At 30.6% G+C, this 126930-nt stretch overlaps 9 protein-coding genes and 1 non-coding gene across 12 annotated transcripts; 7 read left to right on the top strand and 3 right to left on the bottom strand.

The window, feature by feature from the left end:
- The first annotated feature begins 9612 nt into the window (after window positions 1-9612).
- LOC131845513 (uncharacterized) lies at window positions 9613-17211 on the top strand. The gene is made up of 4 exons (XM_059194583.1): window positions 9613-9818; window positions 12151-12230; window positions 16089-16291; window positions 16857-17211. Exons 1-4 carry the CDS (start codon window positions 9703-9705, stop codon window positions 16989-16991), a joined length of 534 nt encoding a protein of 177 aa, XP_059050566.1. The 5' UTR covers window positions 9613-9702; the 3' UTR covers window positions 16992-17211.
- An 18565-nt stretch (window positions 17212-35776) lies between these two features.
- LOC131845442 (uncharacterized) lies at window positions 35777-38817 on the bottom strand. Its single transcript, XM_059194507.1, has one exon. The coding sequence runs from the start codon at window positions 38783-38785 to the stop codon at window positions 35777-35779; it is 3009 nt and encodes a 1002-aa protein (XP_059050490.1). The 5' UTR covers window positions 38786-38817.
- A 91-nt stretch (window positions 38818-38908) lies between these two features.
- Window positions 38909-40960, bottom strand: LOC131845441 (uncharacterized). Its single transcript, XM_059194506.1, has one exon. It carries the CDS (start codon window positions 40958-40960, stop codon window positions 38909-38911), a length of 2052 nt encoding a protein of 683 aa, XP_059050489.1.
- Window positions 40961-47720: 6760 nt separating this feature from the next.
- Window positions 47721-58836, top strand: LOC131845512 (uncharacterized). Of its 2 annotated transcripts, none has more exons than XM_059194582.1 (2): window positions 47721-48221; window positions 57967-58836. In XM_059194582.1, the coding sequence occupies exons 1-2, from the start codon at window positions 47735-47737 to the stop codon at window positions 58218-58220; spliced, it is 741 nt and encodes a 246-aa protein (XP_059050565.1). In that variant the 5' UTR covers window positions 47721-47734; the 3' UTR covers window positions 58221-58836. The 2 variants fall into 2 exon arrangements, with proteins under 2 accessions (XP_059050565.1, XP_059050564.1); XM_059194581.1 differs by lacking the exon at window positions 47721-48221 and adding an exon at window positions 53193-53700.
- A 5915-nt stretch (window positions 58837-64751) lies between these two features.
- On the top strand, window positions 64752-66410 carry LOC131845511 (uncharacterized). Its single transcript, XM_059194580.1, has 2 exons — window positions 64752-65331; window positions 66121-66410. Exons 1-2 carry the CDS (start codon window positions 64752-64754, stop codon window positions 66408-66410), a joined length of 870 nt encoding a protein of 289 aa, XP_059050563.1.
- Window positions 66411-72584: 6174 nt separating this feature from the next.
- Trnae-cuc (transfer RNA glutamic acid (anticodon CUC)) lies at window positions 72585-72656 on the top strand. Its single transcript has one exon. It is a non-coding gene; the product is annotated as a tRNA-Glu (tRNA).
- Window positions 72657-75992: 3336 nt separating this feature from the next.
- LOC131845481 (uncharacterized) lies at window positions 75993-111431 on the top strand. Its single transcript, XM_059194544.1, has 11 exons — window positions 75993-76105; window positions 97001-97763; window positions 101137-101352; window positions 102092-102345; window positions 102677-102810; window positions 103822-103922; window positions 104267-104387; window positions 105808-105889; window positions 106247-106402; window positions 107129-107301; window positions 110202-111431. The coding sequence occupies exons 2-11, from the start codon at window positions 97235-97237 to the stop codon at window positions 110344-110346; spliced, it is 1911 nt and encodes a 636-aa protein (XP_059050527.1). The 5' UTR covers window positions 75993-76105; window positions 97001-97234; the 3' UTR covers window positions 110347-111431.
- Window positions 111432-115417: 3986 nt separating this feature from the next.
- LOC131845535 (uncharacterized) lies at window positions 115418-122000 on the top strand. 2 transcript variants are annotated; one of them, XM_059194604.1, is made up of 7 exons: window positions 115418-115442; window positions 115997-116151; window positions 117083-117328; window positions 117901-118043; window positions 118270-118414; window positions 118559-118930; window positions 121939-122000. In XM_059194604.1, exons 2-6 carry the CDS (start codon window positions 115999-116001, stop codon window positions 118925-118927), a joined length of 1056 nt encoding a protein of 351 aa, XP_059050587.1. In that variant the 5' UTR covers window positions 115418-115442; window positions 115997-115998; the 3' UTR covers window positions 118928-118930; window positions 121939-122000. The 2 variants fall into 2 exon arrangements, with proteins under 2 accessions (XP_059050587.1, XP_059050586.1); XM_059194603.1 differs by lacking the exon at window positions 121939-122000 and having other exon boundaries at window positions 118559-119067.
- Window positions 120062-122577, top strand: LOC131845440 (uncharacterized). The gene is made up of 2 exons (XM_059194504.1): window positions 120062-120109; window positions 121939-122577. The coding sequence occupies exons 1-2, from the start codon at window positions 120062-120064 to the stop codon at window positions 122575-122577; spliced, it is 687 nt and encodes a 228-aa protein (XP_059050487.1).
- A 104-nt stretch (window positions 122578-122681) lies between these two features.
- On the bottom strand, window positions 122682-123807 carry LOC131845526 (uncharacterized). The gene is made up of 3 exons (XM_059194596.1): window positions 123262-123807; window positions 123041-123187; window positions 122682-122894 (listed from the first exon to the last, which is right to left on the bottom strand). Exons 1-3 carry the CDS (start codon window positions 123767-123769, stop codon window positions 122713-122715), a joined length of 837 nt encoding a protein of 278 aa, XP_059050579.1. The 5' UTR covers window positions 123770-123807; the 3' UTR covers window positions 122682-122712.
- Window positions 123808-126930: the final 3123 nt, after the last annotated feature.

The following is a 126930-nucleotide window of genomic DNA, read 5'->3' as shown; positions in this document are numbered from 1 at the left end:
TAAGTGACAATAAAATAAAAAACATATAAGTAATTGATTTGTTTTGTGACAATTGTTGTTTTTTTATTATTACTATTATCTATTATTTCATTACTGATGCATGTATACATTATAACAACTGTGATATAATTGAAGTGATAGAAATAATGCTACCGTACTCTCGCGGCATTATTCTAGATAATGCAAATAATTATGGAATAGTGAAAACAGAAGCTGTCTTCGGCTTTGGTCCTCCGAATAGCAATAATTACTCGAAGGATGCTTTTAATGCAACTGAACCTTTAGAATGGATTTTTACAAATGGCAACTTTGAACAAAGATCTATGCAAGGTAATATAATAATCTTATAAATTATATTACACCATTCTTAAGAATCCAGTCGCCGAGACTGGATATTTTTTACAGAACTCAAGCTAGTTATTAACATATTAATTTTCAATAAAATATTATAATTAATAAACTCAGTATATATACATTCGAAAAAAATAATCCTTTTCGTATAATTTAAGTACTGAAGTTATGTATATTTCGAATTAAATACATATGTATGTATGTTGCTATATGTATTTTACAAAAGAAAATTAAAATACACATTAATGATTTATATCGACAAGGACAAATAAATATTGATAACATATATTCCAGCTAATGAAAAATCTTCAAAATTACTAAAACCTACTGTGAAAAAAGCTACTAGAAAACAGAAACGCAGTAAAAAGAAACAAAGTAAAGGAAAGAAGACAGACGAAAGAAAAGCAAAGGCAAAGAAATGTATCTTCAAAGTAATAAAAGGCAAGAAGAAAAATAGGGGTGGGAAGTTTAAGATGCACAAAAAATACATGCTACCGCTACTTTTGGGGTTGCTAGCTGCAAAGAGTTTGCTTATACCGATAGCATTAAAAGCGCTTGCATTTCTGTCTACTAAAGGTAAATTGATAATTGTAATTAAAATACAATTGTTCTACATAAAACAAATCAGTATTAATCCGAACAAAAATATATATATTTCCTAATTATTACGATTATTGTATGCAGATCGTGTTATATCATCTTTACAGAGTTAGTATTTGGGTGTACTAGTGACAAAGAAGTGACATTCAGGCTTCATACCTCGGTTTCATTCAACTGCCAAGCAGATTGCAATACATTGCCATTTATGAGTGGTACAATCGGTACCTGATGAAGTGAAAGATCTAATCGGAGTCTTTCCTGTACGCAAATCATATTTCACATAATATAAAATCTATTCCATGAATTATTTACATAACCACTTATATACATTCAGGTTTACATTAAACTCATCTTCTTATTTTAAACTTTTATCTCAACTCATATAAAAATACTTCTATAATCCAATGTTTTCAGGTCTAATAATGGGATTCTTCTCCACTGTTATGGCATCGGTACTTAGCCTTAAAGGAATGTTTGACCATTCCCATGGATATCAGAACAGGAAGGATGATACTAAGACCCAAGTAGAAATAATACAAGTTCCATCAAAAAGTGATGACCATGTGTACTACGATGAACATTACAAAAGAGGAGACTATATACCATATATATATGGATACGAAGCCACGTGAAATTTTTAGACTAATATTACAAAAGCGTTAAAAAGACTGCAATTACTAGATACTAGGAAACTATGTGTATTTATTTGACATATAATAAAGTGAGAAATAAAATAAGTTGCTTTTAGTAAAATAGTTGTTTAATATTTTAAGAATTAGAATAGCAATCAAGTTTGTAAACTTACCGGGGTTCAACAGCTCTATAAATCATTCTACGTATTTAGAGTGCCCTTTGTGCTCTTTTGTGCTTTGTCTTTCGCATCTTTTGAAGCTATAAAGACTATCCATATCCAACATCATAAAAATAAATAAAAAAAATCTGAATACACCGAATTCAACCGAAATATACTATGTATATTACGCTATGCAGCATAATATTTATATAAGGATATTATAGATGACTTGTAAATTGATGAGCGAGTTTCTAATAGCTATTATTTTGGAACGTTACAGTTTTGATAAAAGGTACATATATTTAAGAAAGTTACAGTATAGCAAATGCCATATTCATGTCGCTTCTACATAGAAAAATATTTTGATATATAATAATTTCCTCTTGTAAAATAATAACAGCATTGGTTTACATTACTTTTCATTATCGTCATCATCATCAGCCCACTGCTGGACATAGGCCTCTCCCAAGGCACGCCACTGGGCACGATCTTCAGCCCTTCTCTTCCATTTTTTACCCGAAACCCAACGTATATCGTCGCTCCACCTAGCTGCGGGGCGTCCTACACTACGTTTGCCAATTCGCGGTCTCCACTCTAGAACACGCCTACTCTAGCGAGCATTTGAAGTTATATAGTTAGTAAAATCTAATTGGAAACCTATAATTACATAGAATGTAACCCAACATATGAATACAGGGGATTTTTATTAATTAATATATATATTAATTATATTAGTAGTTATAATATAAATATTTCAATATTTGCTTACTGTACGACCTCCACGCTGCCATTACAAAATCATCATACATAACCGGATAACCAACCTGATTCTATCATGATCTTTCTATTACATAGCGTATGGTAGTTCACTAGTGCTCTACCAGAGTATACCAATTGCGTAGGTAGAATTATCATGTCATTATCTATACATATAAATAAAATTAGAGTGTGTATTTGTAATATTGAATTAACCGTTCTTTACTACTTTCATATAAATATAAATACGGTATATACACCAAAATTATATTTTTTGCAATTTTTGTCTGTCTGTCTGTTTGTTCCGGCTAATCTTTGAAATGACTGGACCGATTTTGACGGGTCTTATTATGGCAGGTAGCTGATGTAATGGTGTAAATAACTTGGGCTACTTTTATTTTAGAAAAACAAATTATTTTAGATAAGTAAAGTTAAATTCCACGCGGATGAAGTCGCGGGTACAGCTAGTCATTAATAAAAAAACCTTACCTGTATTACTGTAACTCCTTATTTTATCTATTATGCTTGTACGTATATGCTTGAAAGGAAAGCAATAGGTATTTAGATTACATATATTTAATTCCCAATAATGTTACACATCACACTTTTAAATTATTACCTACTGGATACTGCAACGGTCTTCATAGAATTGTGCACAAAAAGGGTTATCCAAAGCCATTGTACTCTCTGCTATTTTATCTCTCACTCTGTCCGAAACCGTGTAGATCCCTCCCACCATTTTCCTAACTCCCTTTTCAATAAACATTTTTGGATTATGTTTATGAAAGAATGCCTTCATTCTTCTGTGCCTTATTAACATTTTCCGTTTGATTGGATGCGGTCTACTGAACACTGAGCGTTTCTTCTTTGGAAATATTCTTCTATGTCGCTTACCCATGCTTCTATTTTAGGAGTTAATGGAGAAGAAATGTAGTCTACTCAGCCATACATAGTGGTATTCATTTTTCTCGGGTTCTCGGGTTATTGGGATTATAAGATATATATATTTTACAAATTACATGTTGATTTAGTAGTTTCACTTGATAACGTCAAAATTCTATGTCAAATTTATATTTCATATTTCTTTTGTTTAACCACATTTTATAGGTTTTATCAAGAGTTTGTATGATTTATAATATTATATCTGAAATATAAACAAAATTAATTTAGGATCATTATGGAGCTCACAGTCAGAGCCTGAAAAAAATGCGTTTTACCTAAAATATATAACTTTTACTCAGTAAGAATTACAAATTATATTTATAACTAACTAATCCGTCCCGGCTTCGCTCGGATGCATTACAAGTCTTAGAATTTCTCGGCTTGTACTATACTAACACGCATGTATTATACATATCAACCTTCCTCTTGAATAACTCTATCTATTGCTGAAAAATCCAATAAAATACGTTGAGTAATTAAAAAAATTGAAACTAACAGACACCGGTGACGAATTTGTTGTTTAAAGATAACATTAATAACATTAATGTAGTTCTATAACAGGACAAAGAGTCAAATACAATATTGAATTTGGTGCATTATCCAAGTTTCCAATCCAGCGGATTCTGGCGGATTTCCAGATGTATGTATTTTTAGTGCTACTCAGTTTGAAATTTATGAAAGTTACGAGAACATATATACACTTAGATATTAGTAAATTTAAACGATTATTCCTTACTTAACAATAAAAAATAGAATTAAATTTACAGTATACTATAATTGACCACAAATCATAATAAACCGTATTAACATCAAGTTTATAATATTACTTAACGTAAGTATGCCAACGAACTGACAACGTGTATGTTATGTAAAGACCAGCCATTACCTTCGAAAGTATAGTATATACAAAATTTTAAGATAACATATAATTATTAACAAAAAGGATTAACAATACTAACAATTCTTAACAAATTGATTAATATAATTACGACCGCGGTGGTATAGTGGTTTTAGTACACTACTTTTCAATGCTCGTGGGAATATATACGAGTATATTCATCAGTATGTTCGCATATAAAGTATACGTGTTTATGTGTAATAGTAATAATAATAATAAAACAGGAAAACAAAACCGAACCCACGACCATCGGAAATAAAGCAGTGTGCTAAACCGCTAAAACTGAGGCGGGAAAGTATTTAAATACTACTTATATATTAAATACTAGAAAATACTTATGTTTGACTTGAGATATTCAGTTTCTTTATTTCATGTAAATTCAAAAGGAATTCTCATATTCTTATCAGATCAACTATGATTACCAATTAAAGTAGATATATGAATAATATTCATAATCACGATTCATGAAGAAAACAGTTAATCTTATGTCATCAAAAGGTGACCGTCGTCAATATATATGAAGAGCCCCACTAAGAATAAGAATTAGATTGATAAATAAAAAAAATATTTCAAAAACATCTAACGAATTGTATCTGAAATCATTGGATATACTGGAAGCAATTCAAATAGAAAGTAAGTGATCTAAGTTCATTGGTATGACCTTGGTTCGGTGCACGGTGCATACTACATCTAGGGTTGCCACTTTGGTCGTATAAAATTATTTACTATAGCAGATTATTAATATTCAATATTGAAATAATGCGTGTTTTTATTTTATTTAATTATAATTAAAAAAAATAGACTTATATTACTTCTAAAACTTATTATCCTTGTGCACTAATATTCTAATCAATGTACTGGATTTCAATGAACTTACTACATTTTCGTCTTTTGCCTATAAGAAAAGTATATTTAAAAAAATAATATTCATAACTATATAGTAACATATTTTTATTATTTAAAAGTATGTGCTTTGTTGAGTTTCTTGCTAAACGTTTTTCATAAAAAAATAATGTTTATGAATAAATGATACTTATACTTGAACAAAATCTAAAAAATCAGTATAGGATAATCTGTGTATGTCTGTGTAAGAAAGTGCTTTTCTCTATATTATTATATATTTTATACTATTCAAAATACTTAGTTTCTTTTACTTTTTATTGTCTTGTAGTGAGAACCAAGTGACAGCATTTTTGATGGAGAAAATTAACCGTCTCCTGCAAATATGAACAACACTACGAATATCACAAAATAAACTACCACCACCTCATGCTGGATGTGACTAAAAAACTAAAGTAATATGTCCCTAATTTAGGATTTACAAGTGTGTGGTTTGTAGCTGTTTAATGGCAAGGAATGATTAAAGTCAGACACATGAATAATGGAAATAGAGAAGTCTAATAACTAACTTTTTAAAATTATTATATAGCAACCCTAACGAGATAGGAGCAAGGTACTATTTGGAGAAAGTACAGGACCTTGACACGTTTAACTTCAAAACTCACTTGGATAGTCCCCTTGCGTTTCTACCACAATTATTTGAACATTCTCATTTTTTGGTTCCATTTTTTCTCGACCAACTTCAAAAAGTAGAATGTATTAATTCGACGATCCATTTTTTTAAGTCTCTATGCGTGTTTGTTTCATTGTTACGTGAAAATTTTAAGTGAATTACAAGAAAATTATAATTATATAGGCATCAGTCCAACCCAATTTGCTTTCATTAATTTGAGGTGTTAAATAGAATCATTATAAATTACTCTGACGTTATTTGTAATAGAATAGTATATGAAGATCCTTGTTAATTTCAGTAAAGCAGAAGCCATATCTATACATATTATTACAGTGATACTGACAATTAGATACATTATAAAATAAAAAAAAAACCGTATCTACATTAGTATTTATGTTACAATACTAAAAATGATTCATTCATAAAATTTTTAGGTTGTTAAGTTATTTATTTATTTTTATTACGGTTTGCGAACAGAATTGATTATCATGTCTTTAGTAACGCTGTTCTGTTCTATATCTTTCTTTGTACGAGAAGTTGTATTTATTTGCTGTAATTTATTCTGTAAATAGTTTCGAATAAAGATACTGATCGATAATGATACGTAATAAATGAAGTATAAAAAATATCTTTTAACTTCACATTTAATTAAATATTGACAAGGCAAAAACTACATTAATAGATAATAGAATAACGGATCGATGTATAGCCTATAGAAAGCTAAGAAAATAATCCCCCAAAAACTTATATAATTTTGTAAATTTTCCAATATGTCGCCTACAATTTCATAAATTGGTTTATTAATAAAATAAAATATGAGGTCATTTAACTATCCTATTTATTATTATACTTTAATAATCATCAATAGATAGATATATGATATCTATCAATAGGTTACGAACACCGATTAGACTATTTGCTTTTACAATAGCATATGCTGGTGGTTACACTATTCTCCCAAATTTGTATATAGAAATGAATCATTATTGTTGTAAACATGTATAACATTCATATACAAAGAATACGAGCTGAGTCTCTTATCAGTTCTTCTCATCTTGAAATCATTCCAAACTGACGCGACGGTTGATTTGACATATCATAACAGTTTAATAGACCTATATGAATAAATATATTGCGAATTTGAATTTAAATGCATCGACATGTTAATGCATCGGTAATGTTCGGTTGCATCTACATTTGTATAAATGTAGATGCAACGAAACTTGCCAAATCAAATAGATGTTAAAGCTAACCTTACAATTGTTATTTTATTGAAACAAGAATTAAGATTATGCTTTGTTTGTGTGCGCAATATAAGTAATTTGACAAATAGATCCTTCTCAAGCGGTAATTTTTTTATTTTTTTTAATATTATTATAATATTTGTAATAATGGTGTTGATATCTTAGGTAAATAAAACCCCAAATTCAATATAGATAATAAAAAAGCTAAATGTTTAGAGTAAATGCAACAAAGGAAACTGAATCCTTGATGGGATAATAAAATAACAAAACCTCATATCATTTGACACAGAATGTACAATGCATATTGCCAAGTGTCACACGTGAGAATTGCAAAACGAAATATTTGCTGCGAGTTTCACTGTTAAAAAAGGGTCAGTGAATATGTATAAAATATGAGACATTTTGTTTTGTGATTGTATTTTCAAAATACATACCTAACCTAAAATATATACTAAGTTTAGTTTCAGATTAATATCATAGTAATGTTTACGGTTGAGTCGTCTTACTCACCACTCAAATAATGAAGTTACTTCTTTGTATGAATCAAAAGCAGCATAATCATGGTGGTATTCCAAAACTAGCTAAATATAAGAAACGATGCATAGCTGTATGTGTTAAAATATATAACTTTTTTTTTATTTCAGGGAAAGGAATTTTGTACCTTAAGCATTGTGGTATTAAAAAAGTAAATACATGCATGACAAAAAAAAATTACTCCTACAATATGAAAAAGTACATAAACATATTTTAATTTTGACATTAAATTAAACATCTAATTTTGCATGCTATCTTTTCTTTTCTTTGTTAAAATAACTAATAGCTTATTCCAGTATGTATTGTATTTTAATCAAATAAAGATAAAAATTACCATAATTATCATACTTATAATAAAACTTAGCGATTTCCATTCTGGTTTTGCTTGGATGATGGTCAAAAGGGCAGGACAGAAGATGGGCCATATTTTTCTAAGCCAGTCGTGAAATAAAACCTCATTTCACCAAGTCGTGTCCCCTGTATTATCTACGAAGTTAATATTTGATCTAAATCTTCAGGATTTGTCTAAGTTACCTATAGAATACAAAATAAAGTGTTTCTACATAGTCTAAGTGCAGTTCTGTATTAAGTAAATAAACAAAAAAATAAATAAAAAATAAAAATTGTTGATCATATTTAATTGCATCAAGATTATTAATAGTAAAATATACATATCAACTTACTGTATCTTTATTTATTTATCTATTTCATGTTAATATTTACGACTGAGGGTCTGTTTTTTTTTTCTTCTCTTAAATGTATTTGCTCTATAATATGTAATTAAAAATAATTATATTCATGTAATTATGTTTTTGCAATTGATTATTTGTTATTGTTGGAGTAGATCAAGTAATAAATTCTTTATAAAAATTATATTTAAATATTTTTTTGTAACTATAAGTTTCGTCACCAAGTGAACGTATTGTATCAGTATACATTTGTAGAGACTGTGGTTTAATACCCCAAGGAAGGTCGAAAAAGATAGTATGGATCAATATATATAAATCATAGTATTTTAAAAATATAATGGAGTATTTTATTATAAATATAATAATATTTTATTTGTAAAATATAATCATCATAGCGTAAAATAACAAAAGAAAATATGTTTAGAAAAGTTTGAAAGCTACGAAAACAAATTTCTTATTATAGTACTATGTAACAAACAAGCTACTGTTGCCGATTCCTGACTCTTGTTCTATATATTATACATATATGCAGATAATTTTAAAATATACTTTATAAATATTGCAGTATAGTCGATTTTGTATATGTGAACAATGTCAGAATTTGTCACCACGACTCTTTGTTATTGAACGCCTGCTGATAGAATTGCGTATCTCAGCGTATGAATGAATATTTGAGTTCAGTTCCTACTAGTTTCAAGAGATCTTGATACAATATTTATATATTATATATTTTTTACTTACAAAACATAATAAATCTTAATAGTTTTTACAGAGGTATAAGATACTAATGTTAAAATAAATAATTATAAATAATAGTAATAAGATTTGATTATAATGTAAAACATGTTTTAAAAAATACAATATATTGTTACACAAATATTAATATTGGTCAACTGTGGTGATTTTAATAAAAGATCATTAAAATGAAAAATTAAATAAAGTATATTTAACCTAATAAAATATACATTTTATATCATAAAATAATAGAAACTGTAAACGTCTATTTAAAACTTGATTGAGAAAATTTTTAACCTCTTTTTATTACAAAGAAATATATATTTTTTGATTCAATGAAGTAAAGGCTAATTATAATTATTCATTATATTAACTAATAATATTCAACATAGAAGATATATATATATAACTTATATTCAAGAATCAAAACCTTTTGTACTTCACACTACACGGAACCGAGTCCGTAGAACCTTTGCTTGAGTTACAAAACACTCATCTTTCCTCGCCCAATATAAAAGCATACGAGTCCCTAACGCTTCTCACTTGATCCTCGACAACGAAACCAGAAGGAACTCACAAAATTCCATTTTTAAATAATCAACTTTTTAAAATTATATTTTTTAATTTTCATCTTTGACCTTTTTAAAATGAGAGTGCTGTGTTTAGTTTTGGTAGTCGCTGTGGTGGCCTGCAGAGCTGCCCCTGGAGCAACAGGTGAAGATGAGGGAAGGATAGAATTATTCTCTGGGGTTGCCATAGAAAGGTGAGTTTATTTAACGTGGCATAATACACAATTGTATATTTTTTATTTATTTAGGCGTCCCGGTTTCTCAATGGTACAATTATGGGTAGGAACTAACATTTTTTTAAATTAGAATATAAGTGTATATTTAAAATAATATTTTTTTTAACTGATACATATTTTTTATTATAAATAAAAATATTTTACCTGCCCACTTTCTTTACTATTAATTTGAATATTCTTGATATTTTACACTTATATGTACACAAACTCGTATTTTAAATTATAATTATATGTCGTGTACCATATGGTTATTTTTTATATTTAATACAATTGCATTCCTTAATAGTCAATATGTAATTCGTTACTTGTTGATTCGGTATAATTTTATTATTATTGTAAAATATTAAAGAGGGTAGAAGTTAGCTAAGGACTATAGATAAATAATATTCATTATCATTATATTCATAATTCATAATATTATTTACGAGTATTAAAAGATAACCTACCTAGACATAACACGATTTTCAAAACATTCTACTGGGAAATTGATGAAAATTAGTTTTCAGGACAAATCCTTTGCCATTTTACTAGTGAATTACTTTATCAAGGACGTCATGTATACCTTGAATATCATATTATATAAATCATCCCTAACTTTCCATTATCTTCTGATAAATCTTCTACAGTAAGTTTTTAAAAATGTCGTGCATTCCCGGATATTACATATAATGTAAAGTTTCCCTTCTACCTCTATGTTACTTCTGCCAACGATAGCTCGCTTTCCAAGTTTAAAAATAGCAATGAAATTACAGAATCCAAAGGCTACTTTAGTCTTCAGGAATAGCAGTGTTAGGGGAACCGCAAGCATCATAGAGCATTTTGTGACATGTGTGATGCTGTGCCATTCCCATTCTTCTCTGGTGGACCATCACCTTCCTTGTCACTCCGGTTGCATGAAATATGTCAATTTTTTTATTTAGGTGACATAATAGCACAATTTTGACATCAATAATGACTAAATTCTCAAAATTGTTCTACTTTAACACTATTAGTCGTTTAGGTAACGTTTAACGTTTAGGTAATAGCCGGTATATTTAGGATACCTATTACCTGCCAAGTATTCAAAATGACTAAAGCAAATGACCGAAACAAATACGTCGCACTCGACAAGGCGGATTAGTGGAAAATGTAATTCTATTGTCTGTATTTCACTTTCAAAGTTGAGAAAGCGTTGTTTACACGTGTTTTTGTAGTTTCGTTTAAGGCCCTTTGTCCTTTTAAGAGTTCCAGTAATTATTTGCATATGTAGATATGCAATATATTGTCAGAAGCACTGCAGTGTACATGAGTGAGAGCGATATTTGCAAAACCTTAATAAATATCACATAAAACAGATTATAATTCAAGATAATAAATTTATTAGTTCTTCTCTTTTTATGTGAATTAAATATGAATATTTCATTTTGAAAGTCAAGTCGAAATGTATTTAGCACTTTGAATTTAGGGATTATAAAATAATCTAAACTCAGATATACCTTATGCATGAACCTAATGGTCTTGCTCTATTAGGTTCATGCATGTTGTTTAATTTTACTAAAAAAAATAATTAGTGGTCTATCGGTGGTGGGATTTTAAACATAACATCATTTTAATTTTAAATATGAACATTTTTATTTTTTTTTGTTAAAGAATAAATGTAATACTAGCTAGTTAGCACTCCTTCTTTATATACAAAATTTTGCGTAATTTCCTATACAAAGTTTTTTTTTTGTCTGACGGTACTATTTTTGTTTGTTGTTAAAAAAACAACTTACGGTAAACTGTAGTCGTCCGTTTGACAAACAGCCACTTGAGTTATTTTCCGTAATTTGCCGCACCAGTTAATTCTACATATTGAAGTTATTACACGCAGTATAAGTACAGTCTAAAATGAACGAATACGTATAATACAAGCGAAATATTGACGAGTGTTTTTCCTTTATGGTTTTTTCCTATCAATCAAGTTGTCATGATTATTTCAGGCACATATTTTCCATTCCAAAAACACTACCAGGAAAGACCGAAAGTAACATTAATTACAAAAAAAAAATTCTTACAAAACGTTTGAAGTACTGACTGTATAGCGGACGAAATCCTTTTAATGTGTAATGGATAAATAGAAATAAATTATTGGATATTTGTTACTTTTTGAGACGGATCCCTATGACCTTAAGAGAAAACAGAGTAATAGAATTATCATTCCAGTTACCATTGTAAAAAATATTTGACTAGTAAAAATGTTTTGTTATAAGGAGATCATTTTCATACAAGTATATATTTAATATTGTACTCAAATATGTTTTTTTCACAGAGATCCATCTGGTGAAGACAAACTAAATGTCAAATTTGAACCAGGAGAACTGAGGGAGGCAGCCAGAACTTTTGAAGAAGGTTAGTAATTTAGTCTATACCACAGGTCCATACTAACAGTAAGTTAGAATAATATAATAATCCTAAGTTTAAAAAAATATTTCACAATCTTTCATTTTAAAAAAAAACAAAAATCTTTCATGGAAGGCATTAATGTATACGTGATATATGTATATAAAAAGTAAGTAATTAGATTATCTTCATAGTTCATATAAATATTTCAAGATTTTTTACAAAAGTTTTAAGTACACAAAATTCATGTGATAAAATTTAATGTCATTGTAATGTTAATTGTATATTTATATTGTAATTATATAAAATTATTTTTTTAAGTTAAGTTACAGATTATATCATTATTTGATCGATAAAAGTATATTATATTATGTAAAGATAAAAGTATCGCTTTAAAATTTATAGGTACATTTAATATTTTAAACTTTACGATATATCAAACATAGTAGGAAACAGCTGTCCATAATAAAATGAAAGTCGGGTCAGTAAACTCTTACGTGAGAAAACGTAACCGCTCGGTCAAGGCCAACTCGGTCACCCCGATGCAGAATGCGAACGATATATACTTGTAGCGTGGTCTACATACTAACACAGTTTAATTCTTTTTTATTTTATTTTTTAATCTATATTTTTATTAACAAATATTTATTTATTTATTTATATACACACTATCATCACAGGCTATGCCAAATACAGCAGTGCATCCAATATTACAACACCGGTTTGGTAACACAACATATTTATTCAATGGAATTCGGTTACTCTGTAAGCGTTTATTTAGGAGGCGACATTCTATTATATCTATATCGACAAGGGATTTTGAATAAGTTAGAAATATACACTATTTGGAACATATTAAAAATCTCTCGTTTGAAAACTAATGCCATATTTGAACGCTGTGTTATTTTTTAATGTTTGAAACTTACTGAACAAATATCACCTGCTTTTCCTTATCCCATTCATTTGGAGTCGGCAGAATGTGTTTTCTATGTATATTATGTATATATTTACAAAAAAATCTAAGAATTTATATCAGTTCTCTAGTGTCCAAAACACAAGCTTTGCTTGATGTGACTAGATGGCGCTGTGTTAATTGTCTAGGGGTTATTTGTATATATATATTAATGTATATAATTAAAACAAAACAATACAAAGAACGGGCGTCATTGTCCTTCATTCAAAATTGTGAATATATTGAATGTCAATTCAAGCAAGTCAATAACCGATTACGTGACAAAGTATAACGCATCGGCCACTCGACCATTCATTTTCATTAACGTCAATAGTTACACGTTTCTTACCACTGTTTTTCAATTACTTCCCCATTTAGTGTACGTATTGCCTATATTGGTGCTAAATATATGAGTATTTTTATTAATAATAATAATGTGGTTATTACATATATGTACCGTAGACACGTATACATATAAATACAGTATTACGGTGACTTCCCGATTTAGTATGTACTAGCAGTGCCCGCGGTTTCTTCCGCATGAAATTTATAACATACACAAAATATACACAGAATAACACATAGGCCATAAATGAAATGTATGGCCTATGTGTACAAGTTATAGTTATGTGTAAAAGTTAAAGTTTCATCCAAATCCTTTAAGTAGTTTTTACGTGAAAAAGTAACAAACATCCATCTTTCCATCTATTCATCCATACAGTTTATGTATGTATGTATGTATATGTGTACTCGTAGGAGTCTACTGAGGGAACTAGTATTAAAATGGGTGTTCCTCAGGGCTCTATTCTAGGTCCTTTCTTATTTTTAGTTTACATAAACGATCTTCCTTATATGGTAGAAAAGATAGCTGACATAGTTCTGTTTGCTGATGATACTTCATTAGTATTCAAAGTCAATCGACATATTGATGATATGGACGAAGTAAACGGTTCTCTCTCTTTTGCTTTAAAATGGTTTACGGCAAATAATATGCTACTAAATGCAAATAAAACTAAATGTATCAAATTTACTCTCCCCAATGTAAGGCCGGTAGATTCAAAAATCGTATTGGACAATAAATCTATTAATTTTGTTGACGATACTGTATTTCTAGGTATCACATTAGATTCCAAGTTGCAATGGGGTGCTCATATTACTAAATTGGCGAGTCGACTTAGTTCTGCCGCTTATGCGGTAAGAAGAATTAGACAATTAACAGACGTGGCAACGGCTAAACTTGTCTATTTTAGCTATTTCCATAGCATTATGTCGTATGGTATTTTGTTATGGGGCAAAGCAGCTGATATAAATACAATATTTACTTTACAAAAGAGGGCCATTCGCTCCATTTATGGTATGGGTTCCAGGGAGTCATTGCGAGAGTGTTTTAAGGAATCAAATATCCTCACCGTTGCTTCTCAATACATTTATGAAAATATCATCTATGCCAGAAGGAATATAGACAGTTTCAAAAGAGTTAGTGATTGCACTAATAAAAGCTTACGTAACAATAACAAACTGATTTTACCTAAATGTCGTTTGGCTAAAGTTAGTAATTCGTTTTATGGCAATTGCGTAAGGTTTTACAATAAAATACCAGAGTCTGTTATAAATCTGCCAGAAAAAAGATTTAAATGTCAAATAAAACAGTTCCTTTGCAAAAAAGCTTACTATAAAATTGAAGAATTCGTTAACGATAATAATGTTTTTATAGAAAAACTTTAAATCTATAGCACTGACAATATTATCTGATTACATTAATAATGAGTGCGTAGCGACTTCTATGTTGATTATCGCATGCCTCTTACTTGTTATACTGTAATTATTTATATAAAAAAAACATCTATTAAAAAGAGCAACACACAAGTTTCTTGCTCATTCTTCTTGTGATGAATCTGCATTCCGAATGAGTGGTAGAATCAAAATATGACTATTCAAAAGTGCTTGTAATGAGTTTATTTGAATAAAGATTATTTCTATTTCTATTTCTATTTCTACGAGCATCGTTTTATGACTAAGATGTAAAGGCTCTTTCCCTGTAATTTCACTACCAAATCTCACTTATTCGACAGATTATAAATTAATATAGATAATAATACCGTATCATTCTCTAGTGAAATATATTTGACAGAATAAAAAATCTGCCCCTGAATATAAATATTTTTTTAGCCGCTAAGCAACTTGCTTTGTATATTGTATTTCTGTTGTACAGTGCAGATTAGGCAATGAAATTATAGAATAAAAGTCATATTAACGCCTCACTGTAATACTTTACAAATAATAACTGGTTCCTGAGGGGGTGAGGCGCGGAGCCGCGCGCGTCGTCTAGTTTTTATGTTAATTATTGCGATTATTTATTGCGATCTAATTGCATTGATCATTTACACCATTTCCATTACACACATTTCTACAAACCGCTATTTTATTTTCGCACTCAATCAAGTTTAACAGGCATGACGTCTTAGCCCTCTGGAATGGCAACACATGAAGGGTATCACGGGTGATAACGTGATGTTCGTAGTGCTGTTCATGTATATAGGGGACACTTACTGCTTACCCACGGGGGGGGGGGGGGAAGGGGATTGTTAGTAATGTGGACTAATGTTCCCATTCCCAAATGTACCATGTCAGGTTGACCTCCACGCGGTTTCCCCTGGAAACCATCGTGATACATTCCCGGTGAATTTGTCACGTTGGGCTAACTGATCTGACTTCATGTTCATCCTATCATCCTCCACTGGTGCCCCGCCAGCGTAAACCATTCCATTATCAACCCTCAAAAAAAAAACTGCTTACCAACGGGTGGGCTGTCGGATTATTTGCCATTCTAATTATATTACATAAAGAATATATTTTAGATTAGAGTATCACTTATTTTCTATGTATTTTTAATGAAACAATTATATTCTTTTCAGCTCGGGGTAAAATTAAAAAGTACACGCCTCTCCTGGCTGGCATCGGTGTCAAAGTTATAGCCGTGCTCGGCATCTTGTTTGGTGGTCTTACGCTGTTGGTGACCAAGGCATTGGTGATGGCCAAGCTGGCGTTTGTGGCTGCTGCAGCCCTGGGTATTCAGAAACTGCTCAGCGGTGGTGGATTGAACAATATTAGCGGAAAGGTATTTAAAAATTCTTAGTCTAATTGTGTATTAATGAAAACTTTTTGGTCATATCCCATAGCCCCTTCTGCTTCTAAACAGAGTATGTAGAGGTATTGTTTATGTAAACAAGCCCGTGGCACTTGACGTGCTTAGCCATATTGGAGGACTCATAAGTCATGCCTGCGTACATGTGCATTTTTTTTATGCTACGATGGTGGCAAACAAGCGAACAGCCCAACTGATGATAAAGGGTTACCGTACTTTATCTCATCTCATCCTTCAAACGAAACATATCTTAAATCAAGCTGCTTGTCGGCTGAATTGGAGGAACAGAAGTACGCAGACAACCTTGTACCTAGTCTACCTTATTAAAACAGTACTACATAAATGGTAAATAGTTATATTCTGTTTTTGTAAATGAATTAATGTAGGACTTACATATAAAAATTTCGAAACGCATAGCCAAGAAAGTAGAGGCTCTTTAGCTCTAACTTACAATAAAAAAATTATCTTTTTTTTAATAATTGCTATTTTTTTTAAATATAATGTTTTAAGTATTTTAAAAATAGAATTTCATTCGCAGATTGCTAGTTTCCAGTCATCACCCCAGCAATGGTCATCGCCTACCGCTTCAGCTGGATCGTATCCATACGCGAGATCTTCTAGTATAGCTCAAGATGCCAACGACCTAGCTTACAAGGCTCAAATAGCTTCCTAAACATATCACCTATATACAATATTTCAAATACGACCGTGATAGGCCATAACACGAGACATGTTCGCTGAAAGAGACGCGTTGCTATATGAGACCAGGCTGATATTAATTTGTATTTTGTATGTGCATGACCTGAACATCTTCACCTGCGTAGCATTTTCTCCTTTATTACAACATTTTTTATTTTAGCTCCGGTACGGTCCGGTTCGGACTTAGCGTCATATTGTATAGTCTATTCCTCGATATAGGTTATCTAACAGCAAAAAAAATTCAAAATTGGTTCAGTTAGTACTTTCAAACTCACCACACGACCCGAATGTTCAAACCCACAATCTGTTTCTAATATCTATATAATTTAGATTTCGTGAACATTTTGGGGATCAACCTAACTGCAAGCGAGTTTTCTAAATGTTATCATGTCATAGTCATATCATCTTATATCACAATAGGATATTTAGCTTAAATTAGACTGTAAATAGTGTCTACTTTATATACAATTGTATGAACATCTGGAACCGGCAACGACGACCAAACGTCTAAATTTCAGGTAGTCTTTTGTCTCGTGGCATGTTTATCTGTTGCGGTTACGTACCTGCTTTTCATTGAACTTTTAGTTGTAATTATTGCGGTGATTTTGGTTTTTAAACCATACAACAAAAGATCATCCTTGGTTATCTAATATTCATAGACATTTAATAATTTATTTTTGATGAACTAAAGATTTGTAGAATAAAACATATAAAATGAGAATATACAATAATTTCAATGTTATAGATGCCATTTTTAATATTCGAATCGATTATATAATATACTATAATAATTTATTTAGTGAATTTGTATAGCATATAGTTTTCAAAGGAATAAAGGGATGCCAATGCGATTTTCATTATACATAATAATTTTTATACTTCTTAGTGATGAGTAATGAATGTTTGGTTATTCGTAACCGATAAAGTTGTATACAAACTGATATTTAAAATCATTACAGTAATTTGGCCCTAGTTTTTTTATACATACTATAAAAAGGGATCTATACCCATTTTTTTATTATTAATATTTATTATAAACGCAATATAACATTTCCAGTGATCTTGTTATCATTAAGTTGATAGATTATATTTATTTAATTAATTTAAATTATAATTTTAGATAAATTTATTAAGCTTTAATAAAATTATTTAATTTAAATAAAAGCTGAACTTCATGGTGCATAATTTATTGTAAAGTACAAATTTTATATAATCATTTAATTAATTTATTTGAATTTCTATTTATTATTATAAATTTATTAGAGAGAAAATGTATAAGAAGGAGATCTGTATAAATATACAAGTTTGGAATAGCACAGGGTACAAAATATTAAGACTTATATTCTGTTAATTAATATGCCCATTTATTTTACTTATTTACGGGTTATATTGTGTCATTTAGTATTAAATAGTAATTAAGTAAGTTACTAAATTATTATTTATATTAAGTTTTATCAAGAGACTGTATCATTAGCAAGTAAAATAAAATAAAAATGGAATAAATAAATACAAAATTGTAATGTATATATCAAATCTGTTTTTATTATATTCAAAATCCGCATAACATACTTTAGAAATTATGAGGAAATACAGTGAAAAAAATTTAATGCTTTGTATATATCGGAAACTTTATATAAACGGCTGAACAAATGATAATGAAACTTGACATAGCACTGAGATAGGTTACTTTTTATATTGTAAAATGCAAATAAAATTGTGGGTAACTAGTAATTTATAATTATCAAAATCAATACCATACGAGCGAAGCTGCTGGTAAAAACTAGCTGGTTTTAAGGTAATTGTATAATACAAAAGAAAATGTTGTTTGAAGGCACAATTAATGAATTAATAATTTTATCTTCATTAAGAAATGATACTTGTCGTCTATATTAAGGCATAATTTTTAAATACATTGTACTATAGGTACTAGTCTGAAAACAGTCGTTTAAAAGCGAACAAATAAAATTAATTTGTGGATTTAATTTGACAGTTGATTTTTTTTTTGGTGTTACACTGTACTCTCATTAATTTTTAATTATATTTCATAAAACATACAGCAACTAAAAGAGATGAATTTGTGTGTAGAACCAAATCTCGACCGACATACAATCTCACAACATCCAGTTACAGTTACTACTAACGCCATCTATCGAGAGGTAAGGAAATAAGATTGGTTTCATATATCTCTTATTGGAGAAAATAACAACTATTGAAAATAGTTACACATTTAAAATAGCATGTAATAATACACAATTGAAATATATTATGTATATATTGTGCCGGTACACAACTTCGATAATATGGGTTTATTTTGAGAAATCAAGTCGAATATTAAGTTTGAAATTACTCATAAAAAATATATTTGTCATATAAAAACACAAATATCCTTTGCTTTTTGTTTTCCAACCATCACCCTTCGTGATTATAGGTAGTAAATATCAAATAATAAATGTTAAGAACTTTATAAAACATACAGAGCAGTCTGTGATATCCCCAAAAACATATTTTCAAAGGCGTACGACATCGAGATACGATATATAATTCTACTGCCTAAATCGCTCTTCAAAATGTTGTTTAGTTTTAGGTATACAAATCTTTTATCTTTCATGCCAGATTTAATTAATAATGGATAAAATCTTATCACTCACTATAACTACAGTAAACACATGCCTTGAATGCTCAAGTATATCTTTATATTATATACATGCCTATATATTTTTATATTGCTTTACAAAATTATTGAATTATAGTAAACTTTGTGAATAATATAGTAATTTTAACAATAGTTACGAATGTAGCAGCTATGGTTAGTTTTATATTTATAACTAATCTACCTCTTATATAACTTCACCTTTATTCTTTGTCAATTAGCCAAAGAAAGTATTATTTTTTCGAATTGTAGCCTATGTATTATGTAATTTGAATATCTATGGTATAAACAAAGTTCTGTTTTTAGTTATAATGAATCATCAGTATTATCAGGTTTGATACCTTAATTTAATTTTTAGTAATATACTTAATTCATTTTCAAAATTCTCACATTATAATATATTATATGAGATTTCAAAAATTTTTAGATAATGTGGAAATCATGATTTCAAAATTCGTGAAAGACTTTCACCATAAACTAAAAATCATGAACACGCCATACCATCACCGCCTCTGTTTAGAAACTAAGTGACACAAACGCACAAACCCACTTTTATACTAGTTTTCAATAGAATAGAATGCGTAAAAAACTACATACCATCCTCACTCATACAATCAAATAAATGCGTGGGTATATTGATGTATGTACATACCTTTCACTCACTCACACCATGATAGAAAATTCTAGAACAGTGAGAGATGTGGAGAGGACAATAATTTTATTACTTAACTTGTTACTCGTATAGTACGAACATATCAAATAACAAGAATTAAAACATTATGTGTATCTGCTTTTTAACAATGAAAACAATTAAAGATACTAATTACATTTATATTTAAATAAAAAATATAGTCTATATCTGTAATCTTCAATAAGCTAATGAGTAAATTCAATAAGCTATGATACTTATTTCGGAATATATATTTAGTTTCATTTTTAAATATGCAATATGGTTTTTTTCTAATATGTAGATTAATATTTCATTATAAAAAGTATTTCATTCATAAAATTTAAGAATTGAAATCAACGATGTGGTGTGACTCAATTTAATTATTTTTTATTGTAATGATCTTAAAGTCTCTCCTTGAAATATTTTAATGTTCAATTAATATATAATAAATATTTTATTAGTAATAATAATACGATATCTCATTGATTAGTCTATTGCACATGAAATATCGCTAGAAAAAAAATATAATCTATTATCGACTCTATAAATTTTGCTGTTACAATTACCAACGCGACTGACTTTCTCCACCACTACACATATATTTTGTGTATGTGTGCGTGACACTTTCACTCGCCAGTATTTTTATTGTACTTTTCTTTAGATTTCTTATATTCAAATGAGCAACGGTCGTCGAGCAGTTTGAATATTTTATTCAATACTACTGAATATGTTTATGGATGGTTTTTTAGAATATAAAATATAATTTATATATATACCATTTTTATATACATCACAAGATAAGATAAAAGATAGCCATAGACCTATCTTTAATATACATATATAAATGATAAGTATATGTCTATCCTCATTATTTAATTTATTTTCAGGTCAAGAAGAATTGTTTCCTATTTTTTTTAATTTTCTACTCGTATTCCCTTGAGTATTTCTGTTTAATATCGAAACACTCCATAAAAAATCACTACTCAATATATATTATACGGAGACTGTGTGCTTTTTGTTAATCGTAAATATTTTAGTATTAATTTACTAGTAACATTTAGTTCTAGTTATAACTAAGAAAAAAATTTATTTGCTATATAACAATATTAACGAAAAACGAAGACACTTTTTCGGTCTTCGCGATTCCTATTTTCTTCATAGACTAATTAGTTTATAATCCATTAAATTATTATTATAATAAGAAATATGTTTTATAAATATTTATTAGAGATATAGGACTATTACTTATATTTATTACAGGTAAATCAAATTTAGGTTTGGTGAGTATAATTACCTATAATGACTTCAATAATCTTAAATAAAATCATCATCATTATTAATGCTATTTGTTTTACTCCTAATTTGTCTTCTTAGGTTCCATTGGTATACACATATATGTATGTATGAGTAAAGAGTTATGTGGACGTTAAAATTCCTCCTGTTATTATAAAATATAATATGAAATAATGGTATATATCGCATGCCTAGTAAAATAGTGGATTAAATTACATATTTTAATAATTATTTAATGTTCAAACTTTAGAATGGTTTTCCAAAGGATTCACTAAAGATATCAAGGAAGTAGTAGGTGTAACTAAATAAATGCTCGTTCAATAGACGAAATATATAAATACCGAGAAACATAAACTAATCATATGATAGATTAATCCTAATCAACCTTTGGGTTGCCTGATTATAAGTGATAACTATCGCCATGTACAGTATACTGTACTGTATTATAAACCTCAAGCATCCTTCATGATTATGTATTCTATAATTAAATTACTATATCATAAACAATTAGACCTTCAAACTGAAACTCTGCTTACATAGATAGTTTTATGGCTGAAAAAGGTGCGAAAAATATTCCATAGACGATTTTTTACAAAGATATTATTTATCTGTTTCATTAATAAACTTCATGAACCAGCACAGATTATAAAAAAAACGAATATATAGATAATATTACATATATATCTTATAAGTAATCAGAGGTATTGTAGACCAACGACTTTATTTAAAGTCTACTTCAATTATCTATATCTATAGTATTAATGTAATCTATGTGTATTCAAGTTAGTTTATTCCCAGCACATGCATACTAAATACTTCTTGAAACCACCTGCACTTATTAACTTGTAAAAATTATCTTTCACCAGTATTGGAATTTGGGCCCGGCAGACTCCGCTTGTAGCTTTCTCTCGGCTTTCACGTCGTGAGATCGCGTAAACATAGTGCCCTCGATGAAGTGACTACCCAACCCATAAGAACATACATCCATCCTGTTATTCAATTAAGAACCTATTTAAAAGTAGTTGATTTAGGGCCTATTGTAGCTTGAAGGGCGGTTGGTGTAACCTGGATATTAGATAGTACAGGTTAATTTTATTTCAGTACAGATGCTTCGTAGGAGTGATTATATAATGATTGTTCTAACAATGTTATTGATACCACAAGCAATCAACTTATAAAGAATACGTACTGTAAATATTAGTATTTTATACTAAAAATATATATATTTTAGTATCAATCACTCTTTTATCTTTCAAATCCACGTTGGATTTACTAGACTTCTTAATATTCCTTTATCCTTCTATTTTTGGTAAGAATAGTTAGTATTAACTACGCTCTTTTGGAGTATATAAAGAGCTGCAACAGTACTTTTGACTTAGCTATAATCAGTCAATATTATAATTCCCCTGGTTTTTGTAGATGCTCATGAGTGCCGGTATTCACTTACCTTCACCTGGTAGTAAATAATTACCAAGCAAACTGTTTTCTATAAAGAAACTATTATAAAATATTAGTATAATTGGTAGAGAATAAGTTTATATTTGTATATTATACTAACATTGATCTAGCGACCCAATATTAATTCATTATCCATTTTCTTCTTTTCCTATTTCGTTAAATCCAGTCCCAGAATCCACTAACAATAGCTACCTCATATGGAATTACATTTGTACAAATAAGGAATTAAAATATCTATATATTTAGACTGTTTGTCTCTGTATTAAAAAAATAATAATAATTTTTCATGTTGATTAGTATAATGATAATGTAATACCGTGGAACGAATTAATATTTGTAATACAGGGATATCATATAACATATATCTTTTTTTTTATACCATATAGGTGGCAAGCATACAACAATAGCAACAAGCATACAGCCCATCTGATGGTAAACGGTTACCGCAGATATGTTACGGCCTATAAAGTAATATTTATACTAAAATTTATCATTATTATTATTATCCTATCTCCCATTTGAAATCTAATTTATAATACTCTTAAAATATATTTATATAATGAATAATAACTGACACAAAGTCACAAGGACTGATTTATAATTTTTTAATTTCACTAGAAACATCTGTAAAAAAATGGCCAAATTTTTACTTGTATATCTGGTTACATACAACATAGTACACGTATCAGGTGGCAAGTCGGTTTCGCAATCGTCCAAAGCTAACCGGATGTTCGTTTTTGCTCGAAGGTGAAAGCAAGACCACTCGGAAAGTCGAAAGTTGGGAAAGTGAGCTGTTATGAGTGTGGGTATGTCGTTTTGGTAAATGTACATATGTAGTTAATTATATACTCATTCTTATAAGTTGGTGTGTATAGTGATTAATAAATTATAATGTATTAGGTGTAATACAACCAGGAGGAGACTATAGATTTTTTTATTTAGTTATTTCCATCGCACCTATTTCTAAGACTAAATATGTATTTAGCTGGCATATCGTGGTCTGGTTTATAAAGATATATATAGAAACTCTGAATTTCATATGAAAGAGATATCTTTGCCAATGAAACTTTAATATATTACATCAAGATCTGTAAAGCAGGCGGTTCAGATATATATTAGTTTTGTCACTTATATTACAAGATCTTGGGAAATTTGGATATACTTATAAAATAATAGATTACGCACTTGATATATTTAGTATACTAGCAAAAAATATTGACTAGACTTGAATATGTTCTATTCTATGGAGTAACCTTTGATATTGATCAGATTATCAATTTGATTTATATAAATTACAACGACATCCAAAAGTATATTAAATTTCAATAAAATAAGTTTAAATTAACTATTTTTAAACTATATTGTTAAGCAGTACACTCATGTGAAGTCAAAATAGGTCGCTAATATTAAACTAAAAAAAATATCTCGTAACCACATTTGGTACTACAATATCCTGTAACAAAAGACTGCTCAACGTACAAATAAAAAGCAATTAAAAAATAGTAAACAATGACCATTCATATATCGAACAGAGAACAAAAAAATAATGTAGGTACCAAACGAAACTTTCATTCGTACAATGACATCACTTTCAGATAACATCCTTTGCAAGGTTATGTCACGCTGACGTGGTGAAAGTCGGCCGTTGAACCCGGGCCGGCATACTTTGGTCTCCGTTCAATTACAGCCATCGGACGTTACGAGAAATTGATTCTCGGATGCTGGCGATGAAAATATTACTATAATAAATTAATAACTCGATTTGACACGTGATATATTATATTTCCTTGGAAAATAATTTAATTTAAAATTCTATAAAATGTTATAAAGCCTTGTTGACATTTAAATTTATTTATTGTAAAATAATTTAATGGATTACTAATGAAATAAAACGTTAATATACAGTTTTAGTCATTTTTTTCGAAGCCGTTAGAAAAGTCCCGGTAACGAATCTAAATTTCGGAAGCTCTTAAATAATATTATCCAATAAATATCCTGTTTATATAATGTGTACATTAACATAAATATTTTTTTTTCTATTATATATTATAAAATTTATGCCTAACTGACCTTCCCTAATATATAATGTAAAGCAAAATCTAAAAATTAACTATTTCATCCTTAGAGCAACTTATATGATATAAAGGTATTATGCTGATATCTATTTATAATTATTATATAATATAGAGAATTAGTCATGTTTAACTAATCTAGAACCTACCGATAATAATAATGAAACTGAAAACAACTAAAAATATTCCTTTTCTAGAAAATAACAACATATTAACAGAGATACATACTATTAGTACACAATTTATTCAAAGCTACAAAGAAACATATAACATATTTAAATTTTAGTATTTTTTATGGAAATTTAACACTGAGTAAAAAATCAATATTTTTTTTATTATTCTTTCTCGGTGGAAATCTGAAAGTGTACATTACAATCCACAGAATGTAAATACACATATTGTAAAGCAGGATGTGATCAAGATCATCCAAAATTAACGTTTAATAGAAAGTTTTGAATTTATAAAAATATATGATTACTAAATTTTGAATTGTTATCCCCTTTCCGTTATAGTACTGTATAGACATACCGACAGTTACCCCAAATACATATATACATATCATTTTCTAGACCCAACGGGATGGAAAATCAGGTTATGCACACAACTAACATGCATGTCTGTGTGTCAATTCCAATGGTATGCGATTCCATTGAGAAAGTATGCGTACCCGTTTCCTTTAAAGGCAATGATTCATTTCATTTTAATGATCGGCCAATGGCAACACGACTCTGCCAGTAACGCTAATTATTACCCAAGAATGTATCTGTATACAGGTATTCGAATAAATAAATCACTATTCTATTTATATTGGTTTATAATCCGCAAATGTATCCAGTAATAGAAATTTTATTAGGATTCTTGGAATATCTTAGGAAACATTTATAAATTATGTAACCTAAATCTTCTGTGTATATATGCAGGTGATACTACCACAGATATATTATTATCACATATAAAATATAATATTAAAATGTAATTAAATATATTAATTTCAATTAAACCATATGTTAAATATTTATTAGTAAACCTAACAGATGAAAGTTTAAATAAACATATTTCTAATTGTGTTTTCATTTGTGATGCTCGTTGATGTCTTTTATATGAAAACTAAGTATTATTTACACACAAAGATTATTTAAATATATTCAGTTTTCCTCAAGAGATATTAGCAAATTACGTGAACCATAATAAGTAATAGTTAGCAATAATATGCTGAAATTTCCTCTAAATTTGTAAATAACTATTTAGTCGAAGATTTAATTGTGTTTCTAATCTCATGTTTTTCCAAAGTGAGTATGGAGCCGAGTATGGGGCCACAATACTATAACACAGATGTTCCTAGCACAGGTTGCAGTCTCTAATATTGTTAGATTTACAACATATTTATTGTTACAAAAAATTGTGAATACTAATAGTGGAATGGAATAATATCATTAAAAATCTCGTAGTGTTTGATTGAAAGAGTAACGAACATAGTACCGTACTCAGTGATGTGTAGTAATGAAATATTTCATGCGTTGAATATCTGAAATTCATAAACGTACGTTTACAACTCTGGCAAACAGTGTGGTTATATAAGTGACACACAGACACAGGTGTCAACTTTCACGTAACTTTCATTTTTCTGACCAACTTATACTTATTCGGGTACACGACAAGCAATTATATACTTTAAACCTTAAGCATAAGATCGAAACACAATCTACCTATCAATAATTGATACAACATTTAGACTTTAGTATGGACTTATTGAGTAATAGTTGTATATTTTTGGTTTGTCTTTTTTGTCATTTAGAAAAAATGTTGTGTAATCGTAGTAACTTAATTTTTTCTTTCAATTTTGTTATATCAAATTATAGTTATTAAACGGTTATTTAAACATGAGTTTTCATATATAGATACATTTGTTATAGTAACATAATAATATATATACATAATATTCTTACATGGGATTACAGAGGAAGTGTTCGTAACACTGGACATGCATGATATATATATATGTATAATTGAATTCAACTACTACTTGGTAGGCTACTGCCATCTCTCGGCTTAATTTGGTTTGTTGTCCGAGTTTCCATTATTGAACAGATAGAGAAACATCAATATACACTGTTTTTAAGTAGTGGCAATGAACTCGTTTACTGCAGTGTATAAATATAAGATTATCTATCAAGTATTTTGTATAGAATATGCCAAATTTTTTAATACAATATTACATATAAATAGAAACCAAAATTATTCTTAAATAAAAAGCAGCTAAAGATATTAATCCTAGCCTCGGCCTTTGTGGTCTTGAGCACTTCTCCACCTTTCTTACAATGATCGCGGGTTCGATTCCTCATATGGTAAAAACTTGAGGGCGGGACAACTTGTTTATCATTAAAATTAAAGAAAACAATGCTGTAATAATAAATAGTACTAGTTCATCTGCATACACTAATGGTATAAACTGACCAGACACCAATACTAGATAATAGGAAGAATATGTAGTTTCATCAATTAGTTCTTCATTGCGATTTCACCCGGAGTTAACAACGATGGTATTCAGAGGGGGACTGCATGGAGTTCGACCTAACATGGCAGATGTTAGTAAGAGTCATTAGTACCTTACTACTAACAATACTTTCCCCCTAATGCATATATATTATAAAAAGATAATAGAATCGATTTCTATATATAATAGTATAATTAAAGTAAACAATTATTTATTATGTTCATTAATTTGTTTCTTCTACAATAATAATATACATTTATAATATGGCCTGCCGGAAACGGTTTACCATTATACATTTTTCCAAATTATCTGGTAATTTGGAAAAATGTATAAAGGTAGGCCACGTGGACAGAAAAAGGGACAGAGGTAGACCTGCATGATTGACTGATTCTGTTCAAGATGCCGTCAGACGAAATATGCAGTCGGAGGTTCACTTGGCATAGGATAGAGATACCTGGAGAGATTTGGTTGGAAGAAGCATTCCTGGTAGTCACGACCCTCAGCGTTAAGGAATCGACAAAAAAGGAAGACAATAATAATAATATTTCAGAAGAATTCACACAGCGCCATCTAATACCAAGCTAAGCTGAGGTTGTGTTATGGATACCAGACAATCGATTTATAGATTGGATTACCTAGATTTTTTTCTTTTGTAAATGCACACACAATATATATTGAAAATACCTAGACTGATACAAACAATTATATTCATGAATACAAATGTTTGTGCCTTACGAGGAATCGAAGCTGCGACCATCGGACGTAAAACGGCATGCTAAACCGCCAGACCACCCCGGCCATCAATACAACTAATAACGATGCAACTAAAGTACACTGAAAGTAAAAAAATCATGAAATTATACCACCATTTACTTCTGTTTCTATTTTTATTTTTTTCTCGATGATACTACTAGCGCCATCTGTTATTAATCACCGTCAACAAACTGCTGCAGATCTGCGCCATCTATTGAGCACTGTTGCAATTATTATCGATGAACGCAAAACGAAAAAGAAAGCCTCTGTTATACCTATCAGCCGTCAGAGAGAGCTCTTTTGCTTTTTTCTTTTTTTAATTTACATTTGCATCTAAAAGACTTTGCAAAGATACAAAGCGGCCAGTCATCGTAAAAAAGTGGATGTTGAAATTTGTAATGTAACAAGATAAAAACTTTATAGAATTATATAATACATTGTATTAAATAAGAATTGAAAAAGTGTTCTAAAGTTTTTTTAGAGTGATAACTATGGGACACAGTCACCTAGATACATAAAATAATAAATGCATTTAATAATGTCTAGTAAGACAAATTCAATATTGTCTACTAGGCACTGCTGTATCTAAACTGTGTCACCCCACCTTACATTTTCCTATTGTTATTTAGTATATAAGATCATTATTTCTATGTACACATTGTCAGTTTATCATCATCTGTAATATACATCGTCTCGACCAGCAACATCGTATTATTCACCCGCAACAGTGGTGACCCCGACGTGATCTGGCCGACGTGGTCGAGACGATACCTGGGAAAACGACGAGATCAAACAAGAGATCTCTGTCTGACGGCATCCTGCGCACCACCAACGATTGCACATTTCCACCGGCTTCCCAGAAGCGGGTCTCACCGGCTCGGAAATTCAAGAGGCATAAAAGTCGTTGGCAATACTGCGCAACAAGGATCCTGCCGTGCTACTGACCCCCAGTAAACACAACTGCCTGCTGGATATAATCTCTGGACGAAAAATTGAAACTGGAAAAATAAAGCAAAAATGCTGTCTACAAAAGTACAGCCAACAGTCACCGCCGACGTCATTGCACACCTGTCGTCACTAATTGCGACACTGCGATCAGAAATTGCTGATATACGCGAAAAGCGCTCGCCACACACAAACAGACGCAGCAACTACCGATCTAGGTCAAATTCGCACCTACGGTCATTGCGTAGTCAGAAATATGACTATTATTTTATATTATATCATCGCAAATATAAAGAAAAGGCATACAAATGTGACATGCCGCGCTCCTATAGACAACCGTCGGAAAACTAGATTCGACGCAGAATAAGACGGAACGCTGTGCTGTTCATCCGTCTAACCGCCTAGCTATAACCGACTCTAACAGTGGCTATAGAATTTTGGTGGACACCGAAAGCAAAAATCTCGGTGAATAAAAAACAAGCACTGACCAAAGAGAGCGCTAGCGAAATCAAATTATTCGCCGCAAACAATTAATATGAGCAAATGCGAGTTCTTCACAAATGAGTTAGATTTTCTTGGTTATCATATAACGAGCCAAGGGATGAAACCAACGCAAGAAAAATGGCAAGCAATCGACGAGTACCCTAAACCCACGACAGTCGAAGATTTACGTCGTTATTTGGGTATAATCAATTTTTATTGTTACTAAAGTGCATAATATCTTAAATTTTACAGTTAACTTTTATAATTTTTTTTTATGTGTAATATATTTTTTTTTTTTCTCTCAAGGGGGGAATATCTATGGGACACAGTCACCTAGATACATAAAATAATAAATGCATTTAATAATGTCTAGTAAGACAAATTCAATATTGTCTACTAGGCACTGCTGTATCTAAACTGTGTCACCCCACCTTACATTTTCCTATTGTTATTTAGTATATAAGATCATTATTTCTATGTACACATTGTCAGTTTATCATCATCAGTAATATACATCGTCTCGACCAGCAACATCGTAATATTCACCCGCAACAATAACACAAACATTAGTGCTATCTCTCTACTTTAAAATAAAATATTTTAATAAAGTACCTACCTAACTTATCAAAGTTACAGTATTGCTTTGAAACAAATAAGAGTACTACATTTAGAGTCATGTTAACAAGTATTTCTTAAGATTGAAAATTGATTAAATTATATTATTTTTAAGTAACCTATTTATTAATTTAGTCACATAGTGAGGTAATGATTTATGAAGACATTAACTTATGTAACCTCTATTGCTAGCAATATCAACACGATACCATCGTTCGCACAGTCCCTACTATAAACCGTCGTGTTTCATTTCTCCTAAATCGAACGGACCACGTTGGACTAGCTGACCAGATCTCATTCTCAATCTTTCTTCCACTTGTACACTGCCAGCGTGTAGAATTAGTAAAGTATTCATAAAGTCTGGAAAAACTAAACATTTAATTTTTGAAGAATGCCTAAGATCGTCCATAAAAATTCTGGAAACATTTAATTTTCAAAAGAATGTTCATTATTTTATAGTACTTATTTGATATTATCAAATATTATATTATATGTGGTATTATTATTTACGGTAGATAAACATTGGAAAATTAACATATTTGATTTAAGGTCGTATTTAGGTATTATTAGTTATGGGATATTATAACTCAACAATCGTTTCTATTATACATATAAAAATATAATAATACATAATATAAATATAATTATACATATACAAATATTTATTATATCAGTGTTAAATACTAGACATAATCAACATAAACATTTTCGACTATTCATTAATTGCCGATTTAAAGCCCTATTATTTACAATTAAAGAAATATATTACATTTGATAAAAATTATATATGATGATAGCTACTCGCCCCGGTTTTGCACGGGTGTACATGTATTATACATATAAACCTTCCTCTTGAATCACTCTATCTATTAAACCGCTTGAAAATCCGTTGGTAGTTTTAAAGATTTAAGCATACATAGGGACAGACAAGCGACAGCGACTTTGTTATATACTATGTAATGATTCTATATGAGTAATTACAGCGATAACGCAATTGTTACTCTACCAATATCTCCATTATTAAAAATTACTTATGAATAAATTACCATGTCGCCGCGGCGCCGCCATGTCTGGCGTCTGCTGTCTATATAATATATATGTATAACAAGTACTTACATGAAGTAATAGAAGTTCCACGTCTATCACTTCGTACTCGAATGCGCCAAACGAACGACAATTGAATCTAGTTTTTATTACCATACATTTTAAAATACATTTTCATTTGTGCATGAATCTGCAATGTATTTCCTAATGCTGAACCGATTTTAGTACCTACTGTATTGTTATTAGGTAATTTTATTTATTTTGTATTTTTATAATATCTTAAGTCTTAGAGTTATAAGTATACCTTTCGGCTTTGACTCCAAAAAATCCCAAGTCATATATGTTCATGTTCATTAAGTATTAATTTATATTTTAGGTTAGTAGAAATGTAGAATGATTTTCAGCAACTAAATAAATATATAAATTGACAAATAACTGAACAAGCACACCGCTTTACTATCCGATGGTCGTGGGTTCGATTCCTCGCACGGTACAAATATTTGTATTCATGAGTATGATTGTTTGTATCGGTCTGGGTGTTTTCTATGTATAATATGTATTTATTTACAAAAAATAATGTATCCAGCTATTTATATCAGTTGTCTAGTACCCATAACACAAGCTCTGCTCAGCTTGGGACTAGATGGCGCTGTGTGAATTGTCCTGAAATATTATTATGATTATTATTATTTATTCTATCGCCTTTTTTGAGCCATTAGTCAAATGAAGGGATTTGTGGTTTTTACTATTTGTTCAAACCAAAAACAAGAATAATTGGCAGGTAGTACGCATGAGTAAATTTCATTGTAAAAATATATTGTATAAGAAAAGTGAAAAAGTTAAACAATTTAAGGTAAGGGTTTTTATATCAATTGAGTAAAGGTGTGGTTCCTTTAGGAGCGGATATTTTTTGACTTGTTTATTCCTGAATACACATAATTTTAAGATGTACCTAAGCATAAGAGAACATCTTAGCGTAGTGATCTATTATCCTATTCCAAAATCTAATCAAACACAAAATCATGAAACTTATATTTCTGGCTGCCAGGACCAGCCAGAACAAAAATAATTCCATTAAAAAATACAAATAAAATACCTATATCTCAAGTGTTGAGTTCATTACAATGGATGTCGATTATTTATACTGCTTATAACAGCCTCAGATATCAGTCTCGATGGTACTGTACTAGATGGACGAATACTAAGTACAATCTCTTTTTTTACGAAACTAGCTGTTTCTGCAGTTCACGTGCGATTACATTACTGTAAAGTTTCGTTAAAATCAATTCAGTAGTTTTTCCGTGAAAGAGTAACAAACATCCAGCCATTCATCTATCCATATTCAAAAACTTTCGCGTTTATAAAATTACCACAGATAAGATAATATTAGAAAGATAACGAATTGAATATAAACAGTATAAAGTATTGCCTGTGCCTACTAATATTTACTAATCTAACAAAGCAAAATAGATGAAACAAAATAATATTTCCTATCACTTTCTGTCAATACACTAATTACACTTGTACAATTGTGACGAATCTAACGAAATTAGTCAAAGTGATGTGTTCCAATGCTTCTTACTTAATAAAAACGTAAACATGTACTTCATACATTCTGTTCTAAGAATTGCGAACCGCTATCGCGTAAAGTGGGACCACACATTTTAAGGTTACTTAAAAATAACCGCAACATCAATGTACAAGTTTATGAACGGAGAGAGTTACCGACGTAACATTTGTTTAACGACAAGTTCATTACCAAAATTATTACACCGTAAACTTCGTTTGTACTTTGTAATTTAGTATGACATTTTGAACGTTTTTAATATTCTTGACGGCCTCGGTGGTCTAGCGGTTTAATGTACCACTTTTCTTCCGTTAGGTGGGGATTCTATTCCTTACACAGTACAAACATTTGTATTGATGGGTATGATTGTTTATATTGATCTAGATGTTCTATATATATGTATTAGTCCCGTCAGCGCCATCTAGTCTCAAGTTAAGCATAGTTCGTGTTATGGGTACTAAACAACTGATGCAAATATTTTTTTTTGTACAATATAGGAAACACCCAAACCAATGTAAACACGGCCTCGGTGGTCTAGCAGTTTAGCGCACCGTTTTACTTCCAATGGTCACGGGTTCGATTCCTGGCATGGTACAAACATTTGTATTCAGGAGTATGATCGTTTGTATCGGTTGTATATTATGTAAGTATTAAAAATATATATGTATTTATATCAATTGTCTAGTACCCATAACACAAGCTCTGTGTAAACAGAGATTATTGAGACATTATTACATTGAGACTTTGTGTGAAGTTTGTCCAGGAATATTATTTAACAATCATATCTATGAATACAAATTTTGCATCGTGAGAGGAATAGAGATCACCACCATCGGAACTAAAACGCTATATGAAACTTAACAATAATATAGCTTATGCATCAGAATAATATATAGGTACAACTAAGAACCTAAAATTAAAAAGCTTATAAAATATGATATAATGACTAACATATATTATTAAAAGGGGTCCCTTTAGGCAACATTCCGAAGATACTGGCAGCGTTCCCTCTTTGAATAGCTAGACTAATTCTTTGTCCAAGGTATCTGCCAGCTCTTCGGTCTTCTGTGATGTCGACTAACCTTTTCGTTATTTCTTTGAAAAATCTTATAGCGCTAGGTATATAAATAGGTTACATTTTTTATTGACATATAACGCAGGTGAACTGTCAAATTGTCCAGTGATCGAACTCACGACTACCGAAATATGAGGCAGTGTGCTAAACGGCAAACTTATATTTATAGTCTCATACATAATGTAGCTATTTGAACAAGTAATTACAGGCGTACTAATAAGTACATATGGTCACAGTATAAAAAATGTTTAAATTGTGACATTATTTCGCGACAGTTTCGAAGAAAGGAATAGTGAACACACCTCGTGGTATAAACCGATAGTTAGCGTCATGTATGACGGAAAATTTTCTTTTTTATGTTATGGTGATGTTACCGTTACTGTTGTTGCATTCAATGCTTTAACAAATACTGACATGACAAATGCACAAAAATATGTGTTACGAAAGGAACTTTAATTTGTGAGCATGAGAATTTAGGTGCACTACGAAAACTGTTTCTTTATACAAAATAAATTAGTTGTTATTAACAACTTAATGTGTATAAAGGCATAATATAAAGTGGCTAACAAGGATCTGATTCTGCAAACTTTTAAGGCGTTATGTCAATGTATTATTAATTACTGCATCTGTACGTGGGGATGTGCCTCAAAATCATATTTAATTGAACTTGAGAGAGCCCAAAGGGCGGTGATTAAAGTTATGTTTTCACTACCATATAGACATCCTACAGCGCTGGTATACGAACATGCTGATGTTTTGTCAGTGCGTAAAATGTTCATATATCAGTGTTTAAGACGATATCATCGTGTAACTGTGCCAGCAATAACATGTGAACCAAAACGCATTATTAGAAAATTTAAATATCCAATTCCATTTGTGAAAACAACATTTGCAAAGAAGCAATTTAATTATATAGCACCTCGGTTATACAATGCACTTGCTGGCAAGGATAATGATAAATTAAAGGATAAATCTAATCATGATATAAAAAAGATTATTTTGAAATGGCTAAAACCACTTGAATATGAAAACTGTGAAACACTAGTGTCCCCGTATTAGTATTGGTATTAATATTTATCTCTCCTTCTTCTTCTCTTATCCTCTCTCTCACACATACACAACACACACACACACACACACACACACACAAACACACACACACACACACACATACACATACACTTTGCAAGTAAATAATGATAAGCTTGTGTTATTAACTTATGAATAATCTTATCCACGGATCCCCAAGGGTGTACTTTGATTAGGGTAGTTAAATAAATTAAACTACGGAAACCTTTCCACAGTGGTTGTTATATTATATAATTAATAATTATTAAAAGACTATATATGTTCCAAAAAAAATCTAAATAGCGTGATGTAGAAAAAAGTATAAAAACTAAACAACGCCATCTAGTGGCACACTTGGGAACTAAAACAAACATGTAATCTCGTTCGATTGTACATTCTGCCCACCAAGGACAAATTGCATCTTGTCCTTTACAATTATCAACCTGCCCACCGTGATGTATTTTAATCAAATAAATATACTGTATCTACTTATTATTAACAAAAATAAAATATTACATTGAAAGGAGTACCTTATTCAAAGAAAATAATATAAACTAAACAAAAACCTGCCATTATTTGGCTATTGGTAAAATACACAATTTTGATGTGGGCCTTTTAAGACATCCATTTTTAGTTTTTAATGTTACTACTCTAATTATATTATCTTGTCCTGGATGAATAGCAACTATCCTGCCATAAAGCCAACGAGATGGAGGTAAACCCTCTTGCTTTATAACTACTACATCCCCTAAATTTGGTTGCGGAGTTTGTGATGCCCATCTATAACGATGGAAAAATTTAATTAGGTATTCTTTAGACCACTGATGCCAAAAATCTTGCACTATCCTGTGTGTATATTGCCACCGCCTTAAAGAGCTCACATTGGATGACGTAAAATCATAATCAGGGGCTGTTCTCAACGGTTCTCCTATCAAGAAATGTCCTGGCGTCAATACATTTAAGCTATCAGGATCATCGTTGAGTACTGATTGAGGCCTTGAGTTTAAACAAGCCTCGATTTGAATGAGTACTGTAGCCATTTCTTCGTACGTTAACGTTGAATTGCCTATTATTCGTTTCAGGTGGTATTTCACTGATCGGATACCTCTTTCCCAAAGTCCTCCAAAATTAGGGGCGTGCGGAGGAATGAAACGCCATGTGCAACCAAGTATTGCCAGTGATTCTGCTACTTCGTCCATTACAGCTTTATTTTCTGCATGGAACAGTTTTTTAAGTTCAACGGCTGCACCAACGAAATTCGTGCCATTGTCACTCCAGAGTTCTGTGCAGGAACCACGCCTAGCCACAAATCGTTTATAAGCACTTAGAAATCCTTCCGATGTAAGGTCGCTCACAACCTCTATATGCACCGCACGAGTGACCATACAAACGAATAGGCATATATATCCCTTATAGGATCCGAAACCTCTGCCTTTAGTTGTTCTGATCTGAATGGGACCAGCATAATCTACTCCACTGTGCTTGAATGGACGTGTAGGAGTAACTCTACTTGATGGCAACTGTCCCATCAATTGACTTTGAGTTGTACCTGCGTTTTTTATGCATGTTACACATTTACGGCAGTATGATTTTACTAGCTGTTTCCCGCCCAATATCCAAAATTTTGACTGAAGATAGCTTAGAGTCAATTGCAGTCCACCATGTAAAGTTTGCATGTGTGCATCCGCTATCAAAAGTGTGGTTAACGAAGACTGTTTAGGGATCAATAGAGGGTGTTTCTGATTATAGGATAATTGGGAATGTTCTAATCTTCCACCTACTCTCAACAAGCCCTTTTGGTCTATGAACGGGTTCAATGGTTTCAGTGGACCCTTCAGTCTATTTGTCTTCATTGTACTATTAGTGTTACTAAAAACCTCTAGAAAATGTTCTCTCTGACACTGCCTTACGCACGTTTCCAGAGCATCACTCAATTCTTTCGCAGAGAGGTACTTACTACGAGACGTATCATTCCGTCCTTTTCTGATATTCAGAAAACGTCTGCAGTATGCAATTATCCTTACCAATCTGTTAAGCGAAGAATATTTATCCCATATAAAACAAGTTGTAACTGTAATATGAACTTTGGCTGTTTCTAGTTCTGTTTCGATATCTTTTGGTTTTACGTACAGTATTTCCTTATCATGCAAGAATCGTGGACCTTCAAACCACATTACATTATTTTTCAGTTCTGATGGATACAACCCTCTGGACGCATGGTCAGCGGGATTGCATTTAGTACCAACATGCGACCAATAATGACTATCTAAATTGGTCAGAATTTCAGACACACGATTTGCAACAAATACCTTCCAACGATTTGGATGACTATTAATCCATGCGAGCACTACTGTAGAGTCAGTCCACGCATGCAGGTAAGTCTTTTGGATGTTCAATACCTTTGCAGTTTCAATTAAAAGTTTAGTCAGTAATACTGCTCCACACAATTCCAATCTGGGAACCGACACTTGTTTGACCGGCGCCACTTTTGTTTTTGCAGAGATCAATGTGACTCGAACATTTCCCTCCAAATCAACTACGCGAGCATACACAACCGCCCCATAAGCCGATTGTGATGCGTCACAAAACCCATGCAACTCAACTTTAACATCACTTGCCTTGGTACCTATCCATCTCGGTATTTCAATTTCAGTTAAAATAGTTAGTTCATTTCGATATTTAATCCATTCTTGAAGTATTTTTTCAGGTACTATTTCATCCCAATCAATTCCTGTTAACCATAGTTTCTGTATAATAATTTTGAAAAGAATTGTGCATGGCGCTACCCATCCCAGAGGATCATAAAAACGTGATATATCAGAAATAATTTTTCTTTTAGTAATTGGTTCTTTCAGGTCTGGCAGCTTTACAGTATAGTGGAAGGCATCGCGTCTACGATTCCAGGTAAGTCCTACAATTTTAATAATATCATCTGTCTTTATTTTTAATTCTTCTTTCAGATCATCTGTCTTTCTAGATTCCTTCATTTCTATTAACAACTCATTATCATTCGTTGTCCATTTTTGTAACTCAAATCCTCCTTTTATTAGTAAATCATTCATTTCTTTATATATTTTTATACCTTCAGCTTTATCTTGACAGCCCGTTAATAGATCGTCCATGTAAAAGTCAGTCCTTACCCTTCCAGCAGCTACTGGGTATCTATTTTCTTCATCCTCAGCTATTTGTTGCAGCGTTTTTATTGCCAGATAGGGTGCAGATGCTGTCCCAAAAGTAACACGAAGTAATCTATAATGTTTAATTTGATCTTCAATTTGCCATAATAAACGCTGAAAATTAATATCTTGTTTATTAACACGAATTTGACGGTACATTTTGACTACATCAGCAGATAAACAAATAGGCCAAGTTCTCCACCGTATCATAATATGTCTTAATTCAGACTGTAAAGCAGGTCCTACTAACATATAATCGTTCAGTGAACGTCCATTTGTTCCCTTACAGGAGGCGTCGAAGACCACCCGTACTTTCGTTGTATCTTTATCATTTTTTACTACAGCATGATGAGGTAAGTAAATAGCATCAACACTCTCAATTTCATTTACAGGTACCTCCTCCATGTGACCAAGAGATAAGTATTCATTTATTACTTCTTCATAACTTTTCTTTAAATCTTCATTTTTATTTAATCTTATCATTAATAATTTTAATCTTTTTTCAGATATCTGCAGGGATCTACTCACCTACGGACTCTCCTTGAATGGAAGACGGACAACATATTTACCATCAATATCTCGGTAAGTAGTATCAGTGTAATATTTTTCACACGTTTTTTCTTCATCGGTAAGTAATTTTTCCCTTGTCAATTCTGTATCTGATTCCAATTCCCAGAATTTCTTTAATATTTCATTTTCTTCTATTCTACAGTGCATAACCTTTATTTCAGAATGCGGGTTGGCAGACACTTGAACTACTCCAGATAATATCCAGCCTAATCTAGTAGATTGTGCTACCAATGTTTCCGATGGACTCCTTTTTATTCCATCTTGTAATATACGACAATATACCTCCGCTCCCAATAATAAATCTATGCGATTGGGAGTATTATAACTTGGGTCCGCAAGAGTAACATTCTTCAGATCCTCCCATTCTAATGATTCCACTCTTTTTGTTGGTAAAATACTGGTAATACATTTCAAAACATATGCCTTTATAATAATAGTAAAATTAGTGTCAACTAGAGACTTCAGTTCTATGTTCACCATAGCCTTGGAGATGATATCCTTATCTCCACCCAATCCAGATATTTGCCCTCTGATCGGGATCTTTTTTAAACCCAAATATTGAACTATAGACTCCGTGACAAATGAAGATTGTGATCCTTGATCTATCAAAGCTCGTATAGTGTAACCCAGACCATTTCTCGACTTGGCTTCGACTAGCGCCGTAGCTAGTAAAACCTGATTACTAATTCGACCTGTCGAGAAACAACTTATAGACTGAGTTGGTTTATCTATTTCCACACCTGAGCTAGTAGACGGGACAACACACTCATTGGACGATGACCTTTCATCACTATTAACAACATCACTGTTACCCGTGGGGTGTAAAAGAGAGTGGTGTTTTCTTTTGCACACACGACATTTTATTGGAATAAAGCATGCTTTGGCAGAGTGGTTGCTACCCAAGCAATTAAAACAAAGATTATTTGTTTGTACAAATTGACGGCGAGTATTTACATTTTCTTTAGCAAACTTTTTACAATAACAGAGTTTGTGACCTTCCATACAAAACTGACATTTAGCATTGGTGATATGAAATGACTTAGGCTTACTAATTTGAAACCCTTTGTGAATGTTCTGAGACTTATTTATTACATTAGGTTTATTATCTAAAAATTCAATAGCACGATAACGACTAGTCAAAAACTCTTTAAACTGTTCGTAAGACGGTAACTCATCAGACGACTTACTATTATTTGTAAAATTAAATTCCCATTGTCGCCTAGTTTCATAATCTAATTTTAAAGTTAAAATATGTATAACTAAAATATCCCATCCCTTGACATCAACACCAATATTACATAAAGTCGCCAAACAATCATTAGTTGTATCTATCAATTCCTTGATACCCGTAGCGGATTCACATGTTAAATTTCTCTGACTTAAAAACCTTTTCAATATATGATGACAGATGTATTTTTTATTATTATATCGCTCCTCTAATAAAGACCAACACCTTTCATAATTACTGCCCATAATAGGTATATGCTTTAAAATTTGTTCGGCTTCGCCTGTTAAATAGCCCTTCAGATAATGTAGTTTTTCGACATCATCTAAAGTTTGATTTTGGTGAATTAAGGATTTAAATAAATCGTGGAAGGCACTCCACTCCGAATATTGGCCTGAAAAGCCTTTTATATTTATTTTCGGCAATTTTACATGCGTAGAACCACTAGTAGAACCACGCGACTGTTCCGTATTAATATTTGACTGAGTGCTATTAAAAGTTGACAAAATTCTTTTTAAATCACCTTTAAAATTCAGATACATTTGTTCAGTTTCATCATAATAATCATTCGCTACATAACTAGAAGATCTCAATAATTTTGGCTCTACAGTGCGCATTATATCCTTATGACCATTTAAAAAATCAAACCAATACTGATCTAAACTTTCCAACCTTCCTTCTACATACTCCTTTGTTAGTCTTTCTTTCGGACATTTTTTAAAATTAACTTGTGCTTTTTTAATACGCGAATTAAGATCCTCTTGAAACATAACTAAAGATTCCATGTTTACACAGTAATAATATTATAAACAAATAAAAAAACAAATTTTTAATAGAATATTTTAAACAAAGTTCAATCTTTAGTAAACACACAAAATTTATTTCCTTACAATTTAAAAGTAAAATTAATATTTATTGTAGTGACTAAAACTGCTATGTATAAAAAATTTTTAAATTATTCTAAGTGTTTAGAAAAGATTGCACCTCAAATAAAAATCGGGCATGGATTCCCCGTCTCTTCAATATTTGTAAAACTATTCTAAGTCCTAAAATTACTATTAACTACATACAATTAATTTTAAAATTTCTAAGTTATTATTTTCCTATATATAAAGTTCAATATTGCTTGTAATTTTCACTCTTCTATGAATAGTTTAATATCTTCTAAATTTTATTGAAATTCTAAGTTAAAATCTTCTAGTATTTAAGACTCAAAATCACTTGGCAAAACGAAATAACTATAAAATGTACTCACAGTTGTTTTCCCACTATTTCAACACAACACAAATTGATGTACTTGCCGCCACTGCTCGCTTTACACAATGAGACACAGTGTTGCCTCACTTCTCGCCTTCAGCTCTGCTTTACTCCTCTCCAGTCCTGTTGTCCTGACAGCACCCACACGCTGTCTGAAGCTCCGCCCTGCTGCTTCGCTTCTGCTTCTGCTTCGTAACTACGTTTGCAACAGCAATCCACTGTCCGTAGTTCTCATGTGCCAAAAAATGCACCACCACTAGGATGCCTGCCGAATCCGGCACTCGAAGGACCACAATGAATAATCTTATCCACGGATCCCCAAGGGTGTACTTTGATTAGGGTAGTTAAATAAATTAAACTACGGAAACCTTTCCACAGTGGTTGTTATATTATATAATTAATAATTATTAAAAGACTATATATGTTCCAAAAAAAATCTAAATAGCGTGATGTAGAAAAAAGTATAAAAACTAAACAACGCCATCTAGTGGCACACTTGGGAACTAAAACAAACATGTAATCTCGTTCGATTGTACAACTTATTTAATTGTCTTTTTATAAATTGTAATTCCAAATATTGTGAATTGTAAGAGGAGGGAACTGGTAGCTAAAATACAAGTTTCTACTTAATTTAGTTACCAGGGAACAATTTAAATTGTAAATATTGGATGCAAAATAAAATTATTATTATTATTATAATAATCAAAACAAAGCAATCGAAGAAATCTAGGTCTACTCTTTATATACGTAAGTCTTTGACTTTATCCTTTAATCTGATATTCTTACCTATTATACCTATTACACAATTGTGTAAAGGTTTGATTATACATTTGTTTATATATTACACAATATTTCGCAAATTCTGACAAATTTCTCATCTCTTGGTTAGTATATATTAAATTAGTCGTTATTCTAATTATTTATATTAATTAGAAGTAATGAAATTTTATTTAAGTATTTAAAGTTTAGCAGGACAAAAATGTAATATGGATCCAATGTCTTTGCAGCAATGGAAACGCCTAATCCACAATGATTGCGTTTACAATATTCACGCTTCAAGAATATCGTGACGGTGGGACAAACAATCATTAGACACACACGGCCTCCCACTTTCTGTACCCAAAAACCAAACCCCAAACCATGACTTGACGTCATAACAAATGACTGTATGTGATAATATCACGTTTTACTAATAACAACACCACTTTCTAATTGAATGTTTGTTTTTTTAAACATATTTTTAGTAACAAATTTAGGGCACAGTAGCATGGTATGGCTCTCCTATTGCAATAAATATCTTTATTAATGCTTATCATCATTATCATCGTCATCTCAGCCCTGACGATGTCCACCGCTGAAGAAAGGCCTCCCCCAAAAATCTCCACGCCGATTGTCCTGCGCTGCTCGCATCCAACGCCTTCCAGATATCTTGACCAGATCGTCGGTCCATCTTACTGGAGACCTTCTCACGCCACGTCTTTCGGTCCGCGGTCACCATTCGAGGACTTTACTGCCCCAACGGCCATCTGTCCTGCTATGTGCCCATTGTGTGCAGTTTCTCTTCAGGCTATGTCAGTCACTCTGGTTCTTAATGCTATTAGACACTCACTCAGTACTAAAAGTAGTTCCATTCAAGATGAACTGACAAAACACGCTGCAATGGAAGCCACGCCATTGTTCATTATAATAACACAAAATTATTAAAACTTATATTAAGAATGAATATAGTGACCATATAGTATTTAATTATAATTATTAAAAGTAATTCAATCAGAAACTAAACTTGAACAGACCACAAGCAGGATCCATTCACGAGTATGACGGATTATTATATAATATAGTAAATTAAGTATGTTGAAAAACTATGTCGTCACCCATTTTCATATATAGAATGTTTTAAGAGGTGACTAGAAAAATAATACAAAGTACACAAGTGCAAAACAACAAAGCTCAAAAAAGTCCTATGCCAAATGCGCTGGGTTACAATATTATCTCTACTAGGTAGATAGGGGGTGAGAGGATTGTTAGTAGAATAGAAAATCCTTTATTCAAATAAACTTAATTTAAGCACTTTTGAATAGTCATAACATTTTTTTTAATCTACAGCTCATTGGGAAAGCTGTCTCATCACAAGAAGAACGAGCAAGAAATTTGTGTGTTGCTCTTTTAAATAATCCTTGTAAGTTCACATTTTTCAGGCCGAAACATGTGAATACAAACTACCAACTAGCACTAATTTATTAGGATAAAATATAAATACACAATAAAAAAAATCTGATGTAGTAATAAAAGCTGACCAATCCCTACAAGCAGCTCTCGTTCATGAGTTTCACGTATGAGACAGCCATCACTGTGCTCGACCATATTTTAGGGAGCCCATTGACCCGGCCCACTACGCCGCCACATAGTAACAGCACAGATAAGATAATATTACATAGTAATAGTGAACAAACATAAACTAAATTAGTAAAACATAGTCTGGCCCTTGCGATACAAGCTACGCTTAGTGCAGAGACCGTTGTGAATAAACACAACTGAGCACTTTGTTTAATTGTCATAGGTTAAGTTAAGTTAAGATATATATTATTAAAGTTGTGTCTCATGTGAAATGCTTTTTCTTGAAATAAGTATTATCATTATTAAAAAAAAAATGAACACTGTCAAATCGACCTCCATGCAGTCTGAAAACTATTGCTAGTTATTATTGAATTTGCCACGATGGGCTAACTGACCAGATTTCATACTCACACCAAAATGAATAAAAGACCAAAATTTTAATGCGATACTTTCGCTACATCACTAATTTATTTTTTGCAATTTAAATTGCTCTGTGAATAATCCGTGAAGAGAATAGAGGACGTCTAGACTGGGACGTATGAATTAAATAAAAAACAATGTAGGCGTGACACGTTTTTTTTATTTTAAACATTTATCTTGATATGAACTGGGCAGTTATTTCATTAAACGTTAATTATGCTTAATACAATAAATAACCTATTTTTGTAGGTTATCTGTAATTGAAAAAAATATAATTTACTAAAGAAATATCAATTGCTCGAGTATTAAAATACGACATATAAAATTACAAATATCATAATTATACTAACGGATAAAGTAATTACGGATGTATATTTACATAGAATCTATCTATATAGAAATTCTCCAATAGAATAGTTATATCACAGAAAATATTACAGAATCATACGTATGAACAGACGTGTTTGTATTTTTAATAGCAATCGGACAAACGAGATTACGACTCACCTGATGCTACTATATAGGGATCGAAACTGTCGCCATCAGATGCGACCCTGCCACTGCACCACTAAGTTACTAGAAAGTAATATAAAGAAGTAGAGCCTAGGCTACAAATGTAAGTGAATGTTTGATAAGAGCAATTTCCTTTTCAGTGTAAGTAATACTAATTTACATGTTTTTGTGTTACAATTTTACGCATCGTGAGCACCAAACTCATGCTGTACGAGTGTTTTAAGATTCATAAACTAAAGCAATTTAATATAATGAAAGCTGAAAAAACCTGATCCCTATTATTATTGACGGTCTCATTGGTTACTGCATTATTTCTGATGGTCGTGGGTTCGATTCTTCGCACGACACATACATACATTTGTATTCATGATTATGATTGGTTGTATTGGTCTGGGTGTTTCCTATGTGTATTATGTATGTATTTATAAAAAAAATGTATTTATTTATTTCTATCTTTTGTCTAGTAGGTATCCATTACATAAGCTCTGCTTAGCTTGGAACTAGGTGACGCAGAATTGTTCTGACTTATTATTTTTGTCAACGCCGTTGTTATCTGCTGTATCTGTCTGTTTGTTTTTTACTTGTAATTAGTTATCCTTATATGTGTTTCTGTAATATAATAAATTGATCTCTTGAACTTGAAGTGGTGAAATAGGCGAAAGAATATATGTTTGAGAAACTACAGAAACAGTTCTTTCACTATACAATTTTTTGTTCTGTAAATTATCAAAGACTATAAGAAAATAATATACATAAAGTAAAGTCGATTGAATTATGTTCTTTATGACACAATAACGGTTGGGCCGTCTTTTATATTATACAAAGATATTGCGTAACTTAATACGTACGTTTAAAATAAACCGTATTTACATAAATAACGGGAACATCGACGAAATGGGTTAATAAAGTAGACTAAAATAGAATAAAAAAAATGTTTATTTAGAAAAACTTAAATTTAGAGACTTTTGAATGGTTATACTTAATTTTTTATTTTACCGCTAATTCGGAAAACTGTCTTATCATAATAAGAACAAGCAAGAAACTTGCTGTTGTAACTTTACGTTTTTCAGTTGATATATAAAACTAACATTAATTTATTAAAGCCAACTAAAATCGATTTTCCAAAATTATTACAAATCACAAATAATACATTAAATTAAACGTAATAAACAAAGTGGTGGAAATGAGTATCTATTTCTTAACAAAGTCAATTTAAAATAGGTTAAATGTTCATATGTAGTATAGTCATCTAGAACCGTAACAATACTCTATCCTGTCTATAAGTAATGTTACATGAGAAATACTATAATATAATACGTTACTTATTACGTACATTTCTTGTTTTGTATTGTAACTGTAGTATACTACCGCTATATAACAAACAATGGTAAGTAATCGCAGATGAACGGTCGAGAAATTAGAACCATATGTTGTAGACAAGTAAAAGTCATATCTCATTCATAATTTCTTAACACTATCGTACGACAATGAGAAAAGGAAAAGTATAAATTCTTTCTTTCTCTTATTTTCTCACGTTTCAGTCAATAAATGGTTCATATTAATAGACTAATTACCTTCTTTTGTATGCAGAAACATCATTATTGAATACTGTTATAATTAATGTAACTAGCAAATGGAGAAATTGTCTCACCAGTAATGCACTATTGATATCTTGTTATTACCGATATCTAATTTCTTCGTTTCCTAATTGTTATTGAGTATGTCTATTTATGTTGACTTCCGAAGAAAGAAGGCTAATGTTTTAGGAGTTTATAGATATAACCGTATGTTTGTCGTATATCCTAATTTTTGAAATCAACAACCCGATATAAATTAATAAGTATACTCTATACTAGTGAAGAAATAAAAAAATACTTCCTGAACTTTTCGTTAACTATCATCTTTTTATAATTAAATTGTATTCTGTGCTATTTATTTTATACCAATTATGTCTATTTTATTCAAGTTTTCATTCATAATACTTTACAGGAAAAATACAGTTTTACTATTTTTTCCATTATGGAGTCAGCTGAATATGTAGGAACTTCTTTTTGCCGTACATGAGTTATATAATCAAGGTCTGATCGCTAATAAAATTGTAAACTAGTTTTTGTGGAATGAATTTCCTTAATGATGTCTCATTCATCTTAAACAGTTAATGTTAAAATTGAAAAGATATTTCTTAGAAAAATATATGTTACTTCAGACTTAAATTATTTTATACACTTTAGTGTAAATGTCTCTGAAATCTTCTTGTTCTTCCTCTTAGCTCGGTCCCACTTTATGCGCAGTCTGCTCTCCTAATTTTTCCGTACCAGCACAATCTGTCCTGGGTTGACGGGTTGGGCAATTATTAGTAATAAGCTTGCTCACGCTAAAATATAAAACAATAAAAAAGCGTTACTGCTAACTTAGTCACTTTTTGCTGTAGAATCTTAATGATTCAGTACTCCAATACCGAATACAATACTGAACAGGTGAGTTTATTACTGTCAGTTATTAATAAAACCTTTTTCACAGACAACAAATGAAGATATAAAGCGAAACTAGTGAAAGATGCCTAATCTTAATCATTAAAGGTGCATGCAAAGATGAATACAATAATCATATATGAGTGCTTAGTCTCTCGAGATTTGTCTGAAATAAATCAAAAACTTCTTTGAAAATGAATTCAAAGAAAAATGAACCATATATAGAAAACATAGGAAATCTTTTCCATGCTAATTATTATACTCATTTCTATAACGACCCTATAAAGAATGCGAGTAGAACAAATTTAAACACATCTGACTACCATCAAATCATCATTTTGCAACTGAAGCCTTCTGATAATGAGAATAAGGCATAAAATTGGAGTAATAATTATTTTGTAGATGGAAAATAAAATTTTGTTTTACACGGAATCGCAGACCAAAGCACCCGCTAGCCTGTAGTAATCATCTGACCACAAAACACAAAATATAAAAGGGTGACTATATAATGAATGGTCATAGTATTATCAAAGGCAGACCACAACGTAGTCGTGTTTCAAAATGTTTCAAATTTTTGTATTTTATTTCATATCATGTGCTTACGCTATGCCAAATCTTGAGAACTCTAATCCGACAGTGTCAACCGGTAATGTTTTGAAGAAGGATTGCGCTATGGGAATTTTAAGTACTAATTGCCTTAAAATTGGAGTTATATCTTTATTGACAAAACTGAACAGTAAAGATGAAGTATCTTTGTTTCCTGGTATTAGTCTTGTGAAAGAAGACAGTGAGAGTCAAAAAGCTGAAGTTGTAGCAGAACTTGCAAGGAGTCTATCGTCTGAACCTGAGGAGAAATTAGACAAGTTTCTATTGTACAACGTTGGAACTTTTTTGGACACACATTCAGTGAAACTTAGATTACTGGATGATGCTGCAATTGAAGAAGCTAGGAGTATGGTTGGCGAAGGAAGAGGAAAGAACCCGTTATCAATGGGAGGAAAGAAAGGAGGAATGGGTGGACTCATGGCTATGGCTATGATGATGAAGGGTAAGTAATTGGTTGATTAGTGTTATTATATACAAATATTGTATTATATTAGAATCTAAAAAAACTAATTTAATCCTAACAACAATGCTATAATTTAGTAATTTCTCTCTATAATATATATCTCTATAATATTTACAAGTGTAATACGAAGGTAAGGCAAGTGATGAATCGATTTACTAAGGTGACGACATTGATGCATATTAGGGAGAACTTGATACAGCGACTACAGCTATCCACTGCTACGCCCCTTCCTATAGCTACTCTGTAGTTAAAATTAACCTTACATTTTTAACAAGCATTTGCCTGAAATTTTAAACAGATTTATAAGCATTATATAAAAAAACAGACAATAACTCGGTTATATATAATTAAATAAAGTCTAATTTGACGATGCATCCAAATAGATACAGCCTGGCTATGTACCTAATCGCACATAACTAATTAAAGAGTAACCCATTTTTGTTGACTCTTTGATAGTATATAATTCATTAAATTTTTTATTTACTATGATATATAAAAATAATTGCCATGCTTATAATATTGGTGTTAAGTCCGAATATGAATCTATATTTGTGTATTGTGCATAAAATATTTAATTAATAAATAAATAAAATAATATTCAGGTTTTAAATGTAAATAATATCATGACAATTAGTCTAGACACTCGCGTTTTATCATCTCTAAGATGATTCTTTATTTTTCTTTCGTTTTTATTTTGACCAAACGAAATCATGTTTTTAGACTCCAAATATAGATTTTGTTTCTTAGAGTTTGTTTTCAAATTATATATTTGATTTAATTACTACATAATTATAACAGGTGGGTAGTTCTACTTACCTCATTACTAAATACTCTCTTCCTAAATTTGTGAATTATGATGAACATGGAATTTATATCATATTCTATTGCCATCAAGTAGCCTGCTTTGTAAACTGTGTTTCACTGTAGAGGTTGACATATGTATAGCTGGGGAATTATAAGTTTTAGATATATGATAGCTTAGTCCTCGGGTATGTTAACTCATGAGGGCTACCATGGGAGTCATATGACATGATTGACTAAAATTTTATTTTGAAGTGAAGTAATTAATAATGTAACAAATATAATATTCTGTAATTCTTAATAGTTAATGTGCGCATTTTCATATATTAATATTTTAGGTAGAATTTAAGAATGGCTAACTTCAAGAAATTTGTAATTTATGCTAAACATGGCTTTTTGATTAGGGATAATAAATCACCAGTAAGAGTCCCCTCAGATTTTTTTTATATGCAAGACCTCGAGGTAATTTTTAAAAACTAACGATGATTCCCTAATTACAGAGGTTTTTCATACACACCTACAATAACTTTTTTACTAGACGTTTAGTCGATACACACTTCAAAGCTAATGTGTGTTTAGTTATTTCTTCATACATATGTTGGTGTATTAACGTAACTAGGAAAAAAAAAAATTACTGAAGATGTTTTTTAAGGATTTCTAATAACAAATATATGATGGATGATGGAGACCTATCCGATGGAAAATGTTAACCGTCGCCTACATAATAGACAATACTAGGGACATCGCATCATCATATAATACACATTATAGCCCTCGGGTCTTGTTACGATGTCACGCCTCCATTTCCTGTAAGCTGCCATGTGCCATCCCTAAACTGAAGAACAGATTATAAAGTAAGAAGCTGAGCAGTTAATCAATTGAGGCAAATATACCTTCTATTAGTACGAAATCTACAGCAAGAGTTGGAAATATAAATTAAAACACGAAGGCTTTCATATTAGCTAGATTAGAATTCACGAGGTTAGTTGGGGAAGCAATCCACTACACCACAACTCTCTCAAGCGGTTCATTGTATAAAGAACATTAGGAAGTTAAGCAAAGTCAGCATGAATATTAAACAATTATTAGAAAGAACGGACGGAAATAAGAGTAGCTTCAACACAAATAAATATATACCTACATAGTCAATATTAACATTACATAAAATTTGATTTAGACATACTACTTTCAATTACCACTCTCACTTCAAAATGCATATAATTTTGAAGTGAGCGTATATGTTTTGCTAACAACGAACTCAAACACTAAATTAGATATTAATTATAATTATGAATAGAAAATAGACAAATAAAAATCGGTGAGTATTAAAAAAAGTAAAAGGAGAAGTGAATTTTCCTTCGTGAATTTTAACACAAAATTACTCACGACTGCAAACTCAATTAGGGTACCAGAAACTATATGGACTGTTGACGTAGTAGTAAATGAAATATTTAACATGTTCCTTCCTAAAAGACCGATAACTCACATGCCTTAGTATTGCAGCTATTAATGTTTGAAGGTAGTCAATAATGAACCAATATATTGCCGGCTAGTTTTAGGGGACTTTAGGGGACTTATAAGAGACAACTGGAAGGTTTTCACTTACCAATAAGTATTGCAGCAGCCAAGTTTTACTTGGCTTATGACAACTTTTATTTTTTTAATTAAGATATCACTGTTCTTACATTTCAGTACATCTTACATATCATTGTTACTGTCAGCTGTTTTGATATATTTTTACTAGGCAGGTTAAGGCTAAAAGGATCTAAGTCCTGAGTCTGTTAGACGTACTGTACAGTAAAAAAATCTAGAACCAGTATTGAAGCAAGGGTATTAAATAGTGATATGAATATTAAAGGTCGGCAAAAGAGCACCATTGGTGTTTCAGGCATCCATAGGCTACCGTATTATTTTACTATCAGATAGGCCGCATGTTTGAATTCCAATATCGTAGTTAAAAAATAATAACGTGGATGATAAATTTAGAGGTTACTTTGGGAAATACGTGTGTAAAATTTTGTCTGCGTCTATGTTAAGATCATCTATTTCAGATAGCTTGCTTTCTAAGATGTAGATGTATTTGATGGTGAGATAAGGTAGTAAAATTATAGGATAACTATCTGTTATCCTATAATTGCCTTAAGTCCATGGCAATGGAAATTCAGGGTATCACAAACGGCACTTGATACCCTGATGTACGTATGTTATTTATGTACCTATGTACGTGTATATAGGCGACTATTACCATTAGCTTCTTTACTATTCGAATTACATAAAAACAAGCAATAACGATGTGTAGCATGTATCCAAAAATAAGAATAAAAAAAGAAGTAAAGGATATATATATAAAAATGTATTTATATATGCGTCTATTACCACTTACCATCAGATGGGCGGTCAGTTTCTTTATTTTTCCAATTATATAAAAATAAGCAATAACGATGTCTAATATGTACCTAATAATAAGTATATAATAAAATATATATATATATATATATATATAAAAGCAACAAGTAGTTTAATACAAGGTTAATGGTTATCTCAATCCTTCCTCAATAATTTACAAATAGAGTATTTTACGGTACCCTGTATAGCGGAGGATCACATATATACATAATCATTATATTTTTTACATAATAAGCTTAAACTATTATAAACTATAATATACCAATTAAATATTGATTAATTAATAATAGTAATTAAGTGAAGTAGCTAAGAATCGTTTAGGTAATAAATTAATATGCCGATATATTAAAATTAATTATTATGTACAAAATTAAGTTAATCGATTTCTTATTAAAATACGAGCATTCGCCGTCCTCTATACGGAAATAAGAAAGGTTCCTTTCAAATCAGCAAAAAAGTTACATAGTGATGCATTTTTAATTTGTCTAGGCTATTTAATCATTTTCTATTTATGTACAAACTGTTTCCCGCGGTCTTGTTCTCGTCATTTTGTTTTCTACTATGTGTATTTTTGAAGACTATTTTCATAGGTAAAAGGTCAATTAAAAGTTTCATGTTGTCACACCTAAAAAAATTCATCGGTTATTTTGACTATGCAACTACTAAATAAAATATTAGTAAAAATGGAAATAAATTGAAAATAATATATAATTAGAATATAAATTTTAAAATATTATAAACTATCATTTTTAAAGATTTTAATTAAATGCCTAATCTATACATATAAATAAAATTGGAGTGTCTACTTGTAACATTGAAATAACCGTTTTTTACTACATGCATATGAATATAGGACATATACCAAAAAAAACACTTTTTACAATTTTTGTTTGTCTGTCTGTCGGTTTGTTTGTTCCGGCTAATCTCTGAAATGGCTGAACCGATTCTAACTAGACTTTTATTGGCAGGTAGCTGATATAATAAGCAGTAACATAGGCTACTTTAATTTTAGAAAAATAAAGTTAAATTGCACGCGGACGAAGTCGCGGGTGCACCTAGTCACAAATAAAATTGAATTTATATAATTTTGTTATTTTTTTCGTTTATCGTATATATAGTATATGTATTAATCAAACAAATAGATTGACAGGTATTTATTCTAAAATTATTGTAATAAATTAATTAAATTAGGAAAGCTAATCGTAAAATTAAGTTCCCTAACTGACCTGATAATCTATGTATATTTTTACATTTCTGAAATATTATATTATATATACACCTTTTTTACAACTACATGTAATGTAAGCTCTTTGATTGAAATATATATATTAAAAATATATGTATATATAATAGCAATTTAAAATAATTGTTACATCAAAATAAGAGTAATTTAAAACATCAATTTTTGCATTAAGAAAATAAAATATAGCCATAAGTAACTACATCGATTATTATATAGATAAAACTCACAAATTTAATACATATCTACATCTAAACCTAACAGTTGGTTGCTTCTTCTAACAAACCAAAATTCGAAAAAAAAAACAAGCAAATATCAACCTTACAATTACAGCATATAACACATATTAGCATGCCTCATTACATACTTTTTACAATCAGCCTTCTATGAAAATATAATTGACATAAGCTCTACACTGAGTCATATAAAAGGTGAGCGAAACAATCACGTTATCAAAGTGTAACAGCATTCATTCCCGCGCACACGTTTCAAAAAAATTAAAAATGTATAGTGTTCTATACTTAACATTAGTGGCTTCAGCGATGGCTCTCCCCAATCCTGAGATTCGTGATACAAACAAAATGGATACAATTGAATCGGCAGCTAGAGCGATGGGCAAAGATTGCTCCAGTGGGATATTTAGTCCGACCTGTTTGAAAATCGAAGCGATTTCCATGCTAGAGAAACTAGGTTCTAAGGATGAATTGCGATTACTTCCTGGAGTTAGTTTAGTTAAAGAAGCCAAAGAGAATGACAGTAAATCCGAGGAGTTTGCTGCTGAATTGGCTAGATCGCTGCCATCGAAGCCTGATGAGAGATTAGACAAGTACTTGCTATACAAACTTGGAAATTACTTGGAGACGCACACTGTGAAACTCAGGTTGTTGGATGAGGGTGCCACGGAAGAAGCTAGGGCGTTGGTTGGAGATGCAAGAGGCAAGGGTGGTGGTCTTGGAGGGGGAAAGAAGGGTGGAATGGGCGGATTATTAGCTATTGGAATGTTATTCAAAGGTATGTAGCAAATATAATAATAGGGGCGTTTATAAGGACGTTGATATCCTACAGATTAAAAAAATTCGAACTCGTACTAATTAATATTTATTTCTTTATTTCAATATCAAACTATTTGGCCTATTTTATTAGTAAATTAAAATTATCTTATAGCTAATGTTAATAAACAAATAACAATAATAAAATCAGACCCGACTATTTAAACCATTACTTTGCTATGGAGCACCGAACATGATTGATATATCTAATTGATTATAAATAAGGCTTTATATTGTAAAAAATCTACAATTACTAAAACAAATAGTGTTTCTTTTATAGTTATATGTGCAAATTAGGTATTGAAATACTATACATATATTATTAAATATAGGTATATAAAAGCAGAGAACTAACAATATTATATTGAGTGACATATTTGTAGGATCTTATGATCCTTGGAATCTAACAGCTTATCATTAACTTCCCAAGCTTTATAATAGATACTAAAATTTTACATATACAAGTATTTAATTATATTTGTCACATTTCTTCTTTTCCAGAGCTAAATTGATTTTTACGTAGGATAATATCTTTAACGTAGAAAATCGGTAACGTTTAATTTAAATTTAAATGTAAAATATTTATTAATTTATGGGACTAATTACTCATTTTATTCTTTACTTGTTTTAGTCGGTAAATATATACACAATTTCAAATACATACATACGCGTATTTAGTCCTATATACATTGTAATTAGTAATTAAGTACCTCCACTTCACTTTTGTTAAACAAATAAGCACTTTCTCACAATTTCAGAGGCATGATACCTATCATGTCTTATGTCTATATGCCTAACTACAAAAGAAAAAAAATCCTTATACTATTGATCTATTAATACCTTATAAAATAGGACTTCATTCATAAAATACATATACATACACACGGAAAGAAGATTCAATATTTTCAAGGGAACAAAATATTTTTACGATTTTTCACTGATAGCTCATTTATATCACAATATCATATAATGTAACCCCACAAAATAAAATTTACTATTCTATTCATTAAGTCCATATTTTAAAAGTACGCAGTAAAAAAGATGACAATCAAGCATATAATCAAGAATATAACATCCCGTAAGCCACTTCATAGAGCTTCGAACTTAGGAAAGAATATTTCCTACATGTTAATTTTGTTTGAAGGGTGATATGCCAATGAATTTTAGAGTATACAGGGATAACAGTTATTCGTCAAGTAATGTGACTATAAAATCTGTTATATCCATAGTCTCACATATAGATATTATATCATAGGCAAAGGTTGACACTTTTCATCTTACAGGTGAATAAAATGTTTACAATTTCGAATAGTTCAAAATTCTGTCTTTGTTATAACTGTTCGAAGCCCTATGAAGTAGCTTACGGGATGTTATATTCTTGATTATATGCTACATGCATGGCTGCTTGGCTTCTGAATAAATATTTAAAAAAAAACGTCTATGCATATGGCAATCTCCAGTTTAGCGCTTTTACTAATGAAATACAATTTCACACTATATCAAATCAAATCGACATGTCTTTATTCATGTAGGTACATTAAATACTCTTATGATACTCGTATATAATATCTACCGTCAGTTCAAGTGCTTTCGAGCTATGAAAACTGAGAAGAAACTCAGCTTTTATGTCACCTTATTCGAAACACCGATGTATCTTTTGGGTTTAATTCTCCCCCAATGCCCTTCATAACATGCTTTGCATCCCTTTGCTTTCTACAATCGGGAATAAAAGGCAACAAAGAGCTGAATAATTTTTACTACATTTTTCAATAGAATTCTACGGATTAAATACGAGAGAATTTTGAAAAGCTTTTTTACAGAATACTTAATGGTACTACTTACAGGATGGACTATATTATGAAAATGGTAATCTTCAGTATGTACGTAGCGAGAACTCATATTCATTGAAAAAAGATAAAATTACCCAAATACAATACTTACTCAATGCTATAATTTATTATGTTTGATATTATTTTATTATTAAATTACATATCGTATTAACTTTTTGTCCATTCAGCTTGTTCAATGAATGCTTGAATTTATAAATGCTATATTTTGTAGTGCTTCAATCATCATTGAGATACGACTAGGTATAGTGATAGCTTTCTTTTCAACAACTTTAAAAAGTAAGATATCTCAATTCGATTATATATTTTTGTATACATAATATTTGACAAAGTTTACTCTTCAATTATTTCATTGGTAGACGTATCAATAGCATCAAAGGCTAAAATATAGAAAATTCTGTTTTCAATATATTTAGTCAATATTATTACTCCGTTTTACCTATCAGTATTCATACGTATATGAATATAAAATTTGCATCAGATTATTATTGTCTATTATATTTAACTTTCAACATGTAATCTCGATTCAGCGGACAATAAATAGCTGAAATTACTATAAAGTTACATCGGATAGTACCTCGATTACCGACGCGTAACGAACCAAGTCCGTCGTGAGGAGCTCGGCTTTCTTTTTAATAATCTTTATATTTTCAACTACCAGTAATTATACTTTATGAGGAGCTTATAATCATTACATACATTTTATCAATTTATGAAAACCATTGTAACCATTTATTACTTTACAAAAAACTAAGTTCGTCAATACTCACAGTATTGCAGTAGCTAAATGTATTAGTATAGATCAGCTATTCAAATGAGGATCAAATCTACGACCACCTCAGCCGAGGTTAGAACCCCTGCCCTCGTGAGCGGTGCCCTCAAACTATAGTCGCATCTGTCAGGCAAGAGTTAGCCTTTAACCGCATACGTCCTTTTGAGGGTTTGGAATGCCTTTACCATTTTTGTTATAGGATTTACCATTATGAGTAGTCTGAAAAAAATGTCTGTTGATTTCAAAGAATATATCATGAACAACTTTATCGTCGACGTAACAATTAATTAACAGCCGGTTGCAAGATACAGATCTATCAATGTAAGAGGAGCAATTAACCTTCTCTGATGGCAGACATCTCTGCTTTAGACATCTTAGTTTTAGTTCGACTTTTCCTTATCTCGTATCAATGTATTCATATTTTATACATATTATATAAATGAGATATTATAATTAACATGATAATAGTATTAAAGAGTTCTTCGAGTGGATATTTAAAAAATACTGGGGATAACAAAATTGTGCTCAATATTTCTTAATTCATACTTCAGTGTACTGTCAAATAATTATTTTGCTCACTTATATAATTAAATTTAAAAGAAAAGCAAATATAAATCAAATACTTAGTTCCTTTCGCTAATTTTAATTAATATGTAGTTTATGAACATAATTAAACATATGATATTACATCACTAAGTATAGTCTACATAGTATGAACATGAGTACATTTTGTGTGGTTCACTTTTTAATTTTCCTAAATTTATTTTCATAAAATTATCATATTTCCATCCATATCTTTTAAAATTCTTAGCAACATCGTTTATTATAGAAAACTTGGGGATCTCTAAATAAAGCTATATAAAATAAATAGAGCGAAATTAATTTGAAAGAAATGGAGCGGCAACAAGAGAACGAAACAGCTTCGCTATACAACTTTGACATTAAAGTCCTATCAATAAAAATTTAAAAGAAAGTAAAAGTTATAATTTTATACTACAATTAGACTTGCGCTGCAATCAGAGCATATAAGCACCGCTGTATGTTGACACACATTTTTAATAGTACCCCGTTTATATAAATGACAAATGATAGCTAGAATAAAATCAGCTTAATAAAACGGCTCGAGTCGTTTTTTTCATCTCCTGCAATTTAGAAGATTGTACGTTTTATAGTATGATAGTTAGTAATCGTTTTTCATTCATTTTTTTGTATACAGCCAGTCATGAAGTAACTAAAAGAACAAAAAAACCTCTACTTTTGTTTGTCAAAACCGAATATTTACGAAGTGGTTTCTTCTATATATTTTTTTTTAAGAATATTATCCAATACAAAATATGATACGAATTAATGTTTATCCTTCTATTGATGACCACAAATTCTTTTAATATACTCAATTGAACCAATATATGAACTAACCAACAAGCCTGAGGAAGAAATCTTCATCATATTATGACTATTTTTTAAGATCATTATTTTCATTTTTGCAAAGTCATTACATTCATTTTAATTATGAAGTTGCTATATTAATTGAATATAATCACTATGACTATTAAAACCTCTGTGACTATTCTCAAATATACATGTTACATTAAATCTCTTTTATTTCCAGGAACTCTGATGACGCTCGGTCTGGGAGCACTTGCGTTGCTCGCTGGCAAGGCTCTGATGACGGCAATGATGTCACTACTTCTGTCTGCCATCATCGGTATCAAGTCCCTCTCCAGTGGTCATAAATCAACGACCTACGAGATCGTATCCAAACCTATATACAGTCACTCACATTCACACTCCACAGCTCATGAAGATGTCGGTGGTTATGGACACTCAGGTTATGGAAGAAGCTTGAACCCAAGTAGACGTTAAAATTAAGATATTCTAGTTAATTTATTACGTAATTTACGACCTATTTTACGAAAACGAATCACCTACTAGCAATTATTACATAAAATAATTGTCCTCTTCATTTTCTGTGCTTTTTTTATATCATTTACGATCATCTCGCGATATTTCGTTTATATTGTAGGATGGTATGGCTTTCTTTCAATTTAAACTTTTAGACATCATTTTGTAATGATATTTACTTATTTTCTGAACTCATCATAATTCACTTACTCCATTTCTTATACTTATACATATGTATCTTTATCTTGCGTCTCTGCTCCTCTGATTTAAAAATAAAAAGTAGAGTGAAATACAAAATTACTGTTGACTTATGTACTTATTAATTAATTTTAGAGAACAAACAATGCTTCTTTCATTATAACTTATGTTTTTATACGTTATTGTACTTTCTTGTGTGTAGCATCATATTACTAATGTAATAAAAACTGCTGTAGGTGAACAAAATGAAACAAGTATAAGACAACAGTTCATAGATAATTATTGCATAGGATATAAAATGCAGTAGAGGTCTACGGTACTTACATTACCATCAAGATTTAAGTGATTATTTATTGAAACTATTTATTTTAGTTTTAAGTAGCTGCTGTACTATATTTTTTATATTTTTTTTTTCTATTATGTTATAACATATTTATTTTATAATTATTAATTATATATTTCTGTGAAATATATTTATTGTATGTATATTTTCTGAACAATGTAGATATACATTCCTATCTAAAACTATACTTCATATATAAAATAGATCATGTAACAGACTAAAAACTATAGATTATATATATTATATATACTTATATATTTTATTATTCTATTAATATTTTATCTACATCATATATTATAAATGTATATATATATATATATATATATATATATATATATATATATATCTGTAAATTGTATTAATTGATATACTTTACAATTCTTCCATATAAATCATTATTATTTATTTTTTCTCTATATAATATATTTTTGAATTATATATTTACTGATATTTACACTAGTATTATTTTTTTGCATTTAATATAACTTTTATAAGTAGGTATATTACATTTAGTATTTTATGTATTTACATATTATATGCGACAATACAAATTATATTGATTGATTACTCACTTATTGATTTATTACTTTTTTAACTAAAGCATCTATTTATTTTTATTACTTTATATTTACAAAAGTATTTTTGTTATTTATATAGAAGTATACCTAATAATGAAAATCGTAACAATGTACGTTTCCAAATAATTATAAAGGCTGATATGTGTATAATATTTTAATTAATTGTGTAAACTATATTTTGTATTTAAAAATATTTAGTATAAATTTTGCTTATATAGTATTAATGTATTATATTTATGTTATATATTTATATTTTGTATGTATTGTGATTATTATTTAATGTTATTACGTATTCGTATGTATTTTATATACAAGCGGACAAAAATAAATTATCAAATAATATATTATATGTTTTTCATTTATTTCACCTTTAAAGTTAATAACAACACAACGGTGTGTGTAACACAGTATTTATTTAAAATAACAATCTTACAGCAAAATATATTATACACTAATTAAATATTTTAAACATAAACTATGGATTCATTTTGGATAGTACCTTATTAAAAATTATCGTGTTTCACAATATTATTCACTAACTATATTATTATATACAAAATAAATCTAATATGTAGCTTGCTTTGTAATCTATAGTTATGTTGAGTTCAATACGGTAATGGTACTCATACTTACGATCATACGGGTGTTTTGGGACAAACAACCTCAATTCTAATTACATACATAAGAATATGTGGACTTTGTTATTCTTCATTGATGTTCCGCCAGCCTCTATTAACACGAGCATACATCCGTATTAAAAATAAAAATTTGGGGACAAACAATGTCATTGGCCATATTGCAGTTTTATAAAAAATATAATATACTAACAATTAAAAATAATATATTATAGGCAAGAACCCATAAGGGAAAGATGTTGTAGGTAGGTCAACATTTATTATTGTAGTACCTATTTATTTAGTAATTATAAAGCAGTGATCATCGTAACTTATTGTTCCATTAACACAACAGAGGATTGATAGATAAATGTGAATATCATATATATACACTTACTTGTACGATACACGATATCAAATAGTACTACTACTTTTTATACATGTGTATAATATAAAACTATACTTATAGGTTACCTTAGTAGATAACTATAGGTTTCAGACATATAAAATCCTAGTAATAAACTATTATAATAATAATAATAATAATCTCAGGACAATTCACACAGCGCTATCTAGACCTAAGTTAAGCTAGCTAAAGCTTGTGATATGAGTACTAGATAACTTATACATATACATATATATATTTTTTGTAAATACATACATATTATACATTGAAAACACCCAGACCGATACAAATATAAACAATCATACTCATGAATACAAATGTTTGTGCCGTGCGAGGAATCGAACCCGCGACCATTGGTCATAAAGCGGTGTGTTAGAGCGCTAGACCACCGAGGTCATCAATATACTTATGTGTAATATTAGAAAAGTAAAAATATAAACAAGCCCTGTACTGAACATAGTATAGTCCCTAGTATAATATTGTTAGTGTTTTGTTATTTTATGCTAATGTGTATGCTGAAATATGATAAAAAATATGAGTATAAAGAAGTATATCAAACCTGGAAATTAATATCTATTGTATTTTAAATAAAAAAAACTATTAATGCCTAAATAAACTTAAAAAATAAATATTACTGCTGCTTAGATATAGATTAAATATAAAATTGATTAATAATGTCACTCTGTTCACACATTTCTATAAATTTATGAGGTATTGGATTTAGTAATTATGTAATACTAAATAACGTATATATATATATATTGTAAAGGCTGTTGATTACCAAAATAAATAAATAAAATACAATAATATTAAACTAACCGTAGAGAACTCCTTGATAGGTTTTATACTATTTTTTAATTTTATTAATAATATTATTATAGTTTTAATTATAGTTTTTTGACATATTCTTTTTGTTATTTACTATTATATTTTATCGTCGCATTTTATTTTATCACCGGATTTTCCTTACTAAAACCCTCAGCACGTCTCACTCATCAGACACATTAGATATTCAGCTTCATTAACTCTAATATACATACCTACTTCGACTATAAACGCACTAAATAACACAAAATTACATTATAAATTAATGATGCGCACAAAAAAGAAATAGTTTACAAAATAAGTAGATAGTTACAATATTATAATTTCTAGTCAATAAGGATCAAGATCCCAAAATCTAAGTTTAATACATAATGAACAAAAAAAGGATTAAATATTTTTAAAAATCCAGATAAATTTTAATCCATTAAATAAATTCATTCATACATGCAAGACTTACATATCATTCTAGAATAATATTGAAAAATGTTTCTCTAGGTGGTTTCTTATGTCTACAATATGATAATGTTGCTAGTACGGCATCTAAAGAACGACTAACACCGAAAGTGAATCTCCATTGTCTGTTCTAATAAAAAAAGAAGTGTAATCTCAAGCTTTCTTTCTCTGATTGGTCCGATAGTCATATAATACTTTTAATCTTTTTTCTTTTACCTTTCTAGGGGTCTATAGTTAAATACTAAAACTTCGTTCGGACTTCGTTGCTGAAAGAGCAATTATAATTAAAGTTAGATTATTAGAACAAGGATGCTAAATAAAATAATATAACAGATTACTTAATTTAATGTCCTTAGGGAACAGAAGAGCAAGATTTTACGGTTAATGTTATAACAAATAAAATTATATATTAAAAACGCAAATATATAATATTACAAAGAAATATATAAAGGCCCTAAGGTGTTCGTTACATTTATAAATAGGTACATTATTTGATAGAATAAAATAATACTGCGAAAACAATCGTTTTCATCCTAGATAGGTATACAATAATAAACTATAAAAGAAGTAACTGGAGAAACATAAAGCAGTGCAAGAAACAAGACGAAATACAACGTCGTACCTATAAAAGTATTTATGTAGGCTGAATACTATATAACAGTGTACAAAAAGTATATATTATGAAGTTTTGAATTTCTAGTTGAAATATATTGCAATTTTAATTTTTGTTTCAGCTCATACAACTTATATCTCATACTTTTCCCAGCTACTGTCAAATAGTTCATACACAATCGCAAAGTAGCATAATAGATAAATAAAAGTCAAAGGCGCTTGTCATAGAACTAAAGATTAACATAAAATTCTATAAGGTTCTTAATAAAATTATGATTTTATATCATTCCTAAATATTGTATTACTATTTACCAAGTACTTTACAGGTGTTTGCTTTTGTAGCTGACATCAAAGAATTGTTAAAAGAGAGGACCGAATTTTATTAGTATTAGTATGTAATATTATATTATCTGTGGTATTAGTAATACTGGATGCAAATTCTGGATAAAACTTTAAATGCATATATTAAATACACCTTTACGACTATTATACTAATCGGAGTAGTCAGAGGCATTTCGCTCAGGATATTTCAATCAAACATGACAGCTAGAGAATATAAACTAACACTCAGATTTAGTATCTATGTTGTTAGTATTTTCACTTGTAGAAATATGAAATTCTACAAAGATTTTTCCAAAGAAAAAATGTAATATAATAAAATATGTAATATACTTATTACAACTAACACAAATTTTGTTTTATTAACTATATATTTTAATACCTTAAAAATATATGTTTATTATGAATGATTATGTATTACGGAACCTTGATAGTAGAAACAAATAATACTAAATCTTTCTTCAGGTAAAATAGTAAGTGAAAGTACGTAATACGTACTTTTACCAGAATAAGCATTTTGTCGATTATTTCCTCATGAAAAATAAAATGCCTAGTCACCAAATTGAGTCATTATTTCGCGAGATACAAACTACCGCTGAATTATATAGTTCATACTACAATATAATTTATACCATGCATTAATAAATATATACATTACAATACTTACAAATATCATATACGAGTATATAGATAATATTTTAAATACAATAAAACTAATGTATTTAGAGTTATTGCTTTTAGTCCTTATAGAAAAAATCTATTAGCTTTTAGTAAAAAAAACGAATTCATTAATAGAAGATTCTATTTGGAACACAGAAAACAATAGAGTCGAATTTAGAATCCTTTATTTTAAAGTAGGTTGATTGCTTACTTCTTACCTTGATCACGAGAAACCGTTGCATTTACACCTTTTGTCTCGACCAGTGTCTTCATGCATGCATACCCTATGTAATAATGGCATTTGACAGAAACTTTTACTCACCTACCAAGTGACTGCTGTAATCATTGCTGCTTGTACTCCTTTCCCTAAAATAGTTTAACCATGGTAAACCCGTAACTTTATCCAAATATCCGACTAACTTAATTGACCCGCATAAAAAGCAATCTATATACCTGTAGCAAATTTCAATATGATTGGTTGAGTAGTCATAATGTGTAAATGTAATAAATAGATTTTCTTATTTATAATATTTTATAAGATACTACTATTTTAAAATGTATTAAATCCTGAGAAACCAATTTAAAGCAAATTTATAAATCAAAATAAGAACAAATTTTTGATTAATATAACCAAAATAAGAACAATATTTCCACTTTAGATGGTTGAAAAATTTGAAATTATAAGTCCATTTAAAACTTTGTTTGGAGAACTATTGAGCAGTATTCATATTCAATTAAATAAGTTCTTACCAACCAAACCCAATTAAGTTCCGAGCAGAACTATCGAAACTTGATATTTATTAAATAATAGGTAATAGTCACTGATGTCTATATGACTTCTCTAGTACATGTATATACAGATTTATTTCTTCTAAAACATAAACGCAGTTTTATTAACTTTTTATTATCTCAGATAAATAAACAAATAAAAAGAAAGCCAAAGGATCCGATTATAATACAGCTCCATTACTTATTTTGTATATCAAAAACACAAGCATTTTTTACATGACCGGTTTTTCTAGCAGTACTCATAATCAAAGGTGAGTAATAACCGTAAGTTTTAAATCAAAAGTTTTTGCCGTGCACCAATAGATTAGTTTACAAAATTAGAAATTAGAATTTCTCTTTAGGTGACTATAAACATTGTCATATAATCCATCGCTCTGTGGTTACAATAAATCAATAAAACCTCGGATAATCTCCAAGACAGTAAAAAAAGACTCAAGACCACCTTACACTTTTCCACTTGTTTACTGTTCGAAAGCGACTCGGTTTCGCCGCTAACAATGGTACCAAAACTTATTTGTTCGTTTTACCATTTCTCGGTCTATCATGGTCTTTTTTTAGTTTTCTTATGAGTATAAATAAATTGCGTGGTCGAAATCTAAACCAGTGCAGTTGAGCCAACGAAATGTTTACCACCCAATAGACAAATCGGATTTTGTGCAGTGCAATTGTGACAAAATGTTTAAGAAACGTGTTATTGCTGTTATATGCATAGTGATATTGTGTTACACGGACGCCTGTAAAGGACTTATTGAAGATGGGAATCAACCAAACACAGTTGTTCCCGCAAAAGAAGGCAAAACTGTCGCCAATAATAGTGAAAGAACCGGCAGATTCCTCCACAAGGACTGTAGTAGTATTTTAAGTGCTAAGTGCTTGAAAATTCACGTGCTATCCTTCCTGGAGGATTTAAGTTCTCGCGATGAACTAAATCTGTTACCCGGACTGAGTATTGTCAAGGAAAATCAGACATCAAGTAGTCCAAGTCCTGAAGAAATAGCTGCAGAGTTATCTCGACAGTTTCCTGGAAAGCCAGAAGAGAAACTCAATAGGTATCTTCTCTATCGTCTGCAAGATTATTTGGATGGACATTCGTTGAGATACAAACTGCTCGATCCTCAGACATCTAAGGAAGCTATGAATATGGCGAAAGGAGATAGGGAATCCATGGGAAGGAAGTCAGGAGGCGGTGGTGGTCTTGGTGGAGGAGGCAAAGGTGGAGGTGGAGCTTTACTCGCCGCCGCCTTGATGATGAAAGGTAAATAATTGTACCCAAATTTTGTGTCATTCGTAATAGTGATGACAAACAGTTATAATTCGTTGTTATTTGATGGCACAGTTTCGATTTAAACAGTAGCATTTGACAATTAAATAAAAAAGGATATTATAGTATAAAACCTTAAATGACATTAAAATTTACCTTGGTTGGTCACATAATACCTTGGTCCTATAATAAGGCAATAAAGACTGTTGTAAAATATACTGTTGTAAAACTTAGGATAATTTATTTTGTCAACAGAATTAGAATGTTCTAAATCTCTGTAATATTAATTATTTCATTAATTACTTTTAAATAGTTTAATAAACTGCTCAGCATAGAGTTACTATATTAATATTTTTACCAAAACCAAAGTAGCACGTACACATGCATTGTGATGCATTTTGAACAATTTATATTAAAAATTATTCCAGGAGCATTGAATATTTTAATTCTCTTTACATCCATTCAAAAATAAGACTACAATATTAAATATTATATTAACACTAGCTGACCGGCAAACGTTGTTTTGCCTTAAAATAAAAATAAAAAATTTAGGGGTGGACTACCCCTAACATTTAGGGGGATGAAAAATAGATGTTGGCCGATTCTCAGACCTCTCAATACGCTCACAAAATTTCATGAGAATCGGTCAAGCCGTTTCGGAGGAGTATGGGAACGAAAACTGTGACACGAGAATTTTATGTATAAGATAAAATTCTGCTCTTTAACAATAATAAAGTGGTAATATTCAATGTTTTCCTGTTATTAATAGTAGATTTGTTTTAGGTGCCATGGCTGCAGCTGCAATGGGAGCTTTGGCATTATTAGCTGGCAAAGCTTTAATGACTGCCTTGATGTCACTCCTGCTGTCTGCACTGGTCGGCCTTAAAGGTCACGGTGGCCATAAATCAACCACATATGAAATCATCACCAAACCTGAGGTCTCCCATCATCATTCTCACAGTCACGAGGAACACCACGAACACGAACATGGGCACCATGGAGGATACAGAAGAGCCTATGATGTAAACTACAATACCTATATGCCTTACGATACAACCAGTACTAATAGTTAATTTAGTTGTATAATATGACTGTATATTTATTGAAATACTTTAAGTAATTTATTACATATTTATTGTGATTTTATTAGGATCACCTGTAATCATTAGTTTGCTTTTGTAAACTTTATGAAAACATAATAATTTTATCAGTTAGTTCTTACATTGGAAGTGGATCAATTTTTGGGAGATTTCTGTCTTGTTTGTTTTGTTCTTCTCAATCTGATGTAATGACGAATAATTATATAAGGACCCCATCGAGTCTTGGCTTATTTTAATTTATTTTTAGTCCTTAATTATTGTTATAGCTTTTTCTATTTATTTATTGCTGACTGGTAGATGTGTTAATCTCTTTTCCTTTATTAAATAACATATAATATGATTAATTTAATCCTTGGTTTCATATTTATATTGTATTATATTTATATCTTGTCATAGCATTGTTACTAGTATAATTCACGCTTTATATAATATTTTTTATATGATTTCTTATTTCTATTACTATTTTTATATGTATTTATTATATTTTATTTATCTATCTTATGTCTTCATGTGTACTTAAAAATGTCTGCAATTGCTGTGTATCTATAGATCTTTTATAATATTTTTGTTTTTCTATATATTCTTTTATAACAATTATTTAAAATATTTCATGCGGTATGTATAACTGTGATATTCTTTAAGCCTCTTAATACTACACCAAATATTTGTATTACTTTGTACTCTTACAATTTATTTCCTTAGTATAATATATTTATTCGCGAACAATGAAGATTCTAACAGTATTATAGTATTTTATTGAGACCCCTAATAGTTTTATGATAAATATATTTATTTTTATCTACTATGTTTACTTTTCTCCTCTTATTCATATGTACTTGAAAAAAAGACTAATAACTAAACTAAAGTTAAATTTCTATGGACAAAATGTAAACTATTTTCAATAAGTAGTCTATAGAAATTTTATAGACATATTTCCATCTGAAAAATTATAAAAGATATAGTATTTTTATTTGTTATCATATTTTAAATTACAAGTGTAATGAAGTGTAATTAAAATAATAATAACAATATAAGTAAAATATTGGAAATAATATTTATAGTACCTACTTACAGAAATTATCTATAAAATATGTATGTAATAGTATTGTCATCTTCATTCATATTTATTGCATTAATTTCCTACTTTTTTATTGATGTTTTTGGGCTATTGTCAGGTGCTAAGGCATGTAACACTGCGAAGTGCAAAGATCTATTGTGCTCGCCCTTTTTTAAAGTTCGCTCCCTAGATCCGTCACGGCCAGAATTGAAGGATATTTTAGGAACATTCTTAAGTTTGTTTTGTTAACGTTATCAAAAGACTTATAACAAATTTCTATACTAATTATAGTCGTTTTAATAATTGTGAATGACGCTGCTTATAAGTATTATTGCTAGTTATTTTAATTTTTTTATTACAAATCCTTTGTTAATTGGGCATTAAATAATATAATGATTTGTACAATATATGTAGCACTATTACTATACTTAGTAAGTTTCTCATAATTTCTACTTTCATCGTTACTTCAACAGAAGCGTCCTTTGTATCTGCAATTTATTAACCGCAACAACTTACTGTTTACTTACTTTAAACTATAAAATTATACGTTTTCACCCCTCGCTGAGACTCCTAACCTTGAATCCTACAAAACAAAAGATAATAAATAACCTTCACCTAGTGCTTGATTTTTCATTTTATTTCCTTAACTTATTGTTACATGTCTTCAATATGGTTTTAGATAAATTTATTGTTGCACTCTTACTTATAGTATTTGTCGATTCATTAATTATTGCTAAAGAAAGTAATCAATTATTGGAATCAAAAACAGAAGACCTTAATACAACAGACGTGCAAAATGATAGTAATCTCTCCGATATATTTGATGGCGTATACACGGAATGTTTTCTACACTTCTCATATATCTGTTTACAAAGAAAAACACTGTGTTACTTGAAAGAACTAAACAAATTGAGTGAAGTGCCAGTATTAGGTGAATATGTAAAATTTGGTAAGTTAATATCAATAGAGGTTTTAAAAATTATTTCATCAACTACTGATTACAAACTTATCGATTATAAATCTATTAACTCATCAAAGACATAACTATTAAATATATAGTAAGAAACTAATTCGTTATTTTATAATTCTAAAACAACGAACTCGTTCTCATCTCTACTCTTCTGCTTGCTGGGCCCAACAGGGTACATAATTCATCTGCTGAATGCGAACTTAAGTACCTACTGTAAAATTATGGAATGCAATGCACAAATAAATGAAAATATTATTATTATTGAGGACAACATTGTTTGCTTTTAGTAAAAATTACTGGAAATGAAAGCAGCTCAAGTCAATCCTCGGAATTCTTTGAAGATGAAAATTCTGAGCAGTTGTCCTTCATGATAGACGAAGCAGTGAATCAGTTCTTTAACAGCCATATTATGAAGTTCAATGCAATAAGTAGAAATCTATCATTTTCAAATACAGGTAAATATGATTTCAATAATTATAATTACTGTATGGACATAATGAACTTTAGACTGAATAATAATGATAATGAACTGAAGGAATAATAATGAAATAAATTAATGTTACAGAAGAATTTGTAGGCAGAAAGAAGAGAAAAGGTGGCCAGGGCGACGGTGGCGGAGGGCACGAAGAGTTCTTTAAGAAGAAAATGATGATGATGGGAATGATGTGTATGAAGATGAAATTTATGATGGTAACCTATTTTTTCTATTCCGTTAAATAAAAAAGTATTCGACATTTATAACTTATCTTATTATGTGGTTGTTATGAAACACGATATAATGTACAAGTATATTTGCCGTTTTCAGATGATGCCCGCAATGATGGGGATGATGGGAATGATGTCATTTAAAGGAATGATGTTCAGTATGATGTCGTTTATGTTGTCAAAAGTAAGTTATATTTTTGTAAATACATAGAACTCTAAATAAATTAAAGGAAGTGATATCTTTTTATTTAAAAAAAATATTATAATATCAGATGATAACTTATAGAATTAAAAAAATTATCAATCGTAATATGTAATAATATATGTAGATACAAGATTACTACCTCTTGTTTAATGTTACATTCCCCTTTAAATAACACTGTTTTTAGATGATGCTTTTAATGAAACTTTTGGAGAAGAAAGGCGGATTTGGGGGTGGCGGAGGTGCTGATGGTGTAAGTATAAATTAGTGTAACACATATATTCCCAACAAAATCTATGTATTAAGACTTTGTAAAAAATAATATTTTGCTTTGAACAACAATTAGGTTAAGGTGCAAAGTGCCTGTCAAATAATTATGAGCAATTTTCATTTTCTGCACAAAAGTGTATCGAAGAATACCTCTGTCTGACTGGTATGACCTGTTGTCAAATCTGTCAAATCTCCAATACCTATAGTGCTATTGATGTATTAAAATTGTGAATAAATATGTTCTAAAATATATAGATACATTTATACTACTATAATACCAATCAGTACGCATATAATTAATGATAATGAAATTCATAATTGAATGACTTCACAGTTTTATTAACGTCTGATACCAAACTTTGATTAACAAATTTCAAGAATTGATAAAGTCTCATTTTATCCTCAGGGTTGGGCCGCCAGTGGCGGAGGCGGCGGTGCCTGGATGCCAGCAGGTATTATACCAATATAACTGAATACATATACTAATTTTGATACAAAATATATAAAAAACCATCGTTTAAATCCAGGTCAAGATTACGGAGGTGGCGGCGGTGGCTACGATGCAAACGGACAATGGCAAAGTCGATCAATATTAGAAATGGAAGATTCAAATATTGGAAAGAAACCTGTAATATCCTACGTAGTGCCTAATATCAATTATAATAATAAACCAATTCTTGCTCTTAATAAATATGAAAGTATAAAGAATACTGATAATTATACAGATAAAGTTAAATCAAGAAAGAAAAGAGGTATAATAGATGTCTTACAGAACACTTATTTATATTGGATTAATAGTATACTGGGAAGTGGTATTAAGAGAAGATTAAATTATCCTAGATACAAACTAATCAATGGTGTAAAATATGTATATTATCCGAATAAAACGGGTCATAAATTGTTAACACAATTTGTGCCTAGTAATAATAATTATATTAAAAATAATGAAGAATTCAAACCTATAATAATAGCAGATGATTTTAATAAGGGAGAATCAATTGAAGGTGCTGTTGTAAGCAGGATGAATAGAAAGAAATTTAACAAAATGAAAGATACATTAAATGACACGATAGAGGATAATCCGTGGCAATGACTATATTATTTAGTTAAATTCTATGTTTTGGAGAACATAGTAGCCCCAGACTTTAGATCATTTTTGTTTTTTTAGGGAAAGTGAATTGTTATTAATAAGAGTTTTAAGAATGTCTGTGTTAGAAATTGTTCTATATGTAATTTATTGCGTAAGTAATATAAGTGTTAGCCAAATACTTAATAAATTAACGACTATAAAAATGTATGTATCAGATGATGAATGTATTAAATGAATATTAATGATTAAACAAATATATATTTTAACAATAAAATGTATTTTTTTATGATATGGTAATAATTAACTTTACGTTTAAGAGAGCTGGCACCGCCATTACAAAAATTTTATCTATGTAACAAAATTATATGCTTTAAAAGGTTTGCACAGATTCACACAAAAAATGTTTTGTCTTAATAGAAGCTCGCTTGCATATGGCAAACCTTCAAATGGAGTCTATGCAAAAAAATACTTGTAAATATGCTGTGTTGAAATAAAAATAATTAACACATGCGGATGCTTAAAGCATTTAGGTATTTATAATTCAATGTAAAAAAGAAAAGAAAAATTAATTCGAAAATACAGGTGGAATTTTTAAAAGAAAGAAAATATGTGTATATCTTTGTTCTATCTCAAGTAACCAAGTACCTATTATTCATTTTGACACGTTTACATATTTGCAAGCTGATCAGGGTTGGTCGCACAAAAATATTTTTTTTAATATATTGAACACTGGCAAAAAAGCATCAACCAAAGAAGTATTTAAATTAAAAAAGAACATAGTCCTAAATTTTATACACTGAATTTTATTTATTATGCTGTACCTGTTATTATACATAATATGTACAACAACTAAATTGTAGTCTAATATCTTCATTAATTAATTTACAATACAAAATTAACAAGTAAAATACAGGTGCACCATGGTTGGAATGTCCGCAACGACAGGCCGCCAAAATAGCTGTCAAACGTAAAATGTCAAAATGTCATTATCAATTAACAATTGCCAGCATTGTCTGTTGATCTGTTGTGTCTATTTTATACATATTGTAATTAACTGTTTAGTGCACAAAGTATTTACTGCATATATCACCCACGACGAAAACAATGGAGTTTAAAAATATTTACATAAAGTAAGTACGTACCTACTTGACTTTTAAAGAAGTTTTAATATTATTTTGTGTGAATGTTCTGTCTTGTTATTATAATTTAAATGCATTATATAATGTATACCTATAATTATTGGTGTTTGATATTTAGGACGGGAGGAACTCTTCGGTCAAAAACCTAGGAACCCGAAAGCCGGTAAATGCTCTGGCGAAGTGCTCCAGAACCGAATGAATATTGTTAATCCTTATTCCATTACGTTTGTTGATTTTAATACAATTTACTTGTCTATTCTCTTACTTGTCTGGCATATATGTATATAATACGTATATACTGCTAGAAATTTTATGTATGTTACTTTAAAAATGTAAAAAAAATATGAATATTTATATTCATACAATTCTAACTCTAATTTAGTATATAGCGCCATCTATTGTCGTGAGACAGAATTAGTTTCATATTTAAGTAGAATTGCTTTTGCTTTATAGCACTATGAACTCCAGTAGGGACGCTTATTTATATGTTATATAATGTTTACCTCTAAGACCAGTAGATGGCGCTGTATAGTAATTCGAATTTTTAGTAAAGTATTTGTTAAACACTTATGCTTCTTAACAATAAGCATTAACTTATCATTTTTTTGTATTCAATTTGAAATGTATACAGGTATAATATAATAATATTGATATTTATAAATTGTACATACTACTTGTATAGGGTAATAGAATATTTTAGACATATTAATCATATCCGATATGGTCTAGTGGCTAGGATACCTGGCTCTCACCCAGGAGGCTCGGGTTCGATTCCCGGTATCGGAATTTCTTTTTTTTCCTTTACTTATTGGAAATCAGTCTAAATGAGAATCCGTTATTTAATATGGTTTGCAGAAACACCAAGTGTCGTGACTGATCTTTTTATTTTAAATACATTATTAAACTCGCTACTATAAATTTTTTTAGATTTTAGAAAAACTGGTTCTATGGATTCTATAATTTCTATTATGCACCATTGGCCTCGGAGGGTCTTGCGGTTTAGCACATCACTTTACTTACTATGGTCACGGGTTCGATTCCTCGCACGGCACAAACATTTGTATTCATGAGTATGATTTTCTGTCTGGGTGTTTTGTATGTACATATATTATGTATATTTTAAAAAAAATATCTAAGTATTTATATCAGTTATCTAATACCCACAACAGAAGCTCTGATTACCGTGGGACTAGATGGCGCGGGATTAATTCTCCAGGGTTATGTATTTATTTAAGTTTTTTTGCAATTGGCACGCTCGATATGATCGACCCCCATTTGGAAACCGTATATTTTTTGCGGTTCTAGTTGTTACTTTTGTATCTTGTATTTAAAAAAATGCATAAATATAAATTTATGAATTTATTGATAATTTGCATATTCATTATCAAACTAAATACAAGCTGCTACCAAACATCAAGTAAGTAGGTCAGTAATTAATTTTATTCATCTAATATTCGTAGATATAGGTATAGTGGAATTATTCAATTGAACAAATTCCCAGTGGAATCGACAGGTATTATATTGATTGTTAGTAATGTAGACTGATGATTTTATTGCTACCAATGTACCATGTCAGGTTGACCTCCATGCGATTCACCCTGGAAATCATCGTGATAAAACAATAGTTATTAATTATAGAGTCTGCATTCCGAATGCGCGTAAGAATAAAAAATGTGATTATTCAAAAGTACATTAAGTTTATTTGAATAAAAATTATTTGTATTTCTATTTCTATCCATAAATATCTTGGTGAATTTGACACGGTGGGCTAACTGAGCTGATGCTCATCTCATCATCCAGTGGTACCCCGCCAGCGTAAGCCGTTAGCATAGGCGGGTGCACCATTCCATTATCATCCATAAAAAAATAGAATGGTGCGTTCATTCGTCAAGTTAGTCAGCTTATCGTGCTTAATTTCTATTAAATCCGACAATGTACTTCATCATCATCGTAGAATGGTGCCCCGTCAACGTATACCGCTAACGCATAGCCATAGCATAGGGGGGAAGGTGATTGTTAACAATGGGAACTAGTAACTCCCATTGCTAGCCAGGTACCATGTTACGTTGACCTCCACGCGGTTCCCCTTGAAAACCACCGTGACAAATTCTTGGAGAATTTGTCACGATGGGCGGATAACTGACCTGACCTCATGTTCATCTGATCTTCCTCCACGGGTGTCCCGCCAGCGTAAACCGTAAGCGCAGGCGGGTGCATCATTCCATTATCATACATAAAAAAGTCATACCGCTAACGCATCATCACCCAAAAAAAAAACTAATATGGTATTGGAAAATACTGAATTTCTTGATAAGAGCGGTGTGAATAGCAGTCGGTAACATATTCATTTGGCTTTTAAGATGACCGACACCCAAAGAAGGTTGTGCTGTCACTTTCGAAAGCAAAGGACGAGTTGCACTTTAACAGTTTAACTTAATCTATAGTTAATAAGAAGTTACCACGTGAAGAGTATGGTTGTGAGCTTATATGATTCCATGTGAAAGTGATGTACAATCTTAGGCTAGTAACATCATAGTAATAGGTATTGTCAATTGGGTGCCAAAGTCTGTAGAGTAAATTAAATTTTACCACAATTTACTTGGATACATACTCAAATTCTGCTATAATAGTTTTAAAGATCCATGACTGGGTTTCGTAACGCGAAATAGCTTTTTTTATGTCGCCTAAGTACATGAATAGTACTTGGTACTATTCAGGATCAGGATTTATTCTTCCTTGGTTGGCCAAGGAAGAATAAATCCTCATATGTATGTATGACGACCTTGAAATGTTTCAGACGTTATCAAACTAAGGTACCATGCCTCTGTACTCTAAAGCATAACTTACAAAGCATGCTACTTGGCGACGCAATATGCTGTCGTCGCATTCTGTAGCGGTCACAAAATGTCGTCAAAATATTTTAAGCAATCTGGATAGAGAATCCCATACGCATCATACTCCGAACAGTTTTCATACAATTGTTTGCATATATGTATAGTGGTTTATATTTTCACTAATATAAATAATTATTGTAACTGGCTAATAAGAAATGTGTTTTTTATATCTAAATTTGTATTTTGAAATTTATAGTTCCTTTTTAGATTCTTTTTGATAGTTCAATTAATTCTTTCTTTCTGTTCCTAATATGTCAGTCTATTATTAATATATTTTCTCCATTTTACAAAGTCTTTTTTCTTATTACTACAACAATAATGTTTCAAGAAACAATGGTAATTTTATATTATTATTAACAATCTTCTCCAGTTTTCCAATTCAGCAACCCTATATTTATACCTATATATATATAAATTACTGTAACACTGATGCACATATAAAATTAAAGAAATATGTACATTATCCTATTTCAATAAATAACTATAAAATGCACCGCTTTAATTATAATTAACGAAGGGTTAGTGATTGTTTAAAGCTATGGTAGACACGGCTCTATGTTTGCGGTCAAAGACCCAGATCTTCACCTTGCTCTTGAACGCGCTTTGGCAGTTTTTAAAGGCGGGCAAGTTGATATATAGATGTATCGATATAATTAAAAAAAATACAGAAAATAATAAGACGTAAGATAAAAATATATAAAAGCTAAAGAAAAAAAAGTCCTATACCTACAATTATGATATGTTAATTATTATGATAATTATGATTTAAAATGACCGACAATCAATTTTTTTAACATCTCAGATTAATTGACAACTGTTGTTGCCGAAGTAGGAAAAAATGTATACGTAAAAAATATGCTGTGCAATATTTTTATGTAAGTATTTATATATTTTCCTTATACTGTTATCTTTTTTTTAATCAGTGCTATTATGTTCAATATCTACTCAGTATCCAATTATTAATATTACAATTTTTATTTATTTTTATTAACAAATATATTTCCGTACTTATGTCTATTCACACTACATATATACATACTAACATATGAATTATAATTATTTTTATTTTAAAATAAAATAAAAAAATACACATTTTAATCTTCACCTGAACTTATCGATATCGATAAATCCGCAAATGTCCACCGTAACGAAGTGCGATAGAGAGGTCAGCACTCCGTCCCGCTCACCTGGCTCCTCACTAGAGATAATTCAGTGAGTTAGTGTTGTTCTCTCGTGTTGCATGTATACCGATTCATTTGGTGACCTTAAAATTCACGTAAACAAATAGTTTGTGAATGTGTTACTCTTTCCGTGGCCGGATATGGAATGACTGAAATTGAGGTAACTTAATTTTTTTATCAATCAAATTGTCTATACTTATAATATTTTAATTAAGAAAGTCCATTCGATTTCGGTGGAAGATTTTGTAATGTTTTGTTTTTTTTTAATTCTAACCAATATTGTAAATGTGAAAGTGGATATTGTTTGTTTTACTGTGTTATTTTGCATATACTTGTAGTCCATTTGGAAAGTAGAAAGACTACTTTTTATCCCGGCAATCCTGAAGTAACAGACGAAGTCCCAGGCACAAGCTACTAATTTTATGTTTTACGTATGTATATACTTAAAACTCTCGTCACAATATTACCATATTCCTCCGAAACGGCTTGACCGATTTTTATGAAATTTTATATGCATATTCAGTAGGTCTGAGAATCGCGACTATCTATTTCTCATACCATTAAGTGATAAGGAGAGTCCACCTCTAACATGTTTTTTTTTTGATAACATTTTTATTTATTAAGTATTTTTTTACCCTTCTACTATCAACCCTTATTCTTGAATAGCAATTTTAATTTATATGACAAAACAACATTTGCGGGGTAAGTATTTTTTTATATATGAATGCGAAAGGACGTTTCTGTGTTCTTTTTAATTTAGTGACTACCTTTGGTTTGGGAATGGTGTAGGCTATATGCTACTTTTCATCCTGGTCAATAATGGTCACACTACGGAAATCGCGTAAGAAGCTGGTTTCATCATAAATTAGAAAGTGACAAGTTATGAAAGTTTAATAAAGCAATATATAGGTGTGTAGTAATTGAAGTATTTAGATCTGACACTCGAGTCTCTGCCCATATCATTAGGTATAAGACTTGATGATACCAATAATAATAGAAACTTGAAACGCTATTGAAGTAAATAAAGTTGATTAAAATGGCTAAATATCAACTTCTATTTATTTGTCTACATACAAATGTACAAGTAGAAAAGCAGTTTCTGTAGATAATGATCGATCTCCTGTCCCATAACAACGGGCATCGAATAACGTACGAGTTTAGTTTCGCCTCTTAGATAATGTCCTTAAACTCGTATAAAGTAATATCCTTCAAAAAAGGAGTTATCTTCATACGCTCTAAAACTTCTTCCGTAGGCTAGGAGTGCCCTCTGCACTACCTCCCATCTGAAATCGGTAAAAGATAGCTGCGGCCAAGATTATTAGAATAAAATTCAGCATTTAACTAGATAAGTAAGTATTTTTATCATATATATAAATTAACAATTCTTAACAGAAGTCTCCACATGAATTACGAATACCTGAGAGGTACCATCCTGCATAGGAGATACCATCAGCATTACTATGATTCTGTGATATACTACTTCTGTGGTATTTCTCTTCATGTATAGGAAATAATTACTGCTATAGACGGAAACCAGTACCTATAGGTTCTGCCAACATAGTCCTAAGTAATAGCAATGTATTAGAGATACCATCGGCGTTACCATGATTCTATTATATACGTATTTTTTTTCATGTATAGACAATGATTACTGCTATAGACGGAAACCACCAGTTTTTGCAATTTCTTTTTATCCTATGATGATGGTGATAAGCACACTCCCCATCTGAAGGTAAACGGTTACCGTAGCCGGATGCTTGGAACAACAGGGGTGTCACGACACTGTTACATAAAGAAAATACACCGTTAATTCCATACATAAACTTGACACTTTTTCTTATAACTTATTTAAAAAAAACTATGGTGCTCGACCTTTTTATACTTCTGATAATTAAGGTGACTAGTGGGTACTGCCAAACTGGCTAAAAACGTGATCGTATATCTATTAGCTCAATGATGAGGCCACGGAAATTATGATTTTTTTCGTAGAATGATATTCAAACTACCATTGGTAGCAATAGGGTTAATAATCCCTTTTACTAGCAAATCCTCCACTACCCGAAGGTCGTCTGCGTGAGTACATCTGTCACACTTATTTCAGCCACCAAGCAAGTTGCTTTATAATCTTTGTCTTATACGTCTGAAGGATGACATATAGCAGTGAAATTACAATATGCATTTGCGTATGTATTGTATTGTTATATTGTTATTGTATTGTATTATTAACGTATCTAGTCCTTAATCCACAGGAATAGTAAATGTATGAGGATCTTCGCATAACGACCGAACCGTGGTGCTGTATATATCAGCTTGTATATCACTCCAATTATAAAAAAGGGTATCTCAAGATTATTTCCTATAATTGATGGGCTTGATCAAAACAAAAATATTTCTATTCATATAGATTTATTTAAATACACTTTAATAAGTGAAATCTACAGTCAGTTCATAGTTATATACATAATTTTAAACTTACCTATTAATGCTATATATTTTGAACTTAGTATACTGTACTTCTCTATGATGTCTTGTGTACATCTTTGGAAGCCTTTATTCCTCGGGTCGGACAATGAATAGACGATATACTTCGTTCAGCGATCTATAAACAATGAATACCATATGATTAATGAAATTAGGCTAAACAGGTTATAAACACTATATCGCATTTTTTACAAATTAAAACGGTTCTGCTATCAAAAACGTGTACAGTAGCATGGTTATTATAAAGGACAGTGATGTTAATGGCAATTGTCATGCGTGACCACTTCAATATTCTCTTTAAAAAAAACTACAGGTAAAGTCTCACCTATACTTTCAAATTGGAAATTGTACTTATCTAAAACTATATTTATGAGTAGTAGGTAATATATACCTACTACTCATAAACTTTTTGTATCATACAACTCTCATATTCAGTACAGACATAAATATTAAATGTTAATGGTAGTAGTACATAAGCGTATACGGTAGTAAACAGAAATTATTCAATACCTTTTTCATTTATCCGAAAGATTATTCTTCTATAACTAAAATCTGAATTAGATTTTTATTTATGAGTTCATTAAATTGTCATTACCATCATGAAAACTTAAAGATTACAATATCTTGTTAACTTTGTGCTTTGGTGTTGTAAATAAAGCATGGGTATGCTCTACGGTGAGGTGTAGGCCTTTGCCCAGCTGTGGGCCATAAATTAACCTTAAAAAAGATTGCCCTTACCTACATAAAATAAATATATCACATAAACACCTCAGATTAAACGAGTTTCCAATACATAATTTTTCAACCTTAATCTTCGAGAAGCCAACAATTTAAGTCATGATCTTCGAAACTTGAGTCCCATAATAAATGGAATCTTCATTTCGTATATCAGAAACTTGTTTGGTGTTGTATATCGTACTTTATATTAACTTAATACCCAATAAAAGTGAAATATTTAATATATTCGTTACATTAGAATACATATCCGGTTTTAATATAGAGTTAGTCATTTTTAACGGAAAAGATAACTTGAATTTTCCACGTTCAGTAAAAGCTTAATTTCTCCAACATCCCATTATGCGAGAACATCTGAACATCTCACCACAAGCTATGGTCAACCGAAAGTATATTATGCTCATCAATTATCATACTATCGTGCAACATGTGATTTTCCACGGCTCGTATAATTAGATCGTGCGATTAATTAATCAAATAACTGACGGTGTGCAGTGAGACGATTTCACAGATTTCCTTCAAAATGATAAACAGGCAATAAAGTATTTGAATTGCATAATGAAGTTACTGACCAGCTATTGTATATTATTATTCCTATCAACTTCTTAAATATTGAATGAGTGAGATCCGTCAGTGGAATAATTTCACGCAATGCATTCATCTGGTAAAATTCCAAGTACCCGCGAAGGAGTCTTGGTTTAAGAGGCTACAGACCACAGAAATAACGTAACATTTATTTTACTAAACAAATGTGTTTAATCATTTTAAGAAACTATTTGAATTTGCAATGGTGTAGATATGCCACTGACTTCCTTTGTAATTTTGTCACAACAATAGAATAATACGATGCCAAAGTACCGTAGTGCTAGTTCAAAGCCTATCGGAAGCAAATGGTCTGAGAGTGCGTTGGCCCTCACTTTCCGTGCCCACCTGTGGCCACTTTGTCTGGATACTTAGTTAAGGTGTACTAAAGAAACGTTTTAAATATTATTCGATGTTAGATGTAATGTAATGCAAGTAGGATTCTATTATCCACATTTAGCCTTTCACCTTTTCTATATTAGATATATCGCTATATCAAAAAAGATGCCACTACTATACCTACCTGGTATGAAGTCGGAAGCTACTAGTGATGATAGTTTTAAAACTATTGCTACAGAGTATCGGGAGTGTTATTACCAAAATATAGTTAAAATACAATTAAAACAACACTACAGACAGATATGCATAATCCAAAATAAACATCAAGAGGACGTTTAAAACACTAACTGAGACTGGCTTCGGAAGTTATTAGGTGAGTGGCCGATATAAGGCTAATAAGTGTCATATAATTATCTAGATCAGTGCCTAAGCTATTAGACGCTGCAACGCGTATTCACTCAAGTGCAACTACACAACCGTGTTGTACATTTTTACATCAAATATAGTCTATAATTATAAAAATACTCTTGTATAAAATACTTTTGTATTATTATTCAATCTCGTCGAGTGTTGCGAAATGGCATTTTTTATATAATTGTAAAGGCAAGTTGTCACCTATACGCATAAATAGCACCATTTATTGCACAGCTCATTGGAGACCTCCCATGTATTATCGTTTTTGAAGACTGTTGTTGTCTTATTTCTCTCTCTCGATCGATCCCTGTCCAATTCAAGACGTCAGACGAATACGACTTTAGTCACACCGACGTTCAGAAGAAGTTGGCCTTCAGCCGCTCCATAAATCCTGCCCCGGTTTTATGTGCCATCGATTCACTGCCAGTTGTGTCCAACATTAGAATATGTAGTTTGAAAAAGCTCTAGTAATTTCACTGATGCATCTATTTCTTCACATTTTAACATGTGCTTACCTATGTTATCTATAAAACATACTAAAATCAGTTGTGCTATTATACATCCATGAATCATTTAGCAGTTACAATTACCAACCATACAACTGTTATCTCAAAGGAAATTAAGAGAAAAAACTACAACGGTTAAATGGTTCGTAGAAAATCGCAAATCCATTGATTTGTTACAATTAGAAACTTACATAATAAAGTAACTGATGACAACAAAAATCTCACTCAATCAATAATTATAATAATAGAAAAATAAGTAATACTCTTAAGTATAAAGAGACTGGAAAGTCTCACGTTTCTATAATATTAATTTTTACAAAGATCACGCTAATAAAATCGAAAGCAATTTGTCTTAGACAAGTAAACTATACACTTAAATGGACACTGAAACACCGGAACGAAATAACCCAGTTGTAGGTATTTAAAGAAGCGGAAAGGTAGCGAAGCTGTAACTATACCGGTTTCCAAAACCGAAAGTCTCACGAGTGACCTTCTTATAAAAATTATAAAATATGCTATCGTTGTTTTATGCTATCCTTGTCTGATGTCATAAGTCCGGTCGTAAGAGAAAGTGGCCTAAATAGTACGCCCTTTTATGTTAAGACTCGAGAGAGACCTAGGTGCGGGATTTGCTTTTATTTTAACAACGTGGCATAGATACAATGTTAGTTTATGATAATTTCACTAACACACACATCAATGTTAATGAGTCATTGGTAATAGCCGATGTTTTATGATCGTCTATTGCCGTAGTAGAGCATATTATAACTACTAATTAACAATGAGATAAAGATCAGAACGAAGTGTAGAGAAAGAAACAAAAAACAATTGAATGTACTCTATCAAAGATGATATGGCGAGAAAGGGAGTGAATGCCGAGATGAAAGTAAAAAACAAGAAAGACTCCAAACCTAAGTTATATGGGATAAGAAAGGAAAATTTAATGAGAGCCAAATTTCTTTCATACAAACACTATACTAAAAATAATAAAATAAAATAGAATCAGTCAAATATTAAGAAGGGGTGAAATATAAAGAACAAAGAGTCTTTTTTATATGATATATTATATCTTTTTTATATATGGGCTGTGCCCGCGATTTCATCCGCGTGAAATTTGTAGCCTAGTTATGATGTTATGATCAATATAGCTTACATATCACAATAATTCTGATGTAAATGCTATATTACTGTAAAGTGTAATAAAATCTGTTCAGTAGTTTTTGTAACAAAAACCCATCCAAACTCACAATCTTTCACGTTTATAATATTAATAATAAGATGTAATGCATACGGCATTACGGTATACAATTACAACAAGTCTGTTAAAGGAAGAGTCTAGTTCATGAATCGGCAGTTTGCGGGGACCCTATAATGATTCACAGTGTACTTACACTATAAACCTGACCGCCAGAGATGCGTAAAAGTATGTTACGAATACAAGTGACATTGTAGTGCTCACAATAGATAATTTAGTGACAGGTGTTGATAGTAATAGTAACATATGTACAGGTATGGCAAAGCCAGTGGTTTTATGATCTTTTTATTACCATTAAAGCAGTGTATTGCTATTCACAATTTTGGGTTAGGTACCCAACGACCTATATATTTGTTATTGTATTTCAAATTGAGATTGTGCAGATGTATTAAAATTATTAGCGATATTTTTTTAAATGTTCTGTATATTATGATGACTGTTTCCATTATTTAATTATATCAATTTCATTTAAAAAATATTAAAACAACTGGTCAAATATATATATTTTTATTATACATAAATAAATTATAACTTCTGTACAATTCACACAGCGCCATTTAGTCTTAAAAGCTTAGGTATTATTCAAATAATTTTTGTTAATACAATTTATAATAATAATTTGAGTACTTAAAGAAACAACTTGTTTGTTTCTTTAAGTACTCAAATTATTATTATTAGCAAATTATAATAATAATTAGAATACGTAAAGAAATAAACAACAATACTCATTGATATTAGAATTTGCATTGTGTGGGAATCGAATCTTATACTTTTTTAAAATGAGGTGTTATATTATCAGGTAACAAAATCGAACATCGGAAATGCCAATTTATAAACAAAGTATATACAAAACGTCCTAATATTTAACTATGAAACATGGTTCTTTGTCTCAAACATAACAGAATCACATTTCTGTACAATAAGGTTTTCTCTAGAGACTTCTAAAACTTCCCAGCACGGCTGTTCTGTAAACCTAGATGAAATGTCATTCCGTGGGTTTGTGTGTCAAACTGATTCGTTTACGAGACTGTGAATAATAAAATCACGGAGAGCGACGCAAACTTAGTATGTCTGTATATAAACATTTAATTTCCATAACTTGCCAGACATCTTAAACGAAGGCATAGAGTATTTTGTTATATTTTTAATTAGTGATCATTTTTTTATTTCTGCTGTATTTATTCTCATTTCCTTTACGTCTTAATATTTTCATTGATATTGAGACAATAAGTTAGCACGAAACAGATATTTACATATATCTTTAACAATCATTCAAAATTATATATGTATTATAATTGGTAATGAGTCTGTCAATCTGTAGGTATTTTGAATTATCTTCATGAAATGTTGCATGAAGATAGTTTGTATCACGAGAACGGATACCAACATATTTTATTTAATAAAAAAGATGCCGTGTGCTATATGTGTTTCAGTAGTTTTAACTTGAAATTCCCTTCAGTAGTCAGATGATAATATGTATATAAGATTACTTTTTAACTGTGTAAGTTTATAATGCATGTGTATATAACTGTATGTGACTGTAATATTCTGTATATTAGTATTAGCTATCATAAACTGACCTCGAGTTTTTTTATCTTCTCTCATATCATTGGTACCCTAAATATTATTAGACCAGAACTTACCGACTTCTATGGCACAATCTATAAACCTAACTCGCTAACTGTTGACCTCTAACGTACATTTGACATCTAAATCCATCTGAATCCTAAAAAGAAGATGACCCACATATACCCACGCTCGTTGTCAATGCAATACGAGTTTAAATATTCTCAGCAAATGGAAAAATGCGTCAAGAATATTTAAAAAGTTGCGCTTTCTAATATCTCTAGATTTTGAAGTAGGTACTTTGTATTCTGTAGACATCTTGGAAATTACCTGAAAATGTGTCAACCGCAAGTGGATTCAAAAAGAAACAAGAAATTATTGAAGTAAAAGTCATTAGACTTAGACTGGAAGATTGCTAAATGAATTACGGTCGCTTCTTCGACTTTTAATTATATATTCGCTAGCTGTGTCCCTCGACGCTGAACACAGAAATTCGGTTAAAGAGGCATCCTAGCTTCGTTCCAAATTTCTTTCCAATCCGTGTAAAAGTTTTTGCGTGAAACAATTAAAAAAATCTAAACATCCATCCATGCATTTACATATGCATACTTTCGTGTTTATTATTTTACGTACAAGCAACCAGTCACGGCTGCGCACGGAATCAATATATTTCGTTCACCTCGACATCTACAGTTGATATGTCAGAGACAATTTTAAAATACAGGATTATATCTGGTGTGGATAGTGATACACCTACATTGAATTAAAATAGTTGTTTTTGGAGTTTCAAGTTGAGGAATAAAAATGTAGTAGTTCAACAATATCTTATGGCAAACAAATCACTTCAAAGTGTTTACAATATGTACATAAAGTAACAAAGTGGTTAGACAAGTGTCCAAAAGAATACTAATAGATTTTTTTTATTTAAAAGTGGTAATACGGAGAACATAAATGTATCGCACGGGTGCGATACATTTATGATATTTAGATATAAAATTAATTATGTGAAAGAGTCGCATAATAAATACTTTTTATATATCTATTTGACTAACTTATGAATTATAAAAAAGCAACAGAAGTTGCACGTAGTTTAATACGAGAGAAAATTACGTTATAACCTAATTTACGCCAAGTCACGGCTAAACTATGCTTAAAACCGCCAATCCTAACAATATTAAATATAAAAACAAACTTATATGTCAATATTGCCAGCAATGCACGATATACTAAATGGAATATAATAATAATTAAATTATTAATTTATATAATTATTTTCTTTGATTTGTATAAAATTATTTACAATTATTAACTTATTTGAGTACATAATTATTTCTATCACCTGTGTCTACTAATTGGCAGAGGCATGTGATGGAAGTAAGTAATTACATATCACTGACGCAGACATTCTAAATGTATAAGTCACTCAATATTCAAAATTGAGCTTAACTGCTAATACTTTAAGCTCTATTATCATTATGTATTGTATCAGTAGGTGTCACCAATTTCGTGATACACTTTTATTTTCATTAGTTCACAAATGCCTTTCGAACACTTTCACTTATATCGATGTTTGGTAAAATGTGATTTCACTATTTATCTACCTCAATGCATGCACTTACAAACACATGTTTGTAATATATTATCTTCCTAATACTCTATTCCGAAAGTTTGTTACTCTTTCACGCAAAATCTACTAAACGGATTTTGATAAAACTATAAATCGCGGGAACAGCTAATTAAATGTAATGTTACGTACTTACTTATAATCTAAACTCTAACAAGACACTGGACTTGTAGATTTAGCGCATCTAAAGGTAGACAAACAAAGTATCAAACGAGTCTTAACTGAATATCTTACAAATCTATTGCTACGACACACGCAGTGACATCTCCATGCCTCTTTATCTTACCAAGACAAAGAGGCATGGAGATGTCACGGCGTAAGTATATCATGCGTTCGCTATACAATAGTTCAGTATCAATATTAGTTTAACCTGTTAATGTCAATATCGTTATTAATTCAGAAGTAAAATTTGTATAATAATTTTATTAATATTGTATAAAACATATTCTCTATATTATGAAGTTAGAATAGTATAATTAATGAATAGAATAAATTAATAATAATTATGTATATCAATATTAATTCATTCTAAAGTCAAGGTTTTAAGTCAGTATTTACATGTTAGTAAATAAACTTAATGAAAGCACTTTGGAATAATCATATTTTTTATTCTATCACTCATTAGGTTAATTAGGTTAAAAACTTGCTTATTGCTCTTTTAAATAAATGTAGTTCAGAATTATTTTTGTATGAATACAAGCTGCCAATACAAATGTCTACATTTGTCTATTACATTTACACTATGGTAAGTGAGCGAAACGAGCTACGTATAAAGACTGTTTCAAATGCCCTCAACCGCATGTTGCGCGCTTTAGCAACAAATTACACCCATTATGTCTACATTGTATTCCCACACTATACTTGTATGTGTGACAAATATAGTTGCAATTAATTAGTATTATTAGTAATTGTTCCGCTAAGTGACGCTATGAATTAAAGAACGATACCAAAAAAATCAGACTGTGACATTTATCTATGTACTAGTTTCTTACCATTGTGCCCTTACATATATTTTTTACATTCAAATTATAATATACTATCTGTGCCCGCGGTTTCATCCGCGTTATTTTTTAAATATATAAATTTCAATATAAATTATAGCCTCTAGATTACTGTAAAGTTTCATCACAATCCATTCAGTAGTTTTTGCATGAAAGAGGAACTAACATCCATACTTAGAAACTTTCGCGTTTATAATATTATATATTAAGATAATAATATCTCTGGACAATTCACACACCGCCATCTAGTCCCAAGGTAAGGACAGCTTGTGTTATTGGTACTAGACAACTGATATAAATACATGGATAAGTTTTTTTAGTAAATACGTACATAATAGGTATACGTAAACGGTAGGGAAAAAAAATTCTAATGTAAAAACTTGACGTTCATAAGCGGCTGAAATGTCCTACATGAATAAATGATTTTTGAATTTGAATTTTTGATTTTTTTTAATATACATAGAAAACATCCAGTCTGACACAAACAATCATACTCATGAATACAAATATTTGTACCGTGCGAGAAATCGAACCCGTGACCGTCAGTAGTAAAGCGGTGTGCTAAACTGCTAGACCACCGTGACCTTTGGTACACCGCTTTATATCTGATGGTCGCGGGTTCGTTTCGTTGCAATATACAAACATTTATACATGTATACACGTACACATTTATATAGTATAATTGTTTCAATCGGTCTATTTGTTTTCTATGTATATTATGTATGTATTTACAAAAAAAATATCTATATATTTATATTAGTAGTCTGGTACCCATAATACAAGCTCTGTTTACCGGGATTAATTGGCACTGTGTGAATTGTCCTGAGATATTATTATATTATACTAGCTGTCCCGGCAAACTTTTATAAATATAAATTAATCATGCTAGAAAATATATAGTATAATTGGGGTTGGTGATAGAAGGGTGAACATTTAGGGTTGCATGTATTTTTTAATCACACATAATAAAAATATATAAATGAAAAATTTTGCCCACAAAATAAAAAAAATATGTTAGGGGTGGACAGATGTTATTACTTAGGGGTATGAAAAATAGATAATAGTCGATTCTCAGACCTACTGAATATGCATATAAAATTTCATAAAAATGTCAAGTCAAGCCGTTTCAGAGGAGTATAGTAACTAACATTGTGACACGAGAATTTTATATATTAGATTATATTATATTATATTTTTTATATGTAATTGGAATGCATGAACACTATGAACAGCACTACGGATATTACGTTATATGTGACACCCGCGATACCAATCACGCGTTGCTATTCCAGACGACTAATTATTGATATAGTATAAGTCAAGATATTTGTGGTCTGTTACAGATCTCTAAAAATAAAGAATTTGTTAAAAAATTTAAAGTATGAAGAAATTTTGCCACTACAATGAAGTTATCAGCGCAACGTATCCGCGTATGAGTAACGGTTTTCCCGGAGAAAGTGGATTTGCACAATTTGTTTGCATCTCCACTGGCGATGAGTTTTGCTTAATATCTTGTTTATATCAACATAGTGCATATTTACTAGCTGTTACCCGTCGTTTCCATAAACTTTCATACCCTATTTCATCCTCTTCCAGATTTTAAAAATAAATTATTTAATACATTTTGTTATACAAAATTCATTATAATTTGTTCAGCTATTTATCGGGAAAAGGCACCAAACAGTCAGACATACGTTGACATATATAATACTAGGTGTTACCCGTGATCTCGACTGCACAAACTTTCACCCCTTATTCCAACCCCTCCAGATTAATTTTTATATAATATTGACGTATATCCGTCTTCGCAATACTTCTCGTCATCTTAATATTCATATCTATTTGAATAAGATATATTCATCTAAACAGTCAGACCGACAGACACTTTTTCATTTATACATTTTATTATTTTAACATGGACATTACACTCATATGTAACAAACTGTTTCGTCAATATGAGTCTTACTGAAAAACTTTAAACCAAAGCGGACTCCATTTATTTTTTTTGTTTTCTTTAGGTGCTAATGCTTTTCAAGTAGTCATGGCTTACCATCAGGCAAGCCATCAGATTGTTAGCCATTCATTATTAAAAAAAATATTACTATACGCTCACATACAGCAGAATAGTACTATCACCCTCTACTTGTAATGGTTTTCTGACCATAAGGGTGACCATGATATAGACCATGATATTTATATAAAAAGAAATATTATTCCGAGTACTCTTGTTGGTCCTGATTACTTGGTTGACACTGGGTCGTCATCAATCAATCGAAATGACAGATTCAACATTCTAGATAAAGATGAGTCTAGGATGCTTGACTGTAGCGAAGATTGTAAAGTTGATCATTAGTTTATATTATTTACTAACTGGTACATTGAAGTTCGTATCACATGCAATATAGTTGAAAGGGAGATACTTGATTAGTGAGAAGTATTGAGGGCTTTAAGAGGAAAAATACCGAGATAGTTGAAAATTCATATATAATAAATTATTTAAAAAAAATATGCAATCGACGATAATTATAAAGTAATATAAAAAGCAATCAAGGAAAGGAGTTCGCTGCAATAGTTTCGATATACAATGACAATCTTACGTTAATATTTTTAAAAGATATTTTCCTTTCATCCTCTTTTAGTTTTCTCTTAACTATTCTATTCCATTCTTTCCCATTCTTCCCCGCTCTAATACATTCTACAAGACGGAAAGGGAGAAGATAGCAGTAGCGGCTAGTGACGCCGTTACTAGCTATGTACCATGTCAAATTAATAATAATAATATTTAATAACAACACATATTCTACCTCAATGTGGTCTATTATTCTATATTTTTTTAAATTGATAATTAGGAAGATTATGTAAATAATTGAGGACGTATACGTATTTCCATTGCTTTCCCTTAATAATATTTATTTCTCGAACTTCAAGGAATATTATTGACAAAATTTACTAAATTGAACCCGCTTCCCAATTAAATATTTAGCTTCATATTTGAGATTCAGATCAGATTTTCCACCACATATACTCACCACCATGACCACATAATACATATGCGTAACCTAAGTACACATAAAAGTGCAAATAATTTCACTGTTAACATTAATAGTTATGCACTCGAAATCAAAAGTCAATCGGTGTCATGATCATGAAGAATTATATTACCTAGAAGAGACATAAAATTAATAAAATACGATTTTTTTCTTCCATTAGTCTTTTATATTATATAAAAGTAAAATATAATATAAGCACAGTATTTACAGTACATAAGATAAAACACCATTTTAAACTTTTTTTAAATTATTTCTTACAATTGTACGCTATATCATATATGCTTAATATGTACAAACGAGATATTCATTTATTTTATAAATTCAAGCTCTTAACAACCCATAGTACAAATACCTAAGACACTGATATACATATGAGATAATAATATAAATGTAAATTGTCTCTGTGGTCAAGGCCCTGATGACGGCAATTTGCCACGGTAGCGCCGATATATCACCAGCCAGCAGTGCTCCTACATTAAGTTGGGCAGCATGTTGGAGAACCGAGCCACTATTTAATATGATAGTATTATGTAAGTGCTATTATTAGATAGATAGATATTTTGACGCTTTTACAAACATCGTGGTCACAGGTCAACTGGCTTGATACTGTACAAGTACAAAAGATGCATATTAGAAAATGTAGTGATGATGACTGTAGTTAAATTATAACGTCAACCATTCTTCTTGGTTGAATCGGTATTCCGAAAAGACGGATAAGTCTAATGAAATAACAACTCAAAAGCTATTTTTAATTAATTGAATAAAAATTATTAATATTTTATTGTAGTTGCCAATTTTATATCTTACGTAATTCATTTTAGTTTTGTTAATACATAATACCTTGTACATTACTGTTACAAATAAAATCTTTCATTAATCTCTCCTTCGATCATTATTATGCTCACTCCCAAAAATGTTTCAGCTTTGCAGCATTACAATCTTATTAATAGGTATAAAAAAAAGATTCCACAGCTTATTTTGGACGGAACTATACATTATATAATGTATTCATATGGCCATTTCTAAAAAAACACTCACTAGCATGCATTAATCATTTCAATGACAGTAGAAAATATCTTCTCTAATACATTATAATTAATGATTTTGTCACCAAAGTGCTTCGGTAATGGAGATATTGGTGAAAAGAATTCTTTACTGAGTATTAATACTAAGTATTGTTTTTTTTTGAAATCTTTGTAAGACCAAGCTTAAGTACGAGACCTAAGCTTGGTCTTACAAAGAAGCAACATAATAACCATATATTTTCAGATTACATCATTTAAAATAAAACGTGAGCTTCGAGTAATTTGAATAGCGTTCAAATTACGATCAAAAATACTGATTCGTCTCGAACCTCATATTTTACCTTAAACGCCCAAATATGTGGAAAGTTAAATAAATATTTACCAAACTTTTGTATATCATATTTATCGCATATAAATGTTTATGATTAAAACAAATAGAATAGAATAGAATTTTATTGACTCGTTCTGACACAACTATAATGACAAAAAAAAATACAAACAATAATTTACACACATTACTAAACAGAGTCCACTGGACCACAACTTAGCATAATGCTGCGCCAAGTAAGATTCAAATTTAGAAATAATTTCTCATTCAATAATGATATTATATGATACATAGCTTGTTTACAGTAATATATAATAATATCATAGATTACGATATCGATATTAAAATGAACGTAATACATAATCATCTCGCGATATTATACATCTGTGATCACGAGAATCTCGACGGTGGCCGCACGAGCCGTCTCTGGAAAGCGGAACGGATGGCGGCTCGCGTTTTATCGGACGCTGTGGCTAATATCATAGAACTGTTTTGTGTAATCATGTTTAATGGTACTTGAATGGAACAAGTAACCTGTTGAAATATACCTAACTTATACGTTTCCGGGAAGAAGGAAAGACGAGTGTTGACTTTTTTTGGAATGCAGATGTCGTTATAGTTTCTGGTAACAATATAACTATAGAGGGTTAGGGAATTATTAATAACGAGAGTAGTAGCCCCATTGCTAGTGACATACCATGTCAGGTTCCCCTGAAAGCACCGTGGTAAATTTCTGGTAAATATGCCACTATGGATAAACTGACATAACTTCATGCTATTCCTATGATCCTTCACTGGTGCCCTTCCAGTGTAAACAGTTTGCGCAAGAGGGTACACCATTCCATTATCATCCCAAAAAAGCAATATGACTATGTTAGATTGATCTCGGCGGCGTTTTTCAGAGTAAATTCGTCACAATGAGCTAAATTATATGATTCTGTTTGAAAGGTCACTCATTTGTCTATCACCAGTTTATATTATTAGCACAGGGGAGAATGGGGTTGTTAGTAAGATGGCTGACGACTCCATTGCCAATTCGACATGACGTACTGGTTGACCCGAATTCATCCTCAACGTCATTATCTTATACTAGTGCCACCTCGGAGTACTGCGTTAGGACAGGCAGAGTGCATCCCGTATACATCCCTTAAAACAACATTTACTGCAGGCAAAACACTGTTATCTGCCATTGTTTTTTATCGTCATTGACATAAAGTATTCTATGTACCTTTATTATATTCTGCTAATAGAGGTGTATAATATAATATCTCTGTAACTAATATCTGACGTAATACATAACATTAATGTACTTATAATGTTACATTGTCACATAAACGACACATAGTTGTGACGTTGGATGACTTTAGCAAGTTTAATAAAAAAAGCCATTATATTTATGTAATTAACACATAACGTATGCGTGCCAGTAGCTATAAAATTTGTCATACATATCAAGTGTTAATTGTATCATATAAAATATGTAACAATTATATAAAACTGCATAACTTTCTTCATTTACGTATCAACTGTTTTTCATGTTCTGCTTAATTGAACTGCTCAAATTGAAGATCAGTTCTTCTTTTATGAGGAAAAACTCAAACCGAATAATTATTGCGATAATAATGGTTAGTTTACAATTTATTTACCTATTATAAAGAAAAAGAAAAAATTGTCTATTAGTATCACTTTATTTAATATATCTACGACAATTATTCCCAATTAATATAGGTATTGCTAAATATCTAGCCTTGAATAAAGTGAAAAATTATATTTTTAGTTCCCTATTTTAATTATTTTGCTCCCTAAAACATGGTGGATCATTACGTAATTGGTCATTCCGACTTACTTATTATAATTAAACATAGAAAATAACATGACCATTATAATCTTGTTTTATACAAATTACAGAGATTCGTGATTATAGATACTCCTTGGTTTTTAGATTGTAAGTATGGCGATAGAATAAAGATTAATTCTATTGAACGTTTTAGTAACTTTCTTTCTGGATGTTTTCTTAATTTTATAGAAAATAACATTATTATATAGGTATATTACTTGTTTTTATGAAAAAAGCTAATCAACCAAGTGCATACATTACAAAATGCAAAAATATTGATAATTCAAAGTTCACTATTAACACGTCAAACAAGTATTACTTAGTGTCAGAATAACCGGTCCGGTTTTATCGTAAGGGAAAACTAGAGTCATTTGGATTATAAAAGTGTTCTCTTAAAGTGTGTCTGTCGGTCAAGCCTACCGGTCAGTGGTCAGATGTTTTACTGTCGCGTCGTGCCATGCGTGTGAACAACATTTTTTTTATATATGTATAATTGTAATGTTAAACAACATCATGGACCACCTGATGGAAAGTAATAACAATTGCCGATCTACGAGTAGATACCATGAATAGGACTTTTTACGTTTATTACATTGTGATGTTACCTGGTACCTCCTACATTGAAAACAAAGTTGTTTTGCTCCTACATAAGCAGTTATCAATTATATACTGCAATATTTACCACATAAATTTATTAAAATATAATATCTTTATATCAAAAAATATTTTAATATATCCACCCCATTAAAGTACCTAATAATTTCAAGTATAACCCGACATATTACACACAGCACCATTTGTGGGTACTAAACAACTGATAGTTAAATTCAGTTTTTTAAATATGTAAATACAAACAATTATACTTATGAATAGAAATGATTTAATAGAACCCGTGAACATCGAAAGTAAGATGGTGTACTAAACCGCTAGACTGCCGAGGCGATTAGTGTTATTGAATTTAAAGTAAATGTAGATCCCATCAAAAACATAAATGTGAAATGATAGCCGAGTTTAATATTATGATATATACCTTGATTGTTGACTTCTACGACAAAAGAGATGAGATCTAAATGGGTGCCAAGTTCAATGGTCTGTCCTGAAATGTATTTATAACAATATAAAATATCATTTCTTCTTATAACTTAGGATAATATACTGTAGCCTAAGGTCTAACTTGGCCAGTTCTCATATACCAATTATTACTTTCTATTGCTAGTTAGTACTAATATTAAAATAGGAACCGACAAGTAACATGTTTAGAACTTGCGAAGGCTACAGTATATTATCCTAAGTTATAAGAAGAAATGATATTTTATATTGTTATAAATACATTTCAGGACAGACCATTGAACTTGGCACCCATTTAGATCTCATCTCTTTTGTCGTAGAAGTCAACAATCAAGGTATATATATTAAACTCGGCTATCATTTCACATTTATGTTTTTGATGGGATATCATTACTTTTTGTACATAAATTATACGAGGTACTTATTTATAACTAATATAACTAAATGAATACCAAATTATTTTTGATAAATTACTGTATTTTCGTATATTTACGGGGTATAATTGTCTTTTTTTGTGTTATTTTCTATATTTTCTTGTAACTTTTAAATGTTCAAGTGCATTGCCAATTCAGTATCAGGAATTTTTGGGCAAATCGGGGCGGTATAACGTCCACAGATGGTTGTACTCTACAATAGAGCTCTCGTGACTTGGATCTAAATTGTTAAGACGTACCTACTCCATCTAAGGTTTTAACTCTGGAGAGTCCAACGTAAACCTGCCCTTTATTAAATATAGAGGAGCCTATGTTGAGAAGAGGACTGCTAAAACTAAGGCCTTGTGATTTGTGGATAGTAATAGCATATGTTAAGCAAATACGGAATTGTTCTCTTTCAACATATACATTATTTAATATCTGAAATTTCGTATTGACACGTTATAGTTAGTAAAGACGATTATGTAACAAATTGACTGTTATCTATTGAATTCTCAAGAAAACAATTTGTTACCAATGAGTTCTCATTCTCGAGTTAACTATACATTCCTACTTATAACTATACTAAAATTGTTATTAATTTTTGGTTTAAACTATTGTCTATACCATACGTATTTACTAAAATAATGTAATAATAATATAACCACAAATATATAAGTATAATTTAAGAAAGCTATGAATTTCGTAGCATAAATCGCAACCTTATAGGTTAGATATCGAAAAACAAAACATTGAGTTTTATCGCACCGCTCCCACACGGCGCCGCCGCGGCGCCCTATACCGAAATGCCTATTATTTAATCATTATTTATAAAAATAATGATTTTACACTATCGATGTGCGCTAAATATTGAAACAATAATTAATACCAAATCTCAGTTAATAACATAATAAATACGAAATTCGACTATACTCCTAGTTATAAGTACGAGTATATTTTAGACAGAATCTAAATTATAGCAACTAGTGTTTACCGCTCAATGCAATATTTGAAGTTTGCTAGTTATCGACACTGATGTGAAGGGGTCAACGTAAATTGGTAATGATCGACGTTTTCATACAATATTAGTTTCCGTCCAGTACAAGATGAGATATTTCGCCAGGGATCAATGTCAATTCGTGGCTATCGACGTTTTCATAGAATTTTAGTATTCGTCCAGTATAAGTTGAAATAGAATCAATTAAAGTGAAAAATTGTAGTAAAATGATAACAATTTACCAGTTTCAGATTTTTTCCTTTATATTCACCTAATTACCTATCTGCATGCCAAATTTGAACTTCCTAGGTCATCTGGAAGTGGGTTATAATTTTGATCTATAGTTGATCAGTGATAAAAATGACGATTTTTGGACATTAATATCTAAATAACCGTTTGAGATATGTTTATGAAATTTGGAACACATATTTATCTCACAAGTCTCAATATATGAACCAAATTTGACAGGTTTGTGTGAAAGAGTTTTTGAGTTATGAGGGGGTCAAAAGTGGCTCCAAATGGTTCGTGTAAATATACACACGGTGCTGCTTGCCAGTTTACTTGAAACTCGGCTTTGACACGCTACCGCGTGTCTAGATTGAAGTCACCTTAGTCACCCCATCTGGGTATATAAAGACTGTATTTTTTTCAATATATCATTCAATCAACCTGGGCCTTATATTATTATATAACAATGTTAGTAAAAATTCCCATTATAAACGTATTAAAATCTACATTTTTTTTCAATTATATACCTACTACTTAACAGTTACAATTGCGAATCCTATGAGTTAGCCTCTGCTACTCTTAAATGGTTGATAGACAATGCGCAAACTAACTACCGAATTACAAATTAAGGCACTGGTATACCTAAATTTTTTCGTCAAGCCAAAAATAATTGACACTGAAATATTATTTTTTTCTTCTTGAGGAACGTTAATTGTCGTGTCTTTGGTTTCATTAACGAAAACACGAGCATTTGCCAGTTATTGCTATGCCTCGACACGCGAATTTTTTGCTAAAAATATTTCAGAATGTCACTTTCAAAACGGTACGTGCAGTTAATTAATTCCGTGTAGTATATCATTAATACGTGTTGTTATATATAACATGTGATCAGTCTATATAACACCTCTATTTTCTAGAAATTTCTACTAAATACATTTGAGATATCTTTGAGTAACTAACTACAATTATATTGCTTTCATTTTATTTTTCTTTAAACATGTATTATTGTATTCACTTGTCATTATGTTGAAGTAGTAGTCTCTATTATTGACCATAAAGAATAAATTGCTTAAACATTAATATATGTACATTGTAATGTTAGAAGTACAGGAAAAGACAAAGATATATCTAATAATTGTAAGGCAGTATTGTTAAGTGAGTGTTAGAGTGATCTATTAAAAGGATGATTTCGACTTACAGTGTAATTCTTGTTTGGTGGCAGCGTATTTTTTTTTTATTAATAGAATTAATTAAATTCATTCTTAATTTTTAGTGATATTTTACAGCTAAATTCCAGCTTGAGGCTTAGTTTCAGCTCAGCTTACTAGCAATACTTGTAATTGACTACAAAATAATATACATACTTTCATTTTACTTTCTTGCGATGGTTCATGACTTGATATACCTAATCATTTCAAAACCAAAATTTTATTGATATACTTATAATAAACCATACAATTTTAGACACAATTCCAAAATTTTACGGTCCGTTTATTTAATTTGGTATGTAACCTTACCAGTCTTTGCAAATGTCATGGAACCAAGATATGCAAATTTCGATTATTATTCCCGCTAAGACGTTAACAAAATTTCTCTTTTGTTACAGATGAGTTACAAGAAGAAATCCTTTCAGATGTGATTGTAATTATCCAAGACACAGCAACAGGCAGAAAACACACAAAATATCTAATGTTCAAGTCACTTTCGAAAATTAAAATTCATAACTGCGAAACGAAAAGAATGGAATTAATATTCACAATGACAAATATGCCCTTTGTGAGCTTTGTAAAAAATATATAAACAAAGTTAACCTATTGTTTTTGACAGTGATGCTCTCACGATGGCTAGAATAACCGCGTTCCAGAAGCCTCGCTTGATATGTAGGCGAGCAAAATCGACAAGACTTGTAGACTTTACCAAAATATTAGTTTTAATACTAGTTATAAATGTAGAATATATAAATTGTAGTCAAAATGTAACCAACGACAATGCAAGAGCATTGGATATCGATATAGGTAAAAGAGTTAAAATAATTAAAGCAATATCCGGAAAGTTCTTTGGCGAAGTGTACAACAATGGGACGTTTAGGACCGGTAATATGTTATGGGACGACATTTTAAATAAGTGTACAGTGAATCCAACAGTGAGTTGTTTACAGAAAAACTTCTATTCGTATATAGATAATAAACTTAATTACGCCGATGATATAAATTTGGGCGGTGGTGTATGTTTTGAGAAAAATAAAGTTGATTTAAATAAGTATAGTAAAGAAGCTAATATGATCTACCTCACTGGGAATAAAGAAGACTCGGAAAATGTTGGGCGATCGTTTGACGAAGAAAATGAGATTGACGATGACGAAAACTCAGGTGAGATTATAATTATTTTGTCCTAGGCTAGTGTCTAGGTCAACACGAAATGCTCCTAGAAAGTTAGATACTATTTCCATATTTCTAAACTACTTTCCCTGATTTATTGTCAAATAAATTTATCTCGCAAATCGACCCAATTTGATTTAATTTTTAATATAACTTATTATATATATACTAAAATAGTATTACTCATGTATTGAATTCGAGTGTTTCTGATTTTAGAAAAAATAATAAGTTATATTAAAAATTAATATATAATAGTAATATTTACGACTTACAGTCTTCATTTGAAGACAATAAACCTTGGCTGTTTAAATTAAAAAAATATCGCGTAGGATATTTTAGAAGCTTATGCAAGTCAAGTTTACTGTATTCGTTATTTTCCCTACTGTCTTCTAAAATGATTATTAAAAAGCTGCTAATTTGTACAAATTGTTGACGACAAATGACAAACATTTTCTGAAGAAAGTAGTAGCCAGAAAATGTGTCAGAACTTCGCCGGGAAAGGATCGAAGTGTAGTTAGGGGTCTCGTTACAATGGTGCATTGAATATGACACCTTAGACTTGTGACAAGAATGTTAAGGAATAGACTATTGTTTAACTATGCAAATTTATTCCACGGCATACGTGGACTTTCGTGTGCTAACGATTGTGAAATTGTGACCCAATTAGCAATAACCTAATAAGCAATGAATGCTGAACATTCGAACATAATGGTTTCGTTACAGCTATATAGATCATAGTATGAAGATTAGTCAATATTACGCTTAATGTTTACCGTCGAAATAAATCAGATTAAATTTATGTCCCGAAATTATATCGCTATATTGAAACTTTAGAAATAATGGTTTTTTTATATAATCGACGACATTTTAGGTGCAGAACTTATTTACGATAATCTAATAAATTATTAAATGCCAATTCAAAATATTAGAAACTTAGTAGGTAATAATAAATTACCATCTTGTAAACCCTTATATATATCGATAAGATATCGACTTTCCACATCAGTATTGCTAAAGATTAGGTAAGGGCTTTTGGGAGGGCATTAGAGATTGCCTTAGTAAAAGTCCCTCTATAAAAGTACAAAAGAATGTTAAAGATCTATTTACCTTCTATTAGAATACTATATTTACATCTAACATACCAAAATTTATAATGAATAAAATAACAAAACTATGATGCAACCAAATACAACCTCTATGACCTTGGATCAAAGATTATAATAACATTGTCATAATGATTGCACAAGATTATAAAACGCTCAAAACAAATTCAAGAACAAGAGCAAATGACCATTGACTATGGCTATACTAGGTTATGAACCTTAAAACAAAGTAATAAGAATGTATTTGTTACAGCATATTTTGTTATCTTTCACTTTCACTGAAGTAAACAAAATTACTTTCGAACTAAGCTTTATCCAGTTAGGAAAATTAGTACATACGTATGTACGTAAATAAACACACGCAGTGATACAAATGAAAGTTGAAAGTGAAAACTATCATATTTCAAATATAATATATCATTATAACAATAATGGAATTGTTGGAAAATTGTATTCAAAGTTCAGTACTTCAACAAATTTATTCAAATCAAAACTTATAACGAGATAAGACTGGGTACTTTTGTGTTTGACTTAATTTTTTTGGATAAACTTTAAAAATATCTAACCCACTGAAATACATTTACATAAAAAACCAAATTATCAACAACTGCAATTTGGTTAAAAAAATTTGTAGATTCCTACAATAGCAGCACCTGCACGACGCCTGGGCGCGTGACAAGATCTAAATAAAATAAACAAACTAAAAGTTAAACGTATGAAGACCATTAATTTACCTAAGCATTGTATTGATATTTTTCCGCTTCGGATTTGTTATTTGAAAGTTGCAGCAAATGACTATTGTATTCTTGTTTAAAAGCCCATAAACCCTCATTCCAACGAACCTCATTGTGCTCGTCTGACGGAGCATTTCATAAACCACAAGGATGATCAAATACCGTAAAACCTTTTGAGGGCCGTTTGAATTTGAGAAATGTTCTATGTACGTGCCTACCATTGAAAATAACTAACTGTCATGGCTCTAACTCGATATGAAATTTGCAATTGTTAACACAACACGCTTTGGATTAACTGTAAATGTAGCAAGCAACTAATGTTGAAAGGAAAATTGAACACGATGTCTAATTCATTGGAACAATTACGGAATCAAAAGTTAGGAGGAAAATCATCAATAATATAGGAGGAAAATCATCATTACTATTATTTTAACATATGCATGAACTTTTACCGTAAATATAATCAATTTACAATTTACTTGCAATATATAAAGCTTTTTATGCTATAGTTTATCAATACTAATCCGAATTACAACTTATATATTGTACATATTTGGACAAAAATAATTTCCTCATTAATTATGTCACTATTATGGCACTAACGTTATATTTTATTGTACAATTTAGTTACGTGTGCAATTAGTTAAGACAACTAAAAGCTATAAATAAAAATGAGGCACGGAAAAGTTATTTTAAACAAAAATTATGAATATAATAAAATAGAAGATTACTATAGTTGAAGTTGTAATATACAATTCATGAAATTACTGAAACATAAGCACAGTGTCACAATGCTTGCGTATTTACAAAGTGCTGAGTTGTTTTTTTTTTTAATTTATTTCAATGTTACTCGAAATTGTATTTTTTACATAATTGTAATGGTTAACAAAATGTCGGCACACTTGATGGTAAGAGGTCACTGTCGCCTATACATGTTGAGGTACTCTAATGCAGACGACTTTTTACAGTCTACCTCTAGTAAATAATTTTCTTCCTAAAATTTGCAATTTAAATTGAATGCGTGCTCTACTATAGTCTGCAACATTGTAACAGGAAACCGTGAGAAACTGTCGTAATACTACTATCATTTCCGTAATAAAAGTGTGATGATGTTGAATAGATTGATTGTCTCGTAATATCAATTAGAAAATAGAAATGAACAGTTGCTAAGGAAATTGGAACGTGAGTTTTCAACGATCATATAACAATGATAGAGAAAACACTAATAGAAAATGATAATGCTTTGACAAATATTAAAGTTACGTAGATGGAAAATAATAATTATTACTGCTAAATACTCGATTAGAAACTCATTAGCTTCGAATATTATATTTAAATCAGAGAACTCATTTAATAATTATGTAGGTACATATTTAATAAGTATTTCGAACATATTTTAATTTCACGTAAAGCTAAGCACAAATCAAATTAAGATACCCTTATGTCTTTTGAAGGAAATTTAAAGTCCTAATAGAGGCTGTCTTTCTGATAGTAACATTAATGAGTAAGTAATGTTTATTTTTTCAGAATCTCCACTAGAAGAAATAACAGACGCTTTATACGATAAAGGAGTGAGATTTATGGCAACTCATGACCTGAAATTAAGACTTCCCGAGTTTTTCTTTCACGGAGCTACGTTGAAAATATCACCAAGAGCTTTAACTAAGACTGGAGCATTAGTACATGTAGATTTGGAACCTAGAGATGTAATGGAACACGGCAGAATATTTTTCCACAAAATTAGTAAGTAAAAATATAATATGAATATGTTAAAAATGTCTATTTTTATCTTGTTTTTTTGTTTCATTTATATATACATAGATGCCTATATGCCTTTAATAAGATACTGATATGATTGTTTTATTCAGAAACTGCATTTAAGGCCATATTTTTCCACAAAGGCTAGGTCTAGAATTATTTCTGTAGAAAATCTGCAGAATTATACATAATTATACATATTCTGGTGTAAAAAACTGTACCCCATATTTAGCCGGCAATGTTTAGAGAAAAAAATAGTTATTACTACTTAAAGAGATAGCAAAATCGGATACTCACAACTAATCATGTGTAACACGCACGCCAACAAAAACCTGCATCATAATTAAGCATGCCACAATATTTTTTCCATTATGAATACGTGTAATTCTTTATTAATATAAATGCGAAAGTAAGTTTATTTTGTTAGTTCCGTTTTTATGTCTTATTATACATACGCTTATTATTTGGAATTGCATAGACACTTTTTACTAAACACTTTACACTACTGCATATTTACTAGTTAGGCCCAATAAGACGCAGTCACTCGCGCAGATTGTTAAAAACATTCTGGTATTTTAATAGAATCGAAAGTCATTTACAAATTAAGTATTAATGCCAGCAATAACATCACTTGCACCAACCGTTTCTATTTATGTATTCAGATCGAGTTTCACTATGATCTGCTCTTCTATTATTGTAATAAATATTTTTTTATTTATTTCAGAAAAATACATCAAGAGAAAATTAGTGATGGCAGCTATAGCTATTGTGTTAGTTGTGAAACTGATAGCTCTAAAGTTGGTTTTTGTCATGCCTATCATATTCGGTGTCACGACTGCAAAGAAAATGTTCCTCAAATTTTTACTTTTCTTATTCCCTGCATTAAGTCATATTTTCAAATTATGCTCGTGGTACCATCAGAATTATCATACTACGAAATATCATCACCATCACCATTTGATTACACATCATCACAAGGTTTGTTAATCTTGTTTTTTAAATACCTAATACATTTACAATGAATTAGTTAATAAAGTCAGAAACTTTAATAGTAAAAAAATATACTTAGGCATCAGATCAGATTCCATTGGTTATGTCTTATTTTTTCTATAATATCTCAAATTACAGATTAAGTGAGTTTCAACATTTTTTCTGTACTTCTACAAAAATATAATATGTTGAGATTTTCTATAGGGTAATTCAATTTTCTAGATTATTTGTCTGTAACAAAATTCAATGACCTTAATACCTAATTTATTCCCAATGAATGCCTGTCAAAATATTTTCCTAACTAAAACCATAATTACAGAATCCTCACTATGGTCACGGCGTTTACCCAGCTTCATCACTGGTTGTCAAACCTCACGCTGAAGGTCCACCATCATCATCAGTAGATCATTACAATCAAGATTGGGAGTTATCAGGTCCTGGACTTGGCAGTGAGTGAGTATCAATACAATAGTCAACTATAATTTCATTAGATATATTTAAACTAAACGAGTGACTAGAATGCCTTAATCACAAACTGGCTTTAGTTAAAAAAAATCTGCTAGCACCTACCGACATCTCTGTACTCCAGTCAGGTCGTGACTATCAAATATCTTTATTTGTCAATGACAATTATTCATGTTGACCCGATAATTTTTTTTTATAACCAAGGATAAATCTCATAGCGCCATCTAGTCCCAAGTAAAGCAAATCTGTGATATGGGTACTAGACGATACTTGAATATATTTGTTTTGTAAATACACACGTAATATACATAGAAAACATCCACAGGATTATATATATATAATATGCATAGGAGTATATATATATATATATATATATATATATATATATATATTATATATTACTATATATAAGTATACTACATAGTAGGATAATATACATAGGAAACAGCTTAACTCATAAGTACAAAAGTGCGAGGAATTGAACACGCGAAGATCGGAAGTAAATCGGTGTGCTTAACCGCTAGACCACCGACTTTATTACTAACATAAATAAAACACGAACTACATAAGCCAAACCAAATGAGTGAGTTCTAATTCTTGTTGTACTTGTATAATTTCTGTTTCGTTTGACCGTGCTAATAGATGATTTTTCTTTACTTCTTCTTCTTCTAATGTTACTTAGTGATGTGGGTAACATTGTTTTTTACTTATCGACTACGTTACTCTTACTTACTTATATATGATTGCACGTTATCGTTCTGTACTTTTGTCCTTTATCATTTTATTAAATTCTTACTCTAAAGACCTGTCATATTTTTGTTACAACAATTATTTTATTCTATTTATATTATACATATAGCGTTATTAGTTACAGTGTTTTCTTTAGCTATCTATATCTGGATATATGTAGGTAAAGAAAACATAAATTTTTCTTTAACTACAATTTTTACTACGTGTTTTTTTATAATATTTTATAAAACAATTCCCCTTGTGTTTCAGATATCTAGCCTCGGATATTCATCGCAATGCCATATCCAACTTTAAACCTCACATGAATGATCTTAACGACATCAACGCTTGGGGATTGGGTATGCCACCAGGTAATACTATTTCTCTGTCTATTTCGTCTTCTATTCTATCCTTTGTATTAAACGAATGGCATTGTCGTAAACTAGTGGTATTCCATATTGATATTCTAACAGATATTAGAACGACAATTGTTCAACTTATGAATTAAAATATACATAAACATACTTTAAAGGTCTAAGCGAACAGACGAACTAAAGATAATTGATGCAATAAATATATTATTATGCTAAGAGCAGACAAAGTTGTTACAAAAAAATCATTTTGTGACAATTTTTGGCACATAATTCTGTATGATTTCTTTCTATTGGGAAGCTGAGCTCCATTCAATCTTGGAATGATATAAATTTAATAACAGGTCAATCAGCAAATGTCGGAGAATACGCATCAAGCAATGTCATTCCAACTGTAGTCGCGCCTAATGCAGCTCATTTATCTCCCAACACGGGCCAAAGATTGGGGCCTATTACTGCTGGAAGGTAAGTGAAATTATATTAGTCATTCTCTATAATAGGTTATCTAGTTTTATTGTTTCTTGTTTTTGTTTCATTCCGGAAATAATGTGTTCTAATATTACTAATGCATAGACAATTTTTTTTATAAATTCTTCATTTTATTTTACTGCTTTGGTATTTAAATCAATTTTTATTTTTTAATATTTGGTATTTAATTCAGGTTTAATTCAGGTCACTCCGACCAAGTACCTAATTCTTAAACTATTCTTTATTATTATTATTGTGACCCATTTCCATTCCTCAGTTTCCAATATTGAATATGGTCTCTCCTTATTTACTATTACCACACTTATGTCTTGTTTCTAATATTTAATTTCTTACATCGATGCATTTTGTTACCTGTGGCTAACACAGGTCCATTGATTCTGGTCTGATAAAAAATGTATAGTACCATACTTATTCTTCTGTAAGTAATCGAATATTTGTATACAATTGCAGTTGCATGGAAGAAAAAAATATTATGTCACAATTTTTATTTAATTTCATAATAACTCAGAAGAAGTTTTAAATCACATATTGGCGACATTATGAGTAGAAGCTACAATAATTATAATATTTTATTCCTAAATGCTGGGATATCTAATAATTTCACTTTTTTATTGTAATGAAACAACTCACTCTTTCGCAAAGAACAATGTTTTATTTATTTCAACCATAATATTAATGTTTTTAGACGCAGAGATTATAATTACATTTGACTTACATAAGCATTTTTATTTATAATGAAAGTAAAAGAAGCTATTATTAAATTTTCGTTACAACAACAAAGAAAAAAATATTTCTTGGAAGTTGTCGTGATTAAGAGAAATAACGAAGTATTTTGCAGTGCACAACAACGTACACTTTCTTTAATTAGCATCTTGCGGCCATATTTTCTACGTGAAGTTACGTATAAAACGAAGTCTTCGAGTTTTTCTAAATACCTAACTTTACCTAATTTCTACTTGACAGGCGTATGCGTAGAAAGTTATTAGAATACAGATAATATTCAGATACTAGACTGTGGATATGCATCTAAGATCAAAACTTGTTGGTGGCCTATATATTCTTAGCTTCATTAATTGAAATTAAATATTTAGTAACATGTAATTTTATATTTAATTATTATTATAGTGATAATCATCAACTACAGATGTTAACCATACACAACCATATCATATTCATCATAGGTAATAAATTAAATGTGTGCAACGTAGGATCGATCGTCGTGGAGATTTTTAGGGGAGGCCTTAGTTCAGCATTGGACGTCTTCAAATGCAAATTCAAAATATCTTTATTCATGTAGGTCCATTACAGACTCTTATGATACTCTTCCGAGCTGAAATGATGATGATGATGACTAAATTACATTTTGTGATGAGTTTATTTTTCCAATTGATTACAGGCCTGTTGGACCGCCAAATCCATATTTTCGAAATAAGAAAACACAACAAAAAGACCAATTGCAAGCAGAGAAAGAAGCTCTGGTGAGAAAAATATTATTTATTTATTAATTGTACTGATATTTGTTTAAGAGTTAAATCGCTTAATTCCTATTTTATGCTATTAGAATAATTAATACATTAAATACTATGTACTTATTATCTAATATATAAATATCATCCCAAATCCTGCCTGTTAAGTGGTAACCTGTGCCTATATACATAAACTTACTGTATATTAGCAATATGACCTAAAATGTCAGGACATCCTGTCCTGATCTTAGATCTTAGATCACCTTGGTAATCAGGGTGTCACGTTAACCGTAATACCTTACAGTGGAGGAATTGCCTCTAATTAACCAAGATTTATTAGCTTCTATTATAATATTTTTATTTATGCAGATCCGTGCAGCGTCTTTGGCAGCCAGAGCTCCACCGTCACCGATCAGGGATGAACTGTTAAGGGTTTCGGCAGCTAAACTGACGGAAACAAACCGTGTGAAAGTAGAAACCGATCTGATTAAGCAACAACAGCAAATCATAGCAGCACATGATCCTGTAAGTTTTTAATTTCGTATGGCTATCCATGCATCTATTTTATTCTCCATTGATCACTCTGTACAAGAAAAGGGCTTATTTTGTGTAATTAGAATAGCAAGAAACAAACGGTCAAACCTGATGATAAGCAGTAACTGTGGTCTGGATACTCAAGATACAACTATGAAGATCACGTTATCATATTACACTGACTATACCACTCATGTATTGTTCCTCCCAAGAAATTAAAATTTTATATCACTTATGCTGTAATTTAATAACCTTATAATGGAAAAACAGCTTACAAAGCAGAAAAATGTGCTTTGTAAGGTGCTTTTCTTTATTCTTCGTTATTTAGGAAGACTTAACACTTTTTTTAATACCCATATGATCCCAATACCATTTAATGATGATTGCAGGTCTTAATGTTTATTAGGAAACTAGTAGGTAAAGTTTCCTTTTTTATACTGTATGTTGTGTAAAATTTAAGATTGAAGAGAACGAAGAAGAAAAAGAATTTTTTCATTATTAAATATAACAAGTAACTTTTATGTACTGGTTAATAGAATTTGTACCAAAGATTAACCATTAATAATTATTACCACTTTTATTACCCACATATTTATTACCACTAATCATTAATAATTAATAAAGTAAAATAAAAACTATTTTCCACAAAATAAGATGACTCTAATAGACTTGAAAATAAATTACGTTCCTAAACATTTTTCCATGAATAATTTACAGGAAACTCAGTCCGCGGAGAAATTCTATGGAGCTCTTATGGAGCGAGTGGACAAGATCCTTAACACGCTGGGTGCTTATGACCCTGGCTGCAAGGACAGAGCCGTCTGTGCATTGTATAGGGACCCATTCAGTCATGCACCGTACAGCAATCTAGTCTCAAATGAACTTAGCAAGTGAGTATCAAATTAATTTTCTATCATTAGGTTAGTTATTTCCTCCTGTAGCCGTAGCTAGGATTAGTAATCGGGCAAGTTCATTAGATGGGTATTACTCATATACTTTAACATTGTTAATTGTAACTTTAGAAACTGATGGAGAGATATATAGGAGTAAATACAATTAATTCTCGATTATCGATCACAGGTGCCTGTAAGATATATCTGTTACTTTGCAATAACTAAAACTTTTTATTGCACAACCAATGTGCCTAATAGAAACCTGATAAGAAGGAACGGAGGCATATAAATATTTAAAACCAAGTTTAAATGAATATTTTTTATATTCCATTAAAACTAGTAAGATTATTTTTAAAAATGAAATAAAACTCCTATTAATTGCGAATACGTTGCCTTGGTTAGGTTATTATTGAAACAGGTTACGTATTTTTTATTTTGTTCCTATTCCTATCTTAATTTAGATCTTGCATTATTTGTCTACTTAATTAGTTCTAATTTAAATATAGAACAGTATATTGATGCGGTAAGATTAATTACAGTAATAACCCTATAACACGGTACTCTTATAACGCATTTACATCCCCCGTATAACACCGACATTATCCCATATAATGCGAGGATTTCACACATTATATTTCTATACTGTGAAATTTATAATAATTTGTTTCGTACAGTTCATAATTAGTTTTTTTAGTTCATATGCATTTTTTTTTATTTAAAATGTTCATAATTTATTTAAATGTAATAAAACGTACTATTTCGTTCTTACTATAATATAGTTTATTCTAAATATTCGATTTAAACCCAACCAGAAAATTTAAACGTGAATAATTTATACGTAACGCGTGATATGTGGTTTTAAAAACGCGTTTCCTATATCCAATCATATTCCGCGAATCCAATCTACCGTGTTATAGAGCGGATTACTGTAATGAAATATAACGCAATTGATCGATTAATGTTCTCGTCTAAGAAAATAATAGACACAATAGAGCTATTAATCAAGAAATGGAATGCACATATTTATAATCGTGTAACTCAAAAACCATCATACAGTGGTTTGATGCCCACATGCGTGCTATCATTATGTTGGCAAACCGTGTTAGTAGCAATTTTCTTCACGGTTGGCGGCACTGAGCCCAATGATGTTTTAATACATAATTAACGGTTCCTAAATGCATTACACTTATAGCGTCTCTATCATAGCTATTAAGTATTTTTGACTAGGAAGTCTGTCCCGGCTTCGAACAGGTATGCTAAAGTACAACCATGTAATAAAATATAAATTAATATGAATTGAAATAGTAATAAAAACAACCCCAGACAATACACACATCGCCATCTTGTTCCAAGCTGTTACAATAAAAATGTAATTAAGTGATTACATTTTTATTGTAAATGCATACGTAATAGATATAGAAAACACCCAGACCGATATAAACAATTATACTGATGACTCATACAAATGTTTGTACCCCACGAGAACCCGAACCTGCGACCATAGGAAATAAGGTGGTGTAGTAAACTCCTAAACCACCGAGAATATCGAATGTTACCTACATAGAAATAGAGATAATCTTTATTCAAATAAACTTCATATAAGCACTTTTGAATAGCCATATTTTTTTTCTACTACTCATTCGGAATGCAGACTCATCACAAGAAGAATGAAAAAGCAAGCATGTTGCTCCTTTAAATAAATGTTATTCAGAACTCCATTTTTTAGAATTTTGTGTGAATACAAACTACCAAATAGCAAATATAAAATAAATAGTATATAAATAAATAGTTACTTTACAATGTAAACAATTAAATCAATCACAGTTATATATAGTAATATAAATGAGAGAGAGAAAGTATTCTCACATATATTGTTAAAATGATCAATGAACCATTTTAGTACGAGTAAGTATGTAAAACAAGGCATTCCTCATTCATCGGAAAATTTCTCTAACCTACTATGTAGGTTCATTGTACGCGTAAACAGCGAAATGAGATATCGGACATTTCTAATCGAATGATTACCACGTGGTAGTAATCAGTATTAATGTTCACTTTCACTGAGACGCGATGGAATTTCTATAAGATTATTATTGGGCTATATATAACCGTACATCTATATATAACCGTAGTGGCTTAGTGATTTACTACTCCCACCACCCAGACTATCATGAGTTCAAATCTAGCCAGCACCAAAAAAAAAGGGGAAATTTTGTGTATGTATTTATATTTCTGACTGACTTTATTTATCCTTTATCTAAACTTATACATATGGCTTTCTCTACCAGCTAACCATTGGGCAAAAACCGAAAGCGGTTGAAGGGCAGTAATGGGAAAAGGCATACTATTAGTATTTACCTAATTTAGGTAGAATTTAGGACTTTCTGGGGGAGAAAACACCGTTAACAACAAAATACAAAAGACGACGATAGGCTCGTATCTAGCCACATTGGATTCAAATATACCCAACGAAATGTGATGTGATGACGTTGATAATCGTGTGAATGAATTGTGTGTGTGTGTGTGAATTGAAAAATCAGAACCATTCCGTTAACATCTATGTGATGATAATGGAACTATGTCTCCACCTACGCTAACAGTATACGCTGACAGTGGGGGATGAAAAGGGATGAGTATCAGGAAGAAACCGCTGGACCACCGAATTATGGAATGAAACGGCTGATACGGCTGTCAGAATTATATAGGACTATTGTAACATATAAAAAGACACACACACATATATAAAATCAAAAGATAGATGTAAAATATAAATATTTTTATCGTTCCATAATCGAACATATAACCATCATTAGGCGTTGTGTTAAATTGCAAAACATTATCATGTTCTATATTTACATCGTCTTTTATATCGTAATTAATAATTTTATTCATTCCAGGGATTCCAGTGAGCTTGTTCCACCTGCGGACAGCAAGATGGCGCTTCATTACTACAGATACGTTCAAGCGGCCAGGGATGGTCAGGAGCAGAAGAATTGTATCACTTTGTATCCCAACTGCAATATAGATTATATTAAAAAATAAAAAAGTAAGTGCCTTCGCTCATGGCGTAACTTTAAAAAAGTAAACGCATAAGCCCACAGATATACAGTCGGTTGAGTTGTCAAGTTTCCCGAATTCAAATAAGGCTGGTCACACATTTTCTGTAAGAATCAAACGGACGTAACTGACGACGTCATGTGAATGGCGCATTATTTGCTACGTGCCGCCATCTTTGGAAATAAGCCAATCAGAAGGACATATTCTAATAATATGAGCATACTCTTACTTGCATTCGGGAAACCTGACATTTTACCTATTTATTATATCAGTGGCCTAATTGGCAATGCTTTAGTCCATATATGAAGTCGTTTATATATACATTAGCAATTTTTGTTTCAAGCGTTAGATGCTTGTAACAAAAATTAGGTTTGTAGAAGGCATAAAATGCTGGAAAATAAGATAACGGAACACGTTTGTAATAAGTAATTTCAACGAATATGCTTAAATATTAGCTCATTATATATACCTATATATGCGATTTTATATATTTCTAAAATAAATATTTAGATACAATTAATTACATTCTACATTAATAATGATGCTGAGATAAAACTGTACCTAATATAGATCAGATTAAAATGGAAATATAATTTAAATTCTAGTTACCATAAAAAGCGCAAAATGAAAGAAAACTGTTGAAAGTGAACCGTCAAAGTAGCTACAGCCGAGTAAGAAATCATAATTACGAATATATTAATGTAGCTATGATATTTCTAGCCACTTTTTAAAATAATCATATTTAAAATATTTAAAAAATACAGAGTAGCTTCCTTAAGTTTCCCGCCGCCTAACATAACAAAAAAACCCCATTACTATTAAGGTTAACAGAATCGAAATTCAAAATCAAACAGCTCAAGTTATTTAAGCGTCCACTACTATGAGTTTTAATATGATCATCTAATTACTAATGTTACTTTTCTCGCTTTGAAAATAATTATCTTTAATTAATTATTAGAATAATGTGTATATGAGACATTTATTATTTTTGTATTTGATGTGTACGTGTGGGTCTAGTATTTTATATTTTTATAAAAAAATATGTTTGTTATTGTATTTTATACACTGTATTGATGCTGTCGATATATGGAATACAAGATTGAAAATAGAAAATTACAATTTTTAGAATACTTAACTTATTAGTAGATATTAAGTATAACTTATTTATTTATTAAATTAATTTATAAAAATTAAAATTATCTATGTAAAACTCTATAAGAGTGTCTAGTTGCATTTAGAAATTAATAAATTTGCAGCTATGTCCAAAACTTAGCAATAGTAGAGAAATATTGGTTATTTTTTTAGTAATAACATAAATTAATTTTATTAATATTGTATATTGAGTAACTTGCATTAATTAATTTATTGGTGCTTCTATTACGAAATTGTGTAACAAAGAAGTGACTCTAAAAATATTGTTATTGAAATATTTTTAGACTAGATAAATTACGTACTAAAAGTAATTATTCTACAATCCAATTTTAAATCTAGTTAATAAATTTATGATACATAATTATCTTCTAGATCGAATACTGATTATTCGGTAGAGTATTAATATTACATCAGTCTATGATTTTAATTATTTTTTAATTTCTATTTAATATAATATAATAGCCAATATTACATATTATTTTAAAAGTTAATATGAAATGTGTATTAACTGACTTACTTTGATTGTATTCATATTATTCTATATTTAGTAATATTTTTAATTTAATTTATATTTATAATGGTTTATTGTATATTGATGGTAACAGTGGTCTGTAAACATAAACATTATAGAATAATCTAGAAGGTAGAAGGATGGTAGTAGTAGAAGCAGAATACTTCCCAATGGTAATGTTAGACAGCTAACAAAACTATACCACTTCGTACTTACCTACTACAGTCCGGTTGTAGTCTTGTAGTATTTTGTAATAAGTAGCAAGTGTCGAAATCAGTATATTTGTTTGTCAATAAATGTTTTTCTTTCTTTCTATATGTTATGGAAATAACTGTACTGTTGTGGATAAAACGAGATTACCTACATCTATTTTAGAATATTCTATTTTTTAAATACACATGTTATAAAAAATAATAAAAAGTGTAGTATTGACCTCATCGATACTCTATTCGAGTATCGATGAGGTCAATACTAAACTTTTTAATATTTTTTGCTTTTCCTTTTGTTTATTTTATATTAATCGACTAATATTGTTAAATCGATATTCCGTGTGGCTACATTTTTTTATTGTCAAATATTATTATGTATTCTTGTTCTTAAGGAAATATTTCAAAAGTATTGGCTGTATGGTCCTGTACTTTTGCCTTTCCTTGTTAAAAAAATATACTACTACTGTAGGTATTCTTGAATTTGTATTGATCTATATTCTAGTTTAAGTTTCTCTATGAATCTCTCGAAGTAAGTCATGATTAACTTATTTATTTATTATTATGTAGGTACATAATATTAGTACCATCCAGTCACTAGGACGTTAGACTTAATTGTAACATAATTATTTTCTCTCAATTTTTGTGCATTTTATTTATTTTACTTTCTAGCAAATGTAATTTGTAACGTTTTGTAATTAAATTGTTTGTTGATTATGTGTGCTTTATATTATTTCCTAAGAATACTAATAATTACATATATACAAAGTCGCTGCCGCTGTCTGTCGGTCCCTATGTATGCTTAAATCTTTAAAACTACGCAACGTACTTAGAAGCTGTTTTTACTAACAGATAGAGTGATTCAAGAGGAAGGTTTATATATACATATATAATAAATAAACACCCGGGTGAAGCCGGGACGAGTAGCTGGAATACTATATTTTGATTTATTTTTTAATGTTTCTTTAACTAAAATCACATTTAGCCAATAAGTATTTTTTATAGCTTAGACAAACGAGCTTGCGGCACATCCGTTGGTAAGTGATTACCTCCGCCCAAGAGCATCCGCAACACCAGGAGATTCGCAAGCGCGTTGCCGGCCTTTTAAGAAGGAACAAGCTCTTTTTTTGTAGGTTTCAATATCTATCAATTCGGAAGTACCATTGCTAGAAGGCAATTCCACAATGAGGTTGTTCAGAACTAGCATACGACCCATCTGATGGTAAACGGTTACAGCATTGCTATTATTATCTTCATGATTCATATGCCAGGTGACTACTTCTGTAGGAAGTAGGATGTAATTTTAACAAATAAGTTTTAAAATGTTAATCATACAATGGGTGGCTTACTTGATTTCAAATGGATAAACAAGACTTTTTACTTAGGTATACTATTGTTAATTAATTTAATAATAGATGACATTGTTTAAATGTTATTAATATATAATATTTTTATCGTCTGATTAGCATCTACAAATATGTAATACTCGAATCATAATATACACAGGTATATACTCGAAAGCATAATCAGGAATACAAGGTAGATGTCTAATTCTTTCTACAATTAGTGAAAGTTTAATTAAACTATTATACAGTTCTATCACTATACGCGCCCTTACTATGAAATCCATTCATAGTCATGTACGTGACAATATTATATCCGGCGGAAACCATTGATTTGACACATTTAAAATGATTTCGCTCCTTTTTGAACCAAATAATCTGCGTTCCCAAATGATGTATTATAGAATACGTCTATATTAAAAGCTTTATTTTTATGAATATTATTCAAAATATAATACGATACTAGTGGCCTTAGCAGATCACAAGGGCCACTAGTTTGTACTGTACCTACAAAAGTGGAGATACCAACATAGATGAAAAATAAAGTTGTTGAGTCTATCTATCTATATCTATCCTATCTATATCTTTCCTTAGAAAAACATAACATAATGCTTTAGACCTTCAAGTTTTAGTAACAATAACTACAGTCTGGATAAAATACTATATTTGTTGTATGTTTTATTTTATCATTATTTTGTATTATGTGTGCTGAATATATAAATATATAAATCTTTGATCTATGTATGTAAGAGTCATGTATGGTGTAATCATGACTCTCAAAGTGTGAAATTATTTAAAATATACTAATAACAAAATTCATAATTATATGACATAATATTAATTTCATAAAAACCTTTGACTGACCCCTCATGGATAAAGTAATGAACATAACATTATTTGTTTGTTGTTATCTTCACATCCAACGAAATGCCCGTAGCTGCTTATTTATCAATTCCAATAGTATCATTTAGTTGCCATATGCGGCTTCTTACCAATCCAATGGGGAAATGTGGACACTATAGTTGCTATATTAATATCAAGTAAGACATAATTTTCATATTTTTGATATATTATGAATATTATATTTGGGATTAATTTAATTTCTCTTATATGGGTTGGATGGATGTATGAATCCATTTGCGATCTGAGTGATCTAGATAGTTAACTGATTAGGTATAGTTATAATAAAATTTACAAGCATATGTAAATGTAATATAAAATAAATATTTGGCCGGCCTAAAATGTAAAATAAATATTTTTAGTTTAGATGCTTACCACTCGCATTACTTCCGATGGATAGATTGCATCTCATACTATCTCTTATTTAAGAAAAAACAATAGAAGTTTAACTATCTAACAATTAATAATCGAGTCTTGTATACAAGACATATTAATTGTTTTTTTAGGTAGTTTTCTAGCGTATACCCTAGAAAATAACTCGGAACTAGTTGGACAATTTTTTTATATAATTGGATTAGGCAAACAAGTTGACTGAATTTGTCCACTTACTGATTGTAGATGTCGCAAACGGTCACTTTCATTAGGAAACATGGTTTACAAAGGAAACTGTTTTACGGCTCAAATGACTGAGTCTGAGGTACCCATACCCACATAGATGATTTTATAAAATCTTCCTCTGGGAATCTTTTTTTATTCGTTTATCTATAGAAAGACAACAAAACAGATGACTTTTAGGAAGTCTATCTAGAGGAATGTATAGAGGATTGGCACACATTAAACATGGGGTGATTTTGAGGTTTATCATGACAATATTATGATTGTTTCCTTAGATTCGGTATAAATGATTACATTTCTGTTTTCACGGTATTCGTTCAGTAGCAGCATCAGTATGGACATACTCTTACTATGGTACTATTATTTTTTAATATTCTCATACTTCTTTGTTTTGTTTTTCTATTCACGTAGAAATAATAAGAAAAAAAGTAATCACTTTTTAATGTTATTGTTGTAATAATTGTTATATTATCTGTTGATTTATTAATACTTAATACCGAATCAGTCTGTGTCTAATGACTGATTAAATAATTGTAGTAGATAAAACTTTCTTTTGCCAATGCAAAAGAAAGGTTTATCTACTACAATTATTTCGGCTTTGACACGCTCCCGCGTGTCTGGATCAGCGGGAGGGTATTAAGCACATTGATTTAATAAGAAAAAGTCTAATCTACCACATTTAAAATAAGTAATAATGTTGCTAAGTAACAGTTGATATGTAACGTACAACTAAATCAGATCCAGAAAGTTCGAGAGAGCCCTTCAATAAGGGCTAAACGTAATAAGTTTAAAGTAATAAACATACATGTAAAATTCTAGGCTAACCTACTTCGTAGCGTTAATACAAGGACAACCAGAAATAGAGTATGAGCATAATCCTCCAACAACTACTCTGGATCCTTCAACAGGTATGGATGATGTCACCATTCCACCCACGCAAGATACACCGGACTACAGAGTAGAACAACAGCTATTACCTTCGAGAAGTCTCTACTACACGGAAGAGCATAGGCCCTTTCGTATATCACCGGCACATAAACAACTCTCTCAATGGTGGGGAAAGGTAGGTGTTTCTTTTATGCAATTGGAGTTGTATATAAGCTGACGGCCTATATAATAAATAACCCTGGACAATTAACACAGCGCCATTTAGCCCCATGCTAAGCAGAGTATTACATTATAGGTACCTGACAAATGATATAAATACTTAAATATATTTTTATATATATGATAAATACATAATATACAGAGAAAACACCTAGACCTATACAAACAATTCATGGACACAAATGTTTCCACCGTGCGAGGAATCGAACCCGCGACCAGTAAAGCGATGTTCTAAACCGCAAGACCACCGAGGCCGTCAACATGAACAGTACCACCTTTGAGACCACACCGAGAGCCATAATACCACACATACGTTACATTTGCGAAGAACTAAGATGTAATGTAGGCATTACATCTTAGGCCTAGATAGGTACTAGGCTACCATATCCTGATTTCACGTAGTTTGCACCGTACAATCAAACAGCCTGGGTTGTCTTGCGATTTTAACTACTTCACCAGATGCCTAATCCGCGTTACCACGTTCAAGAATTTTCATTATTGGTCATTCATAATAATCCAAGTTATAAGAATATGCTAATCAATATTTTAAAACTAATGACCCTCAAATAGGTGTGCATGTATATGTAGAGCATATCGTTTGTTGATGATGAAATTACAACAGTGAATAAAGCATCACTATTTCATGGTAAAAAAATAATTATTAAAAGTGCAGGTGGCTATTCAATATTTTTACAAATCTTTTCAGTGCCCCTCATTCCCTACTTTCATTACTTTATTTGTTGACTCATATTCTGTGAAAATTTCATCACAATTCAGCCTACTATTTTTCCCCGAAACATTTACATATTTATAGACAAACACAGTTTTCGGTCGACGCGATGTTTCGGTTTTATTGCATGGAATAAAATAAATATAAATTTTAACAGGATCAAGCCTATTGGATGGGTTGTTACTGCACCACAGTATTTAAAAGACTACGCTTGCTGTCTGGGTGTGCAGTTATAACTACACGTCATGCCATAACTACAGCCACAGCTACAGAATTGATACTTAGGAAACGTAGACATTTCAGAACCTTTGAGAACATATTAGGCATCTGGTATGACCAAAATGGCGATACATTCAACAGTTCTTTATATGCTACTCCAGCTCAAATACATTATCATCCAAGGGTAAGTATATAATATAGTAATTAAGTATACAGTATATATTATATTAAAGATATCTATTATTTTGTATTTAATTCGAATGACAAACATGCTAATGGTCCATCTAATAATAAGCCTTAAACATTGCCTATTAGCCCGTGACACGTAAGTCAGCTTCTGCCACATTCTGGTGACAAATTTCCTCTCGGTCGAAAACTGTTGACAATTGTTTATGAGCCATAGAAAATTTCAGCTGCAGTTCCGAGGATGGTTTAAGAAGCAGCACCCTAGGTCATTAAAAAAACAGTTATTTATTTTCCAGTTCAAATTGCTAACTCAGTCAGTAATAATAGTCAGCCAGTTGTAACAGCACCACCCTGTATAAGTCAGCTGACATAATGAGCATATAAAAAAAATCTGTAATTTCTTCACACTCCAAAATTGGTCAGATGTTAGTTTCTATGCCTTTTTGAATAACCGTATTTATATATCAATAAAAAGATGAAATGAAATTCATCATTCATAACATTCGAATTAATAAAATATGTAATTTAATTGCTAATCTTTAAAATCTAACTTTAATTACTGATTTTCAGTATACTCGACCAAAAGATGTGAATCGTTCGCATCCGTTCCCTATAATGTTTGATATATCATTGTGGACGATGACTTACCGCTTCTTTGGATCTTTTTGGACAATATCCAAAACTTATATTTGCAATCGAGCCAGCTCACATAAGTATGTATGTGCATTTTTTGCTTAATAGGAATGACAAAAAACTTTCGACACACATAATGACAAGTAACATTCAAGTTACCGTTAAAAGTGTGAAAAATTTATTTTTTGTACAATTTTTTTAATTGACTTCTCTAAGTCTTTCTCTTTCTATAACTTTCTTACCAAAATGTGATGTTATTTTAAAGATTTTTGAAGTAGAATCTTTATAGACGTCTCTTTATTGTAGGTGGGAATACGCTCCAGCTACATTTAGAGAAGGTGAAATGACCCATGTGATAGGATTTCAATATATACGTGCTTATAAACGGAAACCAATGCCGTGGTTCAAATATGTCGTACGCACTAGGAGTCATGTTGTTCCATGCCCGAAAGTAAGTTAATATTTTTTATCTAATTTTAAATAAGACTATCTTAATTTTATAAGTATTATATTTGATTATAAGTATAGATAATTGTTACACTTTCACACAGAAACTTGATTGTGTGGTTTATCATGATGTATAAATTCATTACAGCTTGAATGGGGGTGGTACCTATGTGTGCCAGGGTATTGGGCGCCATTGGGCGTGGAATCAGGAGCAGCAGTTCACCGAGTAGGAGAACATAAATCCTGGAGATATGACGGACTTCTTGGTCTAGCCGTCATATCGATGAAGCTTCGCTCTCTTGGACTAATCCACTATTTTGGAGTATTAGATAGTCACCCTGTACTAGATTTTCTCTATGATGCCTACATGGGCAAAGCGAAGTATGAATGGTTGGATGTTAGGTTTTATCAAGACCGAGAACGTAAGGAAGTAGCTCTGAAAAAGGGGTATAATATACCATGGAATTACGATTTTGGTGAAGAAAAATACTACGGCCATCATATATCCAATCATTGACAGGTTTGTAAAATAAATCTGTTAGTTATTAAGATCAACGTCAAGTTAGAAATAAACCGAAGTTAAATCAAAATTACGTGGTCATATACAAATCAAATCAAAAATTATATCATAAGCCGACAATTTTTTCTGTTATAATTTTTTCCCTACATTCCACGATATTTACATTTAAGAAATTTGTTGTAATTTATACCCACGAATTTTATTTATAATATATTCATGAGTAGTACCTACTGTTAGTTGTATTAACAAAGAACAACTATTTAAGTAGGAGTAAACTAAATATATAATAATACGTGAAACAAAACTTTGTTCCCCTTTTACGAAAATTGTATTGAGAAGAAGTGCAGAATGCTGTTAGTTTCTTTTAATTATGCGTAGAAAATACATTAAATCAATAAAACAATCTTCATCAAACTTATATGTAATTTAAATAAATTGTGACCACTAATTAGATGTACGTAATTTATTTAAGGCCGTGTTGGTCTAGCTGTTTAGCACAACGCTTTAGTTTCAATTGTCTCGGGTTCGATTCCTCGCACGATCCAAACATTAGTATTCTTGAGCATGAACGTTTGTTTCGGTCTCAGTGTTTTCTATGTATATTATGTATGTATTACTAAAAGAACTACTATTAATAAAAGAAAAATATTTAAGTATTTCTATCAGCTGTCTAGTAGCCCTTAACATAAAGTCTATTTAGTTTACTATCTGGCGCTGTGTGAATTGACAAAGACTAAGAAAAAATAACTATTGAGCGTAGTTGTACGAAGTAATGTAAGATTTGTACTAAAATTAAAAAAAAAATCAAAATATCTTTATTCATGTAGGTCTATTACAGACTCTTATGATATGTCAAATCTACCGTCAGTTCGGAATGATATCGAGATGAGAAGAACTGACAAGAACTGACAAGAAACTCAGCTCGTATTTTTTTCAAATAATAGTGGAACATGTTTACAATTAATATAGTTTTTAAAATTCAATCGCGTTTCGTTTCTCAAAATATTCTTTTAAGAATTGAAACTTCTCGAAGTACGTAATATAAGACCTAAATATTTTGAGAAACGAAACGCGAACAATTCTGATGCAGATTACAGCAATAAACAATGGATTGTGATTACAGGCAGTATTATGGAGTACCATTCAGTGTTTGGTGTTATACTGACTTTAGTTACTCTGGTAAGTAACTACTATAATATACAAAATATTTAATATACTTTTGATTTAAAAAAAATCTGTATGTTTATTTAGTTTTACTATGTAATATTATATTATCTGTGGTTTTACCTAGATCACATATTTTATTGCATATTTTAGTACTTTGCAATTCCCGAGGTGCAATGCATCTGTACACAATAATAACCACCATTGTACTATTTATTTCTTAAGATCATGGTATCCTTTCATATAAGTATTTTTTAAAGTACTATAAAGTGTTACAGACAAAAACAATAAACAATAATTTTCCCGTATATTAGTTACACCTGATACACACATCTATGGCACGGTAGATTTTGTACAATGTCGTTTAGGCTACCTTCAACCTTTGTATGATATGTTTCGGTTAAAGGATGAAGAAAGGCAGTGAATTACAAGGTACGCAGGCTGTCTCTCCTCTGAAAATTTATAATACCTATATGAACTATACCACGGATATAGATGTCGGTTAGCACTTACCATAAAATAAACCGCCAGCTTATATACTATTCTAGTTCATAAAAAAGATGTTGATGACCTAGCTAATAGCAAATTTACACAATCGACGTCAGAAACTAGAGCAGGGATGTCAACCATACTAGAATCCTCGTTTAGATGCGACACGATAAATAACCAAATTAAAAGCTATGAGTATGAGGCCAAATATTTTATGGTTGCCAACCTTGAACTAGAGTGAAATATAGTAGACTACCTAACCCGGGTAACTTCGTTTACGTCACATTATCCCCGTTTTTGCGAAGTTTTACATTTCAAATCCGCTCCTTTTGGTCGCAGCGCGATGTTGTATTAGTGATTTTATATAACCTACGGCCTTCCTCGATAAATAGGCTATCGACATTAAAAGAATTTTCAATATCGGTTCAGTAAATCTAGAGATTACCTACTACAACCTCACAAATCTCTTAATAATATTACTATAGATATTGAATACCATAGCATATATAAACACAATACCACAGTTTCCCTTTGGCGTAATTCACCTACTATCTGGAAGCATATTCAATCAGGTAGGCCGTAAGCATGTTTGTCATACCGACTCGTATAAAAAATAGTAACAGCTATAACTGCAAATGAAACTGACTATTAATGACTGGCACACTCTCACATTTAACATACAGGACGAATATTTGTATTCGATCAGCACACATCCTGGTATTTGCTAGCGTGTCATTTGACAGCGATAGTATTCCAACTGTATGAATAGTGGAACGGTCATCAGGATGTTCGGAACAGAAACGCATATTTGAGCCAATAAAATTGTTTAACCTGCTTTTACTATCAAACCTTAAAAGCATCCATCACTCTTTAAAATGTTGTAAACATATCTATATAAAATTAAGGATATAATTTACCACATATTATATATAGGTATACGTTAGACTCTGTTTCTGCATTTCGACTTTTGTTTGGGCTGAGTGAGGTAAATAAATAACATAAACAAAGAAAGAAAGTATAATTTCTGCGTGAACCAGTAATCCAGTAACCAGTAAAATATTATATCCTAATCCTAATAGGTATAAATTCCTTTATTATCGAAGATTGTTTCAAATTAGGGGACATTTTTTTAATTTCAATAATGATGGTCCAGTAATTACCAGTAATTTATTTCTGGTAATAAGTTTAAAAATAATATTTTACTAAATTGTATGTAACATTAATACTTTGTCATAATATTTTTTTTCTGTATAAATTGGAAGTTAAACGTGCATAATTAATTTTTCATAAAATTCACTCATTTATGTTTGTTTTACTTAAGTTATTTTTCGTATCATATCTATCATTTTTTACAGATTACTTGCAGTAACTCTGCTACATCCAAATACAGAATGAAAAGGGCTTACACAGACAACTTCAATATATTATTGAATCTTTATAAAATGAATCCATTAAAAAGTTCAAATATATTTAAAACGTTTTCTAATAATATGCTTCTACCGAATCGAGCAGAGGAGTCGAATGCCATCATGCATTTTGATTCAAATGAAAGTGTAAGAGAAAATCAAATGCGTGTCGACAGGAATCTTAAACATATCGAGGATATAATTCATGTTGAAAAACCACATCGACAAGAAATAAGTCCGCCTGATTATATAGTGGCTGATACCAGCCCTGAAATATTTTCTAATGAAAATAGAATTAATGATATAGTCAGTGATATTGGTCACAAACATGTTGAAATGAAACAAAAGAAATTCCGTTCTCTATTTGCCGATATAGAAAATGATAAAGATGGTAACACTATTTTTAAAACTAAGGCTATACCGTCATTAATTAAATCAGGAATAAAATTATATGTGAAAAACCAAACTAATATAAATACCATAAGTGACGCAGTACACACTACTTCTGTCACTTTGGCTAATGAAACTTATTTGCATAAAGATTTTGACATGAAATTTTCCGAAAATGGTGTTATTATCATGAGATAATTTCAGGTATAAAATAAAGAACTCGTACAATAAATTGAAACTTATTTTATACAGACTTCATTATTTACAGTAGAATTAAATAAATAAATAAATAAATTAGCCGTAGATCCATCCTATGCTATAGCTTGTTTTCTTTTATATTTGACCGGAGTAGGCGATTTCATGAGCATCCTCGTATGACCTCGCCTGGTAGGGGCCGTGGGCATCCCAGCCTGGAGCGTGATGGTCTACATGGTGTTCAACATGGTGCTGTGGGTAGTGGATCACCTCGTAATTGACGACTTTCGGTTTCGTGAATTTGAAGATAACCATGGCACCTAAAGAAAAAATAAATGTTGTTCAATAATTTATACGAAAAAATATTAATAAATCCATAAAATATACTTCTTGTTCTATGTTCATAATTATCCAAGTAATAAAAATTAACCAGTTAATAAGCAAGTATTTCTGAGTTAAAACCTACCAGATAAGACAAGGGAGATGAGTCCGAGGGTCAGAGCCTTCCACGTTTTTAAGGCGATGAGGGCCAGCGCTAAGGGCACCAGAACTGAAGCTTTGAACTTCAGGCCGAGTAAGAAAGGCAGCAAAATCTTCTTGATGAAGCCATGTTCTGCAAGTAACAAAATAATTGAGTATATGGTTCTTTACATCATAATTAAATATATTTGCTTTACAACCACTCACTGGACTTAATTCTCAAAGGTTTAGGAAGCTTGATTTTCTTCTTTCTGCCCTCAAATTCTTCAACTTCCTCTTCGCCGTCCAAAGGCATATTGAGTTCCGATGGAAGGTCTGTCAGAAGCGACCTTGGTACATATTCAGCGGCAGCACTCTTTGTGACTTCTTCTGGAACCTTAACCCTTAAAGTATGGCTCTGAAGGAACTTGTCGACGCTGTCGAACATAGCATACATTGGCTCCTTAGCCATCCTGGGGTCCACTGCTCCGCTATCTTCAATAATCCCGGTCTTGACAATGGTGAGGTCGTCTGTGATCTTGATCTCATCTTCGTTGGCAACTTGCGAAATCCACTGCAGGGTCCTCGGTTTTACACATTCCACCGAATACTGACTTAAACATTCATTATAAATATTCTTGACTAATTTACTCGCGGAATATGAATTAGCACTAGCAAATGCTGCCAAAGACAATAGCACTATAAGTTTGGCCATGTTGCACTTTATTTTCACCATGTGTCTGTTGACGGCAGAGACGACTTGCTGCCGTCTGATTAACGGTCACAATGTATGCTAAGGTGGGTCAGGGCTTGGTTTATATACGAGCATTAATACGTGACGTGATGGCAGAATGCGCCGGAGTACTATCTTCGGCGATATTATGAGGGAGTAGGTACTCGGTAAGCCCTGGTTCACGTTAATTGTGCTCGTAAGTGACATGGTATTGGAAAACTATCACTTCATAATAGCTGGTGACTTCGATGGTTATAGAGAATTATTTAAAATTATATATGTTGTTTTTGGCAGAAACATTTATACAATGATTATTTTATAATTACTTGATACAGCAAGTAAATAAACATTAACTATCTTTTAATTTAAGTTCGAAATTGAAATATAAAATTAATAGGCACGTTACAACACAGACAATAAATCTATTGGTCCTTCCTTTAGTGCTGCTTCTGAGAATTATAAATATATATATTTGAGAATTAGAATATATTACCATTATTGTCAAATACATGCAATATTATTCCTAATAAAAAAGGAACAATTCTATATGTAATACGTAAGCTCAATTTTAAAATATAGTGTAATACTTTAGTTGAAATTCGACATATAAAGATATATAAGGCTTTTAAAGCTCAAAATTTATGTATAATGTCCCTATGGTAATAAATATAAAAACAGAATTGCAGCTTCTAAAACCACAATATACAAATACACCTGCTTCATAATAGTTTCAAAACGAACGACAAAATACTTAGAGACGCTTGTGAAACAAAAAATCAAATCTAAATGACAATTTAAATTATTTTTTAATTCTATTCTATATTTATTTTCTATAGCTCTTTTGATAATAATGGATTAAACTGTGATTTAACACCTATTATCAGAAATTAAATTATTTATTGTATCATCTTAGATTAAGTAAAATTGTAGTTGACCTGAGTTACATAAACCCCTGTATTTTTCAGTTTCCCCCATTTGCAATATTAGCATGGAGTTAATTTACTGCATAAATTAACTGAATCCATACTAATATTGCAAATGAGAAACTGTACCTGTGTATACATCAGTTTATTACCTACCTTTTCAGGATTAACGACGATTCAAAAAATAATTATTATAAAAATAATCTGTATCACTATCTTTTATCTCAACAAAAAAGACATCGTAGAGTGAAACAGTTATTTTCATTCATATGTCCACTCTAAATCTGTAAGGAATTGAACGTAATGCCACTGTAATATAAATAGTTAGGATGCAAAGTGCAAAGATCCCAAAATACAGTTTACGTAACAATGCAAGGTCATTAAAATTTTATGACCGTTCTATAGCCACAGTTATACAAGTTCGCTTCTTAGTTCATGACGATTTCTTATTTATTCTTTTGCTTCACATTTATTGTCATAAGCTCTTTGTAATGTGCGCTTTTTTGCGCACTTTCGCTGAAAAACATCACATTTTGCTATAATTTATGAACATTAAGTCAGGACTTCTCATTTAGATAAAATTCACGCTTGAAATTCGCACTGCTCGACTATCAATACAGTTAGTCGGGTCTTACATGAATAATTAAATTGTAACCACGCCCATGACGCCAGAATGGGTGAAGTGAATATTTTGTTTAACATTTTTTGATATAACCACCTTATGCAAGGGGCAACTAGCATATAGTCGCTAGTTGCCATATGTATGTATAGACATATGAACAACACTATATTAGATTATATATATTTAAGTTTGTTATTGTCCAATCTTGTTATTGTCAATTTTTATATTTACTTTGTTAGTTGTCTCATTCATTAGTTTTAAATTATATTATTGTATGGGCAACAGTTGTATTGTGTGAAAAGTTTTTGTTTGAGATAAATAAAGATTATTATTATTATTATTACTACGAAGAGATATGACGCCCAGGAACCTATCCAAAGGATTTAATTTCACTGTCATATCGCACCCTTCAACCAATCAGTTACACAGAAATGGAAAAGACTACCTACATGATCACATGATGTCCGTGATTCTGCTTATAGGCAACTGTTACCATTTACCATCTGGTGGGCCCTGATTTGTAATTCCTATTATTTTACTATTAATTATTAATTAGGTTAGTTGTCTAGCACCTACAACACAAGCTATTTTTAGTATGAAACTAGATGGCTCTGTGTAAATAGTCCAAAGTTTATATATTGTATGTATACTGTAAATACTGTAATATACCTATATAATCTACTACACTTTAGCACCGACGAATGGAACTAATAACAAATTAAGTTAGTCTAAGATTTACGTATAGTTTGTGTATGCCGGATGAAATCGACTAGATTTTATAGGATTTATTAATAAGAGAAGATACACACGAACTGACGTTAAAAATATTTTTTATTATTTCACTATATTTTTTACATTGACAAAACTGTGTAGTCAAAATACAATTATATGCACCACTATGTTCATTCAACAGTGTTTACGTAGTACAGTGACATCATCGTGATGAAGATTTAGAAATGCCTCGTGACATTCGTGACATGGCCCATACGTCATAAAATTTAAATTTTGTGCCGAATGATGCATTATGATTAACGCCAATGATAATTTCGTTTTAGTCAACATCAAAAAGAAAGGCTTTCTCAATTATACTGTGTCACTGTCGTTTTAGAACCATTCATTATTTATTTCTATATCTTTACAAAGTATAATTTCAAAAGAGTTAGTGGTTGCACTAATAAAAACAATTAAAACTGATATGTAACAATAACAAACTGATTTTACCTAAATGTCGTTTGGCTATAGTTAGTAATTCGTTTTATGACAATTCCGTAAGGTTTTACAACAAAATGCCAAAGTCTATTATAAATCTGCCAGAAAAAAAGATTTAAATGTTATATAAAACACTTCCTTTGCAAAAAAAGCTTACTATAAAATTAAAGAATTCGTTAATGATAATAATGTTTTTATAGAAAAACTTAAACTCCACTGACAATATTATCTGATTACACTAATAATGATTGCGTAGCGATTTCTATGTTGATTATCGCATGCCTCTTACTTGTTATACTGTAATTATTTATATAAAAAAAACATCTATCAAAAAGAGCAACACACAAGTTTCTTTCTTTTTCTTCTTGTGATGAATCTGCATCCCGAATAAGTGGTAGAATCAAAATATG

The sequence above is a fragment of the Achroia grisella genome, unplaced genomic scaffold (assembly GCF_030625045.1).
Source record: "Achroia grisella isolate CSIRO2021 unplaced genomic scaffold, CSIRO_AGI_Agris_v1 utg474, whole genome shotgun sequence".
NCBI lineage: Eukaryota > Metazoa > Arthropoda > Insecta > Lepidoptera > Pyralidae > Achroia > Achroia grisella.
The sequence above is the reverse complement of the archived record's forward strand: the minus strand, read 5'-3'. Positions and strand labels throughout refer to the sequence as shown.

Bases quoted from the DNA above. Each gene is read 5' to 3' on its own strand.
- LOC131845513 (XM_059194583.1), top strand. From the start codon at position 9,703: ATGAGAGTGCTGTGTTTAGTTTTGGTAGTCGCTGTGGTGGCCTGCAGA. The intron at 9,819-12,150 runs GTGAGTTTATTT...TTTTTTTCACAG, and splicing joins TCTGGGGTTGCCATAGAAAG to AGATCCATCTGGTGAAGACA. The intron at 12,231-16,088 runs GTTAGTAATTTA...TATTCTTTTCAG, and splicing joins AGCCAGAACTTTTGAAGAAG to CTCGGGGTAAAATTAAAAAG.
- LOC131845442 (XM_059194507.1), bottom strand. From the start codon at position 38,785: ATGGAGGAGGTACCTGTAAATGAAATTGAGAGTGTTGATGCTATTTAC.
- LOC131845441 (XM_059194506.1), bottom strand. From the start codon at position 40,960: ATGGAATCTTTAGTTATGTTTCAAGAGGATCTTAATTCGCGTATTAAA.
- LOC131845512 (XM_059194581.1), top strand. From the start codon at position 53,193: ATGTATAGTGTTCTATACTTAACATTAGTGGCTTCAGCGATGGCTCTC. The intron at 53,701-57,966 runs GTATGTAGCAAA...TTTTATTTCCAG, and splicing joins TATTGGAATGTTATTCAAAG to GAACTCTGATGACGCTCGGT.
- LOC131845511 (XM_059194580.1), top strand. From the start codon at position 64,752: ATGTTTAAGAAACGTGTTATTGCTGTTATATGCATAGTGATATTGTGT. The intron at 65,332-66,120 runs GTAAATAATTGT...GATTTGTTTTAG, and splicing joins CGCCGCCTTGATGATGAAAG to GTGCCATGGCTGCAGCTGCA.
- LOC131845481 (XM_059194544.1), top strand. From the start codon at position 97,235: ATGGCTAGAATAACCGCGTTCCAGAAGCCTCGCTTGATATGTAGGCGA. The intron at 101,353-102,091 runs GTAAGTAAAAAT...TATTTATTTCAG, and splicing joins AATATTTTTCCACAAAATTA to AAAAATACATCAAGAGAAAA. The intron at 102,811-103,821 runs GTGAGTATCAAT...CTTGTGTTTCAG, and splicing joins GGTCCTGGACTTGGCAGTGA to ATATCTAGCCTCGGATATTC.
- LOC131845535 (XM_059194604.1), top strand. From the start codon at position 115,999: ATGGATGATGTCACCATTCCACCCACGCAAGATACACCGGACTACAGA. The intron at 118,044-118,269 runs GTATGTATGTGC...TCTTTATTGTAG, and splicing joins AATCGAGCCAGCTCACATAA to GTGGGAATACGCTCCAGCTA. The intron at 118,415-118,558 runs GTAAGTTAATAT...AATTCATTACAG, and splicing joins ATGTTGTTCCATGCCCGAAA to CTTGAATGGGGGTGGTACCT.
- LOC131845440 (XM_059194504.1), top strand. From the start codon at position 120,062: ATGGAGTACCATTCAGTGTTTGGTGTTATACTGACTTTAGTTACTCTG. The intron at 120,110-121,938 runs GTAAGTAACTAC...CATTTTTTACAG, and splicing joins TACTGACTTTAGTTACTCTG to ATTACTTGCAGTAACTCTGC.
- LOC131845526 (XM_059194596.1), bottom strand. From the start codon at position 123,769: ATGGTGAAAATAAAGTGCAACATGGCCAAACTTATAGTGCTATTGTCT. The intron at 123,188-123,261 runs GTGAGTGGTTGT...TGTTACTTGCAG, and splicing joins ACCTTTGAGAATTAAGTCCA to AACATGGCTTCATCAAGAAG. The intron at 122,895-123,040 runs GTAGGTTTTAAC...TTTTTTCTTTAG, and splicing joins CATCTCCCTTGTCTTATCTG to GTGCCATGGTTATCTTCAAA.